Consider the following 144179-nt stretch of genomic DNA (forward strand, 5'->3'; position numbering starts at 1 on the left):
TAATCAGACCCGTTTTCACGGATATATAAGCTTTTATGTGATTATGGTGATAGGCTGTTTGACTCTGCTCGCGGTCAGGAAATAGGAGAATCGATTTTCAACTGGCGGCACGAGCGTGCATGCGTACACATATTATACTATCGATCATCTAGCGTTTATTTGAAAACAATTCATAAATAGGCAGAAAAATGACAACGTTCTAGAATATTCCAGTAAAAGGCGATTATCATAGAATGTGTTGTTTTTTCCGTGAAAACGAGTGATTTTCAAAATGCTATCAAACGGAAATGAAGCGATAAAAAAACAATCTGCTACGACAATGTTGACTGGAAAATGAGTCTTTGATAAGCGACGGGCAGATTAGACACATAGCCATAATTTAAAACATAGATTAGGCGATATTAACGTTAACATTGGAGTGGATGTGGGCATTCAAGGGGGTAAAAAGGAAAACACGGCTGGCTCTCAAAGTGTTAACCCATTCTCTGCCGGGCTTATATCCATCCTAAACCATCCTCCACCAGCGCTATTTGTCTATGGAGATGTTCACCTTCTTTTGATACCGATCAACGTTATATAAAAAATCTCAACTGTACATGGTCCTAAACGTCATGACTGGTAATCTGCGGGTGAACGGAGGGGGGGGGGGGGTCGTTTATAATTCAATGGCCGACGTTAAATGATTCATGTAGTACGGCATGGGTGATATATTGATCAGAGCAGTTTGTATCGAAAATGGTAAAGAAAAACGCTGAAACTCACCCCAGTCTCCTCGTAGCGTTGGGTGATGAGAGTGGAGCAAAAAGATCGTTATTATGGGATGTTGATCGATGCGATCCATTTCCGGTTTGTATATTACTAATACACGTTCAAATCATGTTGATTATTGAGTTATGTCAAATATTCATATCGACGGTGTCTATATTGAGCCCCGGGACGATCACCGAGTGGCCGGACGAAAATAGGGGACGGACCACTTCCGGTTTGGGCAACTTCCTGTTTGGCAACTTGCCGATCGGCCACCAGGTGGCGGTATTGAAGCGTTGCAGAGTTGTGCAGAGTCCCACAGCATCACCCAAGACTCCGTGGGTGAAATATGAATACCATGACGAAAATATGAAATATTGATCTCAAAGACGCCTTATTGGCAGATTACGCAGATTACGCATGGCGGAGAATGACGTGTTAACACGTCATCGGCGGAGAATGGGTTAATAATAATTATTATAGTTTTTTTCTCTCTGTTGTACCGAACTCGTACCGAACCGTGACCCCAATACCGAGGTACGTACCGAACCGTGGCTTCTGTGTACTGTTACACCCCTAGTGGTGAATATTCTTTGTTTATTTAACCTTTATTTTACCTTTAGTCACTTGAGATCAAATATCTCTTTTTCGAGCAAAGACCTGGCCAAAATGGCAGCAAAACAAAAACAAACAAATACACAAAACACAGACAGAGACATAAAAGGCAAAGTGGGGCAAGGTGGGGCAAAAATTCATTAAAAAAATATGAATATATTTCTAGAGCGTTCTGTCTAATCTCAATAAACTCCAGCAAATCGAGCTTTAATGTATTTCCTTAGAAATCGTTCCATTTGTCGCTTGATTTATGAATCGTTTAAATTTTTTTGAACAAATGTTTTTTTATTTTCCCTTTTTTTACATGAAACAAGACAAACAATACAGTAACAGTAATAATCAACGATAAATCACAGGACAATAACAGAAATAATGACAGTCCAGTAATTAAATCAGAATGAAAGTAGATTAAAAGACACTTGGACTATACATCCACAACATCAGAAAATTCCAAATTTATATGCGTTCCTTTATCTTATCCACCGCAGCTACCCAGACTGCTATGCTGGCTTCATTAACACATAAAATTTGTGCAGTGGATATCTCCAGATAAATCACATCGAGATAGGTGAGAATCCATACCTTCCGGCACATTTTATCCGGTTGAATCCAGCGTGACGCTATCAACTTTTTGGCAGCCGTAAGACCCGCCAAAATGAGTCTCTTTACATGTACAGAGGTCGATAACTGAGAAACATCATTCAACAACAGTACAGAAGGCAGTGTCGGTATGGTCAGAGACAAAAATTCTGATAATTGAGTGGTTACATTTTCCTAGAAAGTCTTAACAGGAGGGCATTCCCAATACATATGCATATATGTACCAATAGCACCGTTTGAACACAAGGAGCATCGAGAGTTCGGTCTGAGACCCATTAGGTGCAATCGTCTAGGGGTCAGGTAAGTCCTATGAACAAAATTAAGATTAATCTGTTGGTGATCTGGGTTGCGTAATGATAGCCGTACATTTTCCCAGACTGCATCCCAATCAAAATCTACTTCCAGGTTTGGGATATCCTTCCTCCAAACCGAGTCTAGGGGAAGGACCTTATATGAGGAAGTAAGTAAGTGGCGATAAAAGTCAGAGACGAAGCCTCTCGACGTCTCCTTGTCATAAAAGAATTTGTGAAATCTGTGGTGCTCAAGTGGAACATCTAATGGGACTCTGTGAGCCTTCAAAGCTGCTCTTATTTGTAGATAGAAGAGATAAGTGGAACTGGTGAGGTCAAATTTGTTGAATATATCTCGATAACTGCGGAGACCATGGTCATCGAAGATATCCCCCAATGTGTGATGTCTTTCTTTTCCCATCCAGGGTATCTGATAGGTTGTTGTTCAATAAGGAGTAAATTGTTATTAAATAGGGGAGAATGCCTGTGCCATTTATGTTGGTTAGTACACGTTTTCTGTGTGTCACGCCATATCCGGATCACATGTGTAATAAGATTTATGAATCGTTTTCAAATAAACGCTAGATTATCAATATTATATGTGTCATCATGCACGAAGAGAAGCGGGGTCTGAAAAATTGCTTCTCCGTACTTTGGTCGGCGCGAACCGCACACACACACACACACACACACACTCGCTCCGATGGCGGTGATAGGAACATCTGATCAACCCAAGATTGGTAACATAGAGTCCTTACCTCACATCTGATGTAATCCAAAAAGATTAATCCAATTCCTGATCGCCATTCCAAATATTGATCGCGTTTATTGATCCAACATTATATGTCCAAAACACATTATCCACGATGCTCCGAGTGTCCCCAAACCGTGTGTTATAAATGTTACTCTTGCCCGAGAAGGAAAACCTGGACCGGACTTCTTAGATCGATGCACAGCCCCAGCCAGAGGGATTCCAATGATGTGCAATACCGGCCGGGAGGCTGCGGTATTTGCCCTTTGCGAGCTCAGACCCATTCCCAATGATAACATCAGGCTGGATGGATGAAAAATGAATGGATATAGCTAATAAAAGAAATAACGATTAAAACCAGAGATTTCTCGGGTTTGGCGCATGGCGAGTTAACCCGAGATATCTCGGGTCTGGCCCCGAATGTGTTAATGAATATAACATCAGTTTTAATACTATAATATTAGTGTAGCCTAATCTTTATCTGCAGCTGTGAAGAAAAACCCCATTGGTTTAAACGGAATGAATAGACACATAAAAAATATATAAATAAATTATTTAAAAAAAAGTTATTAAAAATTAAAATTTTGAATGTTTATTTAGAATTCCAATGCCAACGTAACGAACGAAGGTCCGAACGTTTGAACGTTTGGGCTCAGCCCTAATCTACAGTCAGTCAGCACTAGGACCAGCTCAGAGAGGTACCTACACACCACCAAGGCAAGCAGACTGTGTACATGGCTACCGTAATTCCTCTAATAGTAACCCCGGCTTGTATTTGTTTCAACTGTAGCGGATACCAGGCTTGTATTAGGAGGAGGCCTGTATAAGAGAGAGGCCTATATTTCTAATTTTCAAACAGATCATAATGAATAAATCAACATTTTGTGTCAGTTTGAACCCAGTAAAATGTATTTATGAAATACGGTAGTAAACAGTGCAATTACAGGTGGTCAAAAAAAGTTAAATAAAGTAAAATAGTGCAATCACAATACTGGTATAATAATAATAGTAATAACTTCGTTTTATGCAATTCTGAGGTAGGCTTACTCTCTTGGTAAACATTAACACCATACCATTATGGTATTTACTGCACAGCCAGGCCAGCATATAACAACAATAACAAAATATATTGCCTATGGTAAATCCCTTGAGGGAAATACCGTAATTCCTCTAATATACATGAAACCCGGCTTGTATTAGGAGGCCGGCTTATAATTGCTTAGCTCAACAGCGCACCCGGTCATTAATAGAGACCCGGTTTTTAATTGAATACCGGTTACTATTAGAGGAATTACGGTATTTCATTTTAGTTCAATGTTTTTTAACACACCAAGCATTGCTGCTGCCATCTAGCCAAGTAGGTACCAGCTACGCTTGCTTCGCTGGGTCAGCCTGCCTTGCTAAGCTAGCCTACCTTGCTAAACTAGCGGTAGCAGCATTACTCAGCTTAGCTGGGTCAGCCTACCTTGCTAGCTAGCCTACCCCGCTAAGCTAGGTAGCAGCATTTAATGTGTTAACACATCCAATGCCAAAAACGCTGTACAGCGTTATTGCCCGCCATGCGTTGAATGCCAACAACGCTGTACAGCATTTTTTAGATCAATATTTCATTTTTTTGCCATGGCATTCATAATTCATCCACCCAACCTCCGGTGCTGCAGCGGGACCCAGATTGGGACTGCAACGCCTCAATACCGCCGCCTGGTGGATGGTCGGGCGAGTTACACTCTCAAAACCGGATGGTGTCATCGGTAGGGTTGGGCATAGTTTGGATTCAGATTCTTTGAGGTGCAGGTCAAAACAGGTCACAGCTTATTTCGCAGCGGAATTTTCCAGAACCGGAAGTTAGGAACCGGTTCCTATTAGAACCGGTTTTCGGTGCCCAACCCTAGTCATCGGTGCGTCGAGGACGGGATTCCAGACAAACACTATAGTGCATATGGATCGCTGCCATAACGCAATAATCGATATGATTTCGGCGTTTATTGCGCCATACAAACCGGAAATGGATGTATGAGATCGGCGTCAAATAATTGGGATCTTTCTCATTCAGTCTCATCGGCGCACGGTAAGAGGGCAGTAACGTTATTTTCAACCCGATTGTTTATTCATTTCACTGCAAACCATCTGCTCAACATATCAACCCATAGTAAATAAAGCCATTACTGACGATCAAGGAATTATAAACGACCCCCCCCCCCCCCCCCCTTTTCCTCCACGCATGATGAAGCATAATGTATACCGATCATATACATTTGAATTTTTTAATATAGCGTGTATGGGGAAAAAACGCCAATCGATGGCCTATAACTACTGTTTTTGGAATTACAGCAGAAAAGATTAAAAACATACTTATATTCTCGACGCTAGTAACACAACAATGTATGAATGAAAAAATATAACGTTCCCACATCCTGAACGATAGATAATCGATGTTGAATGGGCCATAGTAATGTATAGCAATACAATTAAAAAAAGGTATAGCCCTGCAAAGAAGGTGAACATCTCCATAGGGTTATAGTGCTGTCAGACTGGCTATATTGATGGATATAACCAGTGGCGGGGAATGTGTTAATGTAGAAGCACACGGTTCATGTGAAGTCCTGTTGTCATGGCACCATGTCTAGCATACTGTGCAGTATATTGAAACGTCTACGCACCACTTCCATGACCACTTCCTGTGCATTCATTCTCTTTGGTTGTAATCCTGATTCCTCCTCCTCCTCCTCCTCCTCCTCCTCCTCCTCCTCCTCCTCTCAGGAGCTGAATGAGAACCAGTCCACCCCTAAGCGGGAGAAGCAGGAGTGGCTGGTGCGCCAGAAGGAGTGTCTGCAGCAGATGCACGCGGAGGAGGAGGCGGGGCTACTGAGGAGACAGCGGCAGTTCTACGAGCTGCAGTGTCGCCAGTACAAGAGGAAGATGCTGCTGGCCCGTCACAGTCTGGAGCAGGACCTGCTCAGAGAGGTAGGTTACAGAGGCTGCTGGCCCGTCACAGTCTGGAGCAGGACCTGCTCAGAGAGGTAGGTTACAGAGGCTGCTGGCCCGTCACAGTCTGGAGCAGGACCTGCTCAGAGAGGTAGGTTACAGAGGCTGCTGGCCCGTCACAGTCTGGAGCAGGACCTGCTCAGAGAGGTAGGTTACAGAGGCTGCTGGCCCGTCACAGTCTGGAGCAGGACCTGCTCAGAGAGGTAGGTTACAGAGGCTGCTGGCCCGTCACAGTCTGGAGCAGGACCTGCTCAGAGAGGTAGGTTACAGAGGCTGCTGGCCCGTCACAGTCTGGAGCAGGACCTGCTCAGAGAGGTAGGTTACAGAGGCTGCTGGCCCGTCACAGTCTGGAGGACAGGACCTGCTCAGAGAGGTAGGTTACAGAGGCTGCTGGCCCGTCACAGTCTGGAGCAGGACCTGCTCAGAGAGGTAGGTTACAGAGGCTGCTGGCCCGTCACAGTCTGGAGCAGGACCTGCTCAGAGAGGTAGGTTACAGAGGCTGCTGGCCCGTCACAGTCTGGAGCAGGACCTGCTCAGAGAGGTAGGTTACAGAGGCTGCTGGCCCGTCACAGTCTGGAGGACAGGACCTCCTCAGAGAGGTAGGTTACAGAGGCTGCTGGCCCGTCACAGTCTGGAGGACAGGACCTGCTCAGAGAGGTAGGTTACAGAGGCTGCTGGCCCGTCACAGTCTGGAGCAGGACCTGCTCAGAGAGGTAGGTTACAGAGGCTGCTGGCCCGTCACAGTCTGGAGCAGGACCTCCTCAGAGAGGTAGGTTACAGAGGCTGCTGGCCCGTCACAGTCTGGAGCAGGACCTGCTCAGAGAGGTAGGTTACAGAGGCTGCTGGCCCGTCACAGTCTGGAGCAGGACCTGCTCAGAGAGGTAGGTTACAGAGGCTGCTGGCCCGTCACAGTCTGGAGCAGGACCTGCTCAGAGAGGTAGGTTACAGAGGCTGCTGGCCCGTCACAGTCTGGAGCAGGACCTGCTCAGAGAGGTAGGTTACAGAGGCTGCTGGCCCGTCACAGTCTGGAGCAGGACCTGCTCAGAGAGGTAGGTTACAGAGGCTGCTGGCCCGTCACAGTCTGGAGGACAGGACCTCCTCAGAGAGGTAGGTTACAGAGGCTGCTGGCCCGTCACAGTCTGGAGCAGGACCTGCTCAGAGAGGTAGGTTACAGAGGCTGCTGGCCCGTCACAGTCTGGAGCAGGACCTGCTCAGAGAGGTAGGTTACAGAGGCTGCTGGCCCGTCACAGTCTGGAGCAGGACCTGCTCAGAGAGGTTAACCAGTCACTCACATTTATTTATATAGCACATTTAGACATGATTTGATTTGATTTGATTTCTTTTTGAAAATACAAGATTACGTCAAAAACGTCAAGGATGCTACACAAAAAAGTCAAGATTTATTCCCATTGTGGTCCTTGGTCTCAGACAGACGAGCGATGCAAAACATGACCACAAATAACAATTTGACAAACTACATAGACATGAAGATTTTAAATGCAGTACAAACGTAGCCACAGGCAACAATGTATCGGACAACATTTTCATGCATTTTTTTGACATTGTCGAGGAGCCATGATTTGACTTTATTCTTAAAATTGTGTCGGCTACTGGTGCATTTTAGCTGTGACGGTAGCAAATTCCAATTTGTGACTCCCCAGAATTTAAAAGAACATTTGCCCATATTAGTTTAGACATGACGCTTGTCAACCAAAGTGCTTCACATAGCTAAGAACAAAGAAAAGTATAGAATAAACAGAAAAAAACAACCAACGGATAGACAAAGGAAACAAAACAACACGTCAACAAGCAAGGCAAGAGTCAGAGTGAGTCAGGGAAGGCCAGGCGGTGTAGGTGGGTTTTGAGTTTAGATTTAAAAGACTCGATGGAGGGGGCAGATTTAATGGACGTGGGGATGCTGTTCCAGAGGTCAGGGGCTGCGACCGCAAAAGCACGTCCCCCCCTAGACTTGAAATTAGGCCTACGGACCCCTGTCAGACTACAGTTAGATAGACCTGCTCAGAGAGGTAGGTTACAGTTAGATAGACCTGCTCAGAGAGGTAGGTTACAGTTAGATAGACCTGCTCAGAGAGGTAGGTTACAGTTAGATAGACCTGCTCAGAGAGGTAGGTTACAGTTAGATAGACCTGCTCAGAGAGGTAGGTTACAGTTAGATAGACCTGCTCAGAGAGGTAGGTTACAGTTAGATAGACCTGCTCAGAGAGGTAGGTTACAGTTAGATAGACCTGCTCAGAGAGGCAGGTTACAGTTAGATAGACCTGCTCAGAGAGGTAGGTTACAGTTAGATAGACCTGCTCAGAGAGGTAGGTTACAGTTAGATAGACCTGCTCAGAGAGGTAGGTTACAGTTAGATAGACCTGCTCAGAGAGGTAGGTTACAGTTAGATAGACCTGCTCAGAGAGGTAGGTTACAGTTAGATAGACCTGCTCAGAGAGGTAGGTTACAGTTAGATAGACCTGCTCAGAGAGGTAGGTTACAGTTAGATAGACCTGCTCAGAGAGGCAGGTTACAGTTAGATAGACCTGCTCAGAGTGGCAGGTTACAGTTAGATAGACCTGCTCAGAGAGGTAGGTTACAGTTAGATAGACCTGCTCAGAGAGGTAGGTTACAGTTAGATAGACCTGCTCAGAGAGGTAGACTGCAGTTAGCAGGACCTGCTCAGAGAGGTAGGTTACAGTTAGATAGACCTGCTCAGAGAGGCAGGTTACAGTTAGATAGACCTGCTCAGAGAGGTAGGTTACAGTTAGATAGACCTGCTCAGAGAGGTAGACTGCAGTTAGATAGACCTGCTCAGAGAGGTAGGTTACAGTTAGATAGACCTGCTCAGAGAGGCAGGTTACAGTTAGATAGACCTGCTCAGAGAGGTAGGTTACAGTTAGATAGACCTGCTCAGAGAGGTAGACTGCAGTTAGATAGACCTGCTCAGAGAGGTAGGTTACAGTTAGATAGACCTGCTCAGAGAGGCAGGTTACAGTTAGATAGACCTGCTCAGAGAGGTAGGTTACAGTTAGATAGACCTGCTCAGAGAGGCAGGTTACAGTTAGATAGACCTGCTCAGAGAGGCAGACTGCAGTTAGATAGACCTGCTCAGAGAGGTAGGTTACAGTTAGATAGACCTGCTCAGAGAGGTAGGTTACAGTTAGATAGACCTGCTCAGAGAGGTAGGTTACAGTTAGATAGACCTGCTCAGAGAGGTAGGTTACAGTTAGATAGACCTGCTCAGAGAGGTAGGTTACAGTTAGATAGACCTGCTCAGAGAGGCAGACTGCAGTTAGATAGACCTGCTCAGAGAGGTAGGTTACAGTTAGATAGACCTGCTCAGAGAGGTAGGTTACAGTTAGATAGACCTGCTCAGAGAGGCAGGTTACAGTTAGATAGACCTGCTCAGAGAGGCAGGTTACAGTTAGCAGGACCTGCTCAGAGAGGTAGGTTACAGTTAGATAGACCTGCTCAGAGAGGTAGGTTACAGTTAGATAGACCTGCTCAGAGAGGTAGGTTACAGTTAGATAGACCTGCTCAGAGAGGTAGGTTACAGTTAGATAGACCTGCTCAGAGAGGTAGACTGCAGTTAGATAGACCTGCTCAGAGAGGTAGGTTACAGTTAGATAGACCTGCTCAGAGAGGCAGGTTACAGTTAGATAGACCTGCTCAGAGAGGCAGGTTACAGTTAGATAGACCTGCTCAGAGAGGCAGGTTACAGTTAGATAGACCTGCTCAGAGAGGCAGGTTACAGTTAGATAGACCTGCTCAGAGAGGCAGGTTACAGTTAGATAGACCTGCTCAGAGAGGTAGGTTACAGTTAGATAGACCTGCTCAGAGAGGTAGGTTACAGTTAGATAGACCTGCTCAGAGAGGCAGGTTACAGTTAGATAGACCTGCTCAGAGAGGCAGGTTACAGTTAGATAGACCTGCTCAGAGAGGCAGGTTACAGTTAGATAGACCTGCTCAGAGAGGCAGGTTACAGTTAGATAGACCTGCTCAGAGAGGTAGGTTACAGTTAGCAGGACCTGCTCAGAGAGGTAGGTTACAGTTAGATAGACCTGCTCAGAGAGGTAGACTTGATTTCTCCATGGAAATTACTAGGGCTGTACCGAATGTCATTTTTTAACATTCGAAGCTTCGATTGAAGTATTCGAACAAAGCTTTGAATGTCTATAAAAAAAAAAGTTTTTTCTCAAACTAAATCCTCAATTTTAATAAAGTGATTAATCTGATTAAATTAGTATTTTTCTTTTATTAAATCAACTTTCTTTAATGAATATAACTCATCAGTTTCGTCAACATAAATAATCCAATAAGGGCACGGTTGGTATGAAAGTGATGGTGACGTCTTATAGTATAATATTATAATATTAGTGTAGCCTAATCTTTAACTGCAACTGTGAAGAAAACCCCCATTGGTTTAAACAGATTGACACAAAAAAAAGATAAAAAGAATTTATAAAAAATTCAAATGTTGATTTAGAATTTGAATGTCAACATTATGATCGAAGCTTCGAAGCATTCGGTACAGCCCTAGAAATGACCAGCTTTCGGATTTTTTGCAATCGGCACTTTGGCGACCCCTAGTGGCTCGGTGTGCATATTTTGTAATACAATATAATCGAATTGAAGGCTTATTTGTTGCCTGTTGATGGCGACAAAATCCGACAAAATCCGTTCAGCGGTTCTCGAGTTACATGCCGGTATTTGAGGCTTGTGCAAAGTACACGGTATTGCGCAAAATACCACTCCCAACTCAGGCTGCAGTAGTTCCGTCAATCTAGATCCGATCTCGAAAATTATTGTGGATCGTTGTAACCAATGAGAGTGGCTTTCCAATGATACCCCACACGAAAAAAAAGAAAACAGGAAGAGCAAAACAGCCGAATGAATTGAAGTCTGAGAAAACTGAGTTTTTCTTTGTACACAGTTTACCAAAATCACTCCTAATCACTCATTTCTGAATGGATCTTTATGAAATTTGGATATGTACTACATAAGGCTTCAGGCTATGGCTCCGTCTGGATTTGTAAGCCATACCACCTTCTGGGGAAATACTAGGGGTGGGGGGAAAATACGTAGTAGTATTGCGACTTTGCGTGGCGATACTGTATCGATACAGGGACGCCAAGTATCGATATTTAATTATGCATAAAAAAAGAAAAAAAATCTTAATTTTTTTGTATAGGGAAGTTGCATTGTTCATTTCAATACCTGTAATAGTACAGTAGTCTACACACACACACATGTGCATTCAGTTAAGTTGGAATATGACTGTAATACAAACAGTTCAGTTTGTCAGGTACATGCAACACAGATTACTAGGGGTGCACGATATTGATTTTTTTGACCCCGATATCGATACCGATAACTTTCTGCTCCTCAAGGTCGATACCGATAACCGATATATATATATTTATTGTATTATAATCTTTTATTTTTTTATGTATATTCCTGTAGTTTTGACCTAACCAGATTTATCATGACATGAGCGTTACTACTATGAACAAAACAAAGCCAAGAGAACAGTTTTGACTTTTCAAATAAAGTGACTATATTTATTTGTCCAAATATTTTTTACCAACCCATCTTTCACTATATTTGATATAAAGCAAGCCTAAAAACGTGTTTTATATTCCTAAATGTACCAAAAGCTACTAAATAGCACTGGTGAATGTTTTATTATATCAAGTTTTATCAATGCTGCAAACATTGGGAAGAACTTTAGGAAAATGTTCCCTAATTCCTGACGCCCTAGCATACATGAGCTTTAACTGCCCCCCCCCCCTCCCAGGACCTGAACAAGAAGCAGACCCAGAAGGACCTGGAGTGCGCCATGCTGCTGCGGCACCACGAGTCCACCCAGGAGCTGGAGTTCCGGCAGCTGGCCTCGGTGCAGCGCACGCGCGCCGAGCTGATCCGCACGCAGCACCAGACGGAGCTCACCAACCAGATGGAGTACAACAAGCGGCGCGAGCAGGAGCTGCGGCAGAAGCACACGGTGGAGGTGCGACAGCAGCCCAAGAGCCTGAAGGTACGACGCCGCTGGCTTTCTGATGATGCCGTGTTCACGTCTGAACGCCCACGGATAGTCCCGACTTTCTGGTGCCGTGTTCACGTCTGAACGCCCACGGATAGTCCCGACTTTCTGATGCCGTGTTCACGTCTGAACGCCCACGGATAGTCCCGACTTTCTGGTGCCGTGTTCACGTCTGAACGCCCACGGATAGTCCCGACTTTCTGATGCCGTGTTCACGTCTGAACGCCCACGGATAGTCCCGACTTTCTGATGCCGTGTTCACGTCTGAACGCCCACGGATAGTCCCGACTTTCTGGTGCCGTGTTCACGTCTGAACGCCCACGGATAGTCCCGACTTTCTGGTGCCGTGTTCACGTCTGAACGCCCACGGATAGTCCCGACTTTCTGATGCCGTGTTCACGTCTGAACGCCCACGGATAGTCCCGACTTTCTGGTGCCGTGTTCACGTCTGAACGCCCACGGATAGTCCCGACTTTCTGATGCCGTGTTCACGTCTGAACGCCCACGGATAGTCCCGACTTTCTGATGCCGTGTTCACGTCTGAACGCCCACGGATAGTCCCGACTTTCTGGTGCCGTGTTCACGTCTGAACGCCCACGGATAGTCCCGACTTTCTGATGCCGTGTTCACGTCTGAACGCCCACGGATAGTCCCGACTTTCTGGTGCCGTGTTCACGTCTGAACGCCCACGGATAGTCCCGACTTTCTGGTGCCGTGTTCACGTCTGAACGCCCACGGATAGTCCCGACTTTCTGGTGCCGTGTTCACGTCTGAACGCCCACGGATAGTCCCGACTTTCTGGTGGACCACATGTCAGAATGATACATTGTTTGATTTTGGTTTGCGTTCACACACTGCCCTTTTTTGAGCGAACCTAATTTGTAGTTGAAAAACTCACTAAAACCTAACAATAGGGAAAAAAGCTCCACAGGCAGTGTGGAGGAGAGAAACCTTAGAAGGGCCGTTCAAGGGGGGATCTCCCTTCTTAGATGTTGGTGATAGTAGTGTTGCAGACGGACAGTTGGTAAGCATGCACTCATGTGTGTGGTGAAACACAGATGAGTGCATGCAATAGCAACTGTACATTTTGAAAAATTAAAGATAGAGTTGATAGCGGATCTATTTGAGGCACAGGGGCGGCGCAGAGAGGGTCACGTCCTCCCCGTCTTAGTCACGGGACATTCAACACTCCGGTCGTTGCTCAGGGACAGCCGGAGACAGGGAGATAGGGGGTGGCGCAGAGAGGGTCGCGAACTCCCCGACATCATCGCGGGACATCCGGCACTCCGGTCACCACTACGAGACCTCCGGAGACAGGGGGGCACGCAGAGGGGGTCGCAATCTCCCGGCCTTCGTCACGGGACGTCCAACACTCCGGACAACACTCCAGGACAGCAAGTCATAGGAAGACAGGGAGACGGGACAGGCGTTAGACAGCTCATGAGATTGTAGTAGGCGGACATAGCAATAGATACAAGTGGTAGGCATATATGTGAATGGAGTAGATATATGAAGTAAGCGTATTATGTGAATAGAATAGAAGAGTTAGAGAGTTCCCATGTTTGTGGTGCTGCAAAGGAGCAGACATGTAGTACCCTGTAGTGCCATGTAGTACCCCGTAGTGCCATGTAGTACCCTATAGTACCCCATAGTGCCATGTAGTACCCCGTAGTATCCTGTAGTACCCTGTAGTGCCATGTAGTACCCTGTGGTGCCTTGTGGTACCATGTAGTACCCCGTAGTGCCATGTAGTTCCATGTAGAGCTATGTAAGCCATGTAGTACCCTGTAATGCCATGCAGTACCATGTAGTACTCTGTGGTACCATGTAGTACCCTGTACCCTAACTAAACTACCCTATAGTAAACTACCCAGTGGTACCATGTAGTACCCTGTACCATAACTAAACTACACAGATTAATCTAAAGGTCAGTCCCCGACCAGGTGAGATCAAGGTAGGTTGAAGGAGAGAGAGAAAAGATGAGTCTTAAGCAGGGATTTAAAAGCTTCGACAGAGCAGGCGCCCCTGATGACGGCAGGTAATTTGTTCCACAGGTAGGGAGCGCGGTAGACAAAGGCTCTGTGGCCGGCGGATTTCTTTTTAACCCTAGGGGTCGATAGAAGCCCCGCATTTTGTGAGCGCAGAGCACGAGCGGGCGAGTATCGGGAGATGAGATCGGATAGATAGATAACTACTGTTATCATCTTATCTTAGGCAGAGGTTACACCTTTCGTATCATCTTCGTATTGTTTTCTTATGCGTATCGCCGCGACGTCGTGCGCCTGAGTCACACTTTCGTTTTTTTTTTCGTTTTTGTCAGCCAAGCACACTGATGTAGTACACTGCCAAAGCAGTAGGTGGCAGTAGGTGGCAAACATGAAGGCAATTTCAACCAATCAGAACGAATGTGCCAATACACTTCCTGGTGGAAGCTCCAGCAAAGAAATGTCAATAAGGCAGGCGCCTATGCCGCGCCACCATCTTGCTTGCTCACTCAATGCAGCAATTCTTTTTTCAGCAAAGCCTAATAAAAGTGCAATAAACAAAACGGATACATTCACTGTGTGTTCTGCCTGTCATTTGTTGATGAAACAAAACTAACATCAACACAAGTGACCACCAAGAGCAGATAGTTTAGTCTAAAAACGATCGGTAGCATTGTTAGCTGCATGCTAACGTCAATGGAGTATGCCATTATAACAATATAGCATTGTGGCTAGAAGCTAACGTTAGCTCACGCTACTTAGCCAGCACGAAACTGATGATATCGCGAGCTATCAGTAGTTAGATAACATTAGAGACAACGCTGTGTGTATTAAACAAAGGTGAATAGATGACTGGGCCATTTTGTTTAATGCTTGTTAAGTTGAAAGAGGAACTCTGAGCTAACAGGGTCTGAATCCTGATAGCTCACGTTAGCCAGTTCATGCAATCGGTAATGCTAGCAGAATGAATGGATGTAAACTTTATTTAACATATTGCATATGGGTACAATACAATACGGCTCAATACAAACAATTGTTAAGGGAATGCAGACTGTTGTAGCTTGGACTGGGGTCCTTATAACAATAACTTGACAACACATGGTAGCTGAAGCTATTTGGGACACGGAGCTCTGTCCCAAACACACACACTGTACACAGGAAGGGCACGCAGATGGTATCTACTGCGCATGGGCGTTTTCGCAACAACTGCTCCGTGCTGACTACACGCTGTATTCCTGGCGTTTTTTTTGCGTATCTCCAAACGCAAACACAATTTTGCGTTTCAGCCGTATCCACAAAAAAACGCCAAAAAACGCGTTTCTGTGTAGATAGGACATGATACGTCGTCAAAAACGTATAAAAAAACGCCAGGAATACACTAGTCTAACCTCAGCCTTAGTCCAACTAGAGGCTTCTTACTACTGTTATCATCTTATCTTAGTCCAACTAGAGGCTTCTTACTACTGTTATCATCTTATCTTAGTCCAACTAGAGGCTTCTTACTACTGTTATCATCTTATCTTAGTCCAACTAGAGGCTTCTTACTACTGTTATCATCTTATCTCAGTCCAACTAGAGGCTTCTTACTACTGTTATCATCTTATCTTAGGCTGAGGTTACACCTTTCGTATCATCTTCGTATTGTTTTCTTATACGCATCGCCGCGTATCGCCGCGACGTCATGCGCCTCGAGTCACACTTTCGTTTTTTTTTCGTTTTTGTCAGCCAAGCACACTGATGTAGTACACTGCCAAAGCAGTAGGTGGCAGTAGGTGGCAAACATGAAGGCAATTTCAACCAATCAGAACGAATGTGCCAATACACTTCCTGGTGGAAGCTCCACCAAAGAAATGTCAATAAGGCAGCCTATGCCGCGCCACCATCTTGTTTACTCAATGCAGCAATAATTTTCCAGCAAAGCCTAATAAAAGTGCAATAAACAAAACGGATACATTCACTGTGTGTTCTGCTTGTCATTTGTTGATGAAACAAAACTAACATCAACACAAGTGACCACCAAGAGCGGATAGTTTTAGTCTAAAAAACGCTCGGTAGCATTGTTAGCTGCATGCTAACGTCAATGGAGTATGCCATTATAACAATATAGCATTGTGGCTAGAAGCTAACGTTAGCTCACGCTACTTAGCCAGCAACAAAACTGATGATATCGCGAGCTATCAGTAGTTAGATAACATTAGAGACAACGCTGTGTGTATTAAACAAAGGTGAATAGATGACTGGGCCATTTTGTTTAATGCTTGTTAAGTTGAAAGAGGAACTCTGAGCTAACAGGGTCTGAATCCTGATAGCTCACGTTAGCCAGCTGCTCATGCTATCGGTAATGCTAGCAGAATGAATGGATGTAAACTTTATTTAACATATTGCATATGGGTACAATACAATACGGCTCAATACAAACAATTGTTAAGGGAATGCAGACTGTTGTAGCTTGGACTGGGGTCCTTATAACAATAACTTGACAACACATGGTAGCTGAAGCTATTTGGGACACGGAGCTCTGTCCCAAACACACACACTGTTGTCATTGTCACCGGAAGGGCACGCAGATGGTATCTACTGCGCATGGGCGTTTTCGCAAACAACGGCTAGCGTGCTGACTACACGCTGTTGTCGACTCGTTTTTTTTTCGTATCTCCAAACGCAAACACAATTTTGCGTTTCAGCCGTATCCACAAAAAAACGCCAAAAAACGCGTTTCTGTGTAGATAGGACATCATACGTCGTCAAAAACGTATAAAAAAAACGCCAGGAATACACTAGTCTAACCATAGCCTTAGTCCAACTAGAGGCTTCTTACTACTGTTATCATCTTATCTTAGTCCAACTAGAGGCTTCTTACTACTGTTATCATCTTATCTTAGTCCAACTAGAGGCTTCTTACTACTGTTATCATCTTATCTTAGTCCAACTAGAGGCTTCTTACTACTGTTATCATCTTATCTTAGTCCAACTAGAGGCTTCTTACTACTGTTATCATCTTATCTTAGTCCAACTAGAGGCTTCTTACTACTGTTATCATCTTATCTTAGTCCAACTAGAGGCTTCTTACTACTGTTATCATCTTATCTTAGTCCAACTAGAGGCTTCTTACTACTGTTATCATCTTATCTCAGTCCAACTCGAGGCTTCTTACTACTGTTATCATCTTATCTTAGTCCAAATAGAGGCTTCTTACTACTGTTATCATCTTATCTTAGTCCAACTAGAGGCTTCTTACTACTGTTATCATCTTATCTTAGTCCAACTAGAGGCTTCTTACTACTGTTATCATCTTATCTTAGTCCAACTAGAGGCTTCTTACTACTGTTATCATCTTATCTCAGTCCAACTCGAGGCTTCTTCACTCTTCACTATGTCCCACGTCACCACCAGGGGGCCAGTACCCAGAGTGCACCCTCAGTTCACCCGACTCCCCTTCTTCTTCCCGCAGACCAAAGAGCTGCAGATCAAGCGGCAGTTCCAGGACACGTGTAAGATCCAGACGCGGCAGTACAAGGCCCTGCGCAACCACCTGCTGGAGAGCACTCCCAAGGCCGACCACAAGGCGGTGCTCAAGAGGCTGAAGGAGGAGCAGACGCGTAAGCTGGCCATCCTGGCCGAGCAGTACGACCACTCCATCAACGACATGCTGTCCACACAGGCTGTGAGTAAGGCAAGGAAACCTACCGCACACCGGCTACACAGCTTCCTGTCCCCCTGGACACAACTTCCTGTCCCCCAGGACACAGCTTCCTGTCCCCAGGACACCCCTTCCTGTCCCCAGGACACCCCTTCCTGTCCCCAGGACACCCCTTCCTGTCCCCCAGGACACAGCTTCCTGTCCCCAGGACACCCCTTCCTGTCCCCAGGACACCCCTTCCTGTCCCCAGGACACCCCTTCCTGTCCCCCTTCCTGTCCCCCAGGACACCCCTTCCTGTCCCCAGGACACCCCTTCCTGTCCCCAGGACACCCCTTCCTGTCCCCCAGGACACCCCTTCCTGTCCCCCAGGACACAGCTTCCTGTCCCCAGGACACCCCTTCCTGTCCCCCAGGACACAGCTTCCTGTCCCCAGGACACCCCTTCCTGTCCCCAGGACACCCCTTCCTGTCCCCAGGACACCCCTTCCTGTCCCCAGGACACCCCTTCCTGTCCCCAGGACACCCCTTCCTGTCCCCCAGGACACCCCTTCCTGTCCCCAGGACACCCCTTCCTGTCCCCCAGGACACCCCTTCCTGTCCCCAGGACACCCCTTCCTGTCCCCCAGGACACCCCTTCCTGTCCCCCAGGACACCCCTTCCTGTCCCCAGGACACCCCTTCCTGTCCCCCAGGACACCCCTTCCTGTCCCCAGGACACCCCTTCCTGTCCCCAGGACACCCCTTCCTGTCCCCCAGGACACCCCTTCCTGTCCCCAGGACACCCCTTCCTGTCCCCAGGACACCCCTTCCTGTCCCCAGGACACCCCTTCCTGTCCCCAGGACACCCCTTCCTGACCCCCAGGACACCCCTTCCTGTCCCCAGGACACCCCTTCCTGTCCCCAGGACACCCCTTCCTGACCCCCAGGACACCCCTTCCTGTCCCCCAGGACACCCCTTCCTGTCCCCCAGGACACCCCTTCCTGTCCCCAGGACACCCCTTCCTGTCCCCAGGACACCCCTTCCTGACCCCCAGGACACCCCTTCCTGTCCCCAGGACACCCCTTCCTGTCCCCAGGACACCCCTTCCTGTCCCCAGGACACCCCTTCCTGTCCCCAGGACACCCCTTCCTGACCCCCAGGACACCCCTTCCTGTCCCCAGGACACCCCTTCCTGTCCCCAGGACACCCCTTCCTGACCCCCAGGACACCCCTTCCTGTCCCCAGGACACCCCTTCCTGTCCCCAGGACACCCCTTCCTGTCCCCCAGGACACCCCTTCCTGTCCCCAGGACACCCCTTCCTGTCCCCAGGACACCCCTTCCTGTCCCCAGGACACCCCTTCTTGACCCCCAGGACACCCCTTCCTGTCCCCAGGACACCCCTTCCTGTCCCCAGGACACCCCTTCCTGTCCCCAGGACACCCCTTCTTGACCCCCAGGACACCCCTTCCTGTCCCCAGGACACCCCTTCCTGTCCCCAGGACACCCCTTCCTGTCCCCAGGACACCCCTTCCTGTCCCCAGGACACCCCTTCCTGTCCCCAGGACACCCCTTCTTGACCCCCAGGACACCCCTTCCTGTCCCCCAGGACACCCCTTCCTGTCCCCTGGACACAACTTCCTGTCCCCAGGACACCCCTTCCTGTCCCCAGGACACCCCTTCCTGACCCCCAGGACACCCCTTCCTGTCCCCAGGACACCCCTTCCTGACCCCCAGGACACCCCTTCCTGTCCCCCAGGACACCCCTTCCTGTCCCCTGGACACAACTTCCTGTCCCCCAGGACACCCCTTCCTGTCCCCTGGACACAACTTCCTGTCCCCCAGGACACCCCTTCCTGTCCCCAGGACACCCCTTCCTGTCCCCAGGACACCCCTTCCTGTCCCCAGGACACCCCTTCTTGACCCCCAGGACACCCCTTCCTGTCCCCCAGGACACCCCTTCCTGTCCCCAGGACACCCCTTCCTGTCCCCAGGACACCCCTTCCTGTCCTACACCCCAATACACACTGTGTTTAATGTAAATGTGTATACACCTCCAAGAGGAGGTAACCATAAATAACAATGTGTAATATAGTCAGTAACCAGTGTTTGAGTGGAGGTGCTCTCCTGACTCCTGGCTCCTCCCCCCCCCACAGCTGCGTCTGGACGAGACCCAGGAGGCGGAGTACCAGGTGCTGAGGATGCAGCTGCAGCAGGAGCTGGAGCTGCTGAACGCCTACCAGAGCAAGATCAAGATCCACACGGACTCGCAGCACGAGCGCGAGGCCCGGGACCTGGAGCAGCGCGTGTCCATCCGCCGGGCGCTGCTGGAGCAGAGGGTACCTTCCTCCTCTCAGACCTCCTAGTAGTAGTAGTTTATTAGTAGTGTTAGTACTAGTGGTAGTCGTTTATTTGTCACGTATAACGTACAGGTACATTACAGTGAGATGCTTGGTTCATACACATACAGCTCTCTCGTTACAGTTTTTGAGGCTTGGTAAACCACACATCCCTTGGTCGTGTCGTAGTTGTTATTTATTGTAGTTATATGACTTTGTGTGTGTACTGTATTTTATATTTCTTTTAGTATTTCTGTTTTTGTATTGTACAGTACTTTGTACAACTTCGGTTGATTCTAAATGTGCTATATAAATAAAGTTGACCTTGACCTATGTTAGATTTCGACCATAATCAGCCAGTATCACCTCTTCATCTGTGTTCGTGTAGTTTCTGCGTTGTGTTTATCTCTCTCTCCGAAGTCGACCTTCTCATACTGGCTGTACATCGATGTCATCCCCCTTATATGCAATCCGTAATCATAAGAATTCGACACTGGCAACGTGATACCTTTCTTGGAAAAACTTTGTTTATTCCATAAACAAAGCCTCGTAATCAGATGTAAACCAGTTCTGTATTGTCCTTGAAAAGTCCTAATTAATTCGTCTCCACCGTCTCTCCTCTCATTAGTCCGATGGTTCTGGGCCTTGTCGTAGCCAACCACCATTTTCCTGTTAGCCAAAGCTAATGATGATGTGTCATATTCCCTTCCCCCACCCAGCGAGGGTGGGGATGGATGAAAGTCTCTGATCCACGTCTGCTCGCGTCAGCTTCGTGTCTAGATCTAACCTTACCCGGAAGAAACTCACATCTCATAACATTCTCCCCATAACAACGACAGGCCCGCCCCCTCTTCTCGTTACTATGTGACACGCTCTCTTTGACAACTGGTCCTTTGACCCAAATCACTATAGCAACGGCTCTCTGACCAAAACCCTGCCTGCTCTTCGTGCTTATCTCGATTGTTGTTGTTACAAGCTGCCGAACGACCTCGGAGCCACACACTCTGCTTGCTACCGTGGAGACACAGAACTGACTGCCCTACTTTCAAGATCTATAGATCAGTCTGAGTAGATGCTGTCACCCACCGATATATATACATTATATACACATTGAAAAACATAGACATCCTTCACCTAGTAATAATGGCACACATAAATTCACAAACATGAGCATTTGTTGATGCATGCAGGACTAGTCTTGAGACCGATGTGTGTGTATCTCCGCTGCCATGTTAGGCTAACCATGAATCTAGAAGAGAACGGTAAACACTGTTGTTGTTGTTGTTTTCTCTCCCCGCTGTGTCTCCAGATCGAGGAGGAGATGCTCTCGCTGCAGAACGAGCGCTCGGAGCGCATCCGCACACTGCTGGAGCGCCAGGCGCACGAGATCGAGGCCTTCGACTCGGAGAGCATGCGGCTGGGCTTCAGCAACATGGCGCTGACTGGGATCCCGGCCGAGGCCTTCAACCAGGGCTACCCCGCCCCCAGCCCCTCCCCGGGGCCTGCCGGCTGGCCCCCGCGGCCCGTGCCGCGCTCCGGGGGCCACTGGAGCCACAGCGTGCACAACTCGGCGGCTCCGCCCTCCTGGCGCAGCCAGAACAGCAGCGGGGGGGGAGGAGGAGGAGGAGGAGGAGGAGGAGGAGGAGGAGGAGGCTTTAGCCGCACAGAGTCCATCGCTCAGGCCCACGTTCTCCAGGTCCGAGACGGAGAGCTGCACCTGAGCAGCAGGGCACACCCGTCGTCCTCTCACCACCCGTCGTCCTCTCACCACCCGTCGTCCTCTCACCACCCGTCCTCCTCTCACCACCACCACCAGCACCACCCACAGCAGCCTCAGCAGCCGCCACTCTACCTCCCGCAGCACTACCAGCACCACCAGAGCACGCCACAGCTGTACCGAGACGGCCCCGACGGCAGGGAGCGTGAGCGGGGCCGGGAGTGGGCCGGCGGCGGAGGAGGCGGAGGCCAGTACTCCCACCACGCCGCCCAGGGCCACGGCCACCATCACCACCACCACCACCACCACCACCTGTCCTCGCACGCCTCCGCCCAGTCCCTGGCCCTGCTGCCGCCCCCGCCCCCGCCACCCCCCATCTCCCTCTCCTCCTCCTCCCCGCCCTCCTCCTCCTCTTCCTCCTCCTCCCAGGGCGGCTACGGCGGGGGGGGGGGCCTCGGGCTGCGGGGCCCGGGCCTCATGGCTCTCAGGAACAGCCCCCAGCCGCTGCGGAGGACGGCGTCCGGGGGGCCGGGGGCCGGCGCCGGGGGCAGCGAGGGGGGGCTCAGCCGCAGCACGTCCGTCACCTCGCACATCTCCAACGGGTCGCACCTCTCCTACTCCTAGGGGCCCGGGGGAGCCGTGGGCAGGGGGGGGGCTCCATCACATTCTAATGATGACGCAACAGCGGCTCCTGCTGCTGGAATGTATCCTAGTACAGAATTCCCAAACGGAACTGAAAACCTGCACCTGAAAGAGTTAAAAGGGGGGTCAGGTGTTGCAGCCCCTGAACGAGTTAAAAGGGGGGTCAGGTGTTGCAGCCCCTGAACGAGTTAAAAGGGGGGGGTCGGTGTTGCAGCCCCTGAACGAGTTAAAAGGGGGGGGGTCAGGTGTTGCAGCCCCTGAACGAGTTAAAAGGGGGGGGTCGGTGTTGCAGCCCCTGAACGAGTTAAAAGGGGGGGGGTCGGTGTTGCAGCCCCTGAACGAGTTAAAAGGGGGGGGTCGGTGTTGCAGCCCCTGAACGAGTTAAAAGGGGGGGGTCGGTGTTGCAGCCCCTGAACGAGTTAAAAGGGGGGGGTCGGGTGTTGCAGCCCCTGAACGAGTTAAAAGGGGGGGGGTCAGGTGTTGCAGCCCCTGAACGAGTTAAAAGGGGGGGGGGGGTCGGTGTTGCAGCCCCTGAACGAGTTAAAAGGGGGGGGTCAGGTGTTGCAGCCCCTGAACGAGTTAAAAGGGGGGGGTCGGTGTTGCAGCCCCTGAACGAGTTAAAGGGGGGGGGGTCGGTGTTGCAGCCCCTGAACGAGTTAAAAGGGGGGGGTCGGGTGTTGCAGCCCCTGAACGAGTTAAAAGGGGGGGGTCGGTGTTGCAGCCCCTGAACGAGTTAAAAGGGGGGGGTCAGGTGTTGCAGCCCCTGAACGAGTTAAAAGGGGGGGGTCGGTGTTGCAGCCCCTGAACGAGTTAAAAGGGGGGGGTCGGGTGTTGCAGCCCCTGAACGAGTTAAAAGGGGGGGGGTCGGTGTTGCAGCCCCTGAACGAGTTAAAAGGGGGGGGGGGGGGTCGGTGTTGCAGCCCTTCTATAGGGAGGTGTAGTCTGACGTCACTGGTTGTTCCACCCGTACAGGGCTTCATCATTGGGAAAATGGATTATCGGCTATTGTAACAATTCTGCCGCATGGACATTGAAAAGCTTTCCATTTTTGCACAAAATGAGTTCCCTTCTATCACTAAAATTGTTGTTTAAACATTTTTCGTTGAAAGAAAATTTCGGGAATTTATTTTTTTATGATTAATTGCGAATATTTTCATGTTGAGCTATAGATTGTGGATGAATAAGCACAGAAAGGTACACCATGCCAATGTTAATGCTTTATTTGTTTTAAACGAGGCGATTTAGAAATGGGCAATGGGGAAATACGTTGCATTGGACAGAGGGTGGAACACGAAAAACGGCAATGACGTAACCACTACACCTCCCTATTGAGGGGAACTTTGTAACCTTTTAATTTGATCTGCATCGAGTCGTAGGACTAGAAACACAAGTACTTTATTCATTGTCAGCCCCCCAACACAAACGCACACACAAACTAATTGGTACTCTCTCTTGGTGAAGCGATCAGGGATTGGCTGTGGCCTGGCCTAATTACTCCACGAGGCACAAAGACGGTTAGGAAGGGTGTCTTGGAACGACGTGGCTAGAGGGCACCTGCGTTCCGTGGAATGCATTATAACTTTGGGAATTGGTGGATCACACAAATGTTTTTTATTCATCTCTATTTTAGGTTACGTTGTGGCATGGTGGTTACGGTTAAGGTAAGGGTTATATAAACTGAGGTTAAGGGAAGGGTTTATAAACTGAGGTTAAGGGTTTGGTTTATAAACTGAGGTTAAGGGTTTGGTTTATAAACTGAGGTTAAGGGAAGGGTTTGGTTTATAAACTGAGGTTAAGGGTTTGGTTTATAAACTGAGGTTAAGGGAAGGGTTTATAAACTGAGGTTAAGGGTTTGGTTTATAAACTGAGGTTAAGGGAAGGGTTTGGTTTATAAACTGAGGTTAAGGGAAGGGTTTATAAACTGAGGTTAAGGGAAGGGTTTGGTTTATAAACTGAGGTTAAGGGTTTGGTTTATAAACTGAGGTTAAGGGAAGGGTTTATAAACTGAGGTTAAGGGAAGGGTTTGGTTTATAAACTGAGGTTAAGGGTTTGGTTTATAAACTGAGGTTAAGGGTTTGGTTTATAAACTGAGGTTAAGGTAAGGGTTCGGTTTATGAACACATTTTAAAGTGAAAAGTACGAAATGCAGATGCCTTCTAGCCATGACCAACTTCAATGGGATTGAAATATTCTAGCTCAAGCTTGTTGGTGTTGTAGTGTCTTTGATTAAGAGTAGCTAGCGTTAGCGCTACCATTTGGTTTTCTAACCGCAAAAGAGGATGTTTTAGACACTTGGCATCGTGGAGGACTGATGACGGCAATATTTAACACGGTCCCCCATTCAATTCTGATTTATTTTAGGCAAATATTTGATACATGGAATTATATTTTAAGATTAGTTCAATTTGATGGATTTCTTTTTTATTTAAAAATGTAATAGTTCTAACAAATATGATGGGATGTAATTCAGTCAACAATAATTGAACACATTTACGTAATACTTTAAAGTTACACTGAGTTATTAGTTCACAGGACACATTATTTATGAGTTAATGCTAAATGTAAAAACTTACATTTCCATTCCAGTTTTACAGACCGAAACTGTTTCAGTGAATGCAAAGCCAACGGATGGTGTGAGAACAGAGCAGTTTATTACAGTCCAAGAAGAGAGCAGTATGTTCGATGCGCCATAGGTTTTTCATCATCTAGAGAAAACTAGTGAAAGCCCACCCCACACACACACACACACACCGTTGAGTATTAGTGATCTGCAGAGTGTGCCACAGAGTGGTTGGTTTTAAGAGTCATTATCACGTTTCCAAGCAATGACGTCGAGGGGAACAAGCTGTGGAGAGAGAGAGCTTTGATTCTTGACTAGCGGTGCTTTAAAAAGAACCACTGTATTTATGTAAATAACTCTTTTTTTTAATTGTAAAGAAAAAAAAATATTGTCAATATTGTTTAGTTTTGGTTTCCCCCCAAGCTGCTCAGAGGTGTGGAAGCAGAGACGACCAAGGGCAGATTTCTTGAAAACACTTTTTTTTGTGTAGCTAATGACAATTCTAAACAAAAACAACAACAACAAACATAAAAAGCAGAACACTGCCATGTGTTTGTGTGGGCTTCTCCCAGAGGACCTGGGACCCTGACCCTAGAGCCATATGAAATCCGTTTTATTTTTTTCCAAATTCCATTTAATTTTTTTCCAAATTCCGTTTTTTCAGTTTTAATATTTCAGAATTCTGTATTTTGCTTTGTACGCTCATTTTACCATCAGAAATAGTGTCTAATAAGTGGGAATGAATAAATGTCCACAATTTAATAAGATATAACAGTCCATTTAATAGGGCTGTCTTAAATATTCGATGGGCATGGGATTCGAATATGAAAATAAAATTTGATTATTAAAAAAATTAAAATTATATATATTTTTGCTAAATCAACTCTGCCTCTCTTTGTTAACTACAACAAGCAATGCTGTTTGTTATTTAAGACGAGGTCGGACTCGGCACTGACAGATTTGTGTTCATTGTGCTGCTTTTATCAAGCCTCAAATGACGGCTTACAATATTTCATGAAAGCAAAGTGTTTCGTTTGTCTAAGATTTAAAAAGGTTTAAACTTTACAGCACTGACAAAGTTGAACAAAGTGCTGTACAAGTCCCACAACATAAAAAAAAGAAAGTAAAAAAAAAAAAATTATAGTTGATTCCATTTTTATTGCTCAATTCCGCGATTCCGTGATCGCGGATTCCATATGGCTCTACCTGACCCATATACAGCACCTGCCCCGCGGACGCCCCTGGCACCCTGACCCATATACAGCACCTGCCCCGCGGACGCCCCTGGCACCCTGACCCATATACAGCCTGTGGCACCAGAGGAAGCTCGCGGAGTTACTCCCACCTTCGTTCTCTTTTGTCGTTTTCTTTCCAGACTCATTCCCTGCCTGCCCACGTGCACCTGGTCTGTAGATATAGGATGTACATGCATTACAAAAAGTTACTACCGATTCAGTGCATGGAATATTCTGTACATAAACGGCGTTTGTATCCATGACGTGCACCTCTTACTTGTTTATAGAAGAAAAGAAATGCATATTAAATGTAGAGACGCCTGCGTGAGACGAAGCAGGTGGTTTTAAGATTGTCCCTGTGTCTCCAGACCTGCGAGCGACATTGTACTTTTAACAAGTGTACATATACAAGCACTAACGTTGAAAACTGTTAGAGTAATAAATAATACTGATTATTTTGTCATGTGAGTTCTACGGATTTGTAATAGATTGCGAACGGATCGACGCTGTCGTTATTACTACTACTGCAGTTGTAATATTTATGTTGTATGCAAATTTTTTAGGTTATTTTTCTTTTGATAAAAAAAAAAAAAGAGAATAGTATTGCCAATTTTGACCACTAGGTGGGGGAAGAAGCAATGTTACTGTGATAGAGCTATAAGGAAGAAAGAAAACAAAGATGTGGGGAAAAGGACTACCTTTCCCAGCATTCCTGTCTGGGTCTCTGGGAGGAGTCTATTGAGCAGGCCGCCATTGTCAGTTTTTTTTTGCCAGTATTAAAATGTGGACTTCACTCATCCACATTCAAGCTGAATACGTGTTTATTTAATGGTTCAGTCGGTGTGTTTGACATGCGGGCCGCTCTGTTGAGCACGTGGAGTGACTGTGGCCATAATATGTTACTTTTTTTATTATTATTTTATTTTTACTTGCACTCCGTTCCTCAGTTGATGTGTGCAAAGTATGGGAGCCTGCTGCCCCTCGAACTGTCGCCACCTTCCCCTAATGCTCTACCCCGCAAGAACACGGCTGTTTGAATCAACACCTGATGATCCACAGAATGTCATGTATACCATGTAAACATTTCTGGGACAATTTCTATGATTATGGTAATTTTCCTGTCCTCACCTCCAGTTCCCCAGGTTTTGTTCTTTTGTTTGTTTTGTACTTTTTCTGAATCGCATTGTTGGATTCTGGGTTTAGTTTTGCACAGTTTTGTTAAAGGCTTGAAAAGGGAGGCTGGTCTTCGAACACGTCGTCCACTGATCCAACTCTAGAAACCGAAAAGGTTTTATTTAAAATTTCAACCTTTTCTTTTCTTTTTCTCAGTCTTCCGAAAGACTAAAATCTGCAATCTGGTCCCTCACTCACTGCATGGAGAGGACAGGAAGGTTTAAGAAGTTGATACAGCAACCAAGCCACACCTTCTTTTGAGAATCAAAACTGTCTTCACATGTTTTTATTTTGTATTGTGTCTATAAATCAACCTTGTGTTTCTTTACTGATCCTAGTGCAAGGCAGAGGTGGATAATAAACCATTACTATCAAAATTACATGAAATTCCTTTTAACCCTTTTAACTGCCACACATCATCAGGTTAACCCTTTCACTGCGACAATACACAGAAGGTTAACCCTTTCACTGCCACACAAAGGGTTAACCTGTAGTGTGGCAGTTAAAGGTAGAGTCTATGATGTCATCAACAGCACTTTCTAGGTAGAAGAGCCTCTGTGTTGTACTGTTTACTTTTGGGGGGTTTTGTCTGATGTGTGGGTTGAGTATTACATCGCAGACGGCTTGGTTACACAACAGGTTGAGTATTACATCGCAGACGGCTTGGTTACACAACAGGTTGAGTATTACATCACAGACGGCTTGGTTACACAACAGGTTGAGTATTACATCACAGACGGCTTGGTTACACAACAGGTTGAGTATTACATCACAGACGGCTTGGTTACACAACAGGTTGAGTATTACATCACAGACGGCTTGGTTACACAACAGGTTGAGTATTACATCACAGACGGCTTGGTTACACAACAGGTTGAGTATTACATCACAGACGGCTTGGTTCCACAACAGGTTGAGTATTACATTGCAGACGGCTTGGTTCCACAACAGGTTGAGTATTACATCACAGACGGCTTGGTTACACAACAGGTTGAGTATTACATCACAGACGGCTTGGTTACACATGATAGGTGATTATCATTAAAGGGGCACGTCACCAAAAAAACTGCTGATTTGTTTTGCACATAATCTCACATCCAGGGACTCTAAAACGGTTTTGCACAAATTAATTTAGTTTGAGAGTAAATTAGTTTGAATACGGCCACCAGTGATGTCATCGGGGACATTGAATCCTTGTTAAGTATGTCATTGCGGCACTCCGTTTGATACCTTGGCTGTAATTAGCACAACACAAGGATTCAATGTCCCTGATCATGACATCCCTGGTGGCCATATTCAAACTATGTACTCTCGATAACTGTCAAACTAAATGATGGTGTGCAAAACTGTTTAGAGTTGAGCAGGGGTGCAGTGGTAATATGGGAACTGGTAACACGCCGCGCATGCGCACAGAACAGATTTTATTTTTATTTTTTTATAAATAGCGAAGCTGAAAAAGGTAGCGGGATGTAGCCTTCAATATATAAAGAAATTATATTGTCAACAGATATGGTTAAAAGACAATGACACTGTCACTAATGGCCTCTATGGATGGAATGGCATTCCATGGCAATCACAGACACAGCCCATCGTTCACACCAAACTTGATGAGGGGGCAGGGAATCGGGGATTCAATGTGGAACGCTCTACCCAAAGCTGTGGGATTCAATGTGGAACGCTCTACCCAAAGCTGTAAAGGAATGTGAATCACTACCCACTTTCAAAAACACTCAAAAAACAACTACGGGAGACTGCAATTCGAAACTGGCCCCTACAAATGTCCTAACCCAGTTGTACAGTAAATTACCAAGTATGGCTTTGTCAGTATTCCAATGTACTGAATGATTGTATTATTATTCTTCCAATGTGATTGCGTGGCAAATACATTTCTTTGTAAGAATATATCTGCATTTTGTCAGTACAAGATTAATCAGTGATCACATTGAATTAAAACATGATTATTTCCAGTGCCACGATTATTTATTTCAAGATAAACAAACAGGCAAATAGCCTACCTTAGTCAATCTGGACAAATACATTAGGGCCTATAGACTAGAAAAAAAGAAAAGCTGTTTTAAATGCGGTTACTTGCCTTGTTGTGGCGTGGCAGCACAGCTGTCTCTGTTGTGGGGGACAGTGGGATCATTGTCAAATGATCTGTTTGTATTTGCGGGCGGGGGCGTGGTTGAAGACGCGCTTTTGTTATGGGTGGCCGGGTGCTTAGCGCACAACAAATGGATAGAGCACATTTTTGTGTGCGCGTACACGCGAGTAGTGCCGAGTACACATCCGTGCGCGATCGCGCGTACTTCTGCCTCAGTGATCTGGTAACACGGCGTGTAACCGCGTGTGTGCACGACTGCACCCCTGGAGTTGAGGGATATCGGAGATTATGAGCATTGTTTTTTTTGGTGAAGTGGCCCTTTAAATGACAGCTGTGGCGTCACTCCATGTTTTGTGAACTAGAACAGTTATGTTTTATGAACTACAACAGTTATGTTTTATGAACACTAGAACAGTTATGTTTTAGTTAACATAAAATAACCGGAAGTCGTTGACCTGACGGTTCCAGGCTATTTTGGGCTCGCAAGAAAGCAGCTGAAATACGTCACGCACGCATGAGGCGTCTCTACTTTCCGTAGCTGCATTTCTGCAGACCCCTCTCTGATTGGTTGAGCCCATTTCTGCAGACCCCTCTCTGATTGGTTGAGCGAAGCCCCTCTCTGATTGGTTTAGCTCGTCACGCGGCAAAAGGCGGACGTAATGTTATCATATCAAGAAGATAAAAGAAATGTACTACCAGATTCGCGTATAACGTTATTTCGCGTGACTTCGCGGTTTATTCATAACGTTATGCACATTTCACAACACAGCCAGCTGTTAGAAACTGTACCGTTATATAACATAACGTTATGTTATTTCACGGTTTATTCACATAACGTTATTTCACGTGACAAGTTCAACACAGCCCAGCTGTCAGAAACTGTACATTGAGGGGGTTTGAATCACTGTTTAGTGTTTACACTCCCCACTTACTGTAACTGTACCATGATGCACTCCCCACTTACTGTAACTGTACCATGTTCTACATATAACCTCATCTCATGCACCTTGTTGTGTATCCTGTTTCTTTTTCCTCATTATTATATTCAGAGTTAATTATATTGTTTACACTGTCTTTCCTGCCCATTTGATGTTCCCAAATCATATTCAGAAAGTATCACAGAGACTTCTATTGACCAATGAATTAGTTATTATTAGTAAGACACAACATTTCCGTAGCAATCCGAAGTGACATTGACCACCAGACTCTTTCTCTTAAGGCATTAACTGGGTTAATTAATATAAATGTTATATTGTAACTGTCTAGTTTCACATTGGTTCCGAAACATGTATGTTCCAGGCTGCAATTAAAACTTTGAATCTGAGAGAGCTCTGGTCAGCGATGCGAGCGATTTTAATTTTTTTTTGATCAAATTTTTTATTATTATTCACATGAAACAAGACAACACATTAACCACAATCACAATACATAGAACTTCACAAGAAAATAACAAAAACAATAATAATAATACAGACTAACAATTATACAGACAAGAGAAAAAAAAAACAGAGTTCAACCTTCTAAATTTTAATTCAAGGGGTACTATCTAATAAATGGTCTCTCCCAGTGTTCAGCCCCGATTCCCGGCCGTGTGACCCTATATTAATAAAACGTACATCTCCAATCCACCACAAGGACAATTTTTTGAGAACACGACCCGAAAACAGAGCAATGAACCTTCATGAAAAAACAAAAACCTGTAGAGGTGTTCCATAGACTCACAGAGACCGTGTAAAAGTGGCCAAACAGTGAAGAAATAGTTAAATAGCTGCCCCCCCATAATATCCCCAGCTAAACTCAAGATGACAAGACAAAAGACAAGACAGACAAAAACATTTCCTCCTCCCCCTCCCAAGAGACCGCCGGACTCACCCGAACACGCACCCCAACCCCGCTCAGCCGCACACTGCGGTCTTTACCTTCTCAGCTGCTGCGAACCACAGGTCAATTCCAGCCTGCCCCACCCCAATCACCCGGGCTGTGGATATCTCAAGATAAATCACATCCAATAGAGTTAGGGACCAGTTAATCATTGTAAGCTTCTCAGGCTCCTTCCATCTCATTGCTATCAGCTTCTTCGCTGCTGTGACGCCCGCTAGGACAACCCTTTTCAGTTGTACGGAAGCAGGTAGTGTCGTTATATCGTTCAGGAGTAGCGTAACAGCTGTGAATGGGATAGTTAAGCCGCACAGATCTGAAAGTTTGTCCGTTATTGACCTCCAGAAGCGGGCCACTGGTGGGCAATCCCAATACATATGCATATAAGTGCCTGTGGCCTTCTGAGAGCACAAAGTGCACCGAGAGTCGGTTATCAGTCCCATAGCATATAGCTTCCTAGGTGTAAGATAGGTCCTATGAATATAATTAAAATTAATTTGCTGGTGATTGGGGTTGCGGGAAGATAATGCCACATTTGCCCAAACATCATCCCAGTCAAACTCGGGGTCCAACTCCGGGATATCCACACGCCAGATTGTATCCAATGATACATTTTTATACGTGGATTGAATTAAGAGCGTATAAAAGTCGGAGACAAACCCTCTGGATGTCGTCCTGTCCACTATGAGCCTGAGGAAGGGGTGTGGGTGCAAGGCTTGAGCCCACGGTACGCCATGCGCCCTCAGTGCTGACCTTAGTTGAAGGTAAAGAAAGAAGGACTCGCCAGGAAGATCATAAAATTCTCTTAAGTCCTGAAACGCACGGAGGCCGTTCTTATCATAAATATCCTCCAGAGTATGCACTCCCCTCCTTTGCCATTGAGGAATATTAACCGGCTTGTGTCCAACAAGTAATTGCTGGTTATTAAAAATGGGAGAGTCCAGGTGCCAAGGGCATTTAACCCCACACGACCTCTGTACATTACGCCACGTTTGTATCACGTGAGTTATGATCGGTCCATACCTCAGCCGGCATTTCGAAATAGAGACAGTGGAGTACACTACATCCTGCAATCTTAGCGGAGATACCGCCGCCGCTTCTAAGGAGCGCCACGATACAGCCTCTACAGGGTCCAGCCAGCACATCAGAGGTCTCAGTGAAAAGGACCAGAAATAAAGCTTAAAATCAGGGATTGCGAGGCCCCCATCTTGTTTTCTACGTTGAGTAGTAGCCCTTTTGATTCTCGGGCGTTTGTTATTCCAGATAAACTTAGATACCATCGATTGTACCTTGCGCCAGTGGTCTATTGGAGGGGGCAGGGGGAGCATTGAGCTAATAAAATGTATCCTAGGCAGGATGTTCATTTTGATTATGGAAGCCCGGGCTTGTAAGGAGTTAGGAAGGGACGACCACCTGTCTAGATCCTGGCGTATTTTATCATAAGTACCCGTGAAGTTGTACTTAGTAGTTTGGTTCAGCGTGGGGAATATCTCTATGCCCAAGTATTTAAAATGTTCTACTATGGGGATATCAGCTGGTAGTCGTACCGCCTTGGCCAGTTCATTAAGAGGTAGGCAGGCTGATTTGTTCCAGTTAATCTTAAAACCTGACAATTTACCAAAGTCGTCGATTATCCTCAATAATTTTGTGGCCGACCGGGAGGGGTCGTCCATGAAAATCAGCAGGTCATCCGCATAGAGAGCAATTTTGTGTGGGGTATTGTTGACCATTATGGGGACGATGTCCTCCGATTGCCTAATAAATTGGGCCAAAGGTTCGAGGGAAAGCGCGAACAGTCCCGGGCTCAGAGGGCAACCCTGTCTAGAAGATCTGGAGACTGGAAAGAGTGTGGAACAGTTTTTGCCTGTCAGTATCATCGCAGACGGCGAGGCATACAGGACTTTAATCATATGAATAAAACTCTTTCCAAGACCCATGACCTCAAGTACCTTCCACAGGTATGACCACTCAAGTCTGTCAAACGCCTTCATGGCATCCAAAGACAGAACTGTGGATGGAGTTGTATTGTCTTTACTGTTATCGATTACATGCAACAGCCTCCTAAGATTATCTGCAGCCAGACGCCCCGGGATAAAACCAGTTTGATCGCAGTGTACCAATACAGACATAAATCTCTGCAGGCGACGGGCCAGCACCTTGGCAAACACCTTTAAATCGGCCCCGAGAAGACTCAAGGGCCTATAGCTACCACAATCATTGGGATCTTTGTCCTTCTTGAGAAGTAAAGAAATCAACGCCATATTGACATCTCTTGAGAACTCCCCTTGTTCGATAGCGTAATTGATCATATCGAGCATCAATGGACCCAGTTGGTCCCAGAAAGCTAAATACACTTCGGGTGGAATACCATCCCAGCCTGGTGCCTTACCCCTCTGCATTTCAACAATCGTCTCCCTCAATTCTACGAGAGTAATCGGTCTCCCCAGTTCCTTGGCCTCTTCCTCAGAAATGTGGGGTATCTCAAGCCCGCCAATGAACGATTCAAATTTAGAGTCATCAAGATTACCCTCTGAGCTATATAACTGTGAGTAAAACTCTTTAAAAGTGTCATTGATCTTTTTCGAATCAGTAGTGACTGCACCCTGGCTCGTCCTAATCGAGGGGATATCCGAGAAATGATCATTTGAGTGTATTTTCATTGGAAGCCGGACCAGCACTCTCAGATTTAAATTTTTTTTTTTTAATGGCAGCCTATAGTACAGACATGTTTCGGAACAGGTGTTCCATCTTCAGTGTAATAGGCTAGCAGTGATAGCTTGTAAAAATGGGAGCTATATACCATGTGGGCAGGAAGTGACATCATAGAGGTGAGCTTGGGAATGCTAGTGAACTTTGACCTCCAGAGTAAGGACTCGTTAATGTAGCATGTTGCAAACAAATTTTTACCAGAAACTTAAATAAGCCAAAAGCAAACACAAAATTCTATAAGCAAAGAACCACTACAACAGAAGGAAAACTTTTCTCAATTCATAAAATAATAATAATATACTCATGAAAATAAAAGTAATAAAAAGTCACTTGTAGGAAGCAGGATAACAAAATTTTTTTTAGTTATTGTAGACTAACAAGTCCTTTAAACAATAAGATTGCATTAGGAGAAAATAGAGAGATACGGTACACTCTTAAGCAAGGACATAGTGGTGCTAATCACTCAAATAAACACTTGAAATGTCAGTAGATGTGTATATCTCCGGGACCGATGATCCTGTCTTGCTTACTCCTCCATGGTGGCCGTCCGGAAACATCATCTACGGAGGGAGCACAGCGGATACATCTCCTTCTTAGGTCGGTCTCTGGGCTGCCTGGTAGGCCTGCAGAAGTGCAGGAGGCACCAAGTGTGTAGATAGTCCCGTTCGTCTCCTCGTCTCCCGCATCTCTTATGCCGCTCGATGTCATGCCTTGGCAGGATCATCGGTCCCGGAGATATACACATCTACTGACATTTCAAGTGTTTATTTGAGTGATTAGCACCACTATGTCCTTGCTTAAGAGTGTACCGTATCTCTCTATTTTCTCCTAATGCAATCTTATTGTTTAAAGGACTTGTTAGTCTACAATGCCCTCAGAGGGGAGACAGGTTACTATATTCATTTGATTAATGGCTCTGTACCAAAGGGAATGAATGAAATTTTTTTGTTATCCTGCTTCCTACAAGTGACTTTTTATTACTTTTATTTTCATGAGTATATTATTATTATTTTATGAATTGAGAAAAGTTTTCCTTCTGTTGTAGTGGTTCTTTGCTTATAGAATTTTGTGTTTGCTTTTGGCTTATTTAAGTTTCTGGTAAAAATTTGTTTGCAACATGCTACATTAACGAGTCCTTACTCTGGAGGTCAAAGTTCACTAGCATTCCCAAGCTCACCTCTATGATGTCACTTCCTGCCCACATGGTATATAGCTCCCATTTTTACAAGCTATCACTGCTAGCCTATTACACTGAAGATGGAACACCTGTTCCGAAACATGTCTGTACTATAGGCTGCCATTAAAAACAATTTTTTAAAATCTGAGAGTGCTGGTCCGGCCTTCGGCTTTATTCTGCTTAAATGTTTGGGATTTCAGCACCCAGTGTCATATACTGAGAGCGCGGTCTAACTTGACTTTTGAGCGTATTTTCATTGCCAATAGATGGCTAGGTCTGGAGCCGTGAAAATAGTAATTTTGTCTTGTCCTATGTATCAAGAACTCAGACTGTTGTTTAAGTATGGAGTTTATTTCTTTTTTGACTATCTTACGTTGTGTGTTTAGTCGTTCATTATAGTTAGTTTGCAAGGATGCGTATAGGTCCGCATATAATGATTCCAGTCCTTCTAGCTTTTTTGACCGGGATTTTCGCAAATTGGAGGCAAATAGTGTGACATGACCCCTGATAAATCCTTTCAATGCGTTCCACAGGACCCTAGGGTCTTCTACTGTGCCAACGTTGATCTGCAAAAATTTAGCTAGTTTACTCCTGAACTCAGAACAGAAGTCATCGTTCTTTAGCAAGGTCGAATTAAAACGCCATCTGGGAGCTCTTGCGGAGAGCCTGCCAAAGGTTGCCGTAAGGAAAATCCCCTTGTGGTCTGAGAGAGCCAAGGGAACCAATGAGACATCGAAACTATCAAACATATTAGGGGACGTGAATGCATAGTCAATTCGAGAGAAGCTTTTGTGTCTGGCTGACAGGTGAGAGTAATCTTTGAGGGTGGGGTTGCATAAGCGCCAAAGGTCTGTGAGCCCCGTGTCTTTGGCCCACATCCTAAGGGCCTTAGAGGCCCGTTTTTGGTCGCTCGTTTCAGAGGGCCCGGACCTATCCATCTCCGCATCCCAGCACGCATTAAAATCGCCACCCACAATGAGAGCGTATCCATTAAGTTCCAACATATTCTTCGTGATTGTATTATAGAACGCTGAATCAAATGTGTTAGGAGCATACAATGCTATTATAGCCATCTTCCTATGCAAGAATTCAACTTTTGCTATAGTAATCCTTCCCTCCGTGTCCGACCATACATCCAAGATTTTGATATCAAGGTTACGTCTTGTAACTATGACTACTCCTTTCGTCTTATCATCGGCTGAGGATGAGGAGATAACGTGATATTGCCGATTTGCCAGTCTTGACACGTCACCTACCAATAAATGCGTCTCACTAAGGAGAGCAAGGTCAATATTTCTCCTCTTCAATAGCCAAAGGACACTGGCACGCTTGTGTGGGGCGTTAAGCCCTCCTGCATTCCAAATTAAAATATTCAATTTAGCCATGGTCGAGCTTGTATAAATGCGTAGAGAACATACCAGTGCAGCCAGGCTGAGTACAGAGGTGCTGATCCCGGCGGGCCCGGACGGTCAATCCCAGGAGTTCAGAGGAGGAACAATTACACACATATAAGACAACAGTACATAAAACACATAAAAATACCACCCCAGCTACAACCCCCCCTCCTTCTACTCTAAACCCTAACCCACCCGTCCTATTATAAGGCCCCCTATACCCACTCTCCAATCCCCACCCTATGCCCCATCCACTGAGGATGGTCATCTTCCTATCACTTCCCACTAGAGACATGGATCAATAAGACGCTCCCCACTCCAACCCCCCTCTAGATAAACCCCTGAGTAAACCCCCACTAGTCCAATAAACACAAATAATAATAAAAAAAATTCAATAAAGATATCGGTCGAAACCCACCTGAGCCCTGGCCCCAACATGAGACAACCATAATGGTAAAAATAGCCATTATTAAATAATAACTCCACATCAACCTGCAGCCATCTATTTCCGAATCTGCGCTTCAACGTCGCATTGTTATAGCCCAAAAGGGTATAGGAAAATTCAAAACAAAATTAAATTAAAGCATCCCAGCCGATAGTCTAAGGCAGGATCGGGTCACAGGTTAATTGTGCAAAATTGTGTGAACAATGTCAATTAAACAATGACAAAAAAAAGGAAGGGAAAAAAGGGGTTATGGTCAAAGTGCACCCCTTTAGCTGTCCCTCTGATCAGGCACAACGGCTGAAATGACATAACCTATGTAAGAATAGAATTAAACACATTCATTAATTAATCCGGGGATGGTAATAGGCAACACCTGACACCACCTGTTATCATACATTGTTTCAATAAAGATATCGGTCGGAGCAGTTAGTCCAAGGTAGGATCGAATCACAGTTAAATTGCTCATTCAAATGCCATTAAAACAGCGACAATAATTATTATATAATTACTCAGCATCAACCCTGTAACCATCCACCTTGGAGTCTGCATATTAATGTCGCAACGTTATAGCATAAATGGATCACGGAAAATTCAAAACAAAAATAAGGCAAATCAGCAGTTAGTCCAAGGTAGAATCGGATCACATTTAAATCGCGCATACAGATGACATAAAAACAGCGACAATAAGAAAGAAAAAAGAAAGGAAAAGAGGGTCATGGCTAAAGTGCAAGCCATATAACCATATAGCCATGAAGTGCAAGCCATACCCGACCCAACCTGTTATCATATATTGTATATGCATATTCAACCGACCTTGGCTTCTACTATGGATCCCAAAGCTCAAAACAACCTGGATATAAAAATAAAAGCATACCAGAAGTTAGTTAGGGATTCGATCACTCTTGAATTGTGCAAACCAATGTCCCTTTGAACAGCAACAGCAACCAAAATACGTAACCATTAACGGGTCTCGAATGTCTCAGCGCAGACTATAGACGAAGCCCGCTGGCTAGCCCGAGGCTAGCGCGTAAGCTAGTGATGAATCCGGATAGCACGTTAGCCTATTATGTACATTGTTCAGCTAGCTCGTTAGCTTCCAAAGAGGCGATACACAAGTACGACCATGAGGTCAGCTTTAGCAAGTAACAGAAGTCATTGGGAAGCCCCGCTAGTTGGATGGGCATTGGGCAGTTAGCATGTCTGGGCATGACAGCAAGTATTTGTGAATAGCCGGCCTAATCAATGTGTATAGGCCCAAACCGCCAAGTCACTCACCCGCCATAGATATCAAGCAACAGACTCGGGTATCTCCGTGAGATATTCCTTCGCTTTAGCCAACGACCAAAACAAACGCTGACCACCGACCTTCTCCAACACAGATAATTTCGCGGGAGCGAATAACGTGGGCCTCAGGCCTAGTTTCCATAGCTTAGTCAGGACCACCTTGTATTCGCCTCTCTGTGCTTGAACCTCCGGTGTAAAGTCTTCGAAAATGGCCACCTTGTGATCGCCAAGCCTCAGATTACCCCTTCTGGTACGAGCCGACCGCATGATGAGTTCTCTCTGCTGGAGTCTGTTCAGCTTGACTATGATGGGCCTCGGCTCTTTGTTCACGCCGGGAGAAAACCTGCCCGCTCTGTAGGCCGATTCACAGACAGGAGGCGAAAGGAGGACGTCCGTCCCTAGTATTTTCTGCAGCAGTTCGGGCACGGTCTCAGAGAGACGGCATTCACCGCTGGTCTCCGGTACTCCAACAATCCTGACGTTGTGGCGTCTATCCCGGGACTGCATCTCCTCCATTGCCGACTGTAGTTTGTTGACTTCAGCCTGCCTAGCCAGCAGGGCGGATTCGAGACCCGCCATCCTCTCGCACTGTAATGATACCTCCGTCGTTAGCATGGCTAGTTCGTTAGCATTAGCCGAGGAGACAGCGTGCATCGTCTCCATCTTGTCTGTCAGCGGTACTACCGCCAGCCGTATTTCTTCTGATATCTCACGACGGAGGCTGACACAAAAATCCGCCAACACTTTCTTCTGTGCTTCAGCGATGCGTGTCTCAGAGTCTGCGTGTAGCTTGGTCATGACCAAGAGCACAGCTTCGCTTAACTCCCCGACAACGGGCGACGATGTGGCCAGGCCCGGCGGTGATGGTTTGCTGGTGGTTGGGGCAGTCATGGCTCTGGTTTCCACCCCCGTCATCGTAGAAAGTCGAAAAAAGTCGATGAATGTATACTAAACACGACAACCTAGCAAACAGATAAAAAACAAATAAAAATAAAATAAAGACTAATGGGGAGAAACGTATATTCAGCACGGTAGAAGGGAGCTCATGTGAAACACGTCTACTCCATGATCGCTCAGCTCCGCCCCGCGATGCGAGCGATTATTATTGGTTTTTAATGACAAACCAATTACATAATCCAACATATGTGTAAAGGCACACACAACATATTCCAGTTAACGGTATATTTTTTTAATGATTCGTTATGGCGTAATCAATACTTCCATGTGTATAAATTGCGTTCGCGACCTCCATGTTTTGGGGGTATTCATCAGAAAACTCGGATCCGGGATTCGGCTCCCATCCGTCGGGCAAGAACTGTGGGTTTTCAGCTTCTCTCTCTGGAGCTTAACGGAGTTTCGATTCCTGGCTAGAGGAGCTTGTCGCGGCTCATGCGCGCGCTCGGCCAATCAGAGAGGGGTCTGCAGAAATTGGCTCAACCAATCAGAGAGGGGTCTGCAGAAATGGAGCTACGGAAAGTAGAGACGCACCCATGAGAGGTCTTTTGGCCTAAAAATAGCATTTGATGCGTTCCGTCGGCCGTTGTAAAGTCAGACATTTCTGAGTTTAACACCAGGAAGCTGCACTCGAAAGTTCACTGATTTAAATCGAGCAGACCTGTTCCTTCAACCCATTGTGTTCGCGTGAATACTTTACCCAAGGCAGTTGTCCTTCCGCGTTCGGTTTGCGCGCCCTGATTGGCCTCTCAGCGCCCAATCGCGTTAGCCCTACTATCGCCCATCAGCTTTCAGTTCCACAGCCCAATATTAACGTAACGCGCTATTCATATCAATTATGTTGACATTGTTTTCCTCTTATTGCTCCTTCATGTGTTCAGTAGAAAGCTATCCAGCTACAAGCTAGCCTAGCTTAGCACAAATGTATGGAAGCAGATAAGGACCACTAGCCTAACTGTTGGCCAAAAACACCTCCCCCTGAGTTTTAAGCTAGGCTAGTGGTCCATACCCGCTTCCATTAATTTGTGCTAAGCTATAGGCTAGTGTGCGGCTGGATAGCTTTCTACTGAATGCACTGAGAGGGAATTGGTATTATTATATCTTCTTGTCTGGCACTGGGGAAGATGGTAAGCACATTTCCCATAATATTGTCTTGGTCCTCCCCCACCCACCCAACCCCACCCCACCTACCCAACCTCCCCCAATGTACAGTTTCTACGTCAAATGTATGTGTAACGGGGAAGCCCGTGGGTATGTCCACAGTCACGGAAACAGGGGTGTTGACAAGTGACTGTGGCAGTGCGGGCTGGTAAGTGAAACTCACTTCCTCATAACAGGGTTAACAGACGCATAGGTACGGTAGTTAGGAGTGAATTCACTTCTTAGTGCAGCGGCCTGTGTCGTCGCCCGCGACGCGGGAGCCCCCTGTTCGACTCCCCCTCGGGACATTAACATTTAACATCAACACAACGCAGACCCAATATGATCCGTCACATATATACACTCTTTTTCTGGACACTTTTTGTATCACAAACAGTACTGTATTTGCAAATCTGGTATGTCATAAATGTATAGATGTAGCAGTACTGTCTATCTGTATGTCATGTGTGTCATATATGTTATGATGAATTGAAAATGGGGGACCCTGATGTAAACAAGACGAAAGTCTTTCTCTGGTCTGCATCCCCTTAACAATTGTCGAGGCGTAAAATAATGTCTTTTATACACAAAAACAGCGTCTCGGCTGTTGTGTCTGGGCCAGGCATTGTAAAAACCCCAAAAGAAGTTCTGAGCTTCCAAGTTGTCATCATAACTGTATATTACACGATAATTGTTCTTTTCCAGTGCCCGCGAGACGCCGAGTGAACGGCGCACGCGACCAGAGGGGAGACTTCGAATCCCCCCCGTCAGGGGAGTTGGGAACCGCGGCGGCGCGCGAGGGGCCGGAGCCACCCCGCGCTGGGGTTTTTATGGTTTTTATGGTCTTCCCCGGGTGACATCAGTGGTTCCGTCAGCGCTAAAGCCAAAGAATGGGCTTTGCCTCTAATTTGTCGCTGAATATCATGGGCAAACAGCTGTAAGATTTCGTTTTGGATGTTGTTGGACATCCAGTTGTCTCCCTTTTGGAGCCAATTCTTCAACTCGGGATCAGACTCTTTCCATCATCAGCTGCCATAACACCCCATCCCTATTTGCATCACCCCTCAGTGGAAGGAAGCCCCTGGCGCCCGAGGGGGGGTATAGGGGAACAGACTCAGTTAACTCTTCAATACCTGATGCTGAGGCTGAACCTGTCGTCTCTGTCTCTCTCTCCACAAATCATGTTAAACCCAGATTTGGCTCAAACAAGGGACTAAACACGTTTCGCAATTATGCCACATCAATGTGGAACGCCCTACCCAAAGCTGTAAAGGAATGTGAATCACTACCCACTTTCAAAAACACTCTCAAAAAACACCTACGGGAGACTGCAATTCTAAACTGGCCCCTGTAAATGTCCTAACACAACCCCCTCCAATGTACAGTAAATTACCAAGTATGGTCTTGTCAATATTCCAATGTACAGTTTTGTTTGTATAGTTGTACAGTGTCCCCCACCCACCCCTCCTACCCAACCCCCCCCACTCCTACCCCCCCCCCCCCACCCAACCACCTCCAATGTACAGTCCCCCCCCCACCTACCCAATCCAATGTACAGTTTCTACGCCAAATGTATATACTTTTTTTTCTGGACTCTTTTTGTATCACAAACAGTACTGTATTTGCAAATCTGGTATGTCATAAATGTATAGATGTAGCAGTACTGTCTATCTGTATGTCATGTATGTCATATATGTTACGATGAATTGAAAATGGGGGACCCTGATGTAAACAAGACGAAAGTCTTTTTCTGGTCTGCATCCCCTTAACAATTGTATGTATTGAGCTGTACTGTACTGTACCCATTGTTATGGTTTGTAACCGACCCCAATCGCACAACACAAGACAGGTATGAGAGTAAGCCAAAACAGGGCAAATCTTTATTATAGAACAAAGGCGGCACAGTCCCTTTATGGGAGAACACAAAACACTAGAGTCAAGGAAAACTGGAAAATGCGGCACTGTGCCTTTAAGAGGCCAACAGGCTAAGGGACTAGGGCTAAAGGACTAGGACCAGGGGCACTGGAGAGGGGAACAGGGGAGAACACAAAACACTAGAGTCAAGGAAAACTGGAAAATGCGGCACTGTGCCTTTAAGAGGCGAACTGGCTAAGGGACTAGGGCTAAGGGACAGGGCCAGGGCTAAATGTCAAGGACTAGGACCAGGGGCACTGGAGAGGGGAACAGGGGAGAACACAAAACACTAGAGTCAAGGAAATAAGGAAAATGCGGCACTGTGCCTTTAAGAGGCGAACAGGCTAAGGGACAGGGCTAAGTGTCAGGGACAAAGGCTAAGGGCCAGGGCTGATTACAGGGATGAGGACAGGGTTCCGACGGCGGAGGCCTGGCAAGGGGACAGGGGCCCGACGGCGGGGGCCGGGCACGGAGACAGGGGCCCGACAGCGGAGGCCGGGCACGGAGACAGGGGCCCGACAGCGGAGGCCGGGCACGGAGGCAGGGGCCCGACGGCGGAGGCCTGTCACGGGGACAGGGGCCCGACGGCGGGGGCCGGGCACGGAGACAGGGGCCCGACGGCGGAGGCCTGGTACGGAGACAGGGGCCCGACAGCGGAGGCCGGGGGGAAGAGGCGCCATCCTCCCGTGGAAATAGGGAGCGATGACGCGCCGGCTTGACGTCTGGAGTGGGAACACTGGCAACCTCCCGTAGAGAATTAGAGAGCGAAGGCGGTGTCCCACTCCAGGCACGGAGATCCTCTTCCTCCTCCTCGGGGGGGCCGGGCACGGAGACTTGACTTGAGACAGGGGCCCGACAGCGGAGGCCGGGGGGAAGAGGCGCCATCCTCCCGTGGAAATAGGGAGCGATGACGCGCCGGCTTGACGTCTGGAGTGGGAACACTGGCAACCTCCCGTAGAGAATTAGAGAGCGAAGGCGGTGTCCCACTCCAGGCACGGAGATCCTCTTCCTCCTCCTCGGGTGCTGCAGACGGGCAGCGCAGAACAAAGGGGTCCCAGGGGACCGGGGCGAAGAGACGCCATCCTCCCGTGGAAATAGGGAGCGATGCGCGCCGTCTTGACGTCTGGAGTGGGAACACCACTCCAGGCTTGGCACGGAGATCCTCCTCGGATGCTGCAGACGGGCAGCGCAGAACACAGGGGTCCCAGGGGACCGGGGCGAAGAGATGCCATCCTCCCGTGGAAAATAGGGAGCGATGACGCGCCGGCTTGACGTCTGGAGTGGGAACACTGGAAAACCTCCCGTAGAGAATTAGAGAGCGAAGACGGTGTCCCACTCCAGGCAAACGGCGACAGGTGGTGATGGCTGGCACGTCGTCTCACGCCGGAGACGCGGCAGGTGATGGTAACGTACAGGATGGTAACGTACAGAACTCCATGAACACAGAGTGAACACAGATACAGAACGACCCGACCAGGACTGGAAGGGAGGTCCAGGTATATAAAGCCCTCTGGGGCGCTAATCATAAACTATGACAGCTGCGTGAAGGTAGTCCAAGGGTGGGGGCTGGTGAAGAGTAGAGGAGAGTAAATCATCGCAAGGGTGGGGGCTGGTGAGGGAGAGTAGACAGGGAAAAGTTCAGGGAACAGGCGAATCCTCACACCCATTCTGCAATCTGTTAATAAAGTTTTCAATCAATCAATCAAACTCTGATTTAGTGGGACTGTCACTGGGACCGGCGGGACGTTTCGAAAATAAATCTGATATTTTTCTTTTCTGTGAGTGAGACATTCTGTGCTAGCAAAGTCTGACTACTAGCTCAAATCGACTGACTGCGCAAGCACTGTATGGGCGGACCTAGCACATTTGGCGCCCTAGGCGAGATTCACCACTGCCCCCCCCCCCCCAAAAAAAAGATGTTTTTTTTCTTTTTTTTGTATTTTTTTTTTTTTGTAAATTAATTTTTTTATGGCTTTTGCCTCTTCATAGTTCTCTAACGTTAGTCTTTCTTTCCTCAACGCTCAATTCTATAAACACTTGACCGATACCCATCAATGCACAGCGCTCTAGCATGTTCTGACTGTGAACACCTAAAGCTGAGGCTCAGACCGACCGACCGTTTTAGATTTTTGGCTCATTTTCCCTTATGTTAGAATTTTTTGTATGTAAAAATAATGGTTGCAGATATAGAGGGGGCGCCAAAACTGCACAGAGAAAAAAAAAATTTAAATAAAAAATTTAAAAATCTTTTTTTTTTAAATCTTTTTTTTTGCGCCCCCCCTCTGGGTGGCGCTCTAGGCGACCACCTATATCGCCTGTAGGAAGGCCCGCCCCTGTCTGTATCACAGTAGCTCAGTGGTTCGTGGCGCGTGGGAAGGGCGGGAGACGGGAGGTGAATACAATTAGTTGTTTCACCTGTCATTCAATCAGTCTGTGACAGTCTGTCATCACTCGAAAATCTACTCTTCTGCAATCTTGTCGGTTTTACACGTATGATTGTGTACGTACAGTAGTGTAATGAATGAATGAAAACTTTATTTAACAGATTGGAGAATGGCTACAATACAGTACGGCTCAATACACACAATATTAAAATGGTGAGGTGCTTTGAGCAGGATAAACTTATAATATACAGTGTTACAGTTATACAGTTACAGTATATAATATACAAATATATAAATACTGTCAAGAAAAAAAAACAAAAAAAATAAATAAAAATTATTATTCTTTGCAATAACCGTACTGTACCCATTCTGCAATATGTTAATAAACTTTTCAATCAATCAATCAGAGAGAGAGAGAGCGAGCGAGCGCGAGAGCCCCCCCCCCCCCCCCCCCCCCCGCGCCCCTCATCCGCATGCGCAGTAGTGCAAACCTAGTCCAAGCCACGAAGCCCCGCCCAGACGTTGGCGTTCGCGTTATTTCTTTCTGTAGCCACATTTCTCGGAGACGCTCTCTGATTGGCCACTGACATGTTTGCCCAATCGCGTGACGAGCTGTGTCTTTGGCCATTTCCGCGTCGAACAGCCTGCAAACCATAGATATCTTTCTATATAGATATCTATGCTGCAAACTACCTGGCGTTCTATCGCCACGCTCTAAGACAAACTCTAACCGTAACCAACTTCGAAAGAGTGAATAAGCTTAACCAGTGTAGAAACAGGCGTCGGCCAATCAGAGAGCGTCTCTGAGAAATGCGGCTACGGAAAAAAATAACGCATACCGTTCGATACATAAACATCTAATATCTCCAGCTAACGTTAAACCACAACACAATCTAACCTGGGCGTGTTGTCAGATAACTAACACAAGAGCATCGTATCGTTGTCTCAACAACATGGCCGAGGAGGAGAATATATTCATGTTCGTGCCGAATTTGATCGGTAAGTTTTATTAGTTTCTTCTGCTGCGACCTGAACGAACGTGAACGTTGTTGGAGCTAATAATGCTAGCTTGATTTATTGATTGAAAACTTTATTAACAGATTGCAGAATGGGTACAATACAGTACGGCTCAATACACACAATTGTTAAGGGGATGCAGACCAGAGAAAGACTTTCGTCTTGTTTACATCAGGGTCCCCCATTTTCTATTCATCAGGACATGCATGACATACAGATAGACAGTACTGCTACATCTATACATTTATGACATACCAGATTTGCAAATACAGTACTGTTTGTGATACAAAAAGTCCAGAAAAGAGAGTATATACATTTGATGTAGAAACTGTACATTGGAGGTGGTTGGAGGGGTGGGGTTGGGTGGGGGACACTGTACAAGCAAAACTGTACATTGGAATATTGACAACCATATTTGGTCATTTACTGTACATTGGAGGGGGTTGGGTTAGGACATTTACAGGGGCCAGTTTCGAATTGCAGCCTCCCGTAGGTGCTCTTTGAGAGTGGTTTTAAAAGTGGGTAGTGATTCACATTCCTTTACAGCTTTGGGTAGGGCGTTCCACATTGATGTGGCATAATTGCGAAACGTGTTAATCCCTTGTTTGAGCCGAATCTGGGTTTAACATGATTTGTGGAGCTCCCTCTGGTGTTGTGATTGTGGTATTCACTGACCTTTGGGAAGTATTTTGACATGTACATGGGTACCTTGGTCGTGTAGTGTATCTTGTAGACCAGGCCCATTGCAAGTTGCTGTACTCTGTCGTCTACTCTAAGCCATCCTAGGTTGTCAAAGTGGGCAGGGGTGAGGTGGGTTCTAGGAGTAAGGTCAAGCAGTAGTCTGACCAGTTTGTTTTGAGATGTTTGTAATTTTGTTTTTAGCGCCTTTGAGGTGCTTTGGTACCATGAGGTGCAAGCATAGTTGTAGTACCCTTGAATGAGTGCTCTTGCCAGAGTCTTCAGGGTATTCTTGTTTACCAGTGAGGAGATCCGGTACAAGAATCGAGTTTGTTGGTTGACTTTTTTTATTACATTGGATGCCATTTTGTCACAGGAAAGATTTGCCTCTAGGATGGAACCCAGGTAGGTAATTTCTTCTTTCCTTGTGACAATATTGTCACCCACTGTAACTGAGAAGCCGTCAGTCTTGCTGAGTTTGTTATTTGAACCGAAGAGAATGGACTCTGTTTTGCCCATGTGTAATGATAGTTTGTTATCAGCGAGCCATATGCAGATTTTGCCTAGTTCCGAGCTGAGGGTTTTTTCAACCTGTAACTTGTTCTTGTCAGAGACCAGCAGGGCTGAGTCGTCCGCAAACAGGAACAAGTTGCAGTCACAAGCTGACGACATGTCATTTGCATAAATTAGGAACAGTAGCGGTCCTAGTATGCTTCCTTGTGGAACACCACAGCTCACTGTGAGGGGGGGGGGATAGGGTACCGTTTACCTCCACCATCTGTTCTCTCCCCTCCAGGTAGGATTGCATCCAGCTCACTGATAGACTATCAAAACCAATTGCTTTTAGCTTGTCAATCAGAATGGTGTGATTGACAGTGTCGAAGGCTTTCCGCAGTATTTGCCCGCTTCCACCTCTTGTTTGATGTGGTCGTTTAAATAGAGAAGGCATACGTGGGATGTTCTGAAGCCAGATTGGAATTCGTAGATTCGATTTTTTTTCCGCAAGGTACTTTTCGACCTGTTCCTGTTCGTATACAATTTTTTTGGTGGGAGAGAAATATACATACGGCGGGGAGGGAATATATACATGCGGTGGGGAGGAGACTGTCTATCAGGAGGGGGTGGGGGGTTTGGACATTTACGGTGGCCAGTTTCGAATTGCAGCCTCCCGTAGGTGCTCTTTAAGAGTGGTTTTGAATGTGGGTAGGGATTCACATTCCTTTACAGCTTTGGGTAGGGCGTTCCACATTGATGTGGCATAATTGCGAAACGTGTTTAGTCCCTTGTTTGAGCCGAATCTGGGTTTAACATGATTTGTTGAGCTTCTTCTGGTGTTGTGGTCGTGGTATTCACTGACCTTTGGGAAGTATTTTGGACATGTACATGGGTACCTTAGTCGTATAGTGTATCTTGTAGACCAGGCCCATTGCAAGTTGCTGTACTCTGTCGTCTACTCTAAGCCATCCTAGGTTGTCAAAGTGTGCAGGGGTGAGGTGGGTTCTAGGGGTAAGGTCAAGTAGTAGTCTGACTAGTTTGTTTTGTGATGTTTGTAATCTTGTTTTTAGCGCCTTTGAGGTTTGATTGATTGATTTTATTGATGGATTAAAAACACACAACAAGGATCCAAAGGATAACATGAGAGAGTAAAACCCTTATTTCCGTCATGGTCCCAGAGCTGTTAGGCCACAACAAAAACACGACAATAACACAAAACACATACATTTAAAACATTAGAAGACTAACCTATCGCTAAAATTGTATACCCGGGTCATTGACGGATAAGACTTTTCAATAGGCCAATTTTAAAATACAAAAAATAAGGATATATTTTGCCATTTTTCAAACATTTGGAATGTAGTGTATACATGCATTTATGCAAAAAAACCAAATTAAGAGATTTTAGTGTTTTTAAAGTTGAATTAATAGGACATGGCCTTAATAAAAGTCATTTGGGGCGACCGTAATTTATCTCAAAATTAATATATTTCCTTAACATTACTAATATTTTAACAGGTATCAGTAATTAAATATACATCTTAAGAAAGACAGGCTTGTGTGCCCTTTAATTTTTTGTAAACCATGATTTCACAAGTTTATTCTATAATGGCAGTGTCTCCCTCGTAATGCAGTTACAATACCCATATATGCTCTAAAACCCATAAAACTGATTTAAAATGTGTACAGCTAGTATCCACTTAAGCATAGTATACCAGTGATTAATATTTGAGCCAAAACTGATGGATATTCTATTTTGAATTTAGTACAGTTATTGACAATCATTGGTTACCCCGCATGACAAATGGTCGCCCCAAATGATGAGAGTAGTTAAAAGTCTATTTAAAATATTACACAATGCAGTTCAGACAAAAGAAAACGGAACAATGTTTTTATTACAATCTTTTCAAGTGGTCAACAAAAATATTCTTCAATTCATTCAAATATCACAAAAGTAAAACATGTTAACATGCGAGGGCCCACATGTGGGCCCTCTTGAGGAAGATTTTCCCACCTGCACTTGGCAACCTCTACCGGCTCGGGTGTGCATATATTTTAATACAATATATCGAATTAAAGCCCTATTTGTTGCCTGTCGATAGCCATTTCAGGTGACACAATCCGTTCAGCGGTTCTCGAGTTACATGCCGATATGTGAGGTGTGCGCCGAAGTACACAGTGTTGTACAAATACAACACCGACTCCCGGGGCTCTAGCTCCGTCAATCATTTGGCACGGTAGGTTACAAGCTTCGTCAGGAACATTAAAATATTACAAATGTTAAAAACATTAAACATTCAAAAAGTTAAAGTGCAATACACATTACATGCTTCAGGAACTTGAACATTTCACAAATGTCCATTTTCATGTCCTCATATCATCATTGGTTTTGTCAATGTATGAGAGCGAGAAGGTGGATTAAGTAGAATCACTTTTGTGATTAAGCATTACATCACACGCAGGAGTGGTTTGTGACCAATAAACCATGCCTAGGGGTGGTTGTTAGGCCCGAGGCGCAGCCGAGGGTCGTTAGACCCCCCTAGGCATGGTTTATTGGTCACAAATCACAACTGCACGTGGTGTAAAGCTTTTATACAACTGCCAGATTCATCCAACCTTATTTCTATACAATAAACACACATTAATCGAAGATTTATTGAAAAAACCATCCGCCAGAAAAAGTAGTTCCCACAACTCCATGTGGAAGCAGCTTGAAGTGCATCCAACCAAACTAACACATCCAACTGTGTATTATTGGAATGATTGAGAGAAGTTGCCTCATGTGGAAGCAGCTTGAAGTGCATCCAACCAACTAACACATCCAACTGTGTATTATTGGAATGATTGATTGAAAATTTATTAAAACGTTTTCTTTGCCCTATAGGAAAGAAACGTTTTCTTCGCCCTATTTTTTTATTTATTTCTTTTAGCCTAAACTTAACCAGTTGGAAACCAGGGGTACAGTAATAAAATTAGCAATCAACCAATCAATCAATTCAATAGACCATGCTCACTTAAAACAGCGCTGCTTCTCTCTCAGTCTGACTCCCCCGCTGTTGCAGACAGGAGTGTGTGTGTGTGTGTGTGTGTGTGTGTGTCACAGTGTGTGTGTGCGTGTGTGTGTGTATGTGTGTGTGTGTGTGTGTGTGTGTGTGTATGTGTGTGTTTGTGGGTACGCCAGCGTCGGACAGTGTGAGAGAGAACGCTGCAGTCGGAAAGTAGGAAGGAAGAAATTTAAATCAATCAATTAATCTATCAATCAATCCGCGATTTTTCTTTTGTTCTAGATTGAGTCAAGACCCATCAATTACATCATCCAACATTGTTTAAAATACTAACACATTCCCCTTGACAGAATCGCTTCATATTTAGTCGTTATGGTGCTTTCAACATAACCATTTGTTGTCCGCGATCCTGTTTTCTCCCGGAGTGAGCCGGGGAGGGTTATGTGATTTGGTTGTGGGCGGGTCCTGAGCCCAGGACCGTGGATTGTTGCCAATAAAGACGTGTGAATGGCCAATCAGAATCGAGAAATGTGCATGCCGTTGTATAATGGTAGTCACATTGGACAGGGATTAACAATTTAAGTCAATAATAAAAGGTAAACGGAGTTGTATGTATGGAATAAAAATTAAACACCAACACAGTTCTATAGTCAATAAACAATAACCACCAACATAGTTGCATGGATGAAATCAACGCTAAACAACTACAACACAGTTGTATCAGTTCCTTTTAGGGATGGCACGAATCCCACGATACAACTTATTCATGTCCGATACTGATATCACAGCCTTGAGTATCTGCCAATACCGATACCCATCCGATACTCCCTTAAAAAACAAAAACCTGTGTTTAACCTAGCCATCTATAAAACATCAAAAACTCCCCTAAAGGAAGAAATACATACCACACATGACTGCTCAGTTATGCAATAGTGCTGCTGCTTTTTATTTTGTTCAAATTATTTAGTTAATACGTTAATAAGACTACAGCGATTTCATGACGGCTTCCTGTCCTCACGTCTAAAACGTCTGTTTACCGGTACAATGCGTGGAGAGTTTCCAATCATTGGTAAACAAACATAGTGCTGAAAATATACACTTTGACTGCTGTTTTGATAGGGTTAGGGTCTTTACTCTTGGCTACATTTGAAAAAGAAACACAACATTGTACTTATTTGAGATAGCCGTGTCAGAGATAATGACGGTTTGGCAACATGAAGTGAGGCTAAGCGTCGGAAACCTACATTTTCAACAACAGAAAGGGGCTGGTCGTCCAGCACAATAAATGTGGTTATTTTCTCGGTTTTCTTCAGCTTTGCTTTGTTACTGTCTGCAGAGAGTTTCTCTCGCTTCTGAATGGTTTCCAGCTATGTTAGCTGCTGCAACACAACTTTTCCTCTTGGCATTCGTTGCAGAACTCGGCATACTCCCTTTCCATGATTAATCTGCAAGTGTTGTGTGGTGTTGAAGTTTCCAGTGTTGCTGCCACCCCTAGAAATACTTGCGTCGCAGATATTACACTTGGCTGTGTCGTGTTATTCCACAAGTATACATGCGAGTCCTCTGTATTTGTTTGTGCGTGTCTTCATTCTGTTAGCTCCACCATACAGGTCCGTTATTATCCGCTCTTAGTCTACTCTGCCCTGCGTACCTGTTTGTGACCCCGGTACGGTGGCCTGTACTCTGTGTCGTATTAATGCACACACATTAGCATAACACCACAGGCTGTTTTGCCTTTTTCTTCTTTGAGCTTAAAATAACTCCACACACATGATCGCGGCGCGCTGCTAACAAGTTGACTTACGTTTAGCTAATGCTAACGTTGTTGTCACGCTACTACTGTTCACGTGATGGCATGCTTTACGGCCTGTATCGGATCGGAAAATACTTCCTGTTTTTCCGATATCCAATCCTGTGAATTTGACCAGTATCGGACCAATACCGATACTGAGTATCAGATTGGTGCCATCCCTAGTTCCTTTTATATTATCTCATGGTAAACTGCAGGCATTTCAAATTGAGGTACATGTGCATGTTTTAACAAATCAGGCAACCTGAACACCTAGAATAAGAAGCACACCAAAAAACAAAACACTGATATTTTTTACATTTAGTTAAATTATTAATGTTCGGTTATGACATCATACAGTGACATCACGAATGTTCCAGAACGTTCGATCATGACATCATACTGTGACATCACAAATGTTCCAGAGCGTTCGATGATCATGACATCATACTGTGACATCACAAATGTTCTAGAACGTTCGGTCATGACATCATACTGTGACATCACAGATGTTCTAGAATGTTATATTATGACAAATAAGACGGTTCAATGACTATCTAAATCCAATCAATATTCCTAATGCCGTTTCAGTGTAAGGTTATAAAAATAAACATATAAACATTCATACAATACAATATAGCTTTGGCTCCTACAGTCAACATTCCCCAAAGATATATCAAACATGAAACAAACTTTGATGAGGTTATAATGGAGATGTTGCACAGTGCAATCCACTGAACATTTATTGTTGAAATATGTCACTGTTGATCATGAGCTGGATATATAACCTATGGTTTAAAGGGATGTTAAACCTACTGTAGAATCAAAGTAAATGTTAGTGATTCAAATCCTTATTTAGAGGTAGGGGATCCACCACAGCTTGCCCTGCTGCTCTTCTCTACTTCTACACCAGTCAGAACTGGTGGAGTGTTCTCCATGGATGGTGGTGTCCGGTCCAGCATCGCCTTTTCCATATTTTTCCTTCTCCCTGTAATCTCTGGATGCAGCCTTCTCCCTCTCCGATAGCTCATCTGACTTCACATGGAATTTTGCCCTGTTGTTTTTTTCTTGCTGAAACAATAGTGTATAATGTGATACTAATTCTGGTGGGCTAAATTACATACAAACTTAAGTTCAAGATATTACAGAAAAGGTCATTCCTAATCCTACTAACATGACAGTTTGAAATACACCAGAGAAAGATATACTGCATGTTACCTATAGTTTTTTTTACCTCTCTATTTTCCTGGCAAGATAGTCTGCATTGACCCGCTGTCTGTAGTGAGCAGTCTTCTGTTTGCTTGTTTGTGCCATCTAGAAAATAGGTTAAACTAGTTAAACATGACTAATACATGTACAATTACCTAAATGGAATGTCATGCTATACCGTTTTAAAAATGTTCTCATAAGATGGTGCAATACTCAGAAAGAAACGTTAATTCCTAAATAGGAATGAAAAATGACAGAAATTTTGAAAAATATATGTTAAAGTATACAAAGAGTTATGCTAAAACAAAGAACTTTATGTATATAAAACATGAATAAAATATAAATATACAGAAACTACAAATACAGGACATATATCTATCATCTAAAACACTCAGCAGTGGTCGCCCCACATGATACTCGGTCGCCCAGATGATGTTTTTAAGGTCAGTCAAATATTACAGGCTAACCATTAGCTACAGAAACCAAACTAGCTAGCTCTTACCACAGGTCACTATCAAATTCATCATCAAAATATAGATTTTCAGATAAAACGTATTATTCACAGTTTTGGGGCGGTCGTCCCACAAGACATCCAAAAGTGGCAACTACATTACAGCAGTTAAAAAAGAGATTTATTTGCCAATATGAAAGAGACTTACTAACCTGCTAGTTGTTTCTCTGGGTCCCTCACATGTGACTGGCTGATGCAACATCCTGTCCTTGAGGTGGTTTCAAAATAAAAGTCCCACAATTGTGTTTTCTTGATGGTCGCCCCAGATGATATTTCATAAAATTAACATATGCGGACAACATTCGTTTGTATATTATGATGGAAGTATATGTGCAAATGCTTCATAATTTTGTCAATGACTGCAAAACATGTTTGAAATTATGCCAAATAGGGCAAGGGAAATATTTAAATAGATTTAAAGTGATTTTAAGCCGGTTGTCCAAATAGAAGTCAATGCTGGACGGTCGCCCCACATGGACATTTGACACTTCAGATGGCAGAAAAATTACCAATAACTCGAATGTTTGGAGGAGTTAGAGTGGGTCTGTATATGGGGAAGGTATTAGAGATACATGTAATCTTTTTATGAATTTTAATGTTTTTTTTAAGGTAAGAAATTCAGTGGGACAGAAAAAATAGGCGTCACGTCATTGACCCACCCCACAATAACTAATAACTGATTGGAAACCCATTCAAACTATAGGGGGCTATTCCTCTATTCTGTCCATGAGCCACTTCCTGACGCTTCTCTTGAAGCTGTGGAGGCTCGAGCTCTGCTTGATGGGGATAGGCAGCTTGTTCCAATCGTGGGCTCCAGAGAAAGTAAGGGAGCACTGGCCCAGTTTGGATCGGAAAGAAGCAGGCTTCAGGTTTGCTATGCTTGCTCTAGTTCTGTGGTTGTGGGATTCGTTGACCGGGGTGAAGTAGTTCTGGAGGTATCTAGGGGACCTTTTGTTTATAATATTGTGCACTATGTTCAGTCTGAGCTGGGTAACTCTGGCCTCCACAGGAAGCCAGTTTAGCTCCTGGAAGTGACTCCTCCCTATGTGGGTGCGAGGGCCAAGACCCATTACCACCCTTACCAGCTTATTTTGGTAAACCTGAAGTGTGTGAACGTGCTGAGTATGTGTGTGGCGTGAATTCTGATGCCACGGTTATAGTAGTGTGTGGTATACGGTGGACTGGACGTCGTTGCAATGTATTGGGGCGGAACAGAGTATTTTAGGGATATATTATTTAGTACATTGGCAATATGGCTGGCTAGGATAATTAGCTTGCACGGCGCTATTTTATATACGTGCCGAGTATGTGTGTGGCGTGAATTCTGATGCCACGGTTATAGTAGTGTGTGGTATACGGTGGACTGGACGTCGTTGCAATGTATTGGGGCGGAACAGAGTATTTTAGGGATATTTAGTACTTTGTCATGGGATACACTGCTCGCTCTGGCTAACTGCTAACGTGCGCGGACTGATGACGACATCAACTCGACTCTCGAGACATTCGCAGCAGAAAAACAAGGTCTATTAATAGCCCGTCCATCGGCGCTGGGCATAATAAGTTAATTAAACTTGACAGACATTATATCAACGATAATTATCGATATCGAGTTATATGAAAATTATTTTATCGCGATAACGTTTTTGGCCATATCGCCCAGCCCTATGGCAAAGATAGTTATGACCAGTAAAAACCTTTCTCTGCACCTTCCTCGAACAATAAATGAGATAGTGGTCACTGACCCCATACTCTATGACCCCCCTCCTGGGGATGTTCACTTTGTCTGTAACTAGGATTAAATCAATAGTAGTCTTGGATACATCAGTTACCCGAGTGTGCTCTGAGATCAATTGCTTCAGACTGAACTGTTTACAGAAATTGGTATAAGCTTTGTGGGTTGGAACAGAGGGATTTGTGACATCATCAGTATTAAAATCTCCCATTAATATACATTCTTTCTCCTCCCCTCCCCAAGTGCTTTGGTACCATGAGGTGCAAGCATAGTCGTAGTACCCTTGAATGAGTGCTCCTGCCAGAGTCTTCAGGGTATTCTTGTTTACCAGAGAGGAGATCCGGTACAAGAATCGAGTTCGTTGGTTGACCTTTTTTATTACATTGGATGCCATTTTGTCACAGGAAAGATTAGCCTCTAGGATGGAACCCAGGTAGGTAATATCTTCTTTCCTTGTGACAATATTGTCACCCACTGTAACTGAGAAGCCGTCTGTTTTGCTGAGTTTGTTATTTGAACCGAAGAGAATGGACTCTGTTTTGCCCATGTGTAATGATAGTTTGTTATCAGCGAGCCAGATGCAGATTTTCCCTAGTTCCGAGCTGAGGGTTTTTTCAACCAGCAGGGCTGAGTCGTCCGCAAACAGGAACAAGTTGCAATCTGTAATAAAGATCTGTTAATAAAGTTTTCATTTATTCATTCATTCAATCAAAGTAGGGAGTAGTGTTGTCACAATACTGGAATTTCGAACTTCGATACGATACCTTGAAAAGTATCGATATTTGATACCATTTTCGATACCACAGGGAAAAAGGTTTAATCTTAAAATGTTTTTTTTTTTTTTTTTTTTAAATACATTTTTGCTTTTGTTGCTGGTTGATTCTCCTCGGCTTCTCTCTGGTACTATAAGAGAAGATAAATATAACACTTTTAAAACCCTTTGTTTATCTTTAGATCACACATTTAAAAATAACTGTTCATCTCACTTCAATCATTTTTATTGCAGAACATGGTATTTTCTCAAGCAGACAGATGTAAACACTGTAATCTGTGTTGCATGTACCTGACAAACTGAACTGTTTGTATTAGTCATATTCCGACTTACTTAACTGAATGCACATGTGTCTGTGTGTGTGGACTTACAGGTATTGAAATGAACAATGCAACTTCCTTATACAATTTTTTTTTATGAATAATTAAATATCGATATTTCGGGAAATGAGTATCGAAACCGTTTTAAATATTCAGAATCGATATGTATCGATTTTTCTAGTAGGGAGCAGCTAGCCTATCTTAGCACAAAGACTGGAAGCAGTAGGGAGCAGCTAGCCTATCTTAGCACAAGGACAAGGAAGAAAAAAAGTGAGTAAAAAGGAGCCAATCTGGGGGAGCTCCAGTAGCTCACCACGTACCGCGAGCGCTATTTCAGCGCCGTGGACAACCGTGCTCGTCACGGATCTGGGGCTTAGCGAGTTCGAATCCCGACTGCAGCCGTGCCTTTCCCAGAGTGTCTTCCCCCCCATCTGAACCCTTTCAGCCTGTTTCTGTCGGTCATCCTTGACCAGTATAAATGTGATAAACACATAAAAGAGCCAGGGGAATGGCCAAAGTTTAAAAAAAAAAAAGGAGCCAATCTAAAAGGCCATGGTTCACAAACTTGATTGCAGTTGCATAATAGTTCCAAGTTCAAGATTTACAGTTGATTGATAAATCTAAATTGATGGTCGTCAATTGCAGTGTCTACTTCACTAAAAACCTGTAAAAATCCCATCCGGTTTTTGTTTTTCTTCTAATAACAGTTTGATACACGCTCAAAACACATACAGTAAGTTCAAACAATAACAGACATTGAAAGCTGAAGGGTGAAAAGCACTTAATTAACTCACAGCACATTCTCTGACCATTACACATCACTAACAACAACCACACACACCCAGGTGCACTGTTTCAGGCTTAACAGAGTTTTAATGAAAGGAAGCTGTAGAATGTAGCTGAGTAGCTTTTAGCTGTATGTTGTTAACCCTTTCACTGCCACACCACAGACGGTTAACTGTCTCTGTAGTGTGACGGTAAAGGGTTAACCTGTCCTGTAGTGAAAGGGTTAACCCTTTGTCGTGTCGCAGTGAAAGGGTTAACCTCCCCTCCCCTCTCTCTCTCTCTCTGCACGCTCAGGTTATGCCCGCATCGTGTTGGCACTGCTGTCCTTGTTCCTGATGCCATGTTGCCCCGCGACGGCCATCTTCTGCTACCTGCTCAGTGCCCTCCTGGACGCCTTCGACGGCCACGCCGCCCGCGCACTTAACCAATGTACGTATGAGAGGGAGAGTGTGCAGGAGATACATGTTATACACTTGATTTTGTTATTCCGTACACGATCACATCCGTCTGTCCCTCAGGTGTGTATTCATCCTGCCATGTGATTTTTGAGTTGATACCATTTGTTACACAGATCAGGTGCACCATTTGACCATTTTGACCAGAATTGATGAACATGGTCAGACATTTTACGTAAGTTTAGAGAGTATACAGGCTTAGAACATTATGATAGAAGCATATATATAATATGGAAGCATTGTAATGGGTGCCTAAGCAAAACACAGTGTTTGTTACAGATGTATGACTAGAGTTACAGCAGCCAGAAAATGGACAGCTATGAGATGGAAACAACCCAACAAACTTACACTAATGAATTGGGCTTTAACATTCCTAGATGTTAATGTATTTAGAGATCTCCACAGCTCGGTGTAATTGCAGTCAAAGAATCTAACATTAGTTTGTGGGCGTCGGCAGCTGAGAGAGTAAAGTCCATGATCTAGCAGGAGCAAGCGAGATCGGGGTGTTCGGTCCTGAGAGGTTCTGGGGTGGGATTGGGGGAAGAAATGTATTTTAGAAATGTCTTTTAGCACTATAATTTTATTATAAATTATATATAAAGGTCATCTACTGTTGACCTGCTATCTCCCCCTAAAGATCATCTACTGTTGACCTGCTATCTCCCCGTAAAGATCTACTGTTGACCTGCTATCTCCCCCTAAATATCATCTACTGTTGACCTGCTATCTCCTCCTAAAGATCATCTACTGTTGACCTGCTATCTCCCCCTAAAGATCATCTACTGTTGACCTGCTATCTCCCCCTAAATATCTACTGTTGACCTGCTATCTCCCCCTAAAGATCTACTGTTGACCTGCTATCTCCCCCTAAAGATCTACTGTTGACCTGCTATCTCCCCCTAAAGATCTACTGTTGACCTGCTATCTCCCCCTAAAGATCTACTATTGACCTGCTATCTCCCCCTAAAGATCTACTGTTGACCTGCTATCTCCCCCTAAAGATCTACTGTTGACCTGCTATCTCCTCCTAAAGATCTACTGTTGACCTGCTATCTCCTCCTAAAGATCTACTGTTGACCTGCTATCTCCCCCTAAAGATCTACTGTTGACCTGCTATCTCCCCCTAAAGATCTACTGTTGACCTGCTATCTCCCCCTAAAGATCTACTGTTGACCTGCTATCTCCCCCTAAAGATCTACTGTTGACCTGCTATCTCCCCCTAAAGATCATCTACTGTTGACCTGCTATCTCCCCCTAAAGATCTACTGTTGACCTGCTATCTCCCCCTAAAGATCTACTGTTGACCTGCTATCTCCCCCTAAAGATCTACTGTTGACCTGCTATCTCCCCCTAAAGATCTACTGTTGACCTGCTATCTCCCCCTAAAGATCTACTGTTGACCTGCTATCTCCCCCTAAAGATCTACTGTTGACCTGCTATCTCCCCCTAAAGATCATCTACTGTTGACCTGCTGTCTCCCCCTAAAGATCTACTGTTGACCTGCTATCTCCCCCTAAAGATCTACTGTTGACCTGCTATCTCCTCCTAAAGATCTACTGTTGACCTGCTATCTCCCCCTAAAGATCATCTACTGTTGACCTGCTGTCTCCCCCTAAAGATCTACTGTTGACCTGCTATCTCCCCCTAAAGATCATCTACTGTTGACCTGCTGTCTCCCCCTAAAGATCTACTGTTGACCTGCTATCTCCCCCTAAAGATCATCTACTGTTGACCTGCTATCTCCCCCTAAAGATCTACTGTTGACCTGCTATCTCCCCCTAAAGATCTACTGTTGACCTGCTGTCTCCCCCTAAAGATCTACTGTTGACCTGCTATCTCCCCCTAAAGATCATCTACTGTTGACCTGCTATCTCCCCCTAAAGATCATCTACTGTTGACCTGCTATCTCCCCCTAAAGATCTACTGTTGACCTGCTATCTCCCCCTAAAGATCTACTGTTGACCTGCTATCTCCCCTAAAGATCTACTGTTGACCTGCTATCTCCCCCTAAAGATCTACTGTTGACCTGCTATCTCCCCTAAAGATCTACTGTTGACCTGCTATCTCCCCCTAAAGATCATCTACTGTTGACCTGCTATCTCCCCCTAAATATCTACTGTTGACCTGCTATCTCCCCCTAAAGATCTACTGTTGACCTGCTATCTCCCCCTAAAGATCTACTGTTGACCTGCTATCTCCCCCTAAAGATCTACTGTTGACCTGCTATCTCCCCCTAAAGATCTACTGTTGACCTGCTATCTCCCCCTAAAGATCTACTGTTGACCTGCTATCTCCCCCTAAAGATCTACTGTTGACCTGCTATCTCCCCCTAAAGATCTACTGTTGACCTGCTATCTCCCCCTAAAGATCTACTGTTGATCTGCTATCTCCCCCTAAAGATCATCTACTGTTGACCTGCTATCTCCCCCTAAAGATCATCTACTGTTGACCTGCTATCTCCTCCTAAAGATCTACTGTTGACCTGCTATCTCCCCTAAAGATCTACTGTTGACCTGCTATCTCCCCCTAAAGATCTACTGTTGACCTGCTATCTCCCCCTAAAGATCATCTACTGTTGACCTGCTATCTCCCCCTAAAGATCTACTGTTGACCTGCTATCTCCCCCTAAAGATCTACTGTTGACCTGCTACTCCCCCTAAAGATCTACTGTTGACCTGCTATCTCCCCCTAAAGATCTACTGTTTCTCCTCCTAAAGATCTACTGTTGACCTGCTATCTCCCCTAAAGATCTACTGTTGGACTTACTGTTGACCTGCTATCTCCTCCTAAAGATCTACTGTTGACCTGCTATCTCCCCCTAAAGATCTACTGTTGACTTGCTATCTCCCCCTAAAGATCATCTACTGTTGACCTGCTATCTCCCCCTAAAGATCATCTACTGTTGACCTGCTATCTCCCCCTAAAGATCATCTACTGTTGACCTGCTATCTCCCCCTAAAGATCATCTACTGTTGACCTGCTATCTCCCCCTAAAGATCATCTACTGTTGACCTGCTATCTCCCCTAAAGATCATCTACTGTTGACCTGCTATCTCCCCCTAAAGATCTACTGTTGACTTGCTATCTCCCCCTAAAGATCATCTACTGTTGACCTGCTATCTCCCCCTAAAGATCATCTACTGTTGACCTGCTATCTCCCCCTAAAGATCTACTGTTGACTTGCTATCTCCCCCTAAAGATCATCTACTGTTGACCTGCTATCTCCCCCTAAAGATCATCTACTGTTGACCTGCTATCTCCCCCTAAAGATCTACTGTTGACTTGCTATCTCCCCCTAAAGATCATCTACTGTTGACCTGCTATCTCCCCCTAAAGATCATCTACTGTTGACCTGCTATCTCCCCCTAAAGATCTACTGTTGACCTGCTATCTCCCCCTAAAGATCTACTGTTGACCTGCTATCTCCCCCTAAAGATCTACTGTTGACCTGCTGTCTCCCCCTAAAGATCTACTGTTGACCTGCTATCTCCCCCTAAAGATCTACTGTTGACCTGCTATCTCCCCCTAAAGATCTACTGTTGACCTGCTATCTCCCCCTAAAGATCTACTGTTGACCTGCTATCTCCCCCTAAAGATCTACTGTTGACCTGCTATCTCCCCCTAAAGATCTACTGTTGACCTGCTATCTCCTCCTAAAGATCTACTGTTGACCTGCTATCTCCCCCTAAAGATCTACTGTTGACCAGCTATCTCCTCCTAAAGATCATCTACTGTTGACCTGCTGTCTCCTCCTAAAGATCTACTGTTGACCTGCTATCTCCCCCTAAAGATCATCTACTGTTGACCTGCTGTCTCCTCCTAAAGATCTACTGTTGACCTGCTATCTCCCCCTAAAGATCTACTGTTGACCTGCTATCTCCCCCTAAAGATCATCTACTGTTGACCTGCTATCTCCCCCTAAAGATCTACTGTTGACCTGCTATCTCCCCCTAAAGATCTACTGTTGATCTGCTATCTCCCCCTAAAGATCATCTACTGTTGACCTGCTATCTCCCCCTAAAGATCATCTACTGTTGACCTGCTATCTCCCCCTAAAGATCTACTGTTGACCTGCTATCTCCCCCTAAAGATCATCTACTGTTGACCTGCTGTCTCCCCTAAAGATCTACTGTTGACCTGCTATCTCCCCCTAAAGATCTACTGTTGACCTGCTATCTCCCCCTAAAGATCTACTGTTGACCTGCTATCTCCCCCTAAAGATCATCTACTGTTGACCTGCTATCTCCCCCTAAAGATCTACTGTTGACCTGCTATCTCCCCCTAAAGATCTACTGTTGACCTGCTATCTCCCCCTAAAGATCTACTGTTGACCTGCTATCTCCCCCTAAAGATCTACTGTTGACCTGCTATCTCCCCCTAAAGATCTACTGTTGACCTGCTATCTCCCCCTAAAGATCTACTGTTGACCTGCTATCTCCCCCTAAAGATCTACTGTTGACCTGCTGTCTCCTCCTAAAGATCTACTGTTGACCTGCTGTCTCCTCCTAAAGATCTACTGTTGACCTGCTATCTCCCCCTAAAGATCATCTACTGTTGACCTGCTATCTCCCCCTAAAGATCTACTGTTGACCTGCTATCTCCCCCTAAAGATCATCTACTGTTGACCTGCTATCTCCCCCTAAAGATCATCTACTGTTGACCTGCTATCTCCCCCTAAAGATCTACTGTTGACCTGCTGTCTCCTCCTAAAGATCTACTGTTGACCTGCTGTCTCTCCCTAAAGATCTACTGTTGACCTGCTATCTCTCCCTAAAGATCTACTGTTGACCTGCTATCTCCCCCTAAAGATCTACTGTTGACCTGCTATCTCCTCCTAAAGATCTACTGTTGACCTGCTATCTCCCCCTAAAGATCATCTACTGTTGACCTGCTATCTCCCCCTAAAGATCTACTGTTGACCTGCTATCTCCTCCTAAAGATCTACTGTTGACCTGCTATCTCCCCCTAAAGATCTACTGTTGACCTGCTATCTCCTCCTAAAGATCTACTGTTGACCTGCTGTCTCCTCCTAAAGATCTACTGTTGACCTGCTGTCTCCTCCTAAAGATCATCTACTGTTGACCTGCTATCTCCCCCTAAAGATCATCTACTGTTGACCTGCTATCTCCCCCTAAAGATCTACTGTTGACCTGCTATCTCCCCCTAAAGATCATCTACTGTTGACCTGCTATCTCCCCCTAAAGATCATCTACTGTTGACCTGCTATCTCCCCCTAAAGATCTACTGTTGACCTGCTATCTCCCCCTAAAGATCTACTGTTGACCTGCTATCTCCCCCTAAAGATCTACTGTTGACCTGCTATCTCCCCCTAAAGATCATCTACTGTTGACCTGCTATCTCCCCCTAAAGATCTACTGTTGACCTGCTATCTCCCCCTAAAGATCATCTACTGTTGACCTGCTATCTCCCCCTAAAGATCTACTGTTGACCTGCTATCTCCCCCTAAAGATCATCTATTGTTGACCTGCTATCTCCTCCTAAAGATCTACTGTTGACCTGCTATCTCCCCCTAAAGATCTACTGTTGACCTGCTATCTCCCCCTAAAGATCTACTGTTGACCTGCTATCTCCCCCTAAAGATCTACTGTTGACCTGCTATCTCCCCCTAAAGATCATCTACTGTTGACCTGCTATCTCCCCCTAAAGATCTACTGTTGACCTGCTATCTCCCCCTAAAGATCATCTACTGTTGACCTGCTGTCTCCCCCTAAAAATCTACTGTTGACCTGCTATCTCCTCCTAAAGATCTACTGTTGACCTGCTATCTCCCCCTAAAGATCTACTGTTGACCTGCTATCTCCCCCTAAAGATCTACTGTTGACCTGCTGTCTCCCCCTAAAGATCTACTGTTGACCTGCTATCTCCCCCTAAAGATCTACTGTTGACCTGCTATCTCCCCCTAAAGATCTACTGTTGACCTGCTATCTCCCCCTAAAGATCTACTGTTGACCTGCTATCTCCCCCTAAAGATCTACTGTTGACCTGCTATCTCCCCCTAAAGATCATCTACTGTTGACCTGCTGTCTCCCCCTAAAGATCTACTGTTGACCTGCTATCTCCCCCTAAAGATCTACTGTTGACCTGCTATCTCCCCCTAAAGATCTACTGTTGACCTGCTATCTCCCCCTAAAGATCATCTACTGTTGACCTGCTATCTCCCCCTAAAGATCATCTACTGTTGACCTGCTATCTCCCCCTAAAGATCTACTGTTGACCTGCTATCTCCCCCTAAAGATCATCTACTGTTGACCTGCTATCTCCCCCTAAAGATCTACTGTTGACCTGCTATCTCCTCCTAAAGATCTACTGTTGACCTGCTATCTCCCCCTAAAGATCTACTGTTGACCTGCTATCTCCCCCTAAAGATCTACTGTTGACCTGCTATCTCCCCCTAAAGATCTACTGTTGACCTGCTATCTCCCCCTAAAGATCTACTGTTGACCTGCTATCTCCCCCTAAAGATCTACTGTTGACCTGCTATCTCCCCCTAAAGATCTACTGTTGACCTGCTATCTCCCCCTAAAGATCTACTGTTGACCTGCTGTCTCCTCCTAAAGATCTACTGTTGACCTGCTATCTCCTCCTAAAGATCTACTGTTGACCTGCTATCTCCCCCTAAAGATCTACTGTTGACCTGCTGTCTCCTCCTAAAGATCTACTGTTGACCTGCTATCTCCCCCTAAAGATCTACTGTTGACCTGCTATCTCCCCCTAAAGATCTACTGTTGACCTGCTGTCTCCCCCTAAAGATCTACTGTTGACCTGCTATCTCCTCCTAAAGATCATCTACTGTTGACCTGCTATCTCCCCCTAAAGATCTACTGTTGACCTGCTATCTCCCCCTAAAGATCTACTGTTGACCTGCTATCTCCTCCTAAAGATCTACTGTTGACCTGCTATCTCCCCCTAAAGATCTACTGTTGACCTGCTGTCTCCCCCTAAAGATCTACTGTTGACCTGCTATCTCCTCCTAAAGATCTACTGTTGACCTGCTATCTCCCCTAAAGATCATCTACTGTTGACCTGCTATCTCCCCCTAAAGATCTACTGTTGACCTGCTATCTCCCCCTAAAGATCTACTGTTGACCTGCTATCTCCCCCTAAAGATCTACTGTTGACCTGCTATCTCCCCCTAAAGATCTACTGTTTACCTGCTATCTCCCCCTAAAGATCTACTGTTGACCTGCTATCTCCCCCTAAAGATCTACTGTTGACCTGCTATCTCCCCCTAAAGATCTACTGTTGACCTGCTATCTCCCCCTAAAGATCTACTGTTGACCTGCTGTCTCCCCCTAAAGATCTACTGTTTACCTGCTATCTCCCCCTAAAGATCTACTGTTGACCTGCTATCTCCCCCTAAAGATCTACTGTTGACCTGCTATCTCCTCCTAAAGATCTACTGTTGACCTGCTATCTCCCCCTAAAGATCTACTGTTTACCTGCTATCTCCCCCTAAAGATCTACTGTTGACCTGCTGTCTCCCCCTAAAGATCTACTGTTGACCTGCTATCTCCCCCTAAAGATCATCTACTGTTGACCTGTTATCTCCCCCTAAAGATCATCTACTGTTGACCTGCTATCTCCTCCTAAAGATCATCTACTGTTGACCTGCTATCTCCCCCTAAAGATCTACTGTTGACCTGCTATCTCCCCCTAAAGATCTACTGTTGACCTGCTATCTCCTCCTAAAGATCTACTGTTGACCTGCTATCTCCCCCTAAAGATCATCTACTGTTGACCTGTTATCTCCTCCTAAAGATCATCTACTGTTGACCTGCTATCTCCCCCTAAAGATCTACTGTTGACCTGCTATCTCCCCCTAAAGATCTACTGTTGACCTGCTATCTCCCCCTAAAGATCTACTGTTGACCTGCTATCTCCTCCTAAAGATCTACTGTTGACCTGCTATCTCCCCCTAAAGATCTACTGTTGACCTGCTATCTCCCCCTAAAGATCTACTGTTGACCTGCTGTCTCCCCCTAAAGATCTACTGTTGACCAGCTATCTCCTCCTAAAGATCTACTGTTGACCTGCTATCTCCCCCTAAAGATCTACTGTTGACCTGCTATCTCCCCCTAAAGATCTACTGTTGACCTGCTATCTCCCCCTAAAGATCTACTGTTGACCTGCTATCTCCCCCTAAAGATCTACTGTTGACCTGCTATCTCCCCCTAAAGATCTACTGTTGACCTGCTGTCTCCCCCTAAAGATCTACTGTTGACCTGCTATCTCCCCCTAAAGATCTACTGTTGACCTGCTATCTCCCCCTAAAGATCTACTGTTGACCTGCTATCTCCCCCTAAAGATCTACTGTTGACCTGCTATCTCCCCCTAAAGATCATCTACTGTTGACCTGCTATCTCCCCCTAAAGATCTACTGTTGACCTGCTATCTCCTCCTAAAGATCTACTGTTGACCTGCTATCTCCCCCTAAAGATCTACTGTTGACCTGCTGTCTCCCCCTAAAGATCATCTACTGTTGACCTGCTATCTCCCCCTAAAGATCTACTGTTGACCTGCTATCTCCTCCTAAAGATCTACTGTTGACCTGCTATCTCCCCCTAAAGATCATCTACTGTTGACCTGCTATCTCCCCCTAAAGATCTACTGTTGACCTGCTATCTCCCCCTAAAGATCTACTGTTGACCTGCTATCTCCCCCTAAAGATCATCTACTGTTGACCTGCTATCTCCCCCTAAAGATCTACTGTTGACCTGCTATCTCCCCCTAAAGATCTACTGTTGACCTGCTATCTCCCCCTAAAGATCTACTGTTGACCTGCTATCTCCTCCTAAAGATCTACTGTTGACCTGCTATCTCCCCCTAAAGATCTACTGTTGACCTGCTATCTCCCCCTAAAGATCTACTGTTGACCTGCTATCTCCTCCTAAAGATCTACTGTTGACCTGCTATCTCCCCCTAAAGATCTACTGTTGACCTGCTATCTCCCCCTAAAGATCTACTGTTGACCTGCTGTCTCCTCCTAAAGATCTACTGTTGACCTGCTATCTCCTCCTAAAGATCTACTGTTGACCTGCCATCTCCCCCTAAAGATCTACTGTTGACCTGCTATCTCCCCCTAAAGATCTACTGTTGACCTGCTGTCTCCCCCTAAAGATCTACTGTTGACCTGCTATCTCCCCCTAAAGATCTACTGTTGACCTGCTATCTCCCCCTAAAGATCTACTGTTGACCTGCTGTCTCCCCCTAAAGATCTACTGTTGACCTGCTATCTCCCCGTAAAGATCATCTACTGTTGACCTGTTATCTCCCCCTAAAGATCTACTGTTGACCTGCTGTCTCCCCCTAAAGATCTACTGTTGACCTGCTATCTCCCCCTAAAGATCATCTACTGTTGACCTGCTATCTCCCCCTAAAGATCTACTGTTGACCTGCTATCTCCTCCTAAAGATCATCTACTGTTGACCTGCTATCTCCCCCTAAAGATCTACTGTTGACCTGCTATCTCCCCCTAAAGATCATCTACTGTTGACCTGCTATCTCCCCCTAAAGATCTACTGTTGACCTGCTATCTCCCCCTAAAGATCTACTGTTGACCTGCTATCTCCCCCTAAAGATCTACTGTTGACCTGCTATCTCCTCCTAAAGATCTACTGTTGACCTGCTATCTCCCCCTAAAGATCATCTACTGTTGACCTGCTATCTCCCCCTAAAGATCTACTGTTGACCTGCTATCTCCCCCTAAAGATCTACTGTTGACCTGCTATCTCCTCCTAAAGATCTACTGTTGACCTGCTATCTCCCCCTAAAGATCTACTGTTGACCTGCTATCTCCCCCTAAAGATCTACTGTTGACCTGCTGTCTCCCCCTAAAGATCTACTGTTGACCTGCTATCTCCCCCTAAAGATCTACTGTTGACCTGCTGTCTCCTCCTAAAGATCTACTGTTGACCTGCTATCTCCCCCTAAAGATCTACTGTTGACCTGCTGTCTCCTCCTAAAGATCTACTGTTGACCTGCTATCTCCCCCTAAAGATCTACTGTTGACCTGCTATCTCCCCCTAAAGATCTACTGTTGACCTGCTATCTCCCCCTAAAGATCATCTACTGTTGACCTGCTATCTCCCCCTAAAGATCATCTACTGTTGACCTGCTATCTCCCCCTAAAGATCATCTACTGTTGACCTGCTATCTCCTCCTAAAGATCTATTGTTGACCTGCTGTCTCCTCCTAAAGATCTACTGTTGACCTGCTATCTCCCCCTAAAGATCTACTGTTGACCTGCTATCTCCCCCTAAAGATCTACTGTTGACCTGCTATCTCCCCCTAAAGATCTACTGTTGACCTGCTATCTCCCCCTAAAGATCTACTGTTGACCTGCTGTCTCCCCCTAAAGATCTACTGTTGACCTGCTATCTCCCCCTAAAGATCTACTGTTGACCTGCTATCTCCCCCTAAAGATCTACTGTTGACCTGCTATCTCCTCCTAAAGATCTACTGTTGACCTGCTATCTCCCCCTAAAGATCATCTACTGTTGACCTGCTATCTCCCCCTAAAGATCTACTGTTGACCTGCTATCTCCCCCTAAAGATCTACTGTTGACCTGCTATCTCCCCCTAAAGATCATCTACTGTTGACCTGCTATCTCCCCCTAAAGATCATCTACTGTTGACCTGCTATCTCCTCCTAAAGATCATCTACTGTTGACCTGCCATCTCCTCCTAAAGATCATCTACTGTTGACCTGCTATCTCCCCCTAAAGATCATCTACTGTTGACCTGCTATCTCCCCCTAAAGATCATCTACTGTTGACCTGCTATCTCCTCCTAAAGATCTACTGTTGACCTGCTATCTCCCCCTAAAGATCTACTGTTGACCTGCTATCTCCCCCTAAAGATCTACTGTTGACCTGCTATCTCCTCCTAAAGATCTATTGTTGACCTGCTATCTCCCCCTAAAGATCTACTGTTGACCTGCTATCTCCCCCTAAAGATCTACTGTTGACCTGCTATCTCCCCCTAAAGATCTACTGTTGACCTGCTATCTCCCCCTAAAGATCTACTGTTGACCTGCTATCTCCTCCTAAAGATCTACTGTTGACCTGCTATCTCCCCCTAAAGATCTACTGTTGACCTGCTATCTCCCCCTAAAGATCTACTGTTGACCTGCTATCTCCCCCTAAAGATCTACTGTTGACCTGCTATCTCCCCCTAAAGATCTACTGTTGACCTGCTATCTCCCCCTAAAGATCTACTGTTGACCTGCTGTCTCCTCCTAAAGATCTACTGTTGACCTGCTATCTCCCCCTAAAGATCTACTGTTGACCTGCTATCTCCCCCTAAAGATCTACTGTTGACCTGCTATCTCCCCCTAAAGATCTACTGTTGACCTGCTATCTCCTCCTAAAGATCTACTGTTGACCTGCTATCTCCCCCTAAAGATCTACTGTTGACCTGCTATCTCCTCCTAAAGATCTACTGTTGACCTGCTATCTCCCCCTAAAGATCATCTACTGTTGACCTGCTATCTCCTCCTAAAGATCTACTGTTGACCTGCTATCTCCCCCTAAAGATCTACTGTTGACCTGCTATCTCCCCCTAAAGATCTACTGTTGACCTGCTATCTCCCCCTAAAGATCTACTGTTGACCTGCTATCTCCCCCTAAAGATCTACTGTTGACCTGCTATCTCCCCCTAAAGATCTACTGTTGACCTGCTATCTCCCCCTAAAGATCTACTGTTGACCTGCTATCTCCCCCTAAAGATCTACTATTGACCTGCTATCTCCCCCTAAAGATCTACTATTGACCTGCTATCTCCCCCTAAAGATCATCTACTGTTGACCTGCTATCTCCCCCTAAAGATCATCTACTGTTGACCTGCTATCTCCCCCTAAAGATCATCTACTATTGACCTGCTATCTCCCCCTAAAGATCATCTACTGTTGACCTGCTATCTCTCCCTAAAGATCATCTACTGTTGACCTGCTATCTCCCCCTAAAGATCATCTACTGTTGACCTGCTATCTCCCCCTAAAGATCTACTGTTGACCTGCTGTCTCCCCCTAAAGATCTACTGTTGACCTGCTATCTCCCCCTAAAGATCTACTGTTGACCTGCTATCTCCCCCTAAAGATCTACTGTTGACCTGCTATCTCCCCCTAAAGATCTACTGTTGACCTGCTATCTCCCCCTAAAGATCTACTGTTGACCTGCTGTCTCCCCCTAAAGATCTACTGTTGACCTGCTATCTCCCCCTAAAGATCTACTGTTGACCTGCTATCTCCCCCTAAAGATCTACTGTTGACCTGCTATCTCCCCCTAAAGATCTACTGTTGACCTGCTATCTCCCCCTAAAGATCTACTGTTGACCTGCTATCTCCCCCTAAAGATCTACTGTTGACCTGCTATCTCCCCCTAAAGATCTACTGTTGACCTGCTATCTCCCCCTAAAGATCTACTGTTGACCTGCTATCTCCCCCTAAAGATCTACTGTTGACCTGCTATCTCCCCCTAAAAAAGACAAAGAAGACTACTTGTGTGTTTGGTAGGAGTTGCAACCTCTGACTGGCGTTGTCTGCGACGCTCCTCGTTGTAGTGGTGTGTAAAGCAGGAAGCTGGAGCGTCTCCGTGTTGGAGGACTACACAGTGTCTCTGGTGTTGTAGTCCTGTGTACAGAGCCAGCTGTGAGCCCACTTTACTCCGTAGTGAAGCAGCTGTTCTGTAGACCCCCCGCCCCCCCCCCCCCTTTCCTTCACGCATGATGAGGCATAATGTATACCGATTAGGGATGCCCCGATCGATCGGCCAGCGATCGGTATCGGCCGATATTCAGTATAAATATGAGATTGGTGAATTCCGATAATGCTTTATTTTCGCCGATCGTGAAAACCGATCTCACTCGCTGACTTCTCTCTCAGACACACAGAGCTGCAGCGCACGGCCCCTCCCCCTCCTCCTCCCCTGCCCCTCCCCCTCCTCCTCCTCCCCTGCCCCTCCCCCTCCTCCTCCTCCCCTGCCCCTCCCTTACCCGTGTCAACACAGAGGCTCCTATTGCCTCCGGCAATAGTCTGCTCTAGTGCATGAGACATCCGTGAGCTAACGTTAGCTACCTAGCTAACGTTACTGTTTAAACTAAATAACCCAGTCAACTATTCACTTTTAGTTTAATACATGATGCATTGTCTAACGTTATCTAGCTGGCTAGCTACTGATAGCTGCTGATATCAACAAATGCTCCAGCAATAGTCTAGTGCATGATACCTCCGTTAGCTCGGTAGCCAACGTTAGCTCACGTTGCATTTCCCCGTTATCGCCATCTGGTAGATCGATATGTCCATTGGCTGATGATAAATCCCCTTATTGCAATTCAAAACGTATCCTGTGCAACAGACAATAGCTATCGCTTCAGATGAGTAGAAAACTACATTAGAGATCCAAAAAAAAAAAGTATACTTCTGCCACAGGGAACACTCTATTATCGCGATAGCGCCCCTAAGAGGATCTGGCCGGTATTGCACTTTCTCCAATTCAAAGAGTAGGGTACATCTGCAGTGCATCTCGGCGACCTTGAATAGGTTATTAAAATGGAATAAAAGCCAAAACAACTTGCCACGGATATATCCGTGCTTCTGTCCACAACGGGTGGAATCGAAACACGGAGATCTCCGTGGTCGGGCGCCATTGTGTTAACGTTATCTAGCCGGCTAGCAGTAGCTACAGATAGCTCCTGATATCAATGTCTTATAACATTGATTCGATGCATATTCGAGCCCCGGGCTTGCATCGCATGAGGGCATGCTGAATGTGATTTGACCAAAGCAGAGTATACATATAGGGTCCAGCTGCAGCGCCGGAGAATCCTGGCTGTAGCTGGAGGCTACTCGAGTACACACAGACAGTGGAGCTGTTTGCAGATAGCGAGCATTTTGACTTGTTGCGTGGTGGCGATGTCTCGCAGATAATACAACTACAAGTATGATTATATAATATATATATTTTATAAAAAAAAAATTATATATATATATATATCTTTTTTTGTATAAAACCAAAAACGATCACTATCGGTATCGGCCGATATGGCTCATAGACGATCGGTGATCGGTATCGGCAAAAAACGTGATCGGGGCATCCCTAATACCGATCATATACATTTGAATTTTTTAATATAGCGTGTATAGGAAAGAAACGCCAATCGATAATCTGTCATATGCGTCGGGGCCTATAACTCGCGTTTTAGGAATTACTGCAGAAAACCTTAAAAACATACTTATATTCTCGACGGTAGTAACACGACAATGTATGAATGAAAAAATATAACGTTCCCACATCCGGAACGATAGATACCCGATGTTGAATGGGCCATAGTAATGTCGATATAGCTATAATATTTTAAAAGTTATAGCCTTGCAAAGAAGGTAAACATCTCCATAGGGTTACAACACTGGCAGACTGGGCATAAGGATGGGCACAATGCATGGCAGACAATGTGTTAAGGGGATGCAGACCAGAGAAAGACTTTCGTCTCGTTTAGATCATCAGGGTCCCCCATTTTCAATGAATCTTAACATATGACATACATGACATACAGATAGACAGTACTGCTACATCTAGACATTTATGACATACCAGATTTACAAATACAGTACTGTTTGTGATACAAAAAGAGTCTAAAAAAGAGAGTATATACATTTGACGAAGAAACTACATTGGAGGAGGTTGGTAGGTGGGGTGGTGGGGGGGGGGGAACTGTACATTGGAGGTGGTTGGGTGGGTAACTGTACGTTGGATTATCGACAACCTTACTTGGTCCCAAGAAGAGGGTCTCGTGTATTATTGGGTGGGGACATTTACTGTACATTGGAGGGGGTTGGGTTAGGACATTTACTGGGGCCAGTTTCGAATTGCAGTCTCCCGTAGGTGCTCTTTGAGAGGGTTTTTGAAAGTGGGTAGTTAGTGATTCACATTCCTTTACAGCTTTGGGTAGGGCGTTCCACATTGATGTGGCATAATTGCGAAACGTGTTTAGTCCCTTGTTTGAGCCGAATCTGGGTTTAACATGATTTGTGGAACTCCCTCTGGTGTTGTGGTCGTGGTATTCACTGACCTTTGGGAAGTATTTCGACATGTACATGGGTACCTTAGTCGTGTAGTGTATCTTGTAGACCAGGCCCATTGCAAGTTGCTGTACTCTGTCGTCTACTCTAAGCCACCCTAGGTTGGCAAAGTGGGCAGGGGTGAGGTGGGTTCTAGGAGTAAGGTCAAGCAGTAGTCTGACCAGTTTGTTTTGTGATGTTTGTAATCTTGTTTTTAGCGCCTTTGAGGTGCTTTGGTACCATGAGGTGCAAGCATAGTCGTAGTACCCTTGAATGAGAGCTCCTGCCAGAGTCTTCAGGGTATTCTTGTTTACCAGAGAGGAGATCCGGTACAAGAATCTAGTTCGTTGGTTGGCTTTTTTTTATTACATTGGATGCCATTTTGTCACAGGAAAGATTTGCCTCTAGGATGGAACCCAGGTAGGTAATTTCATCTTTCCTTGTGACAATATTGTCACCCACTGTAACTGAGAAGCCGTCGATCTTGCTGAGTTTGTTATTTGAACCGAAGAGAATGGACTCTGTTTTACCCAGGTGTAATGATAGTTTGTTATCAGCGAGCCAGGTGCAGATTTTGCCGAGTTCAGAGCTGAGTGTTTTTTCAACCTGTAACTTGTTCTTGTCAGTAGCGGTCCTAGTATGCTTCCTTGTGGAACACCACAGGTCACTGGGAGGGGGGGGATAGGGTAGGGCTGGGCGATATGGCAAAAAATCATATCGCGATAACAATATGATAATGTTATCATATTTCTCTATCGATAATTATCGAAATTGTTATAAGTATAAAAAAATGTAATAATTTAAAACTTTTTTTAAACAACAGATGTATGTTTATTTTGCAGCAATTCTTTGTCGTTGCCGCCATCTTTAGTGTTACATCCCCTCACACCAGTTCTCAGGCTGCAGCTGGTTTGAAAGCGAAAGTAAACCGGCTTCTCTGCTGGCTGTGGCTCCAGGGGAGTTGAACAGTTCTGGCTCTGCTAGTTTATTTTCGATCTTTTGGCGCTTTTTTGGTGGACAAACCACTGCACATGTGCACCGTGACTCGTGACTGGAGTCTAGCTCTGCTAGCACACATAGCCTACTGTGTACAGACGGTTTCAAACTGTATTTTAAATTAGAAAGCAAACTAAATATATTGCGATATTTATCGTTATATCGCCCAGCCCTAGGATAGGGTACCGTTTACCTCCACCATCTGTTCTCTCCCCTCCAGGTAGGATTGCATCCAGCTCACTGATAGACTATCAAAACTAGGGGAGCACGATATAGATTTTTTGATATCGATACCGATAACTTTCTGCTCCTCAAGGTCGATACCGATAACCGATATATATATATTTATTGTATTATAATTTCTTTATGTATATTCCTGTAGTGTTGACCTAACCAGATTTATCATGACATGAGCGTTACTACTATGAACAAAACAAAGCCAAGAGAACAGTTTTGACTCTTCAAATAAAGTGACTATATTTATTTGTCCAAATAAATATAATTTTAGTCAATCACAAAATTCACAATCCGTCAATGTCATTAACCCATTCTCCGCCAATCACGTGTTAAGGCGGGTTTCTCCGCCATGCGTTGTCTGCCAATAACTCCGTAAGGCGTTTTTGAGAGCAATATTTCATTTGTCATGGTATTCATATTTCACCCACAGAGTCTTGGGTGATGCTGTCTGAGCCATCACAACTCTGCAACGCTTCAATACCGCCACCTGGTGGCCGATCGGCGAGTTGCCAAACCGGAAGTGCCGGAAGTGCTCGGTCCGTCCCCTATTTTTGTCCGGCCACTCGCTTATCGTCCCGGGGCTCAATACAGACACCGTCGATATGGATCTTTGCCATAACTCAATAATCAACATGATTTGGACGTGTATTAGTAATATACAAACCGGAAATGGATCGCATCGATCAACATCCCATAATTGGGATCTGTTTGCTCCACTCTCATCGCCCAACGCTACGAGGAGACTGGGGTGAGTTTCAGCGTTTTTTTTTTACCATTTTCGATACAAACTGCTCTGATCAATATATCACCCATACTACATAAATCATTTAACAACGACCCCCCCCCCCCCTCCGTTCACCCGCAGATGACCAGTCATGACGTTTAGGACCATGTACAGTTGACATTTTTAATATAACGTTGATCGGTATCAAACTGCATTTGATCATCTAATATATGCATTTATGCCTATATCTCACGTTCTATGAAATACTGCAGAAAACGATAAAAACATATTTATACTCTAGACGGTATTTTAGTATGAATGTGTGAATGAAAAAGTAAAACGTTCCTACATCCTGAACGATAGATAATTGATGTTGAATGGGCCATAGTAATGTCAATTTAGCAATACAATTTAAAAAGTTATAGCCCTGCAAAGAAGGTGAACATCTCAAGTTTTCAAGTTTCATGTTTCTTTAATAGTTGTCATACAGAAGTACAGAATACTTTCATACAAAATGCTTCTTACTGTTACGCTCCAGAGACTGTGCTAGACAAGATAGTATCAAATAACGTAGTATAGCATGTAAATTAGAAGTAGAAAATTAGGTCCCAGTGTTCAGTATAGACATATGTACAATGTTCGATGCAGAATAGACGTAACTGAGTTACCATATAATATACAATACTATGCAGTGTACTAATGTACAGTACTATATAGTGCAAAGCAGAAATGGGATGAGGTACAATTTAGGTACAATTTACAGTAAGGTGTACGAGTTGTAGTGCAATCCTTCATCAATAAATATAAAGTGTGGGGAGTGGGTGCTACAGTGTGTTTGTTTAAAGTGGGTGTGTGCTATAAAGTGTGTGGAGTGGGTGCTACAGTGTGTTTGTTTAAAGTGAGTGTGTGCGTGTGGATGTGTGTGCTATGTGCGTTTGGTGGTTGTTGTTGTGTAGTGTTCATTGTTCAGCAGATAGACAGTACTGCTACATCTATACATTTATGACATACCAGATTTGCAAATACAGTACTGTTTGTGATACGAAAAGAGTCCAGAAAAGAGAGTATATACATTTGACATTGAAACTGTACATTGGAGGAGGTCACTTTTTTAAAGGTCCGCCTCACCTCATGCTCTGTTACCCTGAACACTGAGTCTCCATCAGCAGCAGACCCCCCCCCCCCATTGCCGTGGCTTGTGGGCTGGTGTTGTTATTACCAGCATCAAATCTCGCATAGAAGGTATTGAGGTCATTTGCTAAGGAGATGTCACTGTTCAGTTTGAGGGAGGTGCCTTTGTAGTCTGTCATCGTTTTGAGCCCCTGCCACATAGCTCTGGAGTCAGCCTGTTCAAACTGGAGTTAAATTTTATCCCTGTAGCGCCGTTTAGCCTCTGTCACTGTCCTCCTTACGTTGTATCGCGCCACCTTGTGGTCATTCATGTTGCCTGCCACCAGGCCGTCGTTGTATGCTTTGGTGTGCGCTTTCAGAGCTTCACGGACGGATTTGTCTACCCAGGGTTTTTGATTTGGGTAAACTCTAATTGTGGTAGTGGGGATTGTTTCTTCCACCAAAGTACGAACATAGTCCAGCACTGTCTCCGTGTAGACATTAATGTTATCTGTGTCGCGGAACACGCTCCAGTCTGTGCACTCAAACGCAGCCTGGAGCGTCCCCCCCGACTCCACATCCCATTTCAAGTTCAAGTTCTTTAATAGTTGTCATACAGAAGTACAGAATACTTTCATACAAAATGCTTCTTACTGTTACGCTCCAGAGACTGTGCTAGACAAGATAGTATCAAATAACATAATAACATAATATAGCATGAATTTAGAAGAAGAAAAATGAGGTCACAGTGTTCGGTATAGACATATGTACAATGTTCTGAGTTACCATATAATATACAATACACAATACTATGCAGTGTACTAATGTACAGTACTATCTAGTGCAAAGCAGAAATGGGATGAGGTACAATTTTAGGTACAATTTACAGTAAGGTGTCCGAGTTGTAGTGCAATCCTTCATCCATAAATATAAAGTGTGGGGAGTGGGTGCTACAGTGTGTTTGTTTAAAGTGGGTGTGTGCTATAAAGTGTGTGGAGTGGGTGCTACAGTGTGTTTGTTTAAAGTGAGTGTGTGCGTGTGGATGTGTGTGCTATGTGCGTTTGGTGGTTGTTGTTGTGTAGTGTTCATTCATTGTTCGTTTAGCAGCCTGATGGCCTGGGGATAGAAGCTTCTTCTGAGTCTTTCTGTGCTCGCCTTGAGACTCCGGTATCGCTTGCCTGACCGCAGCAGTTCAAAGAGGCAGTTGTTCGGGTGACTGGAGTCTTTAATGATTCTCTTAGCCTTGCCCTTGCAACGCTTGTAGTAAATGTTCTGGAGGGTGGGGAGTCCCCTCCAATTGTGCGTTCGGCTGAACGTGTCACTCTTTGTAGTCTGCTTCGGTCTTGTGCAGTGCTATTCCCAAACCAGGAGGTGATGTTGCCGGTCAAGATGCTCTCTATTGTACATGAGTAGAAGTTCTTAAGGATCTTCTGGCTGACTTGGAACTTCCTTAGGCGCCTGAGGAAGTAGAGGCGTTGTCGTGCCTTCTTCACAACACTGTCAATGTGTGTGGTCCATGTCAAGTCCTCGGATATGTAGGCTCCGAGGTACTTAAAGCTGTTGACTCTCTCAACCGGTGCCCCGTCGATGCTGAGGGGGCTGTAGTCCTTGACCCCCGACCTCCTGAAGTCCACAATCATCTCCTTTGTTTTGCTGACGTTCAGGGAGAGGCTGTTTTCCTGGCACCATCCCGCCAGGACCTTGACCTCTTCCAGGTAGGCCCTCTCGTCGTTGGCAGAGATCAGGCCCACCACCACTGTGTCGTCAGCAAATTTGATGATTGTATTGCTACTCCGCTGAGCCACACAGTCGTGTGTGTACAGGGAGTAGAGGAGGGGACTCAGAACACAGCCCTGGGGGGCCCCTATGTTGAGGGTGATGGATGAGGAGGTGCAGTTGCCTGCTCTCACCACCTGGGGTCTGCCAGTCAGGAAGTCCAAGACCCACTGGCAGAGGTCATAGCCCAAGCCCAGGTCCCTGAGCTTGGCTATGAGTATGGAGGGGACTATGGTATTGAATGCCGAGCTGTAGTCGATGAATAGCATTCTCACATAGTTCCCCTGCCTCTTGTCCAGGTGTGATGCTGCTGTGTGCAGCACATGGGCTATGGCGTCCTCCGTGGACCTGTTGGGGCGGTATGCAAATTGCAGGGGGTCCATGTTGATGGGGAGGGAGGAGCAGATGTAGCCCTTTACTAGCTTCTCAAAGCACTTCATGGCTATGGAGGTGAGAGCTACAGGGCGGTAGTCGTTGAGGCAAGCAGGCTTGGATTTTTTGGGTACAGGGATAATAGTGGACTTCTTCAGGCAGGTGGGGATGACAGCCTGTTCTAAGGACAGGTTAAATATGCCAGTGAATACTGGGGCCAGTTGGTCGGCACAGACTTTTAGGACGCGGCCGGGGATGCCGTCCGGACCTGCTGCCTTCCTGATATTCACTTTTTTAAAGGTCCGCCTCACCTCATGCTCTGTTACCCTGAACACTGCGCCTCCATCAGCAGCCGACCCCCCCCCCCCCATTGCCGAGGCTTGTGAGCTGGTGTTGTTATTACCAGCATCAAACCTCGCATAGAAGGTATTGAGGTCATTTGCTAAGGAGATGTCACTGTTCAGTTTGAGGGAGGCGCCTTTGTAGTCTGTCATCGTTTTGAGCCCCTGCCACATAGCTCTAGAGTCAGCTTGTTCAAACTGGAGTTCAATTTTATCCCTGTAGCGCCGTTTGGCCTCTGACACTGTCCTCCTTACGTTGTATCGCGCCACCTTGTGGTCATTCATGTTGCCTGCCACTAGGCCGTCGTTGTATGCTTTGGTGCGCTCTCTCAGAGCTTCACGGACGGATTTGTCTACCCAGGGTTTTTGATTTGGGTAAACTTTCATTTTGGTAGTGGGGATTGTTTCTTTCACCCTAGTACAAACATAGTCCAGCACTGTTTCCGTGTAGACATTAATGTTATCTGTGTCGCGGAACACATTCCAGTCTGTGTAGTGAAACACTGACCGGAGCGTCTCCTCTGACGTCAAATCCCATTTCTGCACCTCTCGCGAGACTACAGGAGTACTTTTAATTCTCTGTTTGTACTTTGGTGAAAGAAAGATGGACGCGTGATCTGATTTACCAAAGCCACTATCAGAATGAGCCTTGTAGCCACCTTTAAATTGCGTGTAACAGTGATCTAGGATGTTACCGCCTCTGGTGTTGCAAGTCACATGCTGATAGAAGTCAGGCAATACCTTTCTCAGATTGGCGCTATTGAAATCTCCCAGCACTAAAATGGCGGCGTTAACATTCGCCACTTGTATTCTATTTACCTCGTCGTGGAGTCTGGAGAGCGCAACCTTGTTGCTGGCTTGCGGTGGAATATACACTCCGATCAGGACGATCGCCGTTAACTCCCTCGGGAGGAAGAAAGGACGACACTTGATGGTTATATATTCCAGTTCTGGGGAGCAGTGGTTGGATAATTCCTTCACGTTAGTTGGATCGCTCCAATTTTTGTTAAACATGAAGGCAATACCTCCTCCACGTTGTTTACCGGACTCTGCTGATGTCCGATCCTTGCGATGGATAAAGAAGTGATCTGCCGGTTGAATCGCGTGGTCTGGAACCTCCGGTGTGAGCCATGTTTCGGTGAAGCAGAGGACGTTGCAGTCCCTAACGTCTCTTTGATATTGAATCCTTGCTCGGATGTCATCCAGTTTATTGTCAATTGATTGTACATTGGCTAGCAATATACTGGGCAGTGGTGTACGGTGGCGTCTGGATCTCAGCCTGTTACGGATCCCAGCCCTCTTTCCTCGTCGTCTGGGTCCTCTTTTCCTGGGATCTAGGAACAAAGGATCTGGTCCTAATCTCCGGAGAATTTCTTCAGGCCATTGATGCGGTTCGGAAAGCTGGTCCAGTGAGTAATCCAGTTGGTAAGTTTCCCGTAATCCAATGTCTATGAGTGACTGACGGTCATATACATTAAATGCACCAACAGTTGGTACGAACAAAACTCTAAAAACTATAAATATTAACAAAAGTAAACACAGTCTCGACGGAGCGCACAGACAGGCAGCCGTTCGGTGCGGCGCCATCTCTCTGCACCTCTCGCGAGACTACAGGTGTGCTCTTGATTCTTTGTTTGTACTTTGGAGAAAGAAAAATGGCCGCATGATCAGACTTCCCAAAGCCACTAGCAGAATGAGCCTTGTATCCACCCTTGAATTGCGAGTAACAGTGATCTAAAATGTTACCGCCTCTGGTGTTACAAGTCACATGCTGATAGAAGTCAGGCAAAACCTTTCTCAGATTGGCGCTATTGAAATCACCCACTACTACAATGGCGGCGTTAACGTTCGCGGCTTGGAGTTTGTTTACCTCATCGTGAAGTCTGGAGAGAGCGACACTATCGCTGGCTTGCGGTGGAATGTACACTCCTACAAGGATGATCGCCGTTAACTCTCTCGGAAGGAAGAAAGGACGACACTTGATTGTTATATATTCCAGATTGGGGCAGCAGTGGTTCGATAATTCCTTCACGTTGGCTGGATCGCTCCAATTGTTGTTCACCATGAAGGCGATCCCACCTCTGCGCTGTTTGCCGGATTCAGCTGTTCTATCCTTGCGGTGGATGAAGAAGTGATCGGCCGGTTGGATGGCGTGGTCCGGGGTTTCTGGCGACAGCCACGTTTCAATGAAGCAGAGAACATTACAATCTCTAACGTCTCTCTGGAATTTAATCCTTGCTCGGATGTCGTCTAATTTATTGTCAATCGATTGTACATTGGCTAGCAATATACTGGGTAGTGGCGTTCGGTGTCGTCTGGTTCTCAGTCTGTTACGGATCCCAGCTCTCTTCCCTCTCCGCCTGATGGTTCCTTTGTTCCTGGGGTCAACACCTGGTCCTGGTGTTCTCAGGATCTCAACAGGCCATTGCTGCGGTTCAGAAAGCTGATCCAGGGAGTAATCTAGTCGGTAAATTTCCCGTAATCCGATGTCTATAAGTGACTGACGGTCATACACATTAAATGCACCTACTGTTGGTACAGACAAAACTCTTAAAACTATAAATATTAGCAAAAGTAAGCACAGTCTCGACGGAGCGCACAGACAGGCGGCCGGACGTAGCGGCGCCATCTTGTAGCCATCTTGTAGCCGTTAGCCGTTAGTCTCCATAGACTTATAGCGCTAGCAGATAGGGTACAATGATGGGTACAATGCCCGGCAGAGAATGGGTTAATGTGTTTCCCTGAACAATGGGCAAACTAAAAACCAACAGGTATTGTGCTTTGTCAGTAGGGATGGGTACGTTCACATCTGAACCGATACGGTACCGGTACCTGTGAATCGATACCGGTACCCAACGATACCTTTTTTCGGTACCGTCTCTAAAAATGTAATCTACCTACTTCAGTTGTGAAAAAAAATCCTAACTTCAAATAACCACATTTTCGACCGTTTTCGGCTTGCTATTGCCCCGACTGCTTTGTTGTTGAATCAAGTCAAATCCTAAGTAAGCATATATTGTGCGTGTGAACGTTGACATAAAAAAATTTAAAATAAAAAAAATCTAATTTTTTTTATCGGAGCTATCGATAATTTTATCGGGATGACGTCATAATTGCTGATATCGGGTTGATAATTATCGGGCCGATATCAGCAATTATGATGTCATCCCGATAAAATTATCGTGCATCCCTAATCAAAACCAATTGCTTTTAGCTTGTCAATCAGAATGGAGTGATTGACAGTGTCGAAGGCCTTTTTTAGGTCCAGCATGACCATGCCGCAGTATTTGCCCGCGTCCACCTCTTGTTTGATGTGATCGTTCAAATAGAGAAGGCATGTGTCAGTGGAGTGGGATGTTCTGAAGCCAGATTGGAATTCGTAGATTAGATATTTTTCCGCTAGGTACTTTTCGACCTGTTCGTAGACAATTTTTTCCATGACTTTCGAGATGGAGGTAAGAATAGAAACAGGGCGGTAGTTGCCTGCGTCTAATTTGCTGCCCTTTTTGTGCAGGGGGTCACTCTCGCAATTTTGAAGTCCTTGGGTACGTGTCCCTGTTTTATGGAGAGGTTTATTATGTGTGTGATGACTGGGGTGATGGCGGCTGCTGAGTCTCTGAGGAATTAGGAGGGGATATTGTCATGGCCAGTGGCCTTGTTCGGTTGGAGGGCGCTCAGTTTTTTGAGTACCTCAGCTGTTGTTACCATTTCCAATTTGAAGTCGTCTTTGCGGACCCCTAGGTTTTTGTAGTATGCTACTATGTGTTCTACCCCAAAATGCCCTGAGTGGGAGGGTAGTAATTTGGTAAGTAATTGGCCACATCCAGCTTGTCTGTGATGAGCGTGTTGTCCGTCTTTATGTTTATGTTTGAAAATCTGGTTTTAAGTTTTTTACTGCAGCCTAGTTGATTATTGCGTAATTTCCAAAGTTCACAGGGTTTATTTTGGCTTTCCTCAGTTTTGTCATTGGTGAAATAATTTTTTGCAGTTTTGATCATGGAGTTAACGTCTTTTCTTAGTCTGTTTCTTTGCAGTTTGAGTTCAGTCACGTGGGCTTGGAGTTCACTGCTCAAGCTTTTGGTAAGCTTTGACTGACTTTTATGAAACTTTTTCATAGCGGTCAGTATTTCAGTGTGCATCCATGGCTCAGCACGATTTTTTACCCTGGTGGTTCTTAGGGGGGCCATGTTGTTAAGTATTGTTGAAAATTTGCTTTTGAAACCAAGCCATGTTTCTTCAACCTGTGTACCACTGAGCTCATCTGACCAGTCCATGCTCTCCAGTTCAAGGTTAAAGGCCTCTCTAGAGTAGGTTTTGAGGTCTCTAGATGTGACTGTTTTGTGACAGCCGGCCTTTTGTTTTAGCTTTTTGATCACATTGATCGTCTCCTTCTCCAAGCTGTGTAACGCCTCCACGTCCCCAGGGGATACACCAGCCCTATATACTCCATCCCTACACTCCAGCACGAGGCTCCCGCTCCTCCAACTCCGACCTCCTCACCATCCCCTGCACCAGGCGTTCCACACTGGGAGATCGAGCTTTCGCTGCAGCAGCCCCCAGGCTGTGGAACTACCTCTCCCCCCTCATCCGAGGCTCTGACACCATCAACCTCTTCAAAACCAAGCTAAAAACCCACCTGTTCACACTTGCCTTCACGCAACACGGCCCCGCTCCCAAGTAGCCCACCCCTGACTCTTATAAGCCACAGATTCCGTTGTTTTGTTTTGTTGTTTGTTTTGTTTGTTAATTTCAACCACTTCATCCAATTGGACAGCACCTTGCTTCCTTTTTTATCTCTTTTATCTTATTTGTTTCTTCCTGTTGTTACTATACACAGATATTCATAGTTTTCTTTATTTGTATTTTTCTTAATTTTTTTTATCAAAATTTATATTTTCCATCCTTTCCTTGTACAGTGTCCTTGAGTCTGAGAAAGGCGCTTCTCTCTTAAAATCCAATCTATTATTATTATTATTATTATTATGACCAGCCCACCCACGCTGACACTTGTGCTTATTGCTCTCGCAGCTCTGCCCCACTGCTTGTCTGGTCGGGGATTATGCACATTAACTGATTCATATGATTTAATATAGAGGAGGTGGTGAACGTACTGATTTAATATACACTCATAGAGGAGGTGCTGAATGTGAATGTATGCATTATACACACACGCATACAGTATGTATGTGTATCAGGGGTGTAACGGTACACAAAATCCACGGTTCGGTACGTACCTCGGTTTTGAAGTCACGGTTCGGTATGATTTTTGGTACAGGGGGGGGGGGGGGGGGGGAATACAAAACAAAAAATTGCTTTTCATTTATCTATTTATTTATTTAACTGTATTAAACAATATAAAACGAATTGGCCATAATTTACTTCACAGTCACGAAAGGGGCTACGTGCCGGCATTGTTCAACTTTATTGCGAACTTTATCACGCATTTGAAACGGCATCACCCGAATGTGAATATCACTGGTACAAGGACGAAACGGACCCTAGTGCAAACCCAGCTCCCTGTGGCATTCAAGCAGCATCTCGCTATTAATTCAGACCAGGCCAAAGCAATAACTAACGCCATAGGTGTTTTTATAGCAGCAGATCTGCGACCATACTCCGTTGTCGAAAACACAGGGTTTAAGCACATGAGCCCCGCTACCTAGTTCCCTCTCGTCCGTATTTCAGCCAGCAAGTCATACCAGCTGCGTGGGATGAACAAACAACATCCGGTTAGTTGTGCACGTTATATTAGGGCCGGGGGGATTTAAGTTCCGCAAAATAAGGTTCCGTACCGTTGCAATCGTTCGGTGCACAGCGCGTACTGTACCGGAGGACCACATTGAGGCGGTACAGTACGTATTCGCGTACCGTTACACCCCTAATGTGTATAGTATATAAGGAACACGCCAACATTATGGTAAATGTGCTTACTGTCAGACAAGACGACGGATATCCATTTCCTCTCTGTGCGTTCAGTAGAAAGCTATTAGTCTGCAAGCTAGCCTAGCTTAGCACACATTAATATAAGCTGATACGATTGATTGATTGAAAACTTTATTAACAGATTGCAGAATGGGTACAATACAGTACGGCTCAATACACACAATTGTTAAGGGGATGCAGACCTGAGAAAGACTTTCGTCTTGTTTACATCAGGATCCCCCATTTTCAATTAAATTCATAAATGACATACATGACATGACACAGGTAGACAGAACTGTTGCATCCAGACATTTATGACATACCAGATCTACAAATATACAGTACTGTTTGAGTACAAAATATTTCTAAAAAGAGAGTATATACATTTGAGGGGGAAGAAAATGTACATTGGAGGAGGTTGGGTAGGTGGGGGGGGGGGGGGGGGGGGTAACTACATACGGACCAGCTAGCCTAGTTGTTGGCCAAAGAAACCTCTCCCAGAGTTTTAGGCTAGTCGACTGTATCTGCTTCCATTCATTTGTGCTAAGCTAAGCTTGTAGCCGGAGAGCCGAAAAGCACGAAGAGGAAATTGGTATCTATCTTCTTGTCTGACTCTGGAGAAGACGGTAAGAGCATTTCCCATAATGGTAGCATTTTCTTTTAAGACCTTCTGAATATCCTATTGTCTCTCTGACTCTGTGTCTCCTCCGTCCTCTTCTCTCTGACTCTGTGTCTCCTCCGTCCTCTTCTCTCTGACTCTGTGTCTCCTCCGTCCTCTTCTCTCTGACTCTGTGTCTCCTCCGTCCTCTTCTCTCTGACTCTGTGTCTCCTCCGTCCTCTTCTCTCTGACTCTGTGTCTCCTCCGTCCTCTTCTCTCTGACTCTGTGTCTCCTCCGTCCTCTTCTCTCTGACTCTGTGTCTCCTCCGTCCTCTTCTCTCTGACTCTGTGTCTCCTCCGTCCTCTTCTCTCTGACTCTGTGTCTCCTCCGTCCTCTTCTCTCTGACTCTGTGTCTCCTCCGTCCTCTTCTCTCTGACTCTGTGTCTCCTCCGTCCTCTTCTCTCTGACTCTGTGTCTCCTCCGTCCTCTTCTCTCTGACTCTGTGTCTCCTCCGTCCTCTTCTCTCTGACTCTGTGTCTCCTCCGTCCTCTTCTCTCTGACTCTGTGTCTCCTCCGTCCTCTTCTCTCTGACTCTGTGTCTCCTCCGTCCTCTTCTCTCTGACTCTGTGTCTCCTCCGTCCTCTTCTCTCTGACTCTGTGTCTCCTCCGTCCTCTTCTCTCTGACTCTGTGTCTCCTCCGTCCTCTTCTCTCTGACTCTGTGTCTCCTCCGTCCTCTTCTCTCTGACTCTGTGTCTCCTCCGTCCTCTTCTCTCTGACTCTGTGTCTCCTCCGTCCTCTTCTCTCTGACTCTGTCTCCTCCGTCCTCTTCTCTCTGACTCTGTGTCTCCTCCGTCCTCTTCTCTCTGACTCTGTGTCTCCTCCGTCCTCTTCTCTCATCCAGCGACCAAGTTCGGCGCCATGCTGGACATGTTGACGGACCGCTGCGCCACCATGTGTCTCCTGGTGAACCTGGCGCTGCTCTACCCCTCCTACACCTTCCTGTTCCAGCTCAGCATGATCCTGGACATCTCCAGCCACTGGCTGCACCTCCACAGGTAACCAGAACATCTGGATATCCTGCTATGAAACCAGTCAGCCACTGGCTGCACCTCCACAGGTAACCAGAACATCTGGATATCCTGCTATGAAACCAGTCAGCCACTGGCTGCACCTCCACAGGTAACCAGAACATCTGGATATCCTGCTATGAAACCAGTCAGCCACAGGTAACCAGAACATCTGGATATCCTGCTATGAAACCAGTCAGTCACAGGTAACCAGAACATCTGGATATCCTGCTATGAAACCAGTCAGTCACAGGTAACCAGAACATCTGGATATCCTGCTATGAAACCAGTCAGCCACAGGTAACCAGAATATCTGGATATCCTATGAAACATACGGTTATCCTATAACCATAGTTATATGAGTATAGCGAGCGCTCTGCACTCTAGTGGAACCCTATCCCTTATCAATCTAATACTGAATAATTTTCTTCACATGTACACACCCATCCGCGTGGCCACACCCACATCCGCTATTCTACATAAGCGAGGTCCTACTGCTAATTAACTAATTATGACGTACTGTATGTACTTACTGATTCGATGCTTTCTTTCGGTCTCAAAGACTTACAGGCTAGGTCCCTTCTTCTTTAGCAACAGCCAGGAAATCACGGAAGCATATTGTCCCTCGTCTTTGCAAAAATCCAAAAAATTAACTTGGTCCATTGCTGGCGAAGCACGACATCCTCTGGAAAAGTGTGCAAAGACGTATTAGGAGCTTTACAGCCAGGAACAGCACATGTCCTGCGTGTTTTGCTCATCGTGGACGGCAGGCAAGTTACTGCACTTCTTTCCTGCTGTCTGCCTGCTGTGTGTTGAGGGCTGCCCAGGTAGGTCTGCCTGCTGTATGTTGAGGGCTGCCCAGGTAGGTCTGCCTGCTGTATGTTGAGGGCTGCCCAGGTAGGTCTGCCTGCTGTATGTTGAGGGCTGCCCAGGTAGGTCTGCCTGCTGTATGTTGAGGGCTGCCCAGGTAGGTCTGCCTGCTGTATGTTGAGGGCTGCCCAGGTAGGTCTGCCTGCTGTATGTTGAGGGCTGCCCAGGTAGGTCTGCCTGCTGTATGTTGAGGGCTGCCCAGGTAGGTCTGCCTGCTGTATGTTGAGGGCTGCCCAGGTAGGTCTGCCTGCTGTGTGTTGAGGGCTGCCCAGGTAGGTCTGCCTGCTGTATGTTGAGGGCTGCCCAGGTAGGTCTGCCTGCTGTATGTTGAGGGCTGCCCAGGTAGGTCTGCCTGCTGTATGTTGAGGGCTGCCCAGGTAGGTCTGCCTGCTGTGTGTTGAGGGCTGCCCAGGTAGGTCTGCCTGCTGTATGTTGAGGGCTGCCCAGGTAGGTCTGCCTGCTGTGTGTTGAGGGCTGCCCAGGTAGGTCTGCCTGCTGTATGTTGAGGGCTGCCCAGGTAGGTCTGCCTGCTGTATGTTGAGGGCTGCCCAGGTAGGTCTGCCTGCTGTATGTTGAGGGCTGCCCAGGTAGGTCTGCCTGCTGTATGTTGAGGGCTGCCCAGGTAGGTCTGCCTGCTGTGTGTTGAGGGCTGCCCAGGTAGGTCTGCCTGCTGTATGTTGAGGGCTGCCCAGGTAGGTCTGCCTGCTGTGTGTTGAGGGCTGCCCAGGTAGGTCTGCCTGCTGTATGTTGAGGGCTGCCCAGGTAGGTCTGCCTGCTGTATGTTGAGGGCTGCCCAGGTAGGTCTGCCTGCTGTATGTTGAGGGCTGCCCAGGTAGATTGTGGGCGGGCATTGGCTCCAACCACAGAGCCAATCGGATCACTATCCGCTCCCCGAGCGCCACGTGACGTCACCATGCGCGTCAAATCAGAACGACCTGATTAAAATGGACCAGGAAATGAATGACCTGAATGACGGCAATCCGCCAATATGGTATTTAGAGACACAAACACATTGATACTAACTCCTATTACTATAATACAATGCTGGACACTGAAAAAAGACATTTATTATAATGCATGTCACCTTTAAGTTCTGCACACAAAAAAAGTAACGTATTAGTTGTATTCGTTCGGTACACAGTGTGTACTGAACTGAAGGTCCCATACTGAAACGGTTCGGTACGAAATACATGTACCGTTGCACCCCTACCAACTACAGTGTACCATCAGGCCATCAGGCTAGCAGTAGCACTACCAGAGCCAACTACAGTGTACCATCAGGCTAGCAGTAGCACTACCAGAGCCAACTACAGTGTACCATCAGGCTAGCAGTAGCACTACCAGCGCCAACTACAGTGTACCATCAGGCTAGCAGTAGCACTACCAGAGCCAACTACAGTGTACCATCAGGCTAGCAGTAGCACTACCAGCGCCAACTACAGTGTACCATCAGGCTAGCAGTAGCACTACCAGAGCCAACTACAGTGTACCATTAGGCTAGCAGTAGCACTACCAGAGCCAACTACAGTGTACCATCAGGCTAGCAGTAGCACTACCAGAGCCAACTACAGTGTACCATCAGGCTAGCAGTAGCACTACCAGAGCCAACTACAGTGTACCATCAGGCCATCAGGCTAGCAGTAGCACTACCAGAGCCAACTACAGTGTACCATCAGGCTAGCAGTAGCACTACCAGAGCCAACTACAGTGTACCATCAGGCCATCAGGCTAGCAGTAGCACTACCAGAGCCAACTACAGTGTACCATCAGGCCATCAGGCTAGCAGTAGCACTACCAGAGCCAACTACAGTGTACCATCAGGCCATCAGGCTAGCAGTAGCACTACCAGAGCCAACTACAGTGTACCATCAGGCCATCAGGCTAGCAGTAGCACTACCAGAGCCAACTACAGTGTACCATCAGGCTAGCAGTAGCACTACCAGAGCCAACTACAGTGTACCATCAGGCCATCAGGCTAGCAGTAGCACTACCAGAGCCAACTACAGTGTACCATCAGGCTAGCAGTAGCACTACCAGAGCCAACTACAGTGTACCATCAGGCTAGCAGTAGCACTACCAGAGCCAACTACAGTGTACCATCAGGCTAGCAGTAGCACTACCAGAGCCAACTACAGTGTACCATTAGGCTAGCAGTAGCACTACCAGAGCCAACTACAGTGTACCATCAGGCTAGCAGTAGCACTACCAGAGCCAACTACAGTGTACCATTAGGCTAGCAGTAGCACTACCAGAGCCAACTACAGTGTACCATCAGGCTAGCAGTAGCACTACCAGAGCCAACTACAGTGTACCATCAGGCTAGCAGTAGCACTACCAGAGCCAACTACAGTGTACCATCAGGCTAGCAGTAGCACTACCAGAGCCAACTACAGTGTACCATTAGGCTAGCAGTAGCACTACCAGAGCCAACTACAGTGTACCATTAGGCTAGCAGTAGCACTACCAGAGCCAACTACAGTGTACCATCAGGCTAGCAGTAGCACTACCAGAGCCAACTACAGTGTACCATCAGGCTAGCAGTAGCACTACCAGAGCCAACTACAGTGTACCATTAGGCTAGCAGTAGCACTACCAGAGCCAACTACAGTGTACCATCAGGCTAGCAGTAGCACTACCAGAGCCAACTACAGTGTACCATCAGGCTAGCAGTAGCACTACCAGCGCCAACTACAGTGTACCATCAGGCTAGCAGTAGCACTACCAGAGCCAACTACAGTGTACCATCAGGCTAGCAGTAGCACTACCAGAGCCAACTACAGTGTACCATCAGGCCATCAGGCTAGCAGTAGCACTACCAGAGCCAACTACAGTGTACCATCAGGCTAGCAGTAGCACTACCAGCGCCAACTACAGTGTACCATCAGGCTAGCAGTAGCACTACCAGAGCCAACTACAGTGTACCATCAGGCTAGCAGTAGCACTACCAGAGCCAACTACAGTGTACCATCAGGCTAGCAGTAGCACTACCAGAGCCAACTACAGTGTACCATCAGGCTAGCAGTAGCACTACCAGAGCCAACTACAGTGTACCATTAGGCTAGCAGTAGCACTACCAGCGCCAACTACAGTGTACCATCAGGCTAGCAGTAGCACTACCAGAGCCAACTACAGTGTACCATCAGGCTAGCAGTAGCACTACCAGAGCCAACTACAGTGTACCATCAGGCTAGCAGTAGCACTACCAGAGCCAACTACAGTGTAACATTCATTAGCATTAGCTCATTTGCACAAGTTCACATAAATTCACATAAGCGAGCTATTGTTGACTGGTAATAGGATGACCACATTCCTATGATCCAAAATGCAGGACAGCATGCCAACAGTAACGTGATACTGAAGATGTATGTAAAAATAACCTTTACATAACGTATAAAGAATTTGATCTAAATATAACCATTTCGATGAGCTCATTTATTACAGCGTAGTAGGCTAAAGGCGGCTGCGGACCAGCGAAAGTGAAAGGCCAGCGACCAGCGGAGCTCTGTGGCTCTGGTGTTTCAGTCCCGCTGGACGTGATCCAACCACTCCGCTCTGCTCCAGACCTGCTGTTGTATTGTCAACATGGCTGTAAATAGCTTCATAGCCTTTTCATAGTTTTTGCCCAATAGTGTTGAACAAACTACTAGGAACCTAGTAGCTGACTCCCACCTAAAAGGACAATATACTACCTTATGCATACCGCACCTTATGTGAATACTGTATACGTCATCAGATCATATATTTAGCATTTTTAGATTATATATTCTATTTAGATTATTGGATTATTAGATTATATATTGCATATATTTAGCTTTTAGCATTTTGTTTTTTTAGATTATATATTAGATTAGATTTAGATTATTGGATTATTAGATTATATATTGTAACTATTTATTGTAGGGCATACATACCCTCATCTCGCACCTTGTTGCCCATAATATGCACATGTCCAGAGTTAATTATATTGATTTGTTATATTGTTTACACTGCTTTTTTACGACCGGTACCTCCACTCCCCCATGCTGCTATGCGGCCTGAATTTCCCCAAGGGGATCAATAAAGGATATATCTTCTCTTATCTTACATTAGGCTATAGACCATTTCACTGGAATGCTGTTGCTAGGGAACAGTTTCGACCTGTCAGTTATTAGAATGTTAATTGTTGTCACATTAAAACCACATTATAGTCTGTTAATTATTCTATGTTTGGGGTTTGATATTTCGAATGGTTGGGCCTTTTAGGTTTTGGCAGATATGTCTCACGTGATTTAATCAACTATGATCATATTAGGGCGATAAAACTCTTGGCATGTCGGACAGAAATGAGGTTTCACTTGAATCTCAGTCTACACAAGCCCTGCCCACTATATCAGTCATCTGTTCCGTCATGAGGAAGAATAGCCCCCTCAGAGGCTCCACCCACAAACATGAATAGGCTCCACCCACCAGACATAACAGAGACACTAGAATAGGCTCCACCCACCAGACATAATAACAGAGACACTAGAATAGGCTCCACCCACCAGACATAATAACAGACACTAGAATAGGCTCCACCCACCAGACATAATAACAGACACTAGAATAGGCTCCACCCACCAGACATAATAACAGACACTAGAATAGGCTCCACCCACCAGACATAATAACAGACACTAGAATAGGCTCCACCTCCCAGACATAATAACAGACACTAGAATAGGCTCCACCCACCAGACATAATAACAGACACTAGAATAGGCTCCACCCACCAGACATAATAACAGAGACACTAGAATAGGCTCCACCCACCAGACATAATAACAGACACTAGAATAGGCTCCACCCACCAGACATAATAACAGACACTAGAATAGGCTCCACCCACCAGACATAATAACAGACACTAGAATAGGCTCCACCCACCAGACATAATAACAGACACTAGAATAGGCTCCACCCACCAGACATAATAACAGACACTAGAATAGGCTCCACCCACCAGACATAATAACAGAGACACTAGAATAGGCTCCACCCACCAGACATAATAACAGAGACACTAGAATAGGCTCCACCCACCAGACATAATAACAGACACTAGAATAGGCTCCACCCACCAGACATAATAACAGACACTAGAATAGGCTCCACCCACCAGACATAATAACAGACACTAGAATAGGCTCCACCCACCAGACATAATAACAGACACTAGAATAGGCTCCACCCACCAGACATAATAACAGACACTAGAATAGGCTCCACCCACCAGACATAATAACAGACACTAGAATAGGCTCCACCCAGGGCCGCCTCAGGGGGTGTGCGAGCAGTGCGGTCGCACAGGGCCTCGCGGGAAGGGGGGCCTCGCAAAATAAATTATAAAATGTATTTTTTTTTTTTTTTTTTTTTTTGCGAGGCCCCCCTTCCCGCGAGGCCCTTTTTCATCACAGACCTAAAATCTAGTTTTGCTTATATGCTTATATATTTCACATTAGACACGTTTGTAGAATGTGTCTGACTTGTTCCTGCCTCTGCGGCTCTGCAGACTGCAGTGTTCCGGTTTCTGCGGCTTTGCTGCTCTACAGATTTTAGGATAGTGTTTCCGGGCTCTTCTCGGACACACGAGGTACAGGGATGATCTAATTCAGCGCTATTCAGAGGAGCTCGCGGATGTCTTTTCAAAAGCAGCATGGATCAGAAGAAATTACACCGTGGGCCAAGAAAGTCTCCTTCCAACTTTACCATTGATACTGCGTTATGGTGAGTTCATGCAACCTATTATATTCCCGCCGTGGATCTCTCTCTCTCTCTCTCTCTCTCTATCTGGAGCCAAACTGGTCGACTAGCTGTAGCCTGTTGTAGTATGGAGTTAGTAGCTAACGGTGTGTGGCCTGGTGTCAGCGCCTGTATTGCTTTTCTCATGTTGTAGTTTCAGTGGTAGTGCGTTAGCTAATGGTTAGCGATAGCCGGGTTGAGCTAACTGGCTAACTGATAGCATCAAAGTAACGTGCGCAGCCGGCAGCTAACGTATCAGTTAGCCTAGGCTAGAGTTAGCTGTTAGCTTGTGCTACGACCATTGACATTAGCCGTGAGAATAGCAGGGGGTTCTGGCTTATTTTTGTCCCGCCAGCGAGAGGCCTTTCGTCAACGTGGAGACCTGTGTTGCGGCCTTTCGCCCTGCGTTCCTTGGTGCAGGTAAGATTAATGAAAATGTCATGACATTACCCCACTCTTCCTTCCTTCCCCTCCCGAATGTTTTGTTAATAACGATGTTTTTTTCCAGGCAAAACATATGCTACTTCACAACATTTGGAGATACGACATGTGCTGTGTGTGAATGTCTTGGTCGTTTGTGTAGCTTGGGTAGCGTTGGGCCGTTGGCCAAAGCTGTGTGTGGCCTGGTGTCACAGTACCTGGCTAGCCTATTTAGCTGATGTCGGCCATTGGCTCCTTGCTGCTTTGGTTTCTCTGGTATAGACCCTCTTCTCTTTGGATTTAAGTGTTGATCTTTGTCCTTTTGGATCTCTCATACATGCTCTCTCTCTAACACACACACGACAAACACACATGCTCTCGCTCTCTCTCTTTCTAACACACACAGTCTGCCTATGGCGGCCTTTCTCGATGGCTAGGCTGTGCTCGCTGAGTCTGTACATAGTCAAGGATCTTCAGTCACAGTGCTCAGGTATTCTGCCACTGTGTACTCTCTGTTTAGGGCCAAATAGCATTTCAATTTCTTTCCAATGTGTCTCTCTCTCTCTCTCTCTCTCTTTGGATTTAAGTGTTGATCTTTGTCCTTTTGGATCTCTCATACATGCTCTCTCTCTAACACACACACACATGACAAACACACATGCTCTCTCTCTCTCTCTCTCTCTTTCTAACACACACAGTCTGCCTATGGCGGCCTTTCTCGATGGCTAGGCTGTGCTCGCTGAGTCTGTACATAGTCAAGGATCTTCAGTCACAGTGCTCAGGTATTCTGCCACTGTGTACTCTCTGTTTAGGGCCAAATAGCATTTCAATTTCTTTCCAATGTGTCTCTCTCTCTCTCTCTCTTTGGATTTAAGTGTTGATCTTTGTCCTTTTGGATCTGTCATACATGCTCTCTCTCTAACACACACACACACGACAAACACACATGCTCTCGCTCTCTCTCTAGTCAAGGATCTTCAGTCACAGTGCTCAGGTATTCTGCCACTGTGTACTCTCTGTTTAGGGCCAAATAGCATTTCAATTTCTTTCCAATGTGTCTCTCTCTCTCTCTCTGTACACTGTATATTGACTGTAGAACGGGAGCTCTCTCTCGCTCTCTCTCTTGCTATATGTTGACTGTATCATGCCCCGCCTCGGGCAGCGCTATTATTTAAGAATATGTTGACTGTATGAATTTTTTTTTTTTTTTAACCTTTTGGGGGGGGGGGGGGGGGGGGGGGGGGCTCGCGTTTAAATCTCGCACAGGGCCTCGCATTTCTCCCAGGCGCCCCTGGCTCCACCCACCAGACATAATAACAGACACTAGAATAGGCTCCACCCACCAGACATAATAACAGACACTAGAATAGGCTCCACCCACCAGACATAATAACAGACACTAGAATAGGCTCCACCCACCAGACATAATAACAGACACTAGAATAGGCTCCACCCACCAGACATAATAACAGACACTAGAATAGGCTCCACCCACCAGACATAATAACAGACACTAGAATAGGCTCCACCCACCAGACATAATAACAGACACTAGAATAGGCTCCACCCACCAGACATAATAACAGAGACACTAGAATAGGCTCCACCCACCAGACATAATAACAGACACTAGAATAGGCTCCACCTCCCACAGACATAATAACAGACACTAGAATAGGCTCCACCCACCAGACATAATAACAGACACTAGAATAGGCTCCACCCACCAGACATAATAACAGACACTAGAATAGGCTCCACCCACCAGACATAATAACACACACTAGAATAGGCTCCACCCACCAGACATAATAACAGAGACACTAGAATAGGCTCCACCTCCCAGACATAATAACGAAGGTTATCTTATAACCCTAGTTATATGAGTAATAGCGAGCGCTTTGCTCTATTTGAACTGTCCCTTTAATCATATCCTAAAATGAAAGCTTTCACCTTGTGTACCTGCCCACCTGCCTGACCACTCCCACATCCGCTCCTACATAAGCAGGGTCATGGCCATACTATCAGCTCCTTCCCCAGTCTTTCACCGCCGAAACGGAAGACTGTGGGGTCCTCAGTGAGTCAGAGTAAAGCGCTCGCTATTACTCATATAACTAGGGTTATAAGATAACCTTTGTTATATTTCGTTATAGCTTACGCTTTGCTCTATTGGAACACAAGAGCTGAGCAGAGCGTAAGCCCGACGGATGCACCCGCTGAGGTCCCCTACAACCATCAGAACCGGGGAGGATCCGGGCCCCCCCTAGCGGGGGACGGGAGGGAGATCAGACCCTGACTGTGCGAAGAGGGTTTAGCTCCTCAACGCACAGAGCGAGCAGACCATGGGACTTACCTTTGTTTAGAAGGGCCCGCGACTACTCAGACGCGCATCCCACACGTCACCAGGGAACGGACGTGAGCAAAACCCCCGTCACAGTCCCCAATATCGCGGGGTCGGAGTAAAAAAAACCCAACCCTGTGGCTAGTCCGTAGCAGCGGAGCGAGGAGGAGGTCCCAGCCTCAGGCCACCCCGAAAAAAGGGGCCTGGTGAGGTCTATGAGGCCGTGGCATCAAGACCCCACCAGACGGTCACTGGTGACACCACCCCCCACATCACCAGCGTATCGGAAAGGGCCTAAACCAGGTGAAGGCCCTTCCCCCCCTTGGCACGCCGCTCCGAAGCGCTCCCAAGGAGGCTTCCCCCCCACAATAACGTGGGGCCAGCCGGCGCGCCGGGGAGACAACCCTCCAAGGAGGTTGATCCCTCAATCCAGGCCGACAGGACCCAAGAGTAGAACTCGACCTGCGCCCGGAGCACTGCGGACTAGACAGGCGCCTAAGGGGCTTACTGTAAGAACAGTATCCCGGGGGAGCTCCAGTAGCTCACCGCGTATCTCGGCGCTATTTCGGCGTCGGGGACAGCCGTGCGTGTCGCGGATCTGGGGTACACGAGTTCGACTCCCGGACTCGCCGTGTTTTCTTGGAGTGTCTTTCCCCCGATCTATATCCTATTCAGCCTGTTTCTGTCGTCATGCTTGACCAGAAAAAGCGATAAACGCTAAAAAGAACCAGCTGACTGGTCAAAGTTTAAAAAAAAAAAAAAAACAGTATCCCGGCGGAAAGGGTGTTCCGGTATGCTGTGCACCATGTCAAAATTTCCACGAACCCTGACCCCGCCAATTTATTAATCCCGCGGGGTCGAGGTTCAGAGAAAGAGTTTGACACAATTGGCAGACGTCATGAAAGATGTGGGGGCATACTCTCGGGCAGCCGGGGTCAGACCCGGGCTCAACCTGAGAGTCGACTCTGCTACCAACACACCGGGGAGACAACCACCCCCCCTATGTTTATTATAACAGGAGGTGGGAGCTCCCTTAACCCACTAAGAAACCTCAGAAACACAACTGCGTGTATACACAGGCTATACAATGCAGTTCAAGCGTTTCAGGTTTAAAAAGGGTTAACCCAGGCCAACAGGTTATTGAGGGCAAAGCCCGCCCTGGGCCTGGAGGACCGGGACCTACACAGGGATGCATAGAGGAGTTGACAGAAACAGCCTCCCCGACAGCCCCCTCCCATCCCCGGTTTAACAGGGAGGGAGGGGTGAAACAAATGGAGAAGGACCAACCCCCTAACATCGTGCAAAAAGGTACAACACAGTATGGACCAATGCATGCCACTGTTGAGGGCAACTCGAGGTGACATGTATATGACGCACACATCCATGACATCACCCCCTGTGACGTCCGGCCCGACCTGGCATTTTGCCCCCGGGGAAACAGAACCTGTCTGCGCCCCGGCGGACAACGGGTTAAACTGACGTCGCGTGCCCTAGTCACGCTGCCGCCCCCAGTCCTAAGAGGGGGGTAGGTACGCGTGTCGATCCAAAACATCACAGAGGGCGCCACCAAGACGGGTCAGTACGCGAACGCACTGCTCTTGGTGGCCCACCCAAAGGCGTGAACCCCCCCCTGCCAGTCTTTGATCTACTCTGTCATCTCCCCCCGGAGATGTACGTGAGCCGTCGAGTCTAACCTAGTGCACTGGCGCTCGGTAGAGACAAAAAATCTCCTTCCCAGCCGACCGCATAAAAAACGCAGTTTTTACGATGTTGGGCAACGCAGGCGCTCCCGGACCCACAAAGCATATTCAATCATTGAAAAAACACCCTGGGCCAGCGCTGATCGGTCTCGTAAGACCATACGCTGATTTCATAAAACAGCGTATATGCTCGCAAAGAACCCGAGAACAGTGACTGTGAATTTCTAACAAGAAAGAGCCTCACAACGTTTTCCCCTTGCTGTCTGGGACGAGCAGCAGGGAGCCGTCTACAAAAGACAGACACGGGTCCTCACATGACGAGCCGGGGAATAACAACCGCGTCAATTCTGCTCTTTGTGTAAGAGGGGAAGACAGCGGTTTTCCCAGAGAGACCTCAACGTGAGTAAAACAATTGCAAAAAGGTTCATGTAACACATTGGACCAAGACTCTCTGAGGAGGAGGCTCTGAAACTCCCTCAGGAGGAGACTCTGAAAACTCTGAGGAGGCTCTCACACTGAGAGGGAGGTTCTGAAACTTAGAGGAGGCTCTGAAACTCCCTGAGGAGGAGACTCTGAAACTCCCTGAGGAGGAGGCTCTGACCCAATATACACTACTGGCAGGGAGCAGAGTAGAAGACAAATTGTCTCTACTCCATTGCATCACCTATCCTTTACAATGACAGTAGTCTGTAGTACAGGCCCTGTAACTCACGGACATGTCTCTCGGCCAGCAAGAAAAAGCTCCTGTGACATTTTCAAATGGCCGGGGGAAACCCGTGTCCCACCTATCCTGATTTGGTGTGGGAGACAGGAACCCCCCCCCCATGACGAGAGAGACCTCGACAGGTAGACTGATAGGTAGAAGGCACAACCTCTCGGCCAATCAGTTTCGTAAGGATATAACTTTATCCGGGAGGGCGGAGGTTTATTTTATCCACCCCCTCACCACCTCACCCCTGATACGACACCAAAAGAAAGCAGAGCCGTGACACCAGGTGCATGGCGCGCCAGATGAATGCACATACTTACCTGTAGAGTAAAAGCTTTACATCATGCACGCCAGCCACAGCCGTTAACCTCGTTTGTGTAAAAAAACTGGCTTTATCCACGGCTCTGGCTTATGTGTGAAAACTCGCCACCCGTTATTTTTATCATTACCCTTAACACTTTCAGTGCCGGCCATTAACATGGTAAAGCATGGTTAAATGCCACCACCCACTTCAATGATACAGATGCAGCACTGAAAATTCAAACCTCTTCTGCTGCTGGTCTGCTGCTCCTCTGCCTCTATAGAACTAGCACTCAGGTGTTATATTTCGGGGGATGGTGACTAGCTCCCAAAGTGAACAAAGGGAGGGTACTTAACTTAAGTGCAGCCCCAGGGAGGGGGTCGGGGGCTACTGCCCTCAGACCCCCAAGATTATTTGTATATGGGCAGTCTGACTTGGGGTACTGCCCATATATTAGTGTTGCAATGCATGATAAGTAAACAGTGAAAAAAGCGAAGGAATCGGATGGAGCTGGGGCGTTTGGGACGAATACAAATGTAAGATGAAAATCTCCCCAGCCTGTGGGAGGCAGTGGAGGTGTGACCTCTGGCCTGGTCCAGAACAATAGGAGTCACAACATCAGTTTGGAGTGGAGTGGTGGAGGAGTGGCAGAGGAGCAGTAGAGGTTTGATGTTTCAGTGCTGGATCTGTAGCGTTGTGAACGCATAATCTCTGTCTTAAATTATGGCTATGTGTCTAATCTGCCCGTCATTATCAATGACTTGTTTGCAGTCAACATTGTCGAAACGGATTGTTTTTGAATCGCTTCATTTCCGTTTTATAGCATTTTGAAAAGCCCTCGTTTTCAAGGAAAATATAAAGATTCCGTGATAAAAGGCATTTACTGGAATATTCTGGAATACACAAACTGACATTTTTCGGCCTATTAAATGAATCGTTTTCAAATAAACGCTAGATTATCGATAGTATATGTATACTTATGCACGCTATAGAAGCGGGCTGAAATATCGATTATCTCATTTCCTGATCACTCGCACAGCCACACACACACATACACGCATAGGGCAAACGCTGATATATAGGTGAAGATAGCTCCGATTATCCCAAGACTGGTAAAATAAATTCCTTACCTCAGATCAGATGTTATCCAAAAAGATTATTCCAATTCCTGATCGCCATTCCAAATATCGATTGCGTTTATTGATTCAGCATTGGGTACTGTAAATGCATAATCCACGCGTTTTCCGGGCCGGCGATCACAATGGATTCTTCAGTTGGCTCGACGGAAAAAGTAAAATGAGGAAACTGGCCCACCCCCCTTCAGCAGTCTAAAGTAATGGGGTGCAGTTACACAGGGAGAGACGATAGGGGGCGGTATCTTCCCAATTGAGCTCAGAGAGTCTGCAACACTAACCTGAGGCTCGATTGATGAAATATGAATTCAAATCGCCAATAAAAAAAAATACGACAAACAAACGCTATATAGCATTGGCGGGCACTCAACGGTCGGCATGAACTAACGACAACGTGTGGCTGGCATCCAAAGCTTTAAGCAAGAAAAAATATCAAGCTAAAGAGAGGGACTCAAGGCCCTTGGTCATATGCCACTATGTACAACTCTGTAGGTTAACACCCAGCCAGTTGTGGACTCAATGCTACGTTTACCTAAACGTTACATGAAACACACACACAACTTCTCATCATACAATAAAAAAAAACAGTTCACTTTTACTCGCGTAAGAAGAACGCTGTTTTTAAGTAGAGAGAAAGACATAAGCCTTGGCCAAGTGCTAGAACTTACAAGCCTTGCTAAGCTATACAAAATAGCGAAATAAAACTGCACAACACTCTAAGCAAGAAAACGCAACCCCAGCATTTGTAGCTGTGAGTTCACACAGCACACGTCGTATCTCCCAAAATGCAGTGAAGTAACACACGTTTTGTTAAACAAAAACATTGTTATTAACCAAAAACATTCGGGAGGGGGAGGGAGTGGGGCATAGTGTAATGTCCTACGGACTCCTACCTGACCACCGGACGCAGGATGAATGGCTGCAACAACAGGCTGGTCCACCATGTTGACGAGGCCTCTCGCTGGCGGGGCCAGAAGCAGCGACGGCTGGAGCCTCGCTCCGGCGCGACGCCCACATCCTGCGGCCGGTCACGGTGCAGGCCGACGACATCTTCTGCCAGAGATGACGCAGAGTCAGAGTGCTCAGGGCCCGCTACTTCCCCACGGCTAACGCCAACGGTTTAGCACAAGCTAAAAGCTAACGTTTCTAGCGTTAACGTAGTAGCAAGCTAACGGCTTAGCCTAACAGCTACCTGGCTAACAGTTAGCTCTTACCGGCTATCGATAGCCACCAGCTAACGCAGTAGCAAGCTAAAGCAGCTACTACTGAAGCTGTGTAACGTGAGGAATAGTGATACAGGCCAACACTTCAGACAGCCGACTGTCTCCTTCTTTTTATCCAAAAGAAAAAGGGGAAGGCAACACACGTCCCTCTCACAGAACGGTGTTACCAGATACAAGCTCGTTGTACGCGGGCTGCAGCCGTCTTGAGCTCGGAGATATTCTCCTAATGAAACACTGAGCTTGCATTCTCCGTGCCGGGTGCTTTCGTCTTGAAAAGCGGGGCCAGCGCGGTGGCAGAGGGTATCCGTCTTCAGAGACCGGGGACTTGAACCGCAGACTCGGAATCACGGCCCCAGGAAAACAAAGCTACGAACTCTCTGAGGAGGAGCACTGTTTTATCGTAGGGCATCAAACAAGAACCCCCTCCACACCGCTATGGAGAGGCAACGAAGGGCTTCTTGCTTGGAGCCGACCTTACGCAAGCTGCGCAGTTGCCCCCCCGCACAACTGACACACCTGAGGCTCGCGTCGCAAAATAACACCCGCCCTAGAGAGACCGTCAGCTCTCTTAGCCTCTCGCCTCTCGCGGCATAGTATCCAGCTGCACAGCCGGAGCACAACGCCGGTGGGGGAACTGCGAAGCGCCGGTGGAGGTCCGAATGATCGTCATCTGTGGGCGGCTAGGTGGTGTAATGGGCAAGGCGCTCGCCACCAATGAAGGAGACGCTGGGTTTGAGCCCAGCTCTCCGCATTGCTATCAGCTTGGCTGGTCGTTCATACTAGTACAATTGGCAGTATTAGGGGGTGGGAAGCTGAAGTAATAGGAAAAAAATAATCCAATAATCTCATCGCCATTCCAGTTATCCACAGCGATCGTGCCTCCGACGTTATTGGGCATTGCTCTTCAGCGGGCGGGCGGGGTCAGTTGTCCAAGCCATCCCTAGAAGCGTGTGTTTTGCCGGAGTGTTTAGGACCCGCCCCCACGCCGCAGCTCAGTATAGAAAATAAACGAATCCGTTTCTAACGGGGTGCATTACTGGCCGAAGGCGTTAGAGGGCGGTAGTCTGCCAGCTCAGACACACTCAGAACAGTATGCACAAGGTGCCCCGCTGAATTATGAATGGATATAGATAATAAAAGAAATACCGTGACAGAAACGTAGTTCTACGTTTCCGGCACTCAACGATCGGATGACAGAAACGTAGTTCTACGTGAACGGCACTGAAAGTGTTAAAGGGACAGTTCAAAGCGTGAGCTATAATGAAATATAACGGAGACACTAGAATAGTCTCCACCTCCCAGACATAATAACAGAGACACTAGAATAACATTGCAATAGGCTGAACAACCAACAGATAAAAAACAACACAACAGTTAATTGTAGACATTGAGTGATTATTATCGAACCTGGTTTTCATTTGTCTTTTTCTTTGAATCTTTCTCTCCTTTAGCTCAATGATGCAAGGATCCAGCAGCCACAAGAGCATCGAGCTCTCAGGCAACCCTGTGCTCCGGCTGTACTACACCTCCAAGGTACACACACACACACACACACACACACACACACACACACACACACACACACACACACACAACCCTGTGCTCCGGCTGTACTACACCTCCAAGGTACACACACACACACACACACACACACACACACACACACACACACACACACACACAACCCTGTGCTCCGGCTGTACTACACCTCCAAGGTACACACACACACACACACACACACACACACACACACACAACCCTGTGCTCCGGCTGTACTACACCTCCAAGGTACACACACACACACACACACACACACACACACACACACACACACAACCCTGTCCTCCGGCTGTACTACACCTCCAAGGTACACACACACACACACACACACACACACACACACACACACACACACACACCCTGTACTACACCTCCAAGGTACACACACACACACACACACACACACACACACACCCTGTACTACACCTCCAAGGTACACACACACACTCACACACACACACACACACACACACACACACACACACACACACACACACACAACCCTGTCCTCCGGCTGTACTACACCTCCAAGGTACACACACACACACACACACACACACACACACACACACAACCCTGTCCTCCGGCTGTACTACACATCCAAGGTACACACACACACACACACACACACACACACACACACACACACACCCTGTCCTCCGGCTGTACTACACATCCAAGGTACACACAGAGACACACACACACACCCTGTACTACACCTCCAAGGTACACACAGAGACAGACACACACACACACAACCCTGTACTATACCACCAAGGTACACACACACACACACCCTGTACTACACTTCCAAGGTACACACAGAGACACACACACACACACACACACACACGCACACACACACACACACCCTGTACTACACCTCCAAGGTACACACAGACACACACACACACACACACACACACATCCTGTACTACACCTCCAAGGTACACACAGACACACACACACACACACACACATCCTGTACACATACGAATTCCAATCTGGCTTCAGAACGTCCCACTCCACTGACACATGCCTTCTCTATTTGAACGACCACATCAAACAAGAGGTGGACGCGGGCAAATACTGCGGAAAGCCTTCGACACTGTCAATCACACCATTCTGATTGACAAGCTAAAAGCAATTGGTTTTGATAGTCTTATCAGTGAGCTGGATGCAATCCTACCTGGAGGGGAGAGAACAGATGGTGGAGGTAAACGGTACCCTATCCCCCCCCCCCCCCCCTCACAGTGAGCTGTGGTGTTCCACAAGGAAGCATACTAGGACCTTTACTGTTCCTAATTTATGCAAATGACATGTCATCAGCTTGTGACTGCAACTTGTTCCTGTTTGCGGACGACTCAGCCCTGCTGGTCTCTGACAAGAACAAGTTACAGGTTGAAAAAACCCTCAGCTCTGAACTCGGCAGAATCTGCACCTGGCTTGCTGATAACAAACTATCATTACACATGGGCAAAACAGAGTCCATTCTCTTCGGATCAAATAACAAACTCAGCAAGACCGACGGCTTCTCAGTTACAGTGGGTGACAATATTGTCACAAGGAAAGATGAATTTACCTACCTGGGTTCCATCCTAGAGGCAAATCTTTCCTGTGACAAAATGGCATCCAATGTAATAAAAAAAAAGTCAACCAACAAACTAGATTCTTGTACCGGATCTCCTCTCTGGTAAACAAGAATACCCTGAAGACTCTGGCAGGAGCACTCATTCAAGGGTACTACGACTATGCTTGCACCTCATGGTACCAAAGCACCTCAAAGGCCCTAAAAACAAGATTGCAAACATCACAAAACAAACTGGTCAGAGTACTACTTCACCTTACTCCTAGAACCCACCTCACCCCTGCCCACTTTGACTACCTAGGATGGCTTAGAGTAGACGACAGAGTACAGCTACTTGCAATGGGCCTGGTCTACAAGATACACTACACCACTAAGATACCCATGTACATGTCAAAATACTTCCCAAAGGTCAGTGAATTCCACGACCACAACGCCAGAGGGAGCTCCACAAATCATGTTAAACCCAGATTCGGCTCAAACAAGGGACTAAACACATTTCGCAATTATGCCACAACAATGTGGAACGCCCTACCCACAGCCGTAAAGGAATGTGAATCCCTACCCACCTTCAAAACCACTCTCAAAGAACACCTACGGGAGGCTGCAATTCGAAACTGGCCACCGTAAATGTCCAAACCGCAATAATCGATACGATTTGGCCGTTGTTTATGATTATACAAACCGGAAATGGATTTAGGAGATCGCCGTCAAATAAGTGGGATCTTTTTCCTCCAGTCTCATCGTCGAACGGTAAGAGGACACTGACGTCATTTTCAGCGCGTTTGTTTATTATTATCCATGCAAACTGCTCTGCTCAATATGTCACCCATACTACATAAAGCATTTACAGACGATCACGGAATTATAAACGACCCCCCCCCTGTTCATCCGCGCATGATCAGTCATAACGTTTAGGATCATGTACAGTTGAAATTTTTAATATAGCGTGTATCGCCAACAAACGGCATTTGATCATCTAATATATGCGTTTATGCCTATATCTCACGTTCTAGGAATTACTGCAGAAAACGATAAAAACATATTTATATTCTAGACGGTATTTTCGTATGAATCTATTAATGAAAAAGTAAAACGTTCCTACATCCTGAACGATAGATAATCGATGTTGAATGGGCCATAGTAATGTCAATTTAGCAATACAATTTAAAAAGTTATAGCCCTGCAAAGAAGGTGAACATCTCCATAGGCTTACAGTGCTGGCAGAGAGTGGTATAAGATGCTCAAATTACGTGGCAGGGAATGTGTTAACAATTGTGTGTATTGAGCCGTACTGTATTGTACCCATTCTGCAATCTGTTAATAAAGTTTTCAATCAATCAATCAATCCCCCCCCTCTCGCTCTCTCTCTCTATCCCTCTCTCTCTCCCCCCCTCTTTCTCTTCCCCCCCCCCTCCCCCCCTCTCTCCCCCCCCCCCCCTCTCTCTCTCTCTCCCCCTCTCTCTCCCCTCTCTCTCCCCCCCTCTCTCTCCCTCCCCCCCTCTCTCTCTCCCCCCTCCCCCTCTCTCCCCCCCCCCTCTCTCTCCCCCCCCCCTCTCTCTCTCCCCCCCCTCTCCCTCTCCCCCCTCTCTCCCTCTCTCCCCCCCTCTCTCTCTCTCCCCTCTTCCCCCCTCTCTCTCTCTCCCCCCTCCCCCTCTCTCTCTCCCCCCTCCCTCTCTCTCCCCCCCCCTCTCTCTCTCTCCCTCCCCCCCTCTCTCTCCCCCCTCCCCCTCTCTCTCTCTCCCCCCTCTCCCCCCTCGCCCCCTCTCTCTCTCCCCCCCTCTCTCTCCCTCCCCCCCTCTCTCTCTCCCCCCTCCCCCTCTCTCTCCCCCCCTCTCTCTCCCCCTCTCTCTCTCCCCCCCTCTCTCTCCCCCCTCTCTCCCTCTCTCCCCCCCCCTCTCCCTCTCCCCCCTCTCTCCCTCTCTCCCCCCCCTCTCTCTCTCTCCCCTCTTCCCCCCTCTCTCTCTCTCCCTCCCTCCCCCCCTCTCTCTCCCCCCTCCCCCTCTCTCTCTCCCCCCTCCCTCTCTCTCCCCCCCCTCTCTCTCTCCCTCCCCCCCTCTCTCTCCCCCCTCCCCCTCTCTCTCTCTCCCCCCTCTCCCCCCCTCGCCCCCTCTCTCTCCCCCCCTCTCTCTCCCTCCCCCCCTCTCTCTCCCCCCTCCCCCTCTCTCTCCCCCCCCTCTCTCTCCCCCTCTCTCTCTCCCCCCCTCTCTCTCCCCCCTCTCTCCCTCTCTCCCCCCCCTCTCCCTCTCCCCCCTCTCTCCCTCTCTCCCCCCCTCTCTCTCTCTCCCCTCTTCCCCCCTCTCTCTCTCTCCCTCCCTCCCCCCCTCTCTCTCCCCCCTCCCCCTCTCTCTCTCCCCCCTCCCTCTCTCTCCCCCCCCTCTCTCTCTCCCTCCCCCCCTCTCTCTCCCCCCTCCCCCTCTCTCTCTCTCCCCCCTCTCTCCCCCTCCCCCTCTCTCTCCCCCCTCCCTCTCTCTCCCCCCCCCTCTCTCCCCCCTCTCTCTCCCCCCTCTCTCTCCCCCCTCCCCCTCTCTCTCCCTCCCCCTCTCTCTCTCTCCCCCCCTCCCCCTCTCTCTCCCCCCCCCCCCCTCTCCCCCCCCCTTCCCTCTCTCCCCCCCCCCCCCTCTCCCCCCTCCAGCCGGTGCTGTTCGTCATGTGCATGGGGAATGAGCTCTTCTTCTGTCTGCTCTACGTGTTCCATCACATGGAGGAACCAGCTGGTGAGTCTGTCTGTAGAGCCACTGCTCTCTGGTCACAAAGCTAGCATCACAGCTAGGCTCGCTGGTCCGTATCCACTTCCATTCATTTGTGCTAAGCTAGGCTAGCTTGCAATCAAATGGATTTCACCATTGAAATCGATGCAAATTGTACAGCATATTCAGCTAGTGTTTTAGTCACCAAGTTGCGTTTTGAAAAGTCATAACATGATTTGCAGACGCGCTTGAGACTTCTATTTTCTTTTCACATATAGAACAACATTAAAACAAATGCATGTGTTTACTTTATATATGACCCACTATAGCATGAGGACATGTGTTTATTTATGACCCACTATAGGGAGGTGTAGTGGTTACGTCATTTTCGTTTTTTCCTGTTCCACCCTCTGTTCCACTTAATGTATTTCCTCATTGACCATTTCTAAATCGGCTCATTTTAGATAAATAAAGCATTAACGTTGGCATGGTGTACCTTTCTGTGCGTATTTATCCACAATCTATAGCTCAACATGAAAATATTCGCAATTAATCGTAAAGGTAGCAAAATAACATTTAGGTTTTCATTCGCTGGGAAACTACACTGCTATTTGGCGCTGCTGACTGACGTCACCACAGCGTAGCCTCCTGCCTGTAGTCAGTCACAGACCTAGGATCAGATTTCCCTTACATTCCATAAGCTTAACAATTCGTACAATGGGAAAATAACAGACCCTGAATCTGTGGCTAGTATCTGTTTCACCCAACACTAGTGCTCCGGTGATCATAGCCATTTATCTCTAAAGCTAACCACTATTTGTAAAAGCCACAACCACATTACCATATTTGTATTTATAATTTAAATCGTATAACGTTATTTCGCTGCATATTAAATCACTGTAAATACTAATGTAAAATCATTGTTTCGTTGTACATATTGTGTATAGCTTATAACGTTATTGTTTTTTACATGACGTTAGTAGCTAGCTAGCTTGCTAGCCGGCATTCCCGAAACTCCTAACATGCCCGATTAAAAATGGTTCTCTCCTCTTTCTATACCTTTGTCCTCACAAACAAAGTATTCTGCCAGGGAACTTATGGACACAACAGTAGTAGTAGTAGTAGTTATAAGGTTTTTGAGCTTGTAACGTTAGTTAGCTATGGTGGTATGAACGGGCCGTGACGTGTAGCTTGCTAGCCGGCATGATGCGTGCAGTGCTTGCCCCACAGGTCTGAGAAGAGGACCTGCACATTTTACTCGTTCCCGAAACTCCTCTACATGCCCCAATTTAAAATGGTTCATGACAGTAGACATTGCTAACGTCTAGTACGTTTAGCGAGGTAATCTTAACGTTAGCTAGCTAGCTAACTTGATATCAGCTTGCCGTGACGTTGTTTGGCGACAGCCTAACAGGCTGCCTACTGGCTACTGAACAACAGGCTGTGTTCTACTGGTGAATGTAGTTCTTTTTTTTACAACAAATTAAATACCTCATAACTACCTTTATTTCAACCAAAAATTCTTAAACAATAATGTTAGTGGTAGAAGGGAACTCATTTTGTGCAAAAATGGAAAGCTTGCCAATGTTCATGCGGCAGAATTGTTACAATAGCCGATAATAAATTTTCCCAATGATGAAACCCTGTACGGGTGGAACAACCAGTGACATCAGACTACACCTCCCTATAGCATAGGGGTGTAACGGTACACAAAAACCACGGTTCGGTACGTACCTCGGTTTGTATTTTATTTTTTTATATTATTTTTTAAACAAACACATAAACAAACATGACAACACACGATAAGATATACAAGCATTAGTTGTCAGAGCACATCCAATGAGATCACATTTTAGTTAATTGTCTTATATAAGATATACCCCTAATACCTGTTATCTAAAACCCTACACACATATGCTCCAGCTCGAACCCCCCCCTCCCGGACCCCACCTTGAGAAGTACCTCCACTATCCCTCGCACCTAACCAGACACTACCATTATAAGCTAGCTTTTATTCTCTCCACCACTTCTAACCACATTGACATTTTGGATTCATTGAGACCCAGAATTCTTGCTGTAGATATTTCTTGATAAATCACATCGAGATATGTAAGAAACCAAACTTTACGGCAAATTTTTTCCGGTTGAAACCAGCGTGATGCGATCAGCTTTTTAGCTACTGTGATACCCGATAAATAAATACGTACCTCGGTTTGGAAGTCACGGTTCTGTACGGGTTTTCGGTACAGTGGGGGAAAGTTTGGCTTTCCATGTTCCACTCAGGGGTAGTGTGCAAGCATGAGGACATGTGTTTATTTATGACCCACTATAACATGAGCAATTATGGTAGAAAAGGGTAACCACTGCGCTCAGACAGGTGCGTAGTCCAATATTAATTATGCAAAAAAGGGAGGTAGGGACCGCACTCGGAATATCGTTGTTTTTTATTTTCAAAGGACACAAAACGTTTTCAGCCATCCGGCCTTCATCAGTGTGTAAATGACAACTGTGACAAACATAACTTAAGTAGGCTGTACTTGACACCAGGTGGGAACAATCGGCAATCAGTTAACAGTTAACAGGCTAGGTTGACGTCATGATTGGTAGCAGGGCTAGATTGACAAGTAGAATACATAATATCAAAATATCACAATATCACATAAATGTGTATGATGGTAATATATGAAAACACCAAATTGATACATATTACAATATTTACAGACCTGTATGGAAATAAAAAAAGACAGTACATTGGGGTGCATCAGGTTGTTAAACCGTTCATTAAACAGTGTACTAGTTTTTCTCTCTCATACAGTAGATAACTTAGGGTAGCATCTATAGGAATGGAGCCAAAATTTGGACTCTTCATTCATCCCAGATGGAATACATCGATTTGAGCCGATGTCAATACAATATATAATTTAATTTACAACTCTGTATGGAACAAAAAACAGTACATTGGGGGTATCAGGTTGTAAGACCGTTCAGTGTACTATTTTTTTGTTTATACAGTAGATAACTTATGATAGCTAGAGGAATGGAGTCAAATTGAACTCTTCATTCATCCCAACTGGATACATAGATTTGAGCCGATGAATCCATACACATTCTCGTTGCAAAAGCAGTTGTTCATGGTTGCCACCTCTTCTATTAAGAAAAACCATCTCTAGACCTATGCACTTGAGGTCATTAATTTTATGATCCATTTCGTTAAAATGTCGTGCCACAGGGGAATTAATGTCAGTCCGCTTTATATTGCTTCTGTGTTCGTTCAATCTGATTTTTAATTTGCGGGATGTCTGTCCAATATAGTATTTTTTACATGGGCAGAATAATAGATAAATTATGTGTGTGGAATTACATGTTATTAGCGATCTGATCTTGTAATTCTTCCCGGTGTGGGAGTCGTGAAATGTGTTTGTTTTGATCATGTGGCTGCAAGATGTGCATGATCTACATGGGAAGCTTCCATGAATAAAAGGTTCTGGCTTTGAATACGAGTCCGCTCTGACAAGGCGGTCCTTCAGGTTTGTAGCTCTTTTATGTGTAAAACGTGGAGGGTGTTGGAAGCGATCATTTAACGTTCTATCCGATGATAGAATGTGCCAGTGTTTCATGACTGTGGACTTGATAACGTAACTAAATGGATCATAAGTAAGGACATAATTAATGGTGCCTGGTGTTCTGTTTCTTTCTTTCTTTCTTTCGGAATAGTTCTTTTCTTTCGATTTGGTTTACTGTGGCCATGGCAGAGTTAAGACACTGCTTTGGGTAGCCCTTTTCATCAAAACGTCCCAACATATTTTCACTTTCGGAGTGAAACTCCTCCTGGGAGCTACAGATACGTTTGAGTCTGTATAGTTGACTTACAGGCAGGCTTTTCTTTAAAGGCACTGGGTGGTGACTAGAAAACTGTAGGAGATTGTTTTTATCCGTTGGTTTTCTGTAGATAGTTGTGGCAATTAGGTTATTAATTTTAGTTAGTTTAACATCTAGGAAGTGAATGGATTCTCGGCTCTTTTCCATACTAAAAGTGATGGATTCTACACAAGAGTTCAAATATGACAAAAAGGATGACAGCTCTATTTCGTTTCCTGACCAGACCATGAAAACATCATCGATAAATCGAACAAAATATTTGATATGGGGTCCATATAACACATTGTTGTAAATGAAGTCCTCCTCGAACTTACCCATAAATAAACACGCATAGGCGCATGCGGATGGGGATCCCATAGCAGACCCATATTCCTGTTGGTAATAGGTATTTTCAAACATAAATACATTTCTATTCAATGTAAATTTCATCAGTTCCATGATAAATTCATGTGGGGGCGTTTGGTCTGGGTGTTTCCTTAGGAAATGGTTCAAAGCTTCTAGACCAAGGTTGTGGTTAATGTTGGAATATAGCGAAGTAACGTCTAGGGTTACAAGGATATCACTGTCACCAATATTTCTGACTCAGTCTAGTTTAGATAGAAAATCAGAGGTATCTTTTATATACGAGGGAAGTTTCCAAACCAGTGGTTGGATGTGGTAGTCTACAAACTTGGAGGCATTCTCTGTGAGTGACCCTCTCCCCGATATTATAGGTCGGAGTGGAGGGTCGTTTGGGCATTTGTGCACCTTGGCTAAACCATAGATGACCGGTGTGATAGGGAACTCGTCCACCAGGAATTTTGCTTCTTTTGCAGTGACCCATTTATTTTCTTCAGCTCTTTTGATTATCTGTTTCAATTCTAGGTTGTAGTTATTCCTGGGATTCAGTAAAATTCTCTTATAATATTTGGTGTCAGTTAACATCTCTTTGATTTTTTCACTGTATCTAGGCGTATCCATTATAGAGATTCCACCGCCTTTGTCACAAGCCTTAATGGTGATATTTCTATTCTTGGCTAGTTGGTCTGCAGCCTTTCTTTCGGTTTGAGAGAAGTTTTTTCTCTTGCTATTAATCAGTTGTTCGCTTTCCACAAACTGATTTTCAACTTCATCCTCTACCAGTCTACAAAAAGCATTAATAGAGTGATTGTTGACCATAGGGTTGAAAGTACTTTTGGGTCTGAACACTTTAACACTGGGATCTGGTACATACAGGTCTGTAAATATTGTAATATGTATCAATTTGGTGTTTTCATATATTACCATCATACACATTTATGTGATATTGTGATATTTTGATATTATGTATTCTACTTGTCAATCTAGCCCTGCTACCAATCATGACGTCAACCTAGCCTGTTAACTGTTAACTGATTGCCGATTGTTCCCACCTGGTGTCAAGTACAGCCTACTTAAGTTATGTTTGTCACAGTTGTCATTTACACACTGATGAAGGCCGGATGGCTGAAAACGTTTTGTGTCCTTTGAAAATAAAAAACAACGATATTCAGAGTGCGGTCCCTACCTCCCTTTTTTCCACTATAACATGAGGACATGTGTTTATTTATGACCCACTATAACATGAGGACATGTGTTTATTTATGACCCACTATAACATGAGGACATGTGTTTATTTATGACCGACTATAACATGAGGACATGTGTTTATTTATGACCCACTATAACATGAGGACATGTGTTTATTTATGACCCACTATAACATGAGGACATGTGTTTATTTATGACCCACTATAACATGCGGACATGTTTATTTATGACCCACTATAACATGAGGACATAATATGTGCTCCAATGAGCTCCCATTCTAGTTTTGGTTATGTGGTCAAATTGTCTCTCCCCCCTCTCTCTTTCTCTCTCCCCCTCTCCCTCCCGCCCTCTCTCCCTCCTCTCTCCCCCCCTCTCCCTCCCCCCTCCCTCTCTCCTCTCTCCCCCTCTCCCCCCCTCTCCCTCCTCCCCCCTCCCTCCCCCTCCCTCCCCCTCTCCTCCCCCCTCTCTCCCCCCCTCTCTCTCCTCTCTCTCTCCTCCCCCTCTCCTCCCCCTCTCTTCCCTCCTCTCTCTCCCCCCCTCCCTCCCCCCCTCTCCCTCCACCCTCCCTCCCCCTCTCCTCCCCCCTCTCTCTCCCTCCTCTCCTCCCCCCTCTCTCCCTCTCCTCTCCCCCCCCTCTCTCTCCCTCCTCTCCTCCCCCCCCTCTCCTCCCTCTCTCCCCTCCCCCCTCTCCCTCCTCTCTCCCTCTCCCCTCCTCTCTCCCCCTCCCCCCTCTCCCCCCCTCCCCCTCCCCCCCCCAGCATGGCTGTACTGGCTGCAGGGGGTCTGTGCAGTGATCTCCTTCTCGAAGGCCGGCATCAGCGTCCTGCACCTCATCACCGCCTCCAAGAACATGGCTGCCATCGACCTGGCCGAGCGGGAGGCCAAGGCCAAGGCCCAGTGAGGGGGGGGGAGAGATAGAGGGGGGGGGGAACCACAGCACCAAATCCACCCTCAGCCCCTCCTCATGCTGTTCATTATTGATGACCCGTGTTCTTGTTGCATTGTTTTTAGATTTGTCCCGACAGGAAGTTGAACTTGTACTTCCTGGTTAGCATTCCTACTGTAGTCGACCTGAGACGCACTGAACCCAAAGCAGGACCACAAAGCGTTAGGCAGCGTGCCTACATTCCTCTTTAGGTGGTCTCAGTGAGCATGCCTATCTCCATGGTTGTCAGATCTGATGTGCTCTGAGCAGAGTGGGGGCTTGACTTGAGGCTGGGGTTGAAGTAGGACTGGGCAGTATGTGTATTTATCCTATATAATTTATGTGCGTTATCTAATCATGTGTTTTTATACATATATTGTGAGTTATGATACACTATTTTGTTGTCTAAATTAATGACTGCATATATTAAGTGTGATGATTATGTGAAATATTTTAGAACGTACAATCACAGCAACAGTTCCATATTGAAAACAGTCCCTCTGAATGTTGTATTTATTTTTTCATCATGTTATCCAATGCAAAGAGAATGTTACATTGTGTAATATTGCCAATCTATGTTTCCCTTCTTAACACATTGGGTGCCACGCCCTTTTCGGGCCCCATCTATTCACTGCCACGCTTTAAAAGATAGGAGTCCGTCACCTTGTTGTTTGTATCTATAACTATAGTTTGACGTGACTTTCTTCCGGTCAAGATGCAAAAAAGAGATAATTTTTCCATGCATACATTTGCGCGTTATACCGTGGTGAATATAAGTATGTTTTTAGATCGGTCTGGGGTAATTCCTGAAATGCTGAGGAATAGCCATATTATACTATAACCGTTGCCGTTTCTTGCCTGTACCCGCTATTATTCTCAAATCAAATCTATATCATAGGTATTATGTTTCATCATGAAGGCATGAAGGGGGGGGGGGTTGTTTTTTGATGCTTTGATCGCCACCAACGGCATACGTGGACTAACGTTACAGACACACGTTCGGATCGAGGAGAAGACATGCTTGGATCAATGCAAGATTGATATCATATAGCCCTTACCTTGACTAGGATGTACCCCAAAAAGAATATTCCAATTATCTAATCGCGATTCCAAGTATTGATGTCCATCGTGTCGCCAACATAATCCACCACACATCATGCATCGGGAGCATTTGATTCTTCTCAATCCGACCGTTATAACCGCTCCCCTTGTACGAAAAAAAATAAATGACCCGGAGACATTAGATCGACGCACAGTCCAAGATACAAGGTTTCAAAGGGTGCTCGATACCGCCGTCTAGCTGGATGCGGCTGGTATTGCACTTTGGCGACTTCAGACCCATTCCCTATGGTAACACCAGGCTCCCTGGATGGATAATGAATAAAAATATCGAAAAAAAGGAAAAACGACCCAGAAACGTGTTATCACGTGATTGGCACCCAATGTGTTAAAGAACCAGTACAAGGACGTTAATTCAGTCAGAAAAGGTGTATTGTGGATTGTTAACACTTTCAGTGCCGGCCTCCGTTTCCTATTTACCCTGTTGAATGCCGCCACCCACTTCAATGATAGAGCTCTCATATTTGCGAACGCATAAACTATATCTTAAATTATGGCTATGTGTCTAATATGGCCGTCGCTTATCAATGAATTGTTTGCAGTCAACATTGTCGAAACGGATTGTTTTTTAATCGGTTCATTTCCGTTTTATACCATTTAGAAAAATGCTCGTTTCTTGAAACTTCCAGAAGATTTCAGAAGATTCTGTGATAATTGCCCTTTACTGGAATATACAAAACACATTGTCATTTTTTGGCCTATTTATGAATCGTTTTCAAATAAAAGCTAGATTATCGATAGTATATGTGTACTTATGCACGCCATAGAAGCGGGCTGAAAAATCGATTATCCATTTCCTGATCGGCACACACACACACACATAGGGCCCACGTTGATATCTCTGTGAAAAAAGCTCTGATTATCCTAAGACTGGTAAAATAGATTCCTTACCTCAGATCAGATGTTCTCCAAAAAGATTATTCCAATTCCTGATTGCCATTCCAAATATCGATTGCGTTTATTGATCCAACGCTGGGTGGTCGAAACACAGATTCCACGCTGTTCTGATGGTCCACAATGAATCCGATCGGCTCGAGTTACTTGCCTGAGAAGTAAAATGAGGAAGCAGGATTTTTTTTTTCATGCGTTTCATTCAATCCAATCCAAAGGGGTGCAGTACCACAGGGAGAGACGATAGGGGCAGGTATTTTCCCAATGGAGCTCAGAGAGAGTGCCAGTGGTAACGTGAGGCTAGATTGATGAAATATGAATGGAAATCGCTAATAAAAAAAATAACGATTAAAAACTAGATATCTCGTCGGCTGGCACTCAACGGTTGGCATGAACTAATGAATTATGCTGTGGCTGGCACTCAAAGTGTTAATGTCGGAGTCATCTTTTCATCTTCAGATGTATCATTTGATTTGTTCTAAACCGTTTGTGTTTCACCCTCTCTGAGCAGCCAGCTCTCAGTATGTTGTGGGGGCGTGGCTTAGTGCAGTCTCTGAGGGGGTGTGGCTTAGTGCAGCCTATGAGGGGGCGTGGCTTAGTGCACCCTCTCTGAGCAGCCAGCTCTCAGTATGTTGTGGGGGCGTGGCTTAGTGCAGTCTCTGAGGGGGTGTGGCTTAGTGCAGCCTATGAGGGGGCGTGGCTTAGTGCAGCCTATGAGGGGGCGTGGCTTAGTGCAGCCTCTGAGGGGGCGTGGCTTAGTGCACCCTCTCTGAGCAGCCAGCTCTCAGTATGTTGTGGGGGCGTGGCTTAGTGCAGTCTTTGAGGGGGTGTGGCTTAGTGCAGCCTATGCGGGGGCGTGGCTTAGTGCAGCCTCTGAGGGGGCGTGGCTTAGTGCACCCTCTCTGAGCAGCCAGCTCTCAGTATGTTGTGGGGGCGTGGCTTAGTGCAGTCTCTGAGGGGGTGTGGCTTAGTGCAGCCTATGAGGGGGCGTGGCTTAGTGCAGCCTCTGAGGGGGCGTGGCTTAGTGCAGCCTCTGATGGGGCGTGGCTTAGTGCAGCCTCTGAGGGGGCGTGGCTTAGTGCACCCTCTCTGAGCACAGTCAGCTCTCAGTATGTTGAGGGGGCGTGGCTTAGTGCAGCCTCTGAGGGGGCGTGGCTTAGTGCAGCCTCTGAGGGGGCGTGGCTTAGTGCACCCTCTCTGAGCACAGCCTGCTCTCAGTATGTTGAGGGGGCGTGGCTTAGTGCAGCCTCTGAGGGGGCGTGGCTTAGTGCAGCCTCTCTGAGCACAGCCTGCTCTCAGTGTGTTGAGGGGGCGTGGCTTAGAGGGGGGGGGGCCTTCTGTTCATTGAGAGGAGATGTCGAGTTAGTATCTTCTTAATACATGAAGAGTGTAAAGAGTTTCAGGAGACCAGTGTGAAAGGCTGCTATGGGAGATGAACATGGGCTGACCTGTGACCCAGCTGCTGTGGATGTTTTTGAACCACTAAAATTAACTAAATTGTAGCAAACTAGTTTCATTACTTGTTTGTAGACCAGCTAGCTGATGTCCTTTACAACTACTGACAACTGACGGACTGACTGGTGGGCCAATCGGGGAAACCCGAGTAGGTGATGTTTTCATCTGAAATGGTTGGACTCAGTTCATAAGATAGTTAAAGACAGTTCATAAGATAGTTAAAGACAGTTCATAAGATAGTTAAAGACAGTTCATAAGATAGTTAAAGACAGTTCATAAGATAGTTAAAGACAGTTCATAAGATAGTTAAAGACAGTTCATAAGATAGTTAAAGACAGTTCATAAGATAGTTAAAGACCGTTCATAAGATAGTTAAAGACGGTTCATAAGATAGTTTAAGACAGTAGAGGTTGAGTCAGTTCATAAGATAGTTAAAGACAGTAGAGGTTCATAAGATAGTTAAAGACAGTAGAGGTTCATAAGATAGTTAAAGACAGTTCATAAGATAGTTAAAGACAGTAGAGGTTCATAAGATAGTTAAAGACAGTTCATAAGATAGTTAAAGACAGTAGAGGTTCATAAGATAGTTAAAGAGGGTTCATAAGATAGTTAAAGACAGTAGAGGTTCATAAGATAGTTAAAGACGGTTCATAAGATAGTTAAAGACAGTAGAGGTTCATAAGATAGTTAAAGACGGTTCATAAGATAGTTTAAGACAGTAGAGGTTCATAAGATAGTTAAAGACAGTTCATAAGATAGTTAAAGACAGTAGAGGTTCATAAGATAGTTAAAGACAGTTCATAAGATAGTTAAAGACAGTAGAGGTTCATAAGATAGTTAAAGACGGTTCATAAGATAGTTAAAGACAGTAGAGGTTCATAAGATAGTTAAAGACGGTTCATAAGATAGTTTAAGACAGTAGAGGTTCATAAGATAGTTAAAGACGGTTCATAAGATAGTTTAAGACAGTAGAGGTTCATAAGATAGTTAAAGACGGTTCATAAGATAGTTTAAGACAGTAGAGGTTCATAAGATAGTTAAAGACGGTTCATAAGATAGTTTAAGACAGTAGAGGTTGAGTCAGTTCATAAGATAGTTAAAGACAGTAGAGGTTCATAAGATAGTTAAAGACAGTAGAGGTTCATAAGATAGTTAAAGACAGTAGAGGTTCATAAGATAGTTAAAGACAGTTCATAAGATAGTTTAAGACAGTAGAGGTTCATAAGATAGTTAAAGACAGTTCATAAGATAGTTAAAGACAGTAGAGGTTGAGTCAGTTCATAAGATAGTTAAAGACAGTAGAGGTTGACAGTTCATAAGATAGTTAAAGACAGTAGAGGTTGAGTCGTTTCTTGTGATATATCACAAGTGATATAACTTCTCAACTGCAAATACATGGGCAACGGTTCAATTATTATTGACAGCCATCATTTTATGTTGCAATTCTATCATTTGACATAACCTGCCTGGAATCATAAGATGCTCATATACATCTCATAAGATGCTCATATATGTCATAAGATGCTCATATACATCAGAAGATGCTCATACATCAGAATATGTTCATATATATCATAAGATGTACCCTTTGCAACAGTAGAATAAGAAACAAAGGTTAACAAAAGATAACTTTGTTTTTCATTCGTGACATTTATGCTCTATACTGCAACCGAGACATAACTCTCTAGCCCAGGGCTTCTCAAACTGTTTTATACCACAACCCCATTTTATTTGGGATTTTCTTTGGCGACCCCACACTTAATGTATCGCGTAATTTCAACGTGGAATTAAGGAATATCAAAATAAAAGCACACGTTGAACTTGATCATGCATATATTTATTCATTAGAATTTCTTTTATTACAGCACTATATTATCAATACACATTTATAAAATGAGGCATATTTAGCCAAAATATGTTGCCAGAACATAAAAAAATATATATATTATAGATTATTATTTGTTTTTTACTTGCCAATGCTGCTCTAGCTGCTTCCGTCACCAGCTCACACCGTATAGCTGATACCAGTGCAAGCAGAGCAGGCTTGTTTAATTTGAGCAACAGATTTGCCATGTTTAGGGTCTTCGAAACATATTGAAATTAAACTCTGAATGTCATTCAGTGGATCTTTTTTTTAAAGGGGATTTCTGTTGTATTTTGTGTGCATGCTGATGATCTTTTCTTTTGATTTTACAAACAAGGGTCAGTTTGATTTTACAAACGAGGGTCAGCTAGCTGGGCTAACGAGTTGGTTAGTTTCCACATCAAATTGAGAACAAATGTTTTATTTACAGTGTTTAAATTGACATTCCTGACATTTCAGCGGTTCATTGCACAAGTCAGTTCTAACATCTTGTTCCTATGGTTTTTGGATGGTTACTTTAATATCTGCGCCCACGACCAGAGCGAGACTCATCATCGTCCCAAGACCTGATTTTATGAGCGCTGCTGTTTTGACACTGAACAGTTCACTGCCTGCGTTTCACCTGAGACTTGATATCGTTGTTGTTGTTGTGCTGCAGAGTGTTTGGAACGAGACAGAAACGTACCTTGATTGTAGGAACGGCTCCGTCAGTGTTGTTGTTGGCACCGGTGTTATTATTGTGGAGATGGTTTTAAAGCCAACCGTTATGATCAAATACAGTTGTTATATCGCAGGGTTCACACGCGGTCCTTGGAAGTGCTTAAAGTGCTTGATAAAATAAAATAAAAGTCGAGGCCTGGAATTCCTTAAACAGTAAAAAATGTTAACAAGGTGCTTAAAAAGTCCTTGAAATTAAAATCAACCATTCACATTGAATGTTTTCTTCATCCATGATCAAATTGTTCTGAATCAAGAATTAGCATTTTTTTTGGATCCTGAAAAAGAGTGCTTGGAAAAGTACTTGAAAATACCTTGAATTTCATTTAGCAGTGTCTGTGGGAACCCTGGATATGATTAAAACATATTTACAATTAAACATTTCTTATTATTTTTTTAAAGGCCTATGTTTCTGCCATTGGTTAGAGGGCCGGTCCAAATGTGACGTCTGGCTGTATCCGGCCCGCGGGACGTAGTTTGAGGACCCCTGTTCTAGACCGCCCCCTTCCATTCATAAAAGACAGAGCAGGGTGCGATGCAGTAAGATTTTGACTGGGTGGGTTTAGAGTACAGAGACTGGCAGTATGACTGTGGTTTATGACGAGGCCAACAGCACTGTGCCACTGTTTACTCTGCAGCTTGATTACATTACAGGCTAGAGCTGTGGCCATCTTGTCTTGGATTATTATTGTTTCTTTTTCACGGGTAAATCCCATGTTGTCTATTGGAGCTTTACATCATGACATCACAATCTTATAATCTCCTGGCTTCCTTTTTAAAGTTTCCTGGTCTCAGCCTCCGGGAGAAAGGTCTTCAGTCATTGGCTATAAGAATCATACTATATGAATTCTAACAATTGAATGGTATATTGAGATCAGCATTCTTGTTCCAAGATGCTTTCTGTAGTTTAAACATCTTCCAGGTGATACTAAGCAGTTTAAACATCTTCCCTTTGTTTTGATTACATTAGGTTAGGTCATACATAACTGTGATGTTGTCTTAATTACAGAGGCTTTTAAGTGAGTGTGAAATACTCCTGAAGTGGTAACATCCTGTCATCGTTGTGCTTACTGTCGTGAGTTTCCTGATATAAGATTGGTGTTTTTGTTTTTATTATTATAGCTGATCATTTGAATTGGTTGCAGGGCTATTGAGCTATCGGTGATTATTTGACCATTTCTGTTTTTTTATTTTTTTTTATCTGTGGAGTGACTGGTAGAAGTAATTTTTTTGTTTTCTCCGTTTATACAGCTGTGATATGAAGCTGGTACATATACAGCTGTGCAGCTGATGAGTTTGTGAATGTAAACAACTAGGACATCATGTTTGGAGTTTGGGTAGGGTTCGTCTATACACTATGGTTTATCACCATAACGTTGAAACAAAAGAGTAAGCTATGCTCAGGAAAATGGTCAGGGGTCATATAAAATATGTGTGCTGATTAGTAAATGGTCAGGGCTAATGTAAAATATGTGCTGATTAGTAAATGGTCAGGGCTAATGTAAAATATGTGCTGATTAGTAAATGGTCAGGGCTAATGTAAAATATGTGCTGATTAGTAAATGGTCAGGGCTAATGTAAAATATGTGCTGATTAGTAAATGGTCAGGGCTAATGTAAAATATGTGCTGATTAGTAAATGGGCTACAACTCATATTTCGACTGGTGTGGTCCTTTTATCAGCTGGCAGACCACCAGCACCAAATTATACCATTGTTGCCAGAAATGTGCAGGAGATTCGCCACGACTGGCAAACGTGTGACAATGTTTTGTGGCGAGCTAGTTTGCTTTTCAGTTTTGATTCGTATTTAACCCTTTCACTGCCACACGACAGCCAGTTAACCCTTTCACTGTGACAATACAGAAGGTTAGCCCTTTACTATCACACAACCGATGGCGATGCTCCATTATTAGCATCCGCGAAGCTAATGATGGAGCATCGCCGTCGGTTGTGTGATAGTAAAGGGTTAACCTTCTGTCGTGTGGCAGTGAAAGAGTTAAAATGTAGACTCAAAAGGATAGGGGGCACAATTAGAATAGAATATTATTTATTCAATATGTTATTGGGAAAATAAACCAGCGTAAGTGGCGCTGGTTAGTTGACTTCCTCCCGGGACGGTGGAACGTCATCCATCGTCTGCGCAGGCGAGCGGGACTGCGGTTGGTTTCCTGTCGCTGTGTTCGCTGACGGCAACAGCTGACAGGAAATGGAACATGGCCCGTTCTAGAACACCGGTTCGCTTTTGCTTTTGTTGTGGAGTTGAACGCGTCTATATACATGCACTTGCTTTCAAAACACTTTTAAAATTGACATAGGGCACAATTCTTACCTCGCATGAAGGGCACCTAAGTATTATATTGTTTGTGGCGTCGTGTTGTGACTTCAAAGGTGTCACGGCTGTCTGACTGTCATCCCGCTGCTGGCTGGTTCATGTTTCAGTGCAGAATGTAAACCCAGCCTGTCGAAGATTAATTTGTTTCTGTTGAATTCATTTTGGGAGAATGTACTGTATGATATAACTATTTTGATGCCACATGGTTATAATGTGTGATTACATAATTAAAAAGAAAAGTGGTTAAGATGTTTGGCTGTTGTTTCCTCTGGCGTGTGTTTACAGTAGATGAACAGCTGCAGCAACAGACACGTTAATAAAGACCTTCAAACCAAAGTCTTTCTTTTGCGTTTCTTTATTTCTTCATTTTCTTAAATCTTCTTCTGGGTGTACGACACACGACACCTCCGCTCTGGCCAGGCCAGCCTCCTCCAGCGCCCGAGGACCAGACTCCACACGTGGGAGACCGGGCTGTGTGCTCATCCTGAGAGAGACCACCTGAGAGCAGAGACCAGCTGAGAGCAGAGACCACCTGAGAGCAGAGACCACCTGAGAGCAGAGACCACCTGAGAGCAGAGACCACCTGAGAGCAGAGACCACCTGAGAGCAGAGACCACCTGAGAGCAGAGACCACCTGAGAGCAGAGACCAGCTGAGAGCAGAGACCACCTGAGAGCAGAGACCTGAGAGCAGAGACCACCTGAGAGCAGCACAGACCAGCTGAGAGCAGAGACCACCTGAGAGCAGAGACCTGAGAGCAGAGACCACCTGAGAGCAGCACAGACCAGCTGAGAGCAGAGACCAGCTGAGAGCACAGACCAGCTGAGAGCAGAGACCTGAGAGCAGAGACCACCTGAGAGCAGCACAGACCAGCTGAGAGCAGAGACCAGCTGAGAGCACAGACCAGCTGAGAGCAGAGACCAGCTGAGAGCAGCACAGAGCAGCTGAGAGCAGCACAGACCAGCTGAGAGCAGCAGAGACCAGCTGAGAGCAGCAGAGACCAGCTGAGAGCAGCACAGACCAGCTGAGAGCAGAGACCAGCTGAGAGCAGAGACCAGCTGAGAGCAGCACAGACCAGCTGAGAGCAGCACAGACCAGCTGAGAGCAGAGACCAGCTGAGAGCAGAGACCAGCTGAGAGCAGCAGAGACCAGCTGAGAGCAGCACAGAGCAGCTGAGAGCAGCACAGACCAGCTGAGAGCAGAGACCAGCTGAGAGCAGCACAGACCAGCTGAGAGCAGCACAGACCAGCTGAGAGCAGAGACCAGCTGAGAGCAGCACAGACCAGCTGAGAGCAGCACAGACCAGCTGAGAGCAGAGACCAGCTGAGAGCAGCACAGACCAGCTGAGAGCAGAGACCAGCTGAGAGCAGCACAGACCAGCTGAGAGCAGCAGAGACCAGCTGAGAGCAGCACAGACCAGCTGAGAGCAGCACAGACCAGCTGAGAGCAGAGACCAGCTGAGAGCAGCACAGACCAGCTGAGAGCAGCAGAGACCAGCTGAGAGCAGCACAGACCAGCTGAGAGCAGAGACCAGCTGAGAGCAGCACAGACCAGCTGAGAGCAGAGACCAGCTGAGAGCAGAGACCAGCTGAGAGCACAGACCACCTGAGAGCAGAGACCAGCTGAGAGCAGCACAGACCAGCTGCGAGCAGAGACCAGCTGAGAGCAGAGACCAGCTGAGAGCAGAGACCAGCTGAGAGCAGAGACCAGCTGAGAGCAGCACAGACCAGCTGAGAGCAGCAGAGACCAGCTGAGAGCAGCAGAGACCAGCTGAGAGCAGCACAGACCAGCTGAGAGCAGCACAGACCAGCTGAGAGCAGAGACCAGCTGAGACCAGCAGAGACCAGCTGAGAGCAGCACAGACCAGCTGAGAGCAGCACAGACCAGCTGAGAGCAGCTGAGAGCAGCACAGACCAGCTGAGAGAAGCACAGACCAGCTGAGAGCAGAGACCAGCTGAGAGCAGAGACCAGCTGAGAGCAGCACAGACCAGCTGAGAGAAGCACAGACCAGCTGAGAGCAGAGACCAGCTGAGAGCAGCACAGACCAGCTGAGAGCAGCAGAGACCAGCTGAGAGCAGAGACCAGCTGAGAGCAGAGACCAGCTGAGAGCAGCAGAGCAGCTGAGAGCAGCACAGACCAGCTGAGAGCAGCACAGACCAGCTGAGAGCAGAGACCAGCTGAGAGCAGCACAGACCAGCTGAGAGCAGCACAGACCAGCTGAGAGCAGAGACCAGCTGAGAGCAGCACAGACCAGCTGAGAGCAGCACAGACCAGCTGAGAGCAGCACAGACCAGCTGAGAGCAGCAGAGACCAGCTGAGAGCAGCAGAGACCAGCTGAGAGCAGCACAGACCAGCTGAGAGCAGAGACCAGCTGAGAGCAGCACAGACCAGCTGAGAGCAGCACAGACCAGCTGAGAGCAGCAGAGACCAGCTGAGAGCAGCACAGACCAGCTGAGAGCAGCACAGACCAGCTGAGAGCAGCACAGACCAGCTGAGAGCAGCAGAGACCAGCTGAGAGCAGAGACCAGCTGAGAGCAGCACAGACCAGCTGAGAGCAGCAGAGACCAGCTGAGAGCAGCACAGACCGTGCTTTTATAAAGGGAACACATATAAACACATCTTTTTAACCCTTTCACTGCCACACGACAGCCGGTTAACCCTTTCACTGTGACAATACAGAAGGTTAACCCTTTCACTGTGACAATACAGAAGGTTAGCCCTTTGCTATCACACGACCGACGGCGATGCTCCATCATTAGCATCATTAGCTCCGCATTTGCGGAGCTAATGATGCTAATGATGGAGCATCGCCGTCGGTTGTGTGATAGCAAAGGGCTAACCTTCTGTCGTGTGGCAGTGAAAGGGTTAACCTTCTGTCGTGTGGCAGTGAAAGGGTTAATAGAGCCTCGATTTTTATCTAGTTTTAGCTCCACACATTTACATGTTCTTTTACTCTTTTACTAGTTTTAGCCCTTCTTATTTAATGTTCTTTTACTTGTTTTTCTTTTGACTAGTTTTAGTCCTTATTTTATGTTCTTCTTTCTACTCTTTACTAGTTTCCATGTTCTTCTACACTAGCGCATTGAGATTTGTTCCACAAATATAAAGCGCCCCTACAAATTGAATATATTATTAGTGTGGGTGACCTGGCGAAGCCAGGTTGCAACCCACACTATAGATATTGTTACTCTTTTTATTTATTCTTTCTTTATTCCACCGATTTTGCAAACACTTTGCAACACGTAAGCGTTCGCGCCCCATACACGTGAAAGGTATCAAAACGAGCGGCTTGCCTATGGCAACAGCGGTCTCCGAACTCGTAAAGTTTCACCGCACCGTCTGGCTACGAATCGACTTTAAACGGTAAAATTTCAGAAATGCATGCAATTTAGAGTGCGAGATCCACCGATTTTGCAAACACTTTGCAACACGTAAGCGTTCGCGCCCCATACACGTGAAAGGTATCAAAACGAGCGGCTTGCCTATGGCAACAGCGGTCTCCGAACTCGTAAAGTTTCACCGCACCGTCTGGCTACGAATCGACTTTAAACGGTAAAATTACGGTCCCATTGGGAATGCATTGCAATTTAGAGTGTAGCAGCTGAAATAATCTTTTTTCCCCTACCTTGGGTGAATTGCGAGTGTGATCTCAATTTTGGACGTAGAAATAAAACAAACACATCAAAACGATGACACGGCTGTCAGCCCGCTCACAAAAGAAAAATAAATGGAATTGGACATTTCTATCTCAACTGACGACCATTTGTTTGAAGGTTCTCCTCCCCATTGACCGCCATGCAATCGCACTCTAGAAATCACATTTTTCACACTATTTTTTAGCCTTCTGTTCCGATCGCCGAAGGAGTGCCACAATATCGCACGAATGCCACAATTATCGCACACAACCCTTCGCCTACTCGTTGTAGTGCTCTTGTGCGAGTCACAACGCTTCATCTCTTATAGTTTTCTTTTAATCAACGTGACAATGCAGTCATGTAAAGAAAATTCAGAATATGCAAGTCATTGTGCTCATGGCTGATTGGTTCAGGCTTAACAGCTGTGAGGCTCAGGGCTCATGGCTCAGCTGACCTGCCAATGACATCATCCACTTAACCCATCATTGCCCATCACTGTGTTGCAGTACTGAATTGCTGGACAGCGCCCTCTGTCTTGCGGGTTGTGTCTTGCGGGTTGTGTCATTGTACTCAGTAGGGATATCCTCTTTCATTTTTCATTGGTTGATGTTGACCACCTTTCATTGGTCGATGTTGACCACTCCCCCGATCCTTAGACCACGCCCCCTTAGGCCACACCCCCTCAGTGTATCTGTTGAAAGCTACAGGTCGCCTCTATACATCTCAATCACCTACTCGAGATATAAACCTGCGGCCGCTCGATATCCCCCGGCGAGGTGCTAAACTCGCCAAGTTCTCGAGTCAATTTACTATTTCTGTCTAGATTACTTCAAGTCACTGGTCTTGTGATATCCAGTTGATATGAAATGTAATCATGAAGAGTTGTTAATCTCTTCTTGTTTGAAATAAACCGAATATTTTGTTTAGGAGAACTATTATATCATGTAATAAAAATAATATTATTATTATCATTATCATCATTATCATCATTTTACGAAAGGGCTTGTAATACTGCTCATTTGAAAGCTTGGTTGTATTACTACTTTTTTAATAAGTATTACCACTGTACTAACACGTAATCATTGTTTGCACTCCCCGGCCTTCTTTGTCCCCCTCCTCCTCCTTCAACGGAACCGACCGTCTGACCCTGCAGTGATTCAGACGGTCGAGGTCCCACACAAGACAGAGTCAGTCTGGACACAGAGACACCGGAACCCGCAAACAACACTCATCTACATGCTTAGTATTTCTTATCAGTACATAGCATATACATATATAAATATATATATTTTAGCTGAAAAGCATTAACCAGTCAATTGATTCAATCTGTATTTCAGGACATAGTCACCTCAGAGGAAATCAAGGCGCGGCTGGTATTTGCTGGCAGGGATCAGTCCAAGAACTCAATGGATTATAAAAAGTCATCTTTATTTCAATGAAGTTACAGAAAAAGACTAAATAAAAAATATCCATTACAGTTTAAAAGATTATATAAAAACAAAACATGTCATCTGCATCTTGGTCTTCCAAGTCACACACTGGTAAAAACTTCAAAATCTCTCAAAGAAGTCTGTAGGCACCATTCTTCTTCTCTCTCCTTCTCCGTGTAAAAATTTCCCGTGCTCTCGCCAGTTGGCCCTTTTTATAAGGTCCGTCACGTCACGCCATCATCAGTACATAGCTCCAATCACTGTACAGTACGTGTCATATCCCTCCTTCAGTTATTTGTTACTTTGCAGTTACATATCAAATCAAGTAATTCATAAGAATACAAAGCCCCTCTGACTAGAGCTCCCTCTTCTAGGCCTTGCATTCCAGCCGGTCCCTCCCCTACTGCATGGGGCCTCTTTCGTTCTGAGACGAGGACGAGGCAGACTGCCGTAATATATCTTACATAGCCCAACACATACATATACAGATATATACAGGTACAATAGGTTACAGGTACAATACAGTACTCGGTGTACTATATTACATTCGTTTACATTACATTATAGTCATTATAGTCTGCTCTCCTCTCCTTCCTCTTCTGATTCAAGACTTCAACCAGCAACCCTTCCGTCTGAAAGGGTTAACATTACAGCTCCCTATCTCCTTTGCTGGGGCCCTCATTCCGCAGGTTGCCTCCCTTCTGCATGTGGTCTGTGAAGAACAGACCCTTCTTATGGAGATTTTAAAGGCTCAGTTCCATTTGTTTTTAAAGTAGAGCCCTCATAGAGTTATTTTTCCAGAGTTCAGTTTATACTGGTCACATAGGAACGACTCAGGATGTCATTGTCCAAAAGTGTCGCTTGCTGATCTGTGGCACTTCACACATACGATACTGGTATAGGGTTCAATTCCCTGTTCTACCTAATACCATACAACTATTCGGTCTCTCTCTCTTTGTCTATGTCTCTTTCCTTCTCTCCATCTCTGTCTGTCTCTCTGTCTATATCTCTGTGTGTGTGTGCGTGTGTGTGTGTCTCTCTCTCTCACACTATGTCTCTTTCTTTGTGTGTGTGTGCGTGTGTGTGTGTCTCTCTCTCACACTATGTCTCTCTCTCACACTATGTCTCTCTCTTTGCTGGGGCCCACATTCCTCAGGGTGCCTCCCTTCTGCATGTGGTCTGTGAAGAACAGACCCTTCTTATGGAGATTTTAAAGGCTCAGTTCCATTTGTTTTAAAAGTAGAGCCAGCATAAAGCTATCCTCCAGAGTTCAGTTTAAAGATTATACTGGTCACATAGGAACGACTCAGGATGTCATTGTCCAAGAGTGTCACTTGTTCTGTGACACTTTACACCCCCTCTGTCATCCTGGTCGGTCATTTTCCATTGTCTTAATAGCGTCTGTACTGGGGGACGAGATGGCGATTGTGGGGTCACGTGGCTGTGACTCTCCACACCCCCTCTGCCATCTTGGTACCTTGTTACCCTGGTAGCCGGCGGGAAGACTTGCATCTGTTGTTCCCTGGCTGGACGGCTCGACAGGATAGGAGTCACGTTGTTGCTTGGTATCCGGCGGGAAGACCTGCATCTGTTGTTCCCGGCCGATGCACCCAGGCTGTTGTCGTCTTCGTCATCTTGGTCATCTTGGTCATCTTGGTCATCTTGGGGTCACCCCCTCTGACCTCTTGGTTTTCCCCCATAGTTTGAGGTAGGTTGATTTGTCACTTCTCGGGCGACCCCCACGGGTTCCCGAGAATTGTAGCAGCAGTCCTCTATTGAAGTGTGGTTGGCCTGGTCGTGTGACCCTGTCCGTAGGCCTCGCAGGACATCACAGATACGGTCCACAGAGGACTAATTTCTCTTCTCTCTTTCAGGTCCATTCAGGGCTCTCGTCGCCCTGTAACCTGGGTCCAGGCCGATGTCTCTCTGTCCGGTCTGGGAGGTCTAGGAGGTCTGGGAGGTCTGGGAGGTCTGGGAGGTCTGGGAGGTCTAGGAGGTCTGGGAGGTCTGGGAGGTCTAGGAGGTCTAGATGAGGACCTTGAGGATGCTCTGGAGCTTGACCTATCCCGGTCTTCCTCCAGTTCCGATTTCTGACCTGAGTCAGTATATTCCTTCTTGCCATCCGCTGCGTCGTTCGCTGATTCCGGGGGACCGCCCCCCCGTCTAGGAGTGTGGCACTGATTCAGGTTTTGTCCCTTTACCAGCGCACCTTTACCAGCGCACATTGTTCACAGATCCTTCGGACTGTTGTTTCCGTCCACTTCCTTCTTGCACAGGGGGTCTACCCTGTGTTGTGCTTGTCTCGGTCCAGACTGGGTAGTTAGTTACTGTTTATGTCTGGTATTAGTTCCGGCTAGTTAGCCAGCTTGTAGATTCAGGCTATGTAGCCTCTTATAGACTCAGCTCCTGCTGATAACACCAGCCTGTATTATTACGCCGGTTCCATTTCCGTCCTAGTAGCAGGACTTATTCTGATTTTAAGTAAACATTAGGTTACTTCTGGTTGAGGTGACCTGGTACCTATTTTTTCTACTTAGGTTTCGACTGTAATTACGTTACTTTTTAGTCGTGAGTAAACTTTTACTGCTATCACAGAAATATACTTTAAGTGTGATTCTTTCTTTGAGTAGAACCTTCTACGTCTTTTGACTGTAAGAAAACATTACGTAACTTTTTAGTCGTGAGTAAACTTTTACTGCTATCACAGAAATATACTTTAAGTGTGATTCTTTCCTTGAGTAGAACCTTCTACGTTTTTTGACTGTAAGAAAACATTACGTAACTTTTTAGTCGTGAGTAAACTTTTACTGCTATCACAGAAATATACTTTAAGTGTGATTCTTTCTTTGAGTAGAACCTTCTACGTCTTTTGACTGTAAGAAAACATTACGTAACTTTTTAGTCGTGAGTAAACTCTTACTGCTATCACAGAAATATACTTTAAGTGTGATTCTTTCTTTGAGTAGAACCTTCTACGTCTTTTGACTGTAAGAAAACATTACGTAACTTTTTAGTCGTGAGTAAACTTTTACTGCTATCACAGAAATATACTTTAAGTGTGATTCTTTCCTTGAGTAGAACCTTCTACGTTTTTTGACTGTAAGAAAACATTACGTAACTTTTTAGTCGTGAGTAAACTCTTACTGCTATCACAGAAATATACTTTAAGTGTGATTCTTTCTTTGAGTAGAACCTTCTACGTCTTTTGACTGTAAGAAAACATTACGTAACTTTTTAGTCGTGAGTAAACTTTTACTGCTATCACAGAAATATACTTTAAGTGTGATTCTTTCCTTGAGTAGAACCTTCTACGTTTTTTGACTGTAAGAAAACATTACGTAACTTTTTAGTCGTGAGTAAACTTTTACTGCTATCACAGAAATATACTTTAAGTGTGATTCTTTCTTTGAGTAGAACCTTCTACGTCTTTTGACTGTAAGAAAACATTACGTAACTTTTTAGTCGTGAGTAAACTTTTACTGCTATCACAGAAATATACTTTAAGTGTGATTCTTTCCTTGAGTAGAACCTTCTACGTTTTTTGACTGTAAGAAAACATTACGTAACTTTTTAGTCGTGAGTAAACTTTTACTGCTATCACAGAAATATACTTTAAGTGTGATTCTTTCTTTGAGTAGAACCTTCTACGTTTGGTTTTTTTCAAATCTGTAATTAATTCTACTCCAGAGGCACCCGACAGCAGTCATTTCGGTTCATATTCTTTCGGTTTTTGATACCTATTTAAATAGTATAAAGCCCAACTCACTTGAACTTATGTCCTTAGCCCCGGAACCTCCAATCCGTTTTGACAGACCTATAAACCAGTGACTTGGCCGCCCAAGCACCACAGCGTCCTGTATGCTGAGGCTTCCAAGTCCCCACAAATCTGATAGGCCCGTCGGATACAGAGACCCTGATGCTCGCTCTGTCCCCCCGCGTCAAGGTGCTAAGCTTGATGGGAGTTTGCAGAGTCTCAATTTTTTACCCATAGGTGCTGGTGAGTGTACATCTCATGCAGCTGATATGGCTGGTAGGGTGCTAACCCACCAAATGGTTGCTGTCAGGAAATCCCTTCCGAATGAAATAGATTACAAATTCACTTTACTTTACTCTGGGTTTAGAGCAAGGACGGACATCTTTATATATTATACTTAGAATATATACAAAACTTTTGTAGTATTCTATGTCATGTTTCTTCCTAAATGACAATAACACTTTATATTATTCCTCTTGACAGATGAGCTGTATGTCAAGTGCAGTTTGCACTTGCTTGAGTCACTTGTGTCAGGGCCCCAGAGGGTAAGGATACTATTGATTCTCCTTCCGGGCTTTGAATTCCTCCCTTGTTGTCCTCACCTCTGCTTGCTGTTCTGGGGTTAGTGCGGCCCACTCGTCTGCAGGTAGGTATTGGTACTTCTTTTTCCCTGTTCTGTCCTTGGTTGTTTTCGGGGGGAACTCCTGGGAGGCCCCCCTTTTGTCAGATAGCATTTTAACTTGGTCATACAGCATACATTCGATACGTAGCTGGTCTTGTGACCATGCTGCGCATCGGGCTGCCAGTGGGTTACCCCCTGGGACTCCTCTGAGTAGCTTTTCAAGCAGTGAGCATGATCCTTGCATAGGTGTTCCATTCATGACTGATTCTGCTGCATCATTGAGAGACATGCTCCCGCCTCGCACCTGTGCGATTAGTTTCTCCACCATCTTATACCCTGGATCTTGACCGGGGGTCCTTACTTCTCTTTCCATCAGTTGGTCCATTGAGGCCCTTTCGGGGATCTCTAGTCCTTTGAGATGTCTCAACATGCGAGCTAGCGTCTCGTGTGCTTGTATCTCCTGAGCGAGCATCTGCTGCGCCAGCTTCTCATGAGCTAGCATCTGCTGCGCCAGTTTCTTCTGAGCTACCCGTGCCAGCTTCTCCTGGGCTAGCATCTGCCGCGCCAGCCTCTCCTGAGCTACCCGTGCCAGCTTCTCCTGGGCTAGCATCTCCTGGGCTGGCTTCTCTTGTGCTAGCTCCTCCTGAGCTAGCTTCTGGCGTGCCAGCTCCTCCTGAGCTAGCATCTCTCGTGCTAGCTCCTCCTGAGCTAGCTTCTGGCGTGCTAGCTCCTCTTGAGCTAGCTTCTCTCGTGCTAGCTCCTCCTGAGCTAGCTTCTCTCGTGCTAGCTCCTCCTGAGCTAGCTTCTCTCGTGCTGGCTCCTCTCGTGCTAGCTCCTCCTGAGCTAGCTTCTCTCGTGCTAGCTCCTCTTGAGCTAGCTTCTCTCGTGCTGGCTCCTCTTGAGCTAGCTTCTCTCGTGCTAGCTCCTCCTGAGCTAGCTTCTCTCGTGCTGGCTCCTCTCTGAGCTAGCTTCTCTTGTGCTGGCTCCTCTTGAGCTAGCTTCTCTCGTGCTAGCTCCTCCTGAGCTAGCTTCTCTCGTGCTGGCTCCTCTTAAGCTAGCTTCTCTCGTGCTAGCTCCTCCTGAGCTAGCTTCTCTCGTGCTAGCTCCTCTTGAGCTAGCTTCTCTCGTGCTAGCTCCTCTTGAGCTAGCTTCTCTCGTGCTAGCTCCTCCTGAGCTAGCTTCTCTCGTGCTAGCTCCTCTTGAGCTAGCTTCTGGGTGTTAGCACTGGCTTGTTAGCCGATGTAGTGCTAGTTAGCTTCCGTCTGGCTACGGCCAGCTCCTGGGTCTTCCGTTTAGCCAGCTCATGGGTCGCACCGTCTGGCTAGCTCATGGGTCTTCCGTCTGGCTAAAGCCAGCTCATGGGTGTTAGCACTGGCTTGTTAGCCGATGTAGTGCTAGTTATCTTCGCCTTTCTGTGAACGGTCGTTTTGACTTCGCTTCACATCCAGTCTCCCATACTCACATACGGTATCTTTGGGCTAGGTAGCCATCCAGCTCGCCTTTCTGTGAACGGTCGTTTTGACTGCGCTTCACATCCAGTCTCCCATACTCACATACGGTATCTTTGGGCTAGGTAGCCATCCAGCTCGCCTTTCTGTGAACGGTCGTTTTGACTGCGCTTCACATCCAGTCTCCCATACTCACATACGGTATCTTTGGGCTAGGTAGCCCTCGCCTTTCTGTGAACGGCCGTTTTGGCTCGCTTCACATCCACACTCCGCTCATACAAGGTGTCTCTGGGCTAGGGAGCCCTCGCCTTTCTGTGAACGGCCGTTTTGGCTCGCTTCACATCCACACTCCGCTCATACAAAGTGTCTCTGGGCTAGGGAGCCCTCGCCTTTCTGTGAACGGCCGTTTTGGCTCGCTTCACATCCACACTCCGCTCATACAAAGTGTCTCTGGGCTAGGGAGCCCTCGCCTTTCTGTGAACGGCCGTTTTGGCTCGCTTCACATCCACACTCCGCTCATACAAAGTGTCTCTCTAAACTGCCAGACATTTTAGAGAGAGGGTTTTCTTTACCCCCTTTTTTTTTTTAATCCAATTTTGCGGGCTCAACCGCTCCACCAGCAATGCCCCCACTATGCAGATGCCTTTAATTTGCCACTGCTCTCCATCGAGGGCCCTACAGATCAATATCCTTTGACTGGTGTATTCTAAAACTCGGTTCTCCGTTTTTTCTTTTTTTTTTTTTAATATTTCTATTTTATTTTATTTTGGCTGTTATCTTACCGATCTCAGCCCTAACCAGGGACGCCATGTTGAAAGCTACAGGTCGCCTCTATACATCTCAATCACCTACTCGAGATATAAACCTGCGGCCGCTCGATATCCCCCGGCGAGGTGCTAAACTCGCCAAGTTCTCGAGTCAATTTACTATTTCTGTCTAGATTACTTCAAGTCACTGGTCTTGTGATATCCAGTTGATATGAAATGTAATCATGAAGAGTTGTTAATCTCTTCTTGTTTGAAATAAACCGAATATTTTGTTTAGGAGAACTATTATATCATGTAATAAAAATAATATTATTATTATCATTATCATCATTATCATCATTTTACGAAAGGGCTTGTAATACTGCTCATTTGAAAGCTTGGTTGTATTACTACTTTTTTAATAAGTATTACCACTGTACTAACACGTAATCATTGTTTGCACTCCCCGGCCTTCTTTGTCCCCCTCCTCCTCCTTCAACGGAACCGACCGTCTGACCCTGCAGTGATTCAGACGGTCGAGGTCCCACACAAGACAGAGTCAGTCTGGACACAGAGACACCGGAACCCGCAAACAACACTCATCTACATGCTTAGTATTTCTTATTAGTACATAGCATATACATATATAAATATATATATTTTAGCTGAAAAGCATTAACCAGTCAATTGATTCAATCTGTATTTCAGGACATAGTCACCTCAGAGGAAATCAAGGCGCGGCTGGTATTTGCTGGCAGGGATCAGTCCAAGAACTCAATGGATTATAAAAAGTCATCTTTATTTCAATGAAGTTACAGAAAAAGACTAAATAAAAAATATCCATTACAGTTTAAAAGATTATATAAAAACAAAACATGTCATCTGCATCTTGGTCTTCCAAGTCACACACTGGTAAAAACTTCAAAATCTCTCAAAGAAGTCTGTAGGCACCATTCTTCTTCTCTCTCCTTCTCCGTGTAAAAATTTCCCGTGCTCTCGCCAGTTGGCCCTTTTTATAAGGTCCGTCACGTCACGCCATCATCAGTACATAGCTCCAATCACTGTACAGTACGTGTCATATCCCTCCTTCAGTTATTTGTTACTTTGCAGTTACATATCAAATCAAGTAATTCATAAGAATACAAAGCCCCTCTGACTAGAGCTCCCTCTTCTAGGCCTTGCATTCCAGCCGGTCCCTCCCCTACTGCATGGGGCCTCTTTCGTTCTGAGACGAGGACGAGGCAGACTGCCGTAATATATCTTACATAGCCCAACACATACATATACAGATATATACAGGTACAATAGGTTACAGGTACAATACAGTACTCGGTGTACTATATTACATTCGTTTACATTACATTATAGTCATTATAGTCTGCTCTCCTCTCCTTCCTCTTCTGATTCAAGACTTCAACCAGCAACCCTTCCGTCTGAAAGGGTTAACATTACAGCTCCCTATCTCCTTTGCTGGGGCCCTCATTCCGCAGGTTGCCTCCCTTCTGCATGTGGTCTGTGAAGAACAGACCCTTCTTATGGAGATTTTAAAGGCTCAGTTCCATTTGTTTTTAAAGTAGAGCCCTCATAGAGTTATTTTTCCAGAGTTCAGTTTATACTGGTCACATAGGAACGACTCAGGATGTCATTGTCCAAAAGTGTCGCTTGCTGATCTGTGGCACTTCACACATACGATACTGGTATAGGGTTCAATTCCCTGTTCTACCTAATACCATACAACTATTCGGTCTCTCTCTCTTTGTCTATGTCTCTTTCCTTCTCTCCATCTCTGTCTGTCTCTCTGTCTATATCTCTGTGTGTGTGTGCGTGTGTGTGTGTCTCTCTCTCTCACACTATGTCTCTTTCTTTGTGTGTGTGTGCGTGTGTGTGTGTCTCTCTCTCACACTATGTCTCTCTCTCACACTATGTCTCTCTCTTTGCTGGGGCCCACATTCCTCAGGGTGCCTCCCTTCTGCATGTGGTCTGTGAAGAACAGACCCTTCTTATGGAGATTTTAAAGGCTCAGTTCCATTTGTTTTAAAAGTAGAGCCAGCATAAAGCTATCCTCCAGAGTTCAGTTTAAAGATTATACTGGTCACATAGGAACGACTCAGGATGTCATTGTCCAAGAGTGTCACTTGTTCTGTGACACTTTACAGTATCTCTTGAACCGTTTGTCGTAGAGACTTGCGGATTGTGCCATTGGTCGATGTTGACCACCTTTCATTGGTCGATGTTGACCACTCCCCCGATCCGTAGACCACGCCCCCTTAGGCCACACCCCCTCAGTGTATCTCTTGAACCGTTTGTCGTAGAGACTTGCGGATTGTGCCATTGGTCGATGTTGACCACCTTTCATTGGTCGATGTTGACCACTCCCCCGATCCTTAGACCACGCCCCCTTAGGCCACACCCCCTCAGTGTATCTCTTGAACCGTTTGTTGTAGAGACTTGCGGATTGTGCCATTGTACTCGGTGTAATAGTGTAATAGTGTGTAATAGTGTAATAGTGTGTAATAGTGTAATTGTGTAATAGTGTGTAATAGTGTAATATTGTGTAATAGTGTAATAGTGTGTAATAGTGTAATAGTGTGTAATAGTGTAATAGTGTGTAATAGTGTAATAGTGTGTAATAGTGTGTAATAGTGTAATAGTGTGTAATAGTGTGTAATAGTGTAATAGTGTGTAATAGTGTGTAATAGTGTGTAATAGTGTAATAGTGTAATAGTGTGTAATAGTGTAATAGTGTGTAATAGTGTAATAGTGTGTAATAGTGTAATAGTGTGTAATAGTGTGTAATAGTGTAATAGTGTGTAATAGTGTGTAATAGTGTGTAATAGTGTGTAATAGTGTAATAGTGTGTAATAGTGTAATAGTGTGTAATAGTGTAATAGTGTAATAGTGTAATAGCGTGTAATAGTGTAATAGTGTGTAATAGTGTGTAATAGTGTGTAATAGTGTAATAGTGTAATAGTGTGTAATAGTGTAATAGTGTGTAATAGTGTAATAGTGGGTAATAGTGTAATAGTGTGTAATAGTGTAATAGTGTGTAATAGTGTAATAGTATGTAATAGTGTAATAGTGTGTAATAGTGTGTAATAGTGTGTAATAGTGTGTAATAGTGTAATATTGTGTAATAGTGTAATATTGTGTAATAGTGTAATAGTGTAATAGTGTGTAATAGTGTAATAGTGTAATAGTGTGTAATAGTGTAATAGTGTAATAGTGTGTAATAGTGTAATAGTGTGTAATAGTGTAATAGTGTAATAGTGTGTAATAGAGTAATAGTGTGTAATAGTGTAATAGTGTAATAGTGTAATATTGTGTAATAGTGTAATAGTGTGTAATAGTGTAATAGTGTGTAATAGTGTAATAGTGTAATAGTGTGTAATAGTGTGGAATAGTGTAATAGTGTGTAATAGTGTAATAGTGTGTAATAGTGTAATAGTGTGTAATAGTGTAATAGTGGGTAATAGTGTAATAGTGTAATAGTGTAATAGTGTGTAATAGTGTAATAGTATGTAATAGTGTAATAGTGTGTAATAGTGTGTAATAGTGTAATAGTGTGTAATAGTGTAATAGTGTAATAGCGTGTAATAGTGTAATAGTGTAATAGTGTGTAATAGTGTAATAGTGTGTAATAGTGTAATAGTGTGTAATAGTGTAATAGTGTGTAATAGTGTAATAGTGTAATAGTGTGTAATAGTGTAATAGTGTGTAATAGTGTAATAGTGTGTAATAGTGTAATAGTGTGTAATAGTGTAATAGTGGGTAATAGTGTAATAGTGTAATAGTGTAATAGTGTGTAATAGTGTAATAGTGTAATAGTGTGTAATAGTGTAATAGTGTGTAATAGTGTAATAGTGTGTAATAGTGTAATAGTGTGTAATAGTGTAATAGTGTAATAGTGTGTAATAGTGTGTAATAGTGTAATAGTGTGTAATAGATCATTTAGTTTGATCTTCCACTTCTTGGACACATGGTGCCATGAGAAAGGGTGAGTATTAAATAATACAACACGAAAGGGAGTTTGTGTTATAGTTAATAAAATCACATCTGTAGTCATCTTCAAAATGGTCTATGTTGACCACTCCCCCGATCCTTAGGCCGCGCCCCCTTTTTGTATCCTTTGAACCGTTTGTCATAGAGACTCGCAAGAGACCCTCTCCCCCGTTGGCCGGCGGTGCACAGGCGTCACCCACACTTTCACAATTTCCCCCGCGAGGAATTGTCTAGTTATAATTATTATCTACATCCCAACTCCTCGTATATTAAAGACCATATCGGTGTAATTCTGACTTCTCGCCATCACCAGAAATGGTCCCCTGTTTTTAAAGAATTGCACTATTTACTATTATTACTACCATTGTATTTTTGCACAATCGTAGCGGGCATGGCCAACCGCATTTCACTGTATGCCCTGGTATGTATGTGATGGATAAACTCTCGAGTCAGGTGTATGACATGTATGTTGTGGTAGGTCTCATCCTGCCAGTGATGTTGATGAGGGGTGGACATGCCCCACTGCTGGGGCTCTAGTTCCACATCTAGTGGTCGATTGTTATATAACACCTTTTATTATTTTTTGTATGCACATTAACGTTAGGTTATGGCTATAACCAAGTTCTGTTAGTTAGGGGTGACGCTTGGCATCACACTGCACTCCCTCGCGTACGTGCACGCGCACTGAATAAATTCCACAAATGTACCTTTAATACCCGTATTAGTCTGACCACACCCCTCATCAGCTTACCTTCATAAGCAGGTGTGTGGTCACCTGCTCTCCTCCTTCCCAAGCTTTCACCACAAGGTGAGGTCAAGGGCTGCAGCAGCCGTCTGATGCCAAGCGTCACCCCTAACTAACAGAACTTGGTTATAACCATAACCTAATGTTCTGTTCCGTTAGGGGCTCTGCTTGGCATCACACTGCACAAAGGGAGGCCAAGCGGAGCCGCTGGCTGACAAATACACCCAGCTGAAGGCCCCCCACAACCAACAGAACAGGGAGGGCCGAGCCCCCCTGACCCCCCCTAATGGAGGGTATCCCCCCTATTAGAGGTCTACCGAGAGGGCGACGGACCCGACCGCGCGAAGAGGCACTCAAGCAACTCAACGCACAGGGTGAGCAGACCGTGGCTTGACCCCACGACTACACCCACGCACAACCCGCATGCCACCCGGGAACGAACGTAGGAAACAACCTCGTTACTGCCCCCAGAATCACGGGATCAAGGGCAAACCCAACCCCGTGGCAAGGCCGTAGCAGCGGAGCGCGAAGGAAGACCCAGACCCACCAAAAGGACTGGACTTCCTGGAATGGGGGCCCGGAGAAGTCCATGATGCCAGCATCAAGACCCCACCAGGTGGGCACCTAGTGACCCCGCCCCCCACATCGCCAGCGTATTCGGACAAAGGCCCCTCAGTTACTGCACCTGGTATTCCCAGGCGGTATCCCATCCAAGTACTAACCAGGCCAGAACCTGCTTAGCTTCCGAGATCGGACGAGATCGGGCGTGTTCAGGTTGGTACGGCCGTAAGCCGAGCGGGCCCTGTCCCCCCAATAGTACACCGCCTGGCACACTGACCCTGCAGAACAGGCAGTCAGCATGGCCGTAAGCACACAAAAAAGGTTAACCAACGGAAGCAGGCAGCGCACCGGGGAAAAACCAGGCAACAGGCTGTTAACCCTAGCCTGGAGACTGCGGACGAGACAGGCGCCAGAGGGGACAGCTGAACACAGCCGCCCCGGCGGAAGGGGCGTATGCTGGCGTTGTTGCATGACCAAGCCTCCATTTAAAAACCCCCACCCAGAGGGGTTGAGGCAGAGAAGGCTGACACGATTGGCAGACATCATGAACGTGCAGGGGCACCCTCAACCGGTGAACCCGAGAGTTGACACTGCTCCAACACACCAGGGAATCAACCACCTTGGCGTTACCCAATGCGGTGGTTGTTCCTATAACCCCTCAAGAAAAAACTCCAAAACACACCTGCGGGTATACACCGGCTATACCGCAGTACAAGTGTCTCAGTTTTCAAAAAAGGGTTAACCCAGGCCTACGGGTCGACGAACATTACCTCGGACCGGGCCTGGCGATACGGGAAGCACAGGGTCACCAGAGGAGGTCAAAGACCACCCCAACAGGCCCCTCTTCGCCATGCGTGAGAGAGGAGCGAAAAAGAATGGAGAACCAGCCCCTAAGCACACCGTACTTGGTATTCCCAGGCGGTCTCCCAACCAAGTACTAACCAGGACCAACCTGTGTACAGTGGTGCAGTCGTAATATGGGAACTGGCAACACGCCACGCACGCGCACGCGCGTACTTAGCGCACAACGAATGGACAGAGCGCATCTTTGTGCGCGCGTACTGATCATCTAGTAACACGGCGTGTAACCGTGTGTGACCACGACTGCACCACTGCCTGTGTAGCGGCCGAGATCCGACGAGATCGAGCGTGTACAGAATGGCATGGCTGTAAGCCATTACGACAGTGCTGAGTAAAAACGTACCCAACCAGGGTCTCCATAGCGCTTAACCCTGTGACACCCGGACCGACCTGGCATTTTTCCCCCGAAAAAAGCCCAAGTCCCTCAGGGTACCAGAACAGCAGATCTGCATCCCCGGCGGACAACGGGTTCAACTGATCCGGACCAGCGTGACCAGAACCAGTCCCGTGCCCTAACCACGCCGACATGCCTACTCCAGGAGAAGGGCAGATATGCGTGTCGATCTTAACATGAAAAGAAGGCGCCACCCAGACGTTCGGGCGAACCGCGCCTGGTGGCCCACCCCAAGGGCGTGAGACCCCTCTACATATGTTCAGATCCATTCCGTCATCATCCCCCAGACATGAACGAGAATCCGTCGAAAAACCAACCCAGGTCGTGGGATTTGGTCGTCGGAAGAGGAAAAACCCCCATCTCAGTTGCTTTATAAAAACGCTGTTTCAACCACAAGCAACCAAGGCGTGCCAGTCAGTCGCCTGTTTACAGCGAGCTAGCACTATACGTGCGTCGGGACACACCCCCATCAATGAACAGGCTATGTAGACCTGTCATTGAATCCCCAAGGCGCCCAGGGGAACGACAAGAGGGGTGTGACACTTCCTAACTCCAACACTTTTTGAATAGAAAAGAAGGAAGCATCAACAGTATGTATCCCAGTCTACACAGCCAGGGGTAAAAATTGTTCACATTTTTACATCCCACCACCCTCCCATAGGAAGGAGACGGGGATCCCCAGAGAGACTTCCCACGCGAGCTGTACAGATTGAAAAGAATATATTGCACCTTGAGCCATGTAAAAAATTGGTTTTAGGGCTCTCCGGGGAAGAGGCACTGAACCCATACACACTCAACAATCGAATTGAATCGAATACATATACAATAGAACAGGACACCTTCTAGGGTCCACTCACTTTGACAATCTGAGGAGGAAGGCTCTGTACTCTGATGGAGGCTCCCTCACATGGAAGAAGGAGTCCGAACTCACAGAAGGCCCGAATAGGCGCTTGGTGAGGAGGAGCCCTGACCAACCCCTGAAACAGATCCATCACATGGACCTGAACAGCACACGGAAGTCCTACCAACAGAGACGCGCACGGTGACGTACTCTATGGTGGGGGAATTCCTGCGGTGCACACGCCCAATATACCAGGCCGTGGGACCAGGAAACTCCCCCCCCCCCCCCCGTAACGTGCCGAACCGCCACGTGACGGGAACCTTGAAGGACAGGGGGTGTACCCCTGACCGACAGAAACAAGGGGAAGAGGAAAGGTTACCAGTTCACCCCTTTACGACCCCACACCCATGATACGATGTAATGACAAAAAGAGAATATGACACAGTCATAGTCAGCTCTATGAAGCGTTTGACAGCTCCACACAGCGCATGAGCTAACCTGCTATCTGATTTTTACTAAGGAAAAAACACAGAATAGAGAGGGCTCTAAGAGCCCCGGTCCAACATACACATGTGCTTCTGTGGCCAGTCCAACCCAGTTGTAGGTCACATGACACACACAACCCATCATCACCCACAAAAAATGGCAAAAACACTCAACAGAGGAACGCCGTTTTTCACAATGAGAGAATACATCATTCTCGATTAGTATCGGCCACAGGCCTTGCTAAGCACACACGACAGCAACCAAACCATCTTTTCTTTTAGGAAAATAAAGTTTCTCCAGCAGTTTTAGCACAACCTCAGCAATCAAGCTAAGGGTTACATCGCATCCCTACCACACAAAAAACACAAATTAGTGCACAACATGTCTGATAGGAGGATGAAAAAGTCCCCAGGGAACCGGGGGGAAACACAATCCTCTTATTTTACCCTCAATACGGCCAGTTAAAACAGGAAAACCTGTTAATATGTGAACACACTGTTCATTGTCATCACAGGCTGAGAAAAGAACATTCTTTTACTCACTTGTCACCAAGCATAGCTTCATAGGTTAGTTACCTTAGTTGTGAGTACACGGTACATATAAACACCATGATGTTTCTCACACAACAACCAGATCATTTTCACATCTGTAACAACAACCCGATTTGCACGGAGAAGCTAACTGCCAGTGACAAAAACAGTACACACATAACTCGCGTCGTATCCTAAATGCATTGCAGCAACACACGTTTGGGAAAACATCGTTATTCACAAAACATTTAGAAAAGTAAAACCAGAAGACGTGTTATAAGGTCTGGTCAAACCTGGTCCTACCCGGAACGTAGATCAGCGAAGTGCAGTCACAGACACCGTAGGAACACAGCCGCTCCTGTGTTGTTCGAACTGGGCAGCGTCGCCGCTCCAACCCGCACTACAGTCCTCTTTGTTGACGCAACCTTGCCGTCCTGGCTCAGGGCAGGGTCGACGAACATCCCCTGTCAAGGATGACGTCGTAGTCAAGAGTGTAAAACATGTTACAATCAAAGCACGTTCAACAGAGTAGCATTAGGCTAACGGCCGCTCCAACCGTTCGGCGCTACTGCCCCTGCTCGCGAGACGCCGAGCTAACGGCGCACACGACCAGAAGCGAGCTTGCGGCGGCGCGCGAGGAGCTGAAGCTCCCCGCGCCAGGCCTTGGCCTATAGAAGCAAGCTAACGTTACCTAGTGATCACGACATGCTAGCGCCGCAGCTAACAGCTGACTGGCTAACAGTAGGCCCAACCTAAGTAGGCCATGCAGCGATCCCAGCAGGCCAACGCAGCAGCTAACAGCTGACTGGCTAACCGTAAGCTAAGCAGCTATCACCTGAACATGTATACAATGACATAACACTCACCCAGACAGGCCGCCGTTCTGAACCTCTCCTCACTTTTTTAGAGAAAAGAGAAACAAGATGTCAACACTGCTTTACAACGGTGATTTTATCAACACCCGACGGAATCAGCACAATACCAAACTGGCCTGTGTAGCTGACTTGAACATGGATCTGCCGCTATCGCACATCCATGCACATATCTCCTCGTGAAGGAATACTCTCATTTGGATATGAAAGAAGGGGCTTAACACGGGACAGAGAGAAATCCACTCGTCCAGAACACACAGGGATCACCAGTGTTAATGGTCGCGGCCCACTAGTTAAAACTACAATGGTCTTCAGACCAAGGTATTCTGTCGCCTAGGTGGCTGAACAAAGGACCCTAGCCTGGGGCCGGTTTCCATAAACATTGTCAAGTAGCCCCCATAGCACTAACAGACAAGTGAAGCCCGCCAGCAACAGTACTCGCCCAACCTGAAACCCACCGCTTCTCACAACAGCGGCGCGTCCGACAGTTCAGCTGTGGCCTGACAGGTTTCACCCCAACAAACACAGCAAGGAACTGCAGTTGAGAAGCATGCAGCGGCGTGCTCCCAATACGAAAACCGGTGGAGGGTTTTTAGAATGATCATCATCTTCCAGACACTCCAGTACGAAGACAATATCGCCGTATTTTCTCGAAAATAGTGCGAGAGAAAATAAAGATATGATGTCAACGTATCTCCTCCTTGTAAACAATATTTTTTCTCCACGTCAACTAACAACACGTCAAGTGGGGTACTACCGAGGCACTTCCTTGTGGTGAAAGCGAGAAGGAGAGCAGGTGACCACACACCTGCTTATGAAGGTAAGCTGATGAGGGGTGTGGTCAGACTAATACGGGTATTAAAGGTACATTTGTGGAATTTATTCAGTGCGCGTGCACGTACGCGAGGGAGTGCAGTGTGATGCCAAGCAGAGCCCCTAACGGAACAGAACCCTTTCACTGCCACATGACAGAAGGTTAACCCTTTACTATCACACGGTCGCCGTCGGTTGTGTGATAGTAAAGGGTTAACCTTCTGTCGTGTGGCAGTGAAAGGTTTATCCTTCTGTGTATTGTCGCAGTGAAAGGGTTAACCGTTTTTGTAGTGCGGCGGTGAAAGGGTTAATGCATTTATGTTTACAAAACAGATTTTACGCTTTGAAGGTGATAGCCATTTTACGTTTATAAAACAATATGAGGGGAACAATTTCATATGATTTAGCGTAACGTGTTGGAGAGATGCCCGTGAGGACGAGCGCAGCACCAGAGTCATCACCAGACGGAAATGAGCGCTGCATGAAATTACAGAATTAAAATACATTTGGTATATATCTCATGATTCTGAGTTTGTTTGTTTTAGACTCGGAATGTCATTCAGTGGATCTTTTTTTTTAAACATGTTTTTTGTTATTCTTTGGGTGCATACTGATGACCTATTTTACCTTGTTGATGATTTACAAACGTTGGGTAAGCTAGGCTAACGATTTTTGACATCAAATTGAGAAGAAAATGTTAATTTAAGCAGTTGACCTGAGCAGTCACGTCATATTATTAACACTTGTGTGTATTGAGCCGTACTGTATTGTACCCATTCTGCAATCTGTTTAATAAAGTTTTCATTCATTCATTCATATAATTTGTGTAGGCTATTATTGTTAGGCCGATTTATTGTGTTCTTATTTTGTTATATAGGATGGCCTAAAGATGTGTTTCCTGTTTATGTTCATGTTAAGATGCATTAAGTTATGTATTTGTCAACTTGTCAATGCAATTAAACTTTCTAATTTAGTTCTGCCTTCTTGTCTTCTTTTTAAGATGTTCCCATTAAAACACATGGTGACAACCAACCCCATTGTGTGTGACAACCATCCCCATGATGGGGTTGGTTGTCACAATGTGTCAGAGTGTCTTTGATAGGTGATTAACTCTTTGTTACAATACGTTGGAAAATGAGAGGGATACACATTTCAAGCCAACATCTTAAGCTTCAATATTAATGTAGGAATGACTATTGAAAGATGTTTTGATTATGAGCAATTCACACTAGAGTAAAAAGTGTGACAACGTCCCCCGTTCTCCCCTACTAGTTATTTCGAAATACTGAAGTCTTATCTATAGTACAGGTCCAACATGTAAATGAGTGTTTTACAATGGCTCATTCATTTGGACGGCGAGTCAGAAATTCTCCAAACAGACAATGTGAAAACAAAAGGGTGAGTGCATATTATTGGTAGTGAATAAACTGTGGTGCAAGGGGGCAACAGATAAAATCCTGCCTAGGGTCAGAGGTCAGAGCCGGCCTTGGAGCCACGCCACGGCGTTATATACATAGTCGGAAGTGGGCGTGACTGGATAGATGTAAGGTGCATGAGAAATACTTTCAATGTATACTAGGGCTGTCTTAAATACTTCTAAGCTTTGAAGCTTCGTTCGATGGGCATAGGATTTGAATATGAAAATAAAATGTGAATAAAAGATTTTTTTTTACATTTTTTTTATAATTTTTTTTTTGCTAAATCAACTCTGCCTCTCTTTGTTAACTACAACAAGCAATGCAAGCAAGC

At 45.8% G+C, this 144179-nt stretch overlaps 2 protein-coding genes across 5 annotated transcripts in view; both read left to right on the forward strand.

Annotated features, from left to right (window-relative positions):
- The window catches only part of taok2a (TAO kinase 2a), a gene marked incomplete at its 3' end in the record, with an annotated part of 116647 nt that extends 94334 nt beyond the window's left edge, over positions 1-22313 (forward strand). For 3 of the 4 annotated variants that reach the window (XM_084326130.1, XM_084326132.1, XM_084326133.1), the window contains 5 exons: positions 5764-5967; positions 11786-12025; positions 17468-17680; positions 19790-19972; positions 21282-22313. In XM_084326130.1, coding sequence (XP_084182256.1) covers positions 5764-5967; positions 11786-12025; positions 17468-17680; positions 19790-19972; positions 21282-22313 — 1872 coding nt within the window. The remainder of the gene's footprint in view (positions 1-5763; positions 5968-11785; positions 12026-17467; positions 17681-19789; positions 19973-21281) is intronic. The other variant, XM_084326131.1, reaches the window with a different exon arrangement.
- Positions 22314-45563: 23250 nt separating this feature from the next.
- Positions 45564-112292, forward strand: cdipt (CDP-diacylglycerol--inositol 3-phosphatidyltransferase (phosphatidylinositol synthase); the record flags this gene model as incomplete). Its single annotated transcript, XM_084326195.1, has 6 exons — positions 45564-45681; positions 57291-57425; positions 85507-85660; positions 101581-101662; positions 105910-105991; positions 112150-112292. The coding sequence occupies exons 1-6, from the start codon at positions 45636-45638 to the stop codon at positions 112290-112292; spliced, it is 642 nt and encodes a 213-aa protein (XP_084182321.1). The 5' UTR covers positions 45564-45635.
- Positions 112293-144179: the final 31887 nt, after the last annotated feature.

Source organism: Notolepis coatsorum, assembly GCF_963971535.1.
Source record: "Notolepis coatsorum genome assembly, chromosome: 12".
NCBI classification, from domain to species: domain Eukaryota; kingdom Metazoa; phylum Chordata; class Actinopteri; order Aulopiformes; family Paralepididae; genus Notolepis; species Notolepis coatsorum.